The sequence below is a fragment of the Vipera berus genome (assembly GCF_964194415.1).
Source record: "Vipera berus genome assembly, chromosome: Z".
NCBI lineage: Eukaryota > Metazoa > Chordata > Lepidosauria > Squamata > Viperidae > Vipera > Vipera berus.
The window spans coordinates 44,806,894-44,936,991 of NC_138205.1; the positions used below are offsets into that span (position 1 = coordinate 44,806,894).

General features: G+C 41.4%; 2 protein-coding genes and 1 long non-coding RNA gene across 7 annotated transcripts; 2 read left to right on the top strand and 1 right to left on the bottom strand.

The window, feature by feature from the left end:
- The first annotated feature begins 45,830 nt into the window (after positions 1 to 45,830).
- MSL1 (MSL complex subunit 1) lies at positions 45,831 to 63,417 on the top strand. The gene is made up of 8 exons (XM_081345534.1): positions 45,831 to 47,757; positions 52,435 to 52,661; positions 54,150 to 54,526; positions 59,724 to 59,788; positions 61,130 to 61,197; positions 61,623 to 61,747; positions 61,892 to 61,964; positions 63,170 to 63,417. Exons 1-8 carry the CDS (start codon positions 46,990 to 46,992, stop codon positions 63,258 to 63,260), a joined length of 1,794 nt encoding a protein of 597 aa, XP_081201660.1. The 5' UTR covers positions 45,831 to 46,989; the 3' UTR covers positions 63,261 to 63,417.
- Positions 63,418 to 67,206: 3,789 nt separating this feature from the next.
- On the top strand, positions 67,207 to 94,676 carry CASC3 (CASC3 exon junction complex subunit). 5 transcript variants are annotated; one of them, XM_081346472.1, is made up of 14 exons: positions 67,218 to 67,507; positions 70,870 to 70,897; positions 73,839 to 73,876; positions 74,551 to 74,706; positions 76,199 to 76,350; positions 77,146 to 77,322; positions 77,468 to 78,156; positions 80,202 to 80,266; positions 80,805 to 80,916; positions 81,914 to 82,012; positions 83,458 to 83,693; positions 91,666 to 91,788; positions 93,216 to 93,255; positions 93,389 to 94,676. In XM_081346472.1, the coding sequence occupies exons 1-14, from the start codon at positions 67,298 to 67,300 to the stop codon at positions 93,400 to 93,402; spliced, it is 2,139 nt and encodes a 712-aa protein (XP_081202598.1). In that variant the 5' UTR covers positions 67,218 to 67,297; the 3' UTR covers positions 93,403 to 94,676. The 5 variants fall into 5 exon arrangements, with proteins under 5 accessions (XP_081202597.1, XP_081202598.1, XP_081202599.1 ...); XM_081346474.1 differs by having other exon boundaries at positions 67,219 to 67,507; positions 93,220 to 93,255; XM_081346471.1 differs by having other exon boundaries at positions 67,207 to 67,507; positions 93,216 to 94,676.
- Positions 94,677 to 96,750: 2,074 nt separating this feature from the next.
- Positions 96,751 to 121,316, bottom strand: LOC308679088. The gene is made up of 3 exons (XR_014028694.1): positions 121,232 to 121,316; positions 112,792 to 112,845; positions 96,751 to 96,876 (listed from the first exon to the last, which is right to left on the bottom strand). It is a non-coding gene; the product is annotated as an uncharacterized lncRNA (long non-coding RNA).
- Positions 121,317 to 130,098: the final 8,782 nt, after the last annotated feature.

Genomic DNA, 130,098 nt, shown 5'->3' on the forward strand with positions numbered 1-130,098 from the left:
CAATGGTGTGATAATTTGAACATTCTTTGGCAATGCCTTTCTTTGGAATTGGAATGTAAACTAATCTTTTCCAATACTGTGGCCACTGTTGAGTTTTCCAAATTTACTATCAAATTGTGTGTAGCACTTTTACTGCATTGTCTTTCAAGATTTTGAATAGCTCAGCTGGAATACTATCACCTCCACTAGCTTTATTGTTGTTCAGCTTTCCTAAGGCCCACTTCACTTCACGTTTTAGGATATCTAGCTCGAGGTCAGTGACCACCTCATCGTGGTTATCAAGGACGTTAAACTCGTTCTTGTATGGTTCTTCTGTGTAGTTTTGCCACCTCTTAATCTCTTCTGCCTCTGTTAGGTCCCTGCCATTTTGGTCCTTTATCATGCCCATTTTTGCATGAAACGTTCCCTTCATCTCTCCAATTTTCTTGAAGAGATCTCTGGTCCTCCCTATTCTATTGTTTTCTTCTATTTCTTTGCACTGTTCATTTAAGAAGGCATTCTTATCTCTTCTAGCTATTCTCTGGAATTCTGCATTCAATTGGGCATATCTTTCTTTTTCTCCCTTGCCTTTCGCTTCCCTCCTTTCCTCAGCTATTTGCAAAGCTTCCTCAGACAGCCATTTTGCTTTCTTGCATTTCTTTTCCTTTGGGATGGTTTTAGTTGCTACCTCTTATACAGTGTTGTGAACCTCCGTCCATAGTTCTTCAGGCACTCTATCAGATCTAATTCCTTAAATCTATTTGTCACTTCTACTGTATATTCATCAGGGATATGATTTAGTTCATTCCTGAGTGGCCTAGTGCTTTCCCCTACTTTCTTCAGTTTAAGCCTAAATTTTGCGACGAGAAACTCATGGTCTGAGCCACAATCAGGTCCTGGTCTTGTTTTTACTGACTGTATAGAGCTTCTCCATCTTTGGCTGCAGAGCACATAGTCAGTCTGATTTCTGTGTTGACCCTCTGGTTATGTCCATGTATGGGGCCATCTCTTGGGTTGTTGGAAAAGAGTATTTGCTATGACCATTGTATTGTATTCTCTTGACAAAATTCTATCAGCCTGTGCCCTGCTTCATTTTGTACTCCAAGGCCAAACTTGCCTGTTATTCCGGTTATCTTTTGGCTTCCTACTTTAGCATTCCAATCCCCCATGATGATAAGGACATCATTTTTTGGTGTTAGTTCTATAAGGTGCTGTAGGGCTTCATAGAACCGGTCAATTTCATCCTCTTCAGCACCGGTGGTTGGGGCATAGACTTGGACTATTGTGATATTGAATGGTTTGCCTTGGATTCGAACTGAGATCATTCTGTCATTTTGGGGATTGTATCCCAGTATTGCTTTTCCTACTCTATTATTGACTATGAAGGCTACTCCATTTCTTCTGAGGGATTCTTGCCCGCAGTAGTATACCTGATGGTCATCTGAATTAAATTCACCCATTCCTGTCCATTTTAGTTTGCTGATTCCTAAGATGTCGATGTCCAGTCTTGTCATCTCGTTTGACCACGTCCAGCTTTCCTTGATTCACGAATCTTACATTCCAGGTTCCTATGGAGAATAAATCTTTACAGCATCGGACTTTCCTTTCACCACCAGATACATTCACAGCTGAGCATCCTTTCAGCTTTGGCCCAGTTGCTTCATTCTTTCTGGTGCTACTAGTACTAGCCCTGTCCTCTTCCCCAGTAGCATATTGGACGCCTTCCGTCCTGAGGGGCTCATCTTCCAGCGTCATATTGTTTTGCCTTTTGGTACTGTCCATGGGGTTTTCATGGCAAAGATACTGGAGTGGGTTGCCATTTCCTTCTCCAGTGGATCACATTTTGTCAGAATTCTCTGCCATGACCTATCCGTCTTGGGTGGCCCTGCATGGCATAGCTCATAGCTTCATTGAATTACACAAGCCCCTTCACCACCAAAAGGCAGTGATCCATGAAGGGGGATTTATGGCTTAGCACATGGAAATTCAGCTAATAATGACTATATTAGCCATAGTGAAATAATACTTAGGCAAAGGCATACCAATTTGGCTATGTCTCACAATAGCTTCTCCTAACATGAGGCTCTCCCTGTTGTACTTTAATTCTTATAATTCCCCAGCCAGCATCTGCTACCTGGGGAATCATAGCAGCAGAAGCTTAGCAAAACTGCAGTAGGGGAGGTTTATGCTAATACCTGCCAGGTAGGTTCACCTGGCATCCTAAATTAGAAATATAGAAAATATAATTGCAGTGTTCCCTAAGGTATTAAGTTCAAACAAACCATATTGCATGTTCACAGAATGGTTGAGTTCTCATGACATGATAAACTACTATCAAATTCCACCCTGTTTGTGAAATTCTGGGAATTTCAGCTCACACCTCTTGAAATTACTAGGTTTGAAGCACACTGGTCTAGATAGTGTACTGCATAACTGCAGACCTCTAAAACAGAGTGATCTAGCCTTTACAACACAAAAGGTAGATATTTAAATCCCCAGGAGTTATTTTTGTTGGGAATAGGTAGATTTGGCAATTGCTTCTATCACATTTACTCTTTGAGACAAAACTCTATCTCAGCAGGCCAAATCAGTTGCTGTGGCTTTTCCAGGCAACTGCTTGCCAGCAATCTAGGGCTGTCTTTTACAGCTCCCCATGTGATTTGCCCTCTTCTGTTGGTTGTTTTCCAGAGCCTCCTCTCAGTAAGAAGGGCTGCTTGTTTAAAAAAAGCCTTGCCTCTTTCGGTCACGTGTTCCTGCCATGTGAAGCACAATCCATTTTTAGACACAACTTTTTCACTAGACTTCTCTGCTGCAGTGACATGTGCCAAGGGAAGAGGCGGGGATATTGCACGTGTACACGCAGGATCCTAGCTGCTCTCTCTCTCTCTCTCTCTCTCTCTCTCTCTCTCTCTCTCTCTCTCTCTCTCTGTGTGTGTGTGTGTGTGTGTGTGTTGTACAATTCTTTGGCTACGAAAACTTCCTGTTACAAAGCAAGGCATGTTTTATTTTGCTAGCTGGGAGCAGGAGGAGGGAGAGTTGTTTTTATTAATTCTGCTTTAATTTGTTCCTTTTTAAAGACTATATAAGGATTTGACTTGGTTATTGAGGATGGAGCCGGGAAATGGAGCTCTCCCCGTAAACAAGACATCTCCATTTTTGTCATTGTGGCTATGTCAGTGTTCCCCTAGCGGGTGAAGGAGGAGGCAGGAATTTGGCAAGGAGACTCCTTGATGCAGGGGAACTGCAGTACTGCCAAGTACGAGTTGTTTACATCTGCAGTGACCCGAGTATGTTTTTTGCCTTTGCTGAGAGAAACAAAGGAAATAATGGGAGTCTAAGTGGACAGATACTGACACTATGAAAGAATAGAGATTCTACATTTGTATCTGCACAAATGTTCCACACATTTTTGAGAGGCACAACATTATTTTCGAGTTTACACTCTTTTTAAAGAAAGGAAAGTAGAGATTTCCAAACATGACCCTCCTCCACATCACCTAAACTACAGTGGTTGGCTGCAGGGGACCTACTTTTTATTCCCAAATCACTGAGGTTGCACTTGACATATCACAAAGAATATTACTCAGATTAGCATTACTACATAATATGTTTTTATAATACATGATTGTTTCTCTTACACAAAGGTAAGTGGAAATACTGTATTTGCATACACATTAAATATACCTTTGCATTAATCATGGGGAAAACATTCACTTAGCAAACATACCCCAGAAGACACAGTAAAATTCAGATGGCCGCAAGAGTTTTTTATTCTTTCAAGACTAATGACATATTGCAGAGAAAATAAAGGAACTCAGGACACAGTCTGGCTATCTGAATATCAGCAGGATTACTCTAAGGAAAGGGAACAAAATGGGATCACGTTTGGTGTGGAAGAAGAAGGGAACAAAGGAAAATTAGGTGAGAAGCTTCAGCAGAAAAAAAAATCTCATTACATCCTTTAGGAGCTAAGAAGGTTGCTGACTTCATTCTAATCTGCAATCTCAGTTATGTGACCTAGAATGGAGCTATTAAGGGATTGGAGAAACAGTCAGAAGCCAAGCTTTGCACTTCTGCTTTGTGCTGGAGTTGGGTAGGGGTGAAAGTGCAAGATGAAAGTTTTATCGTTCTTCCATTTTCAGAACAAAGTCTCTTCTCTCCCTCCCCCCCCCGCCCCCAGTAAAAATAAGAAGCAAACAAGGATGCTAGTTCTCAAGTAGCTCTGTTTGGTGGCTGTTTCTGCACTCTGCTGATTTTCTAGGGGATTAATTTCAGGTTATGGCTAAGGTTCTCTTTAACCACAGTATAATCCATGGTTTGAAAGACATTATGAATCAAACATCAAATGTTTTAATCTACTATAACATGCAAACTATAGGGACGCGGTGGCTCAGTGGGTTAGGACGCTGAACTTGTCGATCGGAAGGTCGGCAGTTTGGCGGGTCGAATCCCGAGTGCCGCGTAGCAGAGTGAGCGCCTGTTACTCGTCCCAGCTTCTGCCAACCTAGCAGTTCGAAAGCACGTAAAAATGCAAGTAGAAAAATAGGGACCACTAAGGTGGGAAGGTAACAGCGTTCCGTTTGCCTTTGGCATCTAGTCATGCCGGCCACATGACCACGGAGACGTCCTCGGACAAGCGCTGGCTCTTCGGCTTTGAAACGGAGATGAGCACCACCCCCTAGAGTCAGAAACGACTAGCACGCATGTGCGGGGGAACCTTTACCTTTACCTTTAACATGCAAACACTTGCTAAAATAGTTCTCCAACTGAATGACTTGGATATTCCTTGGAATTCGCCAACCTGCTTCTTTGCCAGACAGTTGCAAAAAGTGTAACACCTGTCTACATTCATATTTTCAAATTGCTTCTTCCAGACTCTGATCCCAGAAGTGAGGTTCTCAATACCTAATAATAAGACGTTGTTGAGTGGTTTAAAACACTGGCAGGAATTATTATTACTGTATAGGAGACGAATTATATTTCTGCTATATAATTATTATGCTGTTCCTCTAAACTCTATGGTTTTGTAGCTAATGAGCTCATTCCACTATACTCAACTGATTGCAGTTCTTGGAGGAAAATGTTGTGTTTGTATAATTGTGACAATAATGGCGAAGATGCACAAAGGCATCACAACAATGTCCATTGTACATCTGAATCACCTTGAGATAAAAATAAAAGTTGCGCTGACATATTGAAAAAAGATAAAGGCACTCAAATGCAAGCTCACAGAGAATCTGAGCAAGGGCTGCACCAATTGGATAGCCAGAGCCACCTAGTGGCCACATATTTATAGTATAAGAGTAAGGCTGGCCAACAAATCAAAGTTATGTAAAGAAGCAATTAAAAGCAGGTTTTGTTGAATCCCATGGCAACAAATTTCAAAGGATATTATTTTGTTCACAGCAAAAACATCAGAGTCTTGAGATGCATTAAGACCACCCCGCTACACAGTGTTATAATTAGAACATGAAAACATATATTTGTGTCTTTAAAATGATTGAAACCCTCTTGTTATTATCACAGTGGAATCTGGGACAAAGTGTTTACAGCATGCTACAAACTCAGTATAAGAGTGATTCTGTTCACACAGTGTAAAGTGTAAACTTACTACAGTTTGCCCTCACATTGCGCAACTCACTCCTGAAGTTACTTGAATGTACCACAAACCCAGAAAATGAGGTTAGTGGACATATCATGGGTCAACTGAATATGGGTAAGCAAGTTATGTGACCTCCAGCTAAGTCTATAATGAGAAGCAGATGATCAAACCAGATTCTTGGCTGCATCTGGTTGTAAGTAGTTGTGACTTAAAATAGGCCGCCTATGGTATCTAAAGTTTGATCAAGGCAGAACTTTGATCCATCTGAGTCACTATTACTTTTTAGAAGAAGTGTTATTGTTAGTTTATCCATGACTAACAGGTTGTACAAACATGCTGTAAGTTATAATTCTTTGTTTTGATTTAGTTTCTTGTCTAGCCAATTAAGGTTTATTCAGTCACCAGGGTACGCAAATGATGCTTTGAGGCAATATGTTACTAATGGAAGAGAATATTTGTAGCAGAGGATTGAATTTATGTACTGCAACAATGCTGGAATCCTGAGCATCAGAAAAGCTGAACCATTGTTATCATGGACAGTTCACAACATATTATGGGTTGTTTTCCTATATCAGGGCTGTCAAACTGCCGGCCTGTGGGCCGGTTGCATCATGCAGAGGCCGTGCCCACCCCAGCTCCGGCAATGCAAAAAAAGTCACGATAGGTTGCGACACGTCACATGACATGGCAAGTCTGACACCCATGTCCTATATGATGAATTTTAGTGAAAACCAAACTAATACAATACAAAAACTAGACAACCAGATCAAGAGCACACTCAGCAATCTTACCAAGAAAGATCAAATCATCAAAGACAACAAGTGTCAGGTGAAAAGTAACGCACCCACCCTCCCATGCTTCTATGGATGCCCCTCCATATACCTCTCCATCCAATTGTATCATTACAAGGTACCCCAACCTACAACACTGCCAAAAATTGGCAAAAAAGCTTGGATATCTCACAGAGGGAAGCAAATATCCATCAACTCCCAACCACAGTGCCTCCAAAGAATCAAAGAGGTCGCAATAGATGAAGATGAAAATGATCTCATTTGATGTCACAGGACTCATTGACCCAGAATTAGCCAAAGAATCCAAAGCTGCACTACTTTGCAGTACACCTGATCTAACCAAATATACCAAGATAGAAATACCCAGAATTATTGGATTTTATTAACCTTTGCCTTACCATATATTTTCAGTTTGATGGACAAATATATCAACAAATCAAAGGAATACCTATGGGATCACCCCTTTCAGGACTCAGCAAAGATAATAGTAATGCAACGCCTGGAATCTATAGCACTCCCATACATACAAAGTATGGATCCAGTATACAGATGATACTCTTGACATAACAAAAGAAGATCAACTAGAAAAAAACTTACAAAACTATCAACAATATCTTCAAAGGAATAAAAAAGAGAAGAAAAAAACAAAACATTCCCTTTCCCGGGTAACTTCATCAGCAGAGGCAGTGATTGCAAATTACACATACAGGTTTATGGAGAACTACCTACTCCAACCAAGTACTCCACTAACAAAATAACAACCCAACTTCCCACAAGAAAAGCTGTGTAAGTGGCTACAGAAGCTGATGGAGTTGGCAGAGATGGCAAAATTGATTGTTTTGATTACAGAAAAGAATACAAGTACCTTCGTTTCTTCACGGAGACCGCTTCTGGGCTTTGCACTTGAGGTGGAAAAGAATGAAACTTTGATTTTGGGTTTCACTGATTAGATTGATTGTTGTTACAGAAATGGCTAGTTTATACTATTGTGGAAAAGTAAAAAGTCGAGGCTCGACGTTAATGTTTTATTCTACTGCAACAGGGGAAGTTGGAAGTCTTTTTTTCCCCCTCTCTTTCCTTCCCTTTCCCTTTTTGCTTTGTATTCTGTATTTTATATCTTAATAAAATGTTAAAAAAGCTGTGTAAGAACACTATTTAGACAAGCATGAACACACTGTAGCAACCCCAAAGATCTAAAAACGGAATCAGAACATCTGTACAATGTCTTCCAACAAAACGGATATCCAGTTATGTTCATCAAAAAGTGCCTGACCACTCAACCTGCCACAGCTGAACCAATGAAAGGTGTGAAAAGGATAACACTGTCATACATCAAAAATATTTCAGAAACCACCAACAGACTATTACAACCACATGGCATCTCCGTGGCACACAACCAAACTAAATCCCTCCAAAACATTCTATCTAAACCAAAAGACCCAGCAGCCTCAGAAGAAAACATACAGTTTAAGACAAACAAACCGTTCAAAAGTAGCAGATTTAGCAAAAGAGGAGGTGGAGTTGCATTACACATAAGAAATCACTACATAACTACAGAAATGCACAAAACCAAGAATGTAAGCCTCCTAGAATGCATATGGGTCCATATAAAAGGGAAAAAAAGAATGACATTACCATAGGTAATTACAGGCCTCCCAATCAAGCAGAAGAAATAAATGAACTTTTTACTAACCAGTTAACAAATATATGTAGGAAATACACTACAGTAACAATGGAGGACTTTGACTACCCTGACATCAACTGGGAAACAAACTCTGCATCAAGTTGGAGATCGAACAGGTTCCTGATCAACCTAGCTGACAACTTTGTCATCCAAAATGTAGAGGACAGAACTAGACCTGATTCTTACTAACAGGTAAAGTTGTCAGTACTTTGGGGAAGAGTGACATGTCATATTGGAATTCAATATAATGCAAACACAAACAATAGAATATAATAAAACCAATGTCTTAGACTTTAAAAGAGCTGATTTTAACAAACTTATTGTTTGGGAAACATTCCATAGATGAAAATCTTAAAGAGAAAAACTGCTATATAAAGCCTTAGCAAGAATACTGCATTCAGTTTTGGTCACCATATTATAAAAAAGATGTTAAGACTTTGGAAAGAGTGCAGAAAAGAGCAATAAAGACAATTAGGGGATTGGAGGTCAAAACATATAAAGAACGGCTGCAGGAATTGGGTATGTCTAGTCTAGTGAAAAGAAGGATTAGGGGTGACATGATAGCAGTGTTCCAGTGTCTAAGGGGCTGCCACAAAGAAGAGAGAGAACTGTACGAGAAGACCTCCAAAATCCCTTCCAATTCTTTTATTCTGTTATAACCCAAGGTGATTTGTGCATCTACTAACTAACTTACATCTCGGTAAGAGAACTGCCTTGTAACCATCCTCTCGCTGGTGGCTGTTGCGGTGTTGCGCATTGGGTTGCCTTTGGAGTTTGTTGATTTTGGGTTCTTCTGACGTTTCTCCAGCGCATTTGGCAACCTCAAGATGGACTGATTCTTCGACTTTTGAAGGTTTGGTGGTCTGAACTGTCTGCACTGCGCCCCCAGCGGCTTCGCCGGCCATCACCTCATCCTGTGCCTCGGAAAACATTAAATTGGGTCTAGCAAACAGTCTCTGCTGAAGGGTTCTGTCCAGAAGGCCACAGACGAGCCAGTCTCTTAGTCATTCTTCTAAGTTTGAGAACTTGCAAAGGTGAGCGGCCTGTCTAAGGCCCGCAGTGAACTCCAAAGCTGTCTCCCTGGGTAGCTGCACTCTTTGGTCAAATTTGAATCTCCACACCATCTCCGACATCTTGGGCTGGAAGTGCCCGTTTAGCTTCTTCTTAAGGTCTGCATATGAGACTGTTTCGATGGGTGTCGGCGCGAAAAGATTCTCTGCCAAATCGAAGGTTGCTGGGCCACACACGCAAAGCAACGTTGCGGCCTTCAGACCTTTCTCCGCGATCTGATTTGCTCTCAGATAGTTCTCTACTTGCGAAAGGTAAGATGGCCATTCTTCTGGATGCTTCACGTCAAATTCTCTTAGTTTGCTGACCTTCAGCATTCTTCCTTCAAATTCCTGCGATCTTCGGATCCTGCTTCTAGGCTCAGGGAATGCATCCTCTGAGCGCGAGGCTGCTAATGTGGCTTGCTAGCCAGCCTAGAGGGGGGGGGAAATGCCTTTTCCCTCCGGCGTGTGCTGCCGACCCCTCGTTGACTTCAGCTCTTAATCGGCGAAGCAGGATTCCATCCTTGTCGCCACTGTTAAGTCGTGGGCTCTTTTGTGCAGGAATGATGACACGAGGCTGAGTACAGGATAACTCATACTTTATTCTTGCTGGAACTGTACTGAAACTTGGGCTGCAACCAGCCACAATATATAGTCTAGCCCCTAGGCGGCAGCCAATGGGTTTGAACCCACTCTTGCCACCTGGGGCTAGCCAATTGCAGGACCGGAGACAGCCAGTTTGGGTTGCTGGAGAGCCATTGGCAAATTATTGGAGTAGTGGGCACACTTGCAGCTTTGAGTGTATGACACCTATGTAAAATGATACTTATGGGAAATGTTTATCTATTTACAAAATGGCTGCCATTTTGCATTTAGCTTGATCACAAAGTACATTTATCTGAACGCAGCTTGGTGAAGATGCTCTGTGCTACTAACCCATCCTCCCCATTTTCTTTATTGTCCCAATTTACCTTTACTTTTTCTAGGCAGGCAATTGTGCTTCAAGATAAAATACTAGGCTATTGTCATTCAACATTTTAATTACATAAAGTGACCTAGAGACATTCTTAGACTTTAGGTTACCATGAATATATGATAGGGATGAGTGTAGATGGGGCCATAGAGGGTTGGCTGGCATGTGACATGTAAATGTACTATGAACAATGATGTCATGGTATATATAAACTTGCTTCCCTTCCTATGGAAATTCAAGGATGGAATTAATTACTCTCTGCAAGAAGATTACTAAGACAAGTTTGATTCACACAATTTTTTAAGCCTTAAATTATCTTCATAAGCCATGGTGCCTGGATTTGCATATTATGTTAAGTCAAAACTACAGGCGTTTATATTTTAGGATTATATGTTAAGACCCAATGCTTGTGTGATAGAAGTTTAACTGATGAGAATCTTTCTTAAACTGTAATTTAAATTAATACATTTTAAATGTGAAAATTTTTCTTAGGAATAAAGTATCTGGGAGAGAGGAAAGAGCTATTTCTGGTAGGGTGAGAAGCTATGGCTCATTTGATATAGATCAGAGGTGTCAAACTGCCGGCCCGTGGGCCCGTTGCATCATATGGAGGCCGTGCCTATCCCAGCTCCGGCAATGCAAAAAAAAGTCATGATACGTTGCAACATGTCACGTGACGTGGCGAGTTTGACACCTGTGATAGAGGTGAACTATAAACTCCCATATTGTCTGAGCTTTAGCCAAGGCTCATAAGATGCAGATTCCTGCAAAATCTGGAAGGCTATTGGTTTTTGAGTAACTGTGCCATTTGATTTTTAATAAATTCACCTGCCTGAAAAAGGTACCCAAGGAAAATCTTGATGTGCGTGTGTATATCAATCTGGCTAGTTGCTTTTGTGGCAATGGACACATCAAAGCAGCAGGTGCAATGGAGGTGGCCTGCCTCAACTCCTGCTTCCTTAAAGGAACATACCATTGTTTTCCCTGAATGGGGAGACTGCCGCTGCTTCATACTGCCACATGAACAGGGAAAACAATGTAAACTGGAGAGAGGGAGGGACATGCCAGCAATCACCTAGAGGTGTTTGTATAGAGGTGTTAGGTATGTATAGAGGTGTTAGGTATGATGTACCAGAAATGCAATGCAGGTTGGGATTTTGGCAATGGTTGCTTGTAATAGAATGAAATCAAGAGGCTATCTTTTCAAACATTGTCTACAATTCCTGACCAATATTTTTTTACATTTTACAAAGTTTTTACCACTTTTCAAAACCCCACTGTGGCCTTGTCCCTAAACAGAAATCCAAGCAAAAATGTGAAACTACATGCACTTCCTTAGTCTGCAGACAATTAGGGAGCTGTCAAGAAAGCAACATATATGAAAAGTAAAAATTATAAAACCAGTTTTAATAGCCTTCCAAAGTTGATATGCTTTTGTGGTTTCACTCATCAAGCCCAATAACAGCAGAGCACTAAATGCAGTACTATTTTTTCAGAGTTGTTTCTTTTGTGGTTTCTTTTCCTTCCCCCCCCCCCCCTTACAGCATAGTTTTCTATTTGCAGTAAAAATCACTTTCAGTAAACTGATTACTTACTTCTCATTTATTATTTGGAAGTGTTTCTTAGTGTGGGTCCTACAGAAAGGCTGCTGCTATAGAGCAGGAATTTTCAACCTTTTCACCCATTGTATCACTTTTAGGATATGGCAACATCTGAGTACCACCAGTCGCCTAGCAAGATGTCAAAAACTTGATGACCAAAAAATAAAAAGGAAAAAAGTGATGAAGTACAGGGAGTCCTTGACTTACAACAGTTTGCTTAGTGACTGTTCGAAGTTACAATGGCACTGAAAAAAGTGCCCCCCAAGCCACAGCTGAGCAAGACACCTGCCTGCCCGCCCAGCGGCGCTCTTCCTCCTGTCTGAGGTTTTCATTGTTGTGAGCATTTCTGTTGGGGATTGGCAGCAGGGGTGGGGGGGGGTGTTTGGTTTTTATTCCCCCCGTCTGCTGGGTGGTTGCAGCAGGTTTTGGTCACTTCACATGACCATGGGACACTGTGACTGCTATAAATATGAATCAGTTGCCAAGCATCTGAATGTAAATCACAAGACCCTGGAGATGCTGCAACATTCCAGTTAATCGGCGCTTGTTCTGGGCTCAGCGGAAGCACCGGGATCAGCGCCGAGCTCCAGCTGGAGCCTGGTGCTGATCCTAGCGCTTCCGCTGAGCCCTGACAGCCCTGCAGCTCCAGCCATCTCTCGCTCAGGCTTGTGCGGTGCTGCCACCGGTTCAGCTCATTCCCCTCCCCCGCTACCACTTTTCTAGGATGGCCGCGTACCACCTGCCAGGTGCCAATGTACCACAGGTGGTACCTGTATCACTGGTTGAAAAGCCCTGCTATAGAGCTTGTTATTCAGAACAATGAATTGTGTCTTATTCTTTTGGATATTTCTTTTCATGGCTTTAAAGACAAAATTAATGTGGAGGAAAGAGCTAGCAAATGATAACTAATATTTTATAAAAGTCTCTTTCAGCCCAATCTGCTTTACAGTGTGATCTTGTTATAAGGGAAATAGAAGTGAACACTATCACTTTGAACTACTAAATGTGAGATAAATAGTTAATAAATATTGTGTATAATATTGCATGTACTATAAACTGTACTGACAATCATGTATCCCTATTTCTCATTCTGACATGTTGACAGTCATGTCATGTTTTTGATCTGTAGTATGTTCAACCAGCCAGCTATGTCTGGTTGTGGAAACTGATTGTGAGCTTGGTGGGGGTTTTGCAGACATTTCATTACTGAACTAGGTATCATCGTCAGTGCAAGTATACCCAGAAGTAGCAAAAGCATCCATGACAATACTACTACACAGCACACCAACCAACCAAATACACCAAGATTGAAATGCCCAAAATCATGGACTGTATCATCCTTTACCTAACCACATACTTTCAGTTTAATAGACAAATATACCAACAAGTCGAAGGAAGTCCCATGGGATATCATTTTCTGGACTTATAATTGAGAGCATAATGCAATCCCTGGAATCTACAGTGCTCCCACACATACAACTCAAAAGTATGGATAATATAGTGTAGTGGGTTCTTGGCCGCATGGTCGGACGACAGACAAAGGATTCAGCATGGCAGCACTTTATTGGTAGCAGTATCGAACGGAACAAAGGGGTTACCTGTACCCCCTTATATACCTGGCCAGGTGCACTGACAGCCAATCCCTTATTTAGGTTTTCCCACCGAACGCTACCAGCCAATCCAGATATGGTACAGCGCCACCTGATGGTCACACTGAGCTGCTGCTATATTTTATTATCCCCATACATAACACCCCTTCCCCCATAATAAAGAAAGAATAAACAATTTTTTTAATTCTATCACAAGCTTCTTGGTCTTGCTTAGACACCTGGCGTCCTTCCTTACGTCCTTACATAGTCCTCTAAATACGCTGGTGGCCGATGAGTCCTGGTTGATCTTCTCAGGGGTTGTTCTCCTCTTTGAGCAGGAGCATCCAGTGTTAAGTCCTGGCCCTGGGGCCTTGCAACCCCTTGCTGTTCAGGCCTGCCAAACCCCTCAGGCAACAGTACAGAGTCCGGAAAGTCTTCTTCCTCCCCTAAACCCCATGTTTGTGGTTGGGAGGATTTGTCGCCCTGTGACCCTTCAGGAACCCATTTCCTGATTTGGTCGATGTGTCTCCTGACCTGGCGACCCCCCTCCACCTCTACAATGTAAGACAGCGGCCCTATTCTGTCAATTATCTTTCCCGGAACCCACACATGTCCCTGCCCGTAGTTCCTGGCCCAAACCAGGTTCCCCATGTGCAGTTCCCTGGGGGGCAAGGGTTGATCAGTCTCTGGGGCCACTCTGTCAGAGTGGAGTCTGTCCAACTTTGTGATGAGACGTCTGCCCCAACGCTGTTCAGCTGGGCTCTTGCCTGTGATTGTGCACGGGGTAGTGTGTTGAGCCAGAAGGAATTGGGCCAACCTTTGATGCCAGTCCCCGGTGATGATGTGTCTCAGAGCATCCTTAGTCGTCCTTACCATACGTTCTGCCTGTCCATTAGATGGGTGAGAGGGCATGGAGGTGACGTGTCTAATCAAGTTGGCCCATGTGAATTCCTGGAAATCAGCAGATGTGAATTGCGGGCCATTATCCTAGACTATCACATCAGGCAAGCCGTGAGTAGCAAAGAGTGCTCTTAAAACCTGGACCGTTTTGGCCGTGGTCATGGTGGACACTGGTACCACCTCTAGCCACTTGGAGAAACTGTCCACTACCACTAAGAAAGTGTGGCCTTGAAACGGACCAGCATAATCTATGTGGATTCTAGACCAGGGGTTGTGAGTCACCTCCCACTTGTGGACCGGTGCGTGTGGCTGATTTGGCCTAGATCTTTGACATGTGTAACATCTCTCTACCTGCTCCTCAATAGCTTTATCCAGGCCCGGCCACCACAAATAACTCCTGGCCAAGGCTTTCATCCTGACTATGCCCAGGTGCCCCTCATGTAATGACCGTAAAACCCTGTCTCTAAATTTCTCGGGAATGATGACCCTGCTACCCCACAAGAGGCATCCCTTATGAGAAGACAGCTCAATGTCTCCTCGTGAAGAATGCCTGGAATTCTGGGCCAGGACTCTTTTCTTGCCAACCTGCGGCCACCCACACCAGTACTCTGCTGAGGATCCTATCTGCTGTGGTACCTGCAGCAATGTCCTTAGCATGGAGTGGGCATTCTGGCTCACTCATCCTTGGGGAAAGGATTTGCGGGGTTTGTCAGTCGTGAACAACCCCAACAAGGGCTTATGGTCCATGAAAATAGTGAACTCCCTACCGTATAGGTAATCATGGAATTTCTTGACCCCTGACACTATTGCCAGAGCCTCTTTGTCAATTTGGGCGTAATTCCTTTCTGCCCTTGACAATGTCCAGGAGTAATAAGCGATAGGTCTCTGCTCCCCATTGTCTTCTATGTGACTTAGAACAGCACCCACTCCATAGGGGGATGCATCGCAAGCAATGCAGATGGGTTTGGTTTCAATAAAGTGAGTGACCATTGAGTTGCATGACAATAGGTCTTTTAAATTCCTAAAACTCTGGTCGTGGACCTTGGTCCAATTCCAAGGAATTTTTTTATCTAAAAGCCTATGTAATGGTTCAGCAATTGCTGCTTTGTGGGGTAAGAAAGCATGATAGAAATTAAGCAACCCAAAGAAAGCTTGCAATTCAGCTTTGTTCTTTAGAGTGGGAGCCATTTTTATTGCCCTTACCTTTGAATCAGTGGGGTGAATTCCTTTGGCATCAATTCTGAGCCCCAGGAATTCAGTTGATGCCACTCCAATACTGTATTTGTCCTTCTTAAGTTTCAGCCCTGCAGAACGGAATCTGTTTAACACAGCCTGCAACCTGTCAGCCAGGACCTCCTCAGAATCTCCAGCAATGAGGACATCATCAAAATATGGGCATACTCCAGGTATGCCCTTCAGAGTCCTCTCCATCACCTCCTGAAAGATGCCAGGAGTCACCGAGACTCCAAATTGCAGTCTGTTGACTTTGTGAGTTACAATAGTCTGTGCATCAGCTGTCTCCCTGGTAACAGAGAGCTGCTGATACGCTTGCGCCAAATCAAGCTTTGCAAAGATGGCGCCTCCCTGGAGTGCAGAGAGGACATTTCTCACCGTCGGGACCAGGTAAGTGTGCAGATTTAGGGCCCGATTCAGCATGGCCTTATAATCCGCACAAATTCTTACTTCAATGTTGGCCTTGAGTGGGGTGACAATCAGGGTCTCCCACTCTACCCTGTCCACGGGTTCTAACACCCCTTGACTCACTAATTTATCCAATTTGCTCTCAATCTTGAGCTTGAGAGCGAAAGGGACTCTGCGGGGCTTTATTCTCACCGGGAGAATATTGGGGTTCAATTTAAACTTAATTGGGGGCCCTGTGTATTTACCCAACTTGCCATTGAATACATCTGCAAACGCTTTGCAGACGGCTTCAAGGCTTTTGGTCTGTGTGCTATGGATCCCTGAGATCCCTATTCCCAGAGCCTGGAACCAATTTAGCCCCACTAAACTGGTCCTCCGACCCTCGGCTACCAGGACGTCCAACGGACCCTGGAAATTCTTGAACTCCACTAACATTGTGGCCACCCCCTTAATTTTAATGGGTGCATGCTGGAAATCAGCTAACTGGATGTTGGTGGGCTTCAAAGACATCCACCATTTACTCCAGTCACAAACTGTTCTAAATGTATCACTATAAATGATGGAGACTGCGGATCTGGAGTCGAGTTCCATCTTGCAAGGTACCCCTTGCAGCTGGAACTCTAACGTTATTTTTGGAGTGAGAACCTGATGAATGTCTGTGTGTGAGGCGGTCACCTTGTTCCCGAGGAGTTTGTTGGGGGAGGGCATAGGAGGTTTGAGATGAGGGGACTCAGTACCTTGCCACGCGTCCACCGATTGAAGTTTGTGCAAGTTCTCCCACGTGCGATTTCTGCAGACAGCCGCGATGTGTCCTGTCTTACCGCAGGACTGGCACTTAACTGATCTGAACTTGCAGGTCACCCTCGGATGGTTTTCCCCGCAGCTAGCGCATTTTTGAATGGATTCTTTACAGTTGCAGCTTGTGCATTTGCTGGCCGTTGGTGTCTTCCACTGGCTTCCATTGTTGTCGTGTCGCGGTTGCTGTCGTCCCTGCCTTTGATGCACAGTATCAATCTCAGCCTCCTCCACCGCTTCTCTGATTCTGCCATCCACAGCCACTCCATGATGAATGGAACCGCCTTGGCTGCTGGGTTGGGTTTGCGGGGTTGCGTTTGCCGCTTGCCCAGCGCCTTCGCTGGCTAAGATCTCATCCTGAGCATCTTGCAATGTGATCGCTGGCCGGGCATATAAGCGCTGCTGCAGCCACTTGTCTCTGAGCCCACACACCAAGCGATCCCGCAACCTTTCTTCCAAATTAGAAAAGTTGCAGAGGTGTGCGGCTTCCCATAAGGCTGCAATGAATTCAGAAGGTGTCTCACCTGGACGCTGGCACTGTTGGTTGAACTGGCCTCGCCATGCCAGTTTGGACATTTGCGGCTTGAAATGATTGTTCAATTTCTCCACGACGTCCTTGTATGACACGGTCTCGATTGCTGTCGGCGCACAGAGGCTAATGGCGTAGGTCACTGGTCTTTAACCCACGGCTCCAGAGCCGCATGCGGCTCTTTATTATTATTATTATTATTATTATTATTATTATTATTATTATTATTATTATTTATTATATTTGTATACCGCCCTTCTCCCGAAGGACTCAGGGCGGTGAACAGGGCACATATAAAAATACAGAGTACAAAAATTAAAAAAGAATTAAATAGGAGCCCGAGCTAAAACAATAGATAGTAATATAAAAATCCAATAAAAACCCCAACACATCCCCCATCAGGCCAGGCCGGCTTGTTCAAATAGATAGGTCTTCAGACCGCGTCGGAAAAGCGAAGGTCAGGTGCCATCTGGAGCTCAACCGGCAGCTGATTCCATAAAGCTGGGGCGCCCACAGAGAAGGCCCTCCCCCTGGGGGCCACCAGCCGACATTCTCTGACCGGTGGCACCCTGAGGAGGCCCTCTCTGTGGGAACGCACAGGGTGGAGGGAAGTTGACGCCGGCAGCAGGTGATCCCCGAGGTACTCTGGACCCATGCCATGTAGGGCCTTGAAAACCATTACCAAAACCTTGAATCTCACCCGGAAGACAACTGGTAGCCAATGCAGCTCGCGGAACAAAGGTGTAACATGGGAGTACCGGGAAACTCCCAAGACAACTCTCGCGGCTGCATTCTGTACCAGCTAGAGCCTCCGAGTGGTCTTCAAGGGAAGCCCCATGTAGAGAGCGTTGCAGTAGTCCAGATGAGAGGTCACGAGCGCATGAGTGACCGTACACAGGGCATCCCGGTCTAGATAGGGCCGCAACTGGCGCACCAGGCGAACCTGGGCGAAAGCCCCCCTAGTCACAGCCACTATATGATCTTCCAGAGTAAGCCGCGAATCTAGGAGGACTCCCAAGTTGCGAGCCCTATCTACAGGGGGTAAAAGCTCACCCCCCATAGAAAGAGGTGGAATATTCTGAATATCCCGGGATGCCGGTATGCACAGCCACTCAGTCTTGTCGGGGTTGAGTTGAAGTCTGTTCCTCCCCATCCAGACCCGAACCGCCTCCAGGCAACGGGACATCACGTCGAGGGCATCACTGGGGTGGTTTGGGGTCGAAATGAAAAGCTGGGTATCATCAGCATACTGATGATACCCAACTCCAAAACCACGAATGATCTCATCCAGCAGTTTCATGTAGATGTTGAACAGGAGAGGCGAGAGGACCGACCCCTGAGCAACTCCACAAATGAGAGACCTCGGGGTCGACCTCTGCCCCCCTGCCAACACCGACTGCGAACGTCCCAGGAGATAGGAGGAGAACCACTGAAGAACTGTGCCTCCCACTCCCAATCCCCTGAGACGCCGCAGCAGGATACCATGGTCGATGGTATCGAAAGCCACTGAGAGGTCTAATAGGACTAGGACAGAGGAATATCCCCTGTTCCGGGCCCTCCAGAGATCATTCACCAGAGCGACCAATGCCGTCTCCGTGCTGTACCCGGGCCTGAAACCCGATTGGCACGGGTCTAGATAATCCGCTTCATCCAGGACCAGAGGGAGCTGATGCGCCACCACACTCTCAACAACCTTCGCAAGAAAGCGAAGGTTGGAGACCGGATGAAAGTTATTTAACACAGCTGGGTCCAAGGCAGGCTTCTTGAGGAGAGGTCTCACCACCGCCTCCTTCAAGACGGCGGGAAAACTACCCTCACTCAAAGAGGCAGATATAACCGCCTGGAACCAGCCTCGTGTCCCCTCCCGAGCTGCATAAACCAGCCAGGAAGGGCACGGGTCCAATAAACATGTGGTGGAGCTCAACCTCCCCATAATCCTGTCCACTTCCTCAGGGGTCACAGAATCAAACTCCTCCCAGATAACATCGACAAGACCGCCCGTGTCCTGATCGTCAGACTCTGCCCAGTTGGAGTCCTGACCGGTCCAAATCCGAGTGATTTTGTCCGACAGATGTTGACTAAACACCTCGGCCTGACCCTGCAAGGGCTCCTCCCTCACCTCCTGTCTCCTGCGGCTCCCAGTCGCCCGGTGCACGTGCACCTCTCCAAACAGGCAGTGGTGTGCGTGTATCTCTCCAAACGGAGAGTGGCACTGCCCGTTTGGAGAGGTTCGCGCACACCTCTCCAAACGGGCTGAGGTGCATGCGCACCTCTCGGAACGGGCAGTGGCGCCACCTGTTTGGAAAGCTACCGCGGCCCATTTGCAAAGCTACCGCCTTTGGAAGAAGGCGGCAGCCTGCAAACGGGCCGCGGCAGCTTTTCAAAAGGGCAGCACCACTGCCCGTTCCGAGAGGTGCATGCGCAGCTCTCCAAACGGGCAGTGGTGCCGCCTGTTTGGAAAGCTGCCGCGGCCCATTTACAGAGCTGCCGCCTTCCTCCGAAGGTGGTAGCTTTGCAAACGGGTGGCGCCACTGCCTGTTTGGAGAGGTGCATGCGCACCTCTTGGAACGGGCGGTGGCGCTGCCGGTTTGGAAAGCTGCCGCAGCCCGTTTGCAAGCTGCCGCCTTCCTCTGAAGGCGGTAGCTTTGCAAACGGGCCGCGGCAGCTTTCCAAACTGGCAGCAGCATGTCTGCAAATGGTTGGCGCCACCGCCCATTTGGGTGGAGGTGTGCGCGCACCTCTCCAAAGGTTTGGAGAGCTGCGCGCACACCTCGCTGAACGGGTGGTGGTTTGGAGGTCCCAGGGGTGGCTCTGGTGGCGCCTGGGCTGAAGGTAGCGCCGCAACCCAGCACCTGTCACCAGGGAGACCCATCGCCACGCAGGTGCCTCCCATTTTGCACATGCGCAAAACATTTTGTTTTTTGTGCATGTGCATGCGTGGACGCACACGCACACACTTTCTGCGGCTCCCACTTTTTTGTGTGTGTGATGGAACCGGTTCCGAGTGGCTCTTTTGCTTTTTCCAGTTGCCAACCCCTGGCCTAGGTCGTGGATTGTGGGGCCACTCAGGCAGGTCAGGAACGCAGCTTTGTGGATGTTATCGGTGATCCGGTTAGCCCGCAAGAACCCTTCTACCTGGCTCAGGTGTGAAGCCCATCTCTCAGGATGCCGCATGTCGAACGGCAACACTTGCCCGTACTGCGCCATGGCCATCCTGTTTCTCCGTTGCTGACCGCAAGCTCTTGGCTAGCTGGCTGAGGAAGTTTCGGGGAATTGCTTTCCACCGATCCTTAGTGACTTCAGCTCTTCAGGAGAAACAACAATCCCACCTTCGTCACCACTATTGTGTAGTGGGTTCTTGGCTGCATGGTTGGATGACAGACAACAGATTCAGCATGGCAGCACTTTATTGGTAGCAGTATCAAACGGAACAAAGGGGTTACCTGTACCCCCTTATATACTTGGCCAGGTGCACTGACAGCCAATCCCTTATTTAGGTTTTCCCACCGAGCGCTACCAGCCAATCCAGATACGGTACAGCGCCACCTGATGGTTACACTGAGCTGCTGCTATATTTTATTATCCCCATACATAACAGATAAGGTATGTAGGTTACTTCTTTGTCATAATAAAAAAGAACCAACTAGAAAAAAATTCACCAAAATATCAAAAGAATTAAATTTCCAAGGGAAGAAGAAAACCACATGGTCCCCTTCCTAGATATCCTCATCAGCAAAGGCAATGATGACAAATTAGACACATGAGTCTATTGAAAAACTTCCCACATCAAACAAATGCTCCACTACCAAAGTAACAACCCAACCTCCCACAAAAGAAGCTGTGTAAGAACATTATTTAGATAAGCACAAACACACCACAGCAATCCTGAACATCAGAAAAAGAAAGCATCTATACATTGTCTTCCAATAAAATGGATACCCAGACATCTTTATCAAAAATGTCTGATCACTCAATCTACCACAGTTCAACCAATGCAAGGTATGAAAAGGATAACACTGCTATACATCAAAAACATCTCAGAAACCATCAACAGACTATTATAACCACATTGATCTCCATGGACACAACCGAATTAAAGCCCTGTAAAACATCCTAAGTAAATCAAAAGACCAGCAGCCCCATAAGACAAAACAGAAGTCAACTACAGCATACTTGCTGTAGTTGCCGGCGTCAACTTCAGCATACTTGCTGTAGTTGCCGGCGTCAACTTCCCTCCACCCTGTGCGTTCCCACAGAGAGGGCCTCCTCAGGGTGCCACTGGTCAGAGAATGTCAGCTGGTGGCCCCCAGGGGGAGGGCCTTCTCTGTGGGCGCCCCGGCTTTATGGAATCAGCTGCCGGTTGAGCTCCGGATGGCACCTGACCTTCGCTCCTTCCGACACGGTCTGAAGACCCATCTATTTGAACAAGCCGGCCTGGCCTGATGGGGGATGTGTTGGGGTTTTTATTGTGGATTTTTATATTACTATCTATTGTTTTAGCTCGGGCTCCTATATAATTCTTTTTTAATTTTTGTACTCTGTATTTTTACATGTGCCCTGTTCACCGCCCTGAGTCCTTTGGGAGAAGGGCGGTATACAAATATAATTAATTAATTAAATAAATAAATAAATAAATAAATAAATAAATAAATAAATAAATAAATACTGTGTATGGTCTGCAAATGCCATGGAGAAGACTGGCAGAGTGTATCGGTGAACGCCAACTGGTAGTCAGAAGACATGATGAAAACTATTTCACAACAGTTGGATAGATTGAACCATAGTTTCAAATGGGAACTGTAAGCATCCTAGACCAAAACACCTCCTGCCCAGCAATCAACACCCATATGAGCAGAGATTAACACTAGACCAACAATCAAGAATATCCAACAATACCTCAATCAAGGAACTAGCATCAGAGACAAACAATCCAGTAGTAAACAACAGCCTAATTATGAAGGAAACCTAATCAAGGAACCATCAAAAACACTCCCACAACACTGTCAGGGTAAGTCACTAGTATATAAAAATAAAAGCAAACTCCACTCCCTTCTAGCTCTGACAATGTCACCTAGTTTTGTAATGAAACATCTACAAGAAAACCACCAAATTCAGCACGCACCAAGGACTGCACAGCTCAACTCCGATTTTGATTTTCAGCTCTTTCTGAGCATCACACTAAGTCCTAGCAGTGACTACATGCCTGCTTCATACAGCATGTTTCGCTTTCCTGTACCTCTTCTATTTCTTGCAGGAGGGGACATCATGTGTTGAGTGGCCAGCTTGCTGTGCAGCTTTGAGTAATTGGGCTTTCCTTACAATTAAGGGCAGGAGAAGGGGCAATAAGTACTGTGGCCTTCTGTGCTTGCTAATAGGAGAAACAGAAGCAAACAGGTTGTTGCCTAGTAACACCCCTGGGCATTTATATTCTTTTTATTGCGGTAATTTTTAAATTTTGCAAATTCTTCTTCTTCAGGCCTGCTCTCTCTCTGGCATAGTTTATTCTGGATAATATATGATCCCATTCTATATAATTCTATATAATAATATTGACAATGTTAAAAGCTATAGCAGTTTTAATTTATACTGTATGTGTCTATCCTTACTTAATTTATACCCCTCTTTTACTCTGAACAGCTCAAGGCAGCATACATAATGACCCCTCCTCTTGTTTTCCCCCTTTCCTGTGAAATGAGTTGAATGGACAGAGAGTGAGTAACATAAGATTGCTCAATTGGCTTCTCTGCTGAAGGGAGCTCAGAAACTCCCTGTTTCTAGTCCATCTCAATAATTACACCAATTTTCCTTTGTTATTAATATAATACTATTATTGAAAAGAGAACCACTTTGATAAAATGGTAAAGGCATCAGGTTAGAGACTGGGAAATTGAGTTTTAGTCCTGCCTTAGACATGGAGACAGCTGGGTGACCTTGGGCCAATCTCTCTGTAATCAGGCTGGGAGGGGGCTGGGAGGGGTTTTGTTTTGTTAAAAAAAGGCTATTACAAAGGCAGCTTTACTTGGAACAGTTTGCATCCTGCAACGATATCTTTAATACCTTCAAACAACAACATCTGCCTATCCCAGTCCTTGCGAAGGACTCAGTAGGCAGATAAAAATGCCAAATCCAGTCTAAACAACTGGGTGACTGTGCTATGAACCATAATAATAATGATGAATGCTTTCTTTACCTTGAGATAAAGAAACACATTTGAAAGTTGAAAGAATATTCTACTTAAAGATCCATTTAGTAAAAGAAAATGCCAGAATTGGCTTATTGTGCAACATAGTTTGATTCAAAGTTATCTGCATTCTCAAGGAAGGGAATTATGTATATGGAACAGTTCTTAAAACTCTGGTGTTTGAATTTCATCCTATGGGGATGCAATACACAAATATGTAATCCCTAATATCCCAGATCAAATAATAGTTAGAATTATTACTTAATGGTTGAATCACAAGCAACTTAGTAGGCTATACATTTTTTTAAAAAAAGCTGATTTACAAATGGAAATAGTATCAACCTTTATTCTGACAGAGGCTGACCAGATAAAATAAGAACAAAGCCTGATGGGAAACATTTTTTGATGGGTAGCAAGATTATATACTGCCCTGAGTCCTACGGGAATAGGGCGGTATATAAATTTAAATAATAAATAAATAAATAATAAAGACCAGGATGGGATGTGACCAGTACAACCGGGCAGAGAAAGATGACTGCCTTATATAGTAGTTTTGGGATGTCAAGACAAGCAGCAAATGAGTAGCTATTTACTCATGATGGTATTCTTTTACTAATATGGCTGGGAGAGATGCCTATGGGTACATTGTTCAGATTTTCCTCACTTTGTGCAATCTTGTTATTATGTAAATTTTCAATAATTTTTATCCCAAATTGTTATTAGACAATTTTGCATCATTTTTAATAATTTTCATCCCAAATTGTTATTTTACAATTTTGTACCAGCACAATCAGTTTCTGCCAAAGGTCTGGAAATATGCCAAAACTGCTGAAACATTTTCTGATCAGAATTCCTTTTACATACCTTACTCACCTACTTACCATTGATGAGAGGTTATTCTATTTAATGCGTGCTTACTTCTATAATCACAGTAGTTACAGTATTACTGTTATTGTGGGGTCAAATGGCCATGAACATCTTATGCAGTACCTTTATTCAGAATCAAAAGGAAGAGGACCTAACACTAGAATTAAAATTGGACATATTACATCGCACTAAAATTAATGAAAAATCTTCAACCCTAGCACAAGCTTTTAAGTTGGGCAAACAAACTTATTTGAAACACAATATAACAAATGCCAATGAAACTTGTAATGTCATGATATGTATTCTGCCTTTGTCTGCCATGATAACTCTGCCGTGGAGAAATCCAGCTGAAGATGGAGAAAACATCTTTGCTGTGTACAGAACACAAGACAAGGAAGAACACATTTCAGCAATGTAGCACTTAACAATCAGGTTCTAAAAATATATGAGCACATTTATCAACAATCTGGGTTACAAAATTTGTCACCTTATCCCACAACCGCACTTTTCCCACTGATTCAGTTTCTGGCTTTATGCACATTCATTTTATACAAAATTTCGGAGGAATGAAACTCTAGCAATGAAGTGAGGGAAGGCTGTATTTAATCTGAGTGACAAGGGGCCACATGTGTGGCTCTGTTTCAAGTAGAAAAATGACTTCTGTCATTTTTAGTGTTTACAATCTCTAGTTTCTCATTTCAAAATATATTTATTGGGCAGTTTTACTGTGCAAATTAAGTATGCATTACATCAACAATTCTCATTCTGTAGAGGAATTTCATGTAATAGTAATAAAGTTGGAAGGGACCTTGGAGGTCATCTAGTCCAACCTCCTGTTCTGGCAGGAAACCCTATACCATTTCAGACAAATGGCTGTCCAGTCTCTTCTTAAAAACTTCCAGTGTTGGAGCATTCACCGCTTCTGGAGGCAGGTTGTTCCACTGTGTAATGTGAGTCCGACGCAAGGAAGAGACGCCAGCCGGAGTATGTGTTCAGCTCTTTATTGGGGGGGGAACGGACTGAAAAACAAGGGCTACCTGGCCTCCTTAAATACCTAGCCAGGTGGGCAACCAGCCAATGGGGCTGGCCCTAGGTTTCCCGCCGAAACTAGGTTTCCCGCCAAAACCGTCCAGGCCAACGCCCTGGTGGCTGTTGCTATGCAGATGCCTGCATCAGGATACATAACACCCCTCCCCCCTTAGAGAAGAAACATCTTACAACTATGTACATGCATAACTATATACAATGTGTGCCACTACATATGCAGCTACTGTGTGGTTACTTGCAAACATAGTCCGCTAAGTATGCTGGTGTCTTGTGGGGCCTGGTGGACCGTCTGAGTGTGGCTTCACCCTGAACTGGAACATCTGGCTCATGATGCCCCTGTGCAGGGTTGAGTCCGGCCGTCGGATTCCCGCCTCCTATGGTGCCCTGCCGCTTCTGCAGAGTGTTGCAGGAGGCCGTCCTCCTCTAGTTCCGGTTCTGAGTCATTTCCAGTTGGTCTGGCCTCCCTTGGGGTGTGGCTCTCTTGTTGGCCATGGGACCCTTCCTCTGAGCTGGTCGATATGTCGCCTTATGTGGCGATCCCCCTCCACCCCCACGATGTAAGAGAGAGGCCCAGTTTTTTCAACCACGATCCCTGGAATCCATGGATGTCCTGCCCCGTAGTTCCTTGCCCAAACCAGGTCCCCCACATTGAGTACCCTGTGTGATGCAGGCCTGTCCGTCTCCGCTGCCACTCGGTCAGGGTGCAAACGGTCAAGCTTGGTGATGAGGCGCCGTCCCCATCATAGTTCTGCTGGGCTCTTCCTGATGGCAATGCACGGTGTGGTGTGTTGGGCAAGCAGAAATTTCGCCAGTATGTGATGCCAGTCCCCGCTGATGATGCGCCGGAGTGCGTCTTTGTTCCAGTTCAGCTTGCCCGTTAGTCGATGGGTGGAAGGGCGCGGAGGTGGCGTGTCTAATCCAATTCGCCTTCAAGAACGCCTGGAAATCATTAGCGGTAAACTGAGGCCCGTTATCAGACACAATTACGGCGGGGAGGCCATGTGTGGCAAAGAGGGCCCTGAGCACCTGGATTGTCCTTGCTGAGGTCATGTTGGGAACAGGGACTACCTCCAGCCACTTAGAGTGGCTGTCCACTACCACTAAGAACAGTTGGCCCTGGAAAGGCCCCGCATAGTCGATGTGAATGCGGGACCAGGGTGTGTATGTGGCCTCCCACCTGTGTACTGGGGGAGTGGGGCATTTCTGGCCTGGATCTCTGGCATGTGTAACAGGCCTTGACCCGTTCCTCAATGTCCTTGTCCAGCCCTGGCCACCAGAGGTAGCTTCTGGCCAGTGCCTTCATCCTAAACACACCCGGATGTCCCTCATGTAAGGATTCCAGTACCCTGGCCCGGACTGCTGTGGGAATGATGACCCTGCTTCCCCACAGGAGGCAACCCCGGTGCATGGAGAGCTCATGTCGCCTGGCAAAGTAGGCCTGGAATTCGGGCCCCGGGGACTTGTCCTGCCACCCCATGCAAACCCATGAGTGTACCCTGCTCATGATGTTGTCAGAGGCTGTACTGGTTGCAATGTCCTTGGCATGTACTGGGCATTCTGGTAGTTCCTGTAGAGCTAGGATCTGTGTTGCTGGTGCCGGGTCTGGTTCAGTGGTGTCTATGGGAAGCCTACTTAGGCCGTCTGCGTGGCCCATCTCCTTTCCTGGCTTGTGCACCAGCTTGCAATTGTAAGCTGCAAGGAAGATGGACCACCAGAGCATTCTGAGCGATAATATTTGGGGGGTCTGCTTGTCCATTGTGAACAGGCCTAGCAGTGGTTTGTGGTCTATGTAGACGGTGAATTCCCTGCCGTACAGATAATCGTGGAACTTCTTAATCCCTGCCACGATTGCCAGGGCTTCCATATCTATTTGGGCGTAGTTCCTCTCTGCTCCAGACAACGTCCTGGAATAGTAGGCTATTGGAATTTGAGCCCCATTAGGCTCGAGGTGACTTAGTACTGCGCCCACACCATAAGGGGATGCATCGCACGCGATGCATATGGGCTTTGTTTCAATGAAGTGTGTTACTGTGGACTTGTCAGACAGAAGTGCCTTTAAAGCTCTGAAACTTTGATCGTGGACGGAAGTCTAGACCCATGCTGCCTTCTTGTCCAATAACCTGTGAAGTGGTTCTGCAATGGCTGCCTTGTGGGGCAGGAAGGTGTGATAGAAGTTGAGCAGGCCCAGGAATGCCTGTAGCTCTGCCTTGTTCTTGGGTGTGGCTGCCAGTTTGATTGCCCTTACCTTGGACTCTGTGGGGTGGATCCCCTTGGCATCTACCCTGAATCCCAGAAACTAAGTGGAAGGAACACCAATGCTGCACTTTTCCCTCTTCAGTTTGAGGCCAGCAGTGCACAGCCTGGATAGTACCTCCCTCAGCCTACCTGCCAGCTCTTCTGCTGATGCTCCTGCGATCAGGACGTCATCAAAATAAGGGCAGACTCCTGGAATGCCCCTGAGAGTTTTCTCCATGATCTCCTGAAAGATGCCCGGAGCTACGCTGATCCCAAACTGCAGCCTATTTACCCTGAACGCTCCCCTGTGAGTCACTATCGTCTGAGTGTCAGGTGTTGCCCTGGTAACCGTGAGCTGTTGGTATGCCTGCGCAAGATCAAGCCTTGCAAAATGCGCTGCCTTGGAGGGAAGCGAGAACGTGGCTGACCGTGGGGACCGGGTAAGCGTGCGGGTTTAGGGCACGGTTCACCGAACACTTGTAGTCGGTGCAGATCCTCACCTCCCCGTTGGCCTTTAGTGGGGTGACTATCAGGGTCTCCCACTCTCCCCCATCTACAGGCTCTAAGATTCCCTCGCCCACCAGCTTGTCCAGTTCGCACTCTATCTTGTGCTTGAGCGCGAAGGGGACTCGCCGTGGCCTCACCCTAATGGGGGAAACGTTCGGGTTTAGCGTGAATGAGATGGGGGGCCCTGTGTACCTACCCAGCTTCCCATCGAAGACGTCTGCAAACTCCTTGCAGATGGCCTCGATGGATTCCCCCTGGATCCAGTGGATCCCGGAGACTGTGATTCCCAGGGCCTTAAACCAGTCTAGGCCGACTAGGCTGGCTCTCCGGCCCTCTACTACTACGACCTCCAGATGCTCTTCGCAACTGTTGAACCCCACAGAAACGGTGGCCTCCCCCTTTACCTTGACCGGCGAATTTTGGAAATCGGTCAGGGCTAAATTTGAGGGCCGCAATTGAATCCGCTGCTTGCTCCGGCTGTTAATATAGTTAAGGGTCTCGTCCGAAATGATGGAGACCGCTGATCCGGAGTCAAGCTCCATGCTGCAGGGGACGCCCTGCAAGCGGATTGTTAATTTAATTTTTGATTTGAGCAGCCGGCGGCTACCCATGTGGTGGATGGCCAGCCGGCTCTCAACGTAGCCAATTCGTATTTGAATCGGGGCCCCAGTACCTCTTAACGGCGATTCCTCCGAGCGTAGCTCGTGGATCTCTTCTCGGGGGCGGGGGCTATGACAGACCGCGGCTATCTGGCTTGTTTTCCTGCAGGCCCGACACGTGGCCGACCGGAACTTGCAGAGGCTGCGCACTTGGTTTCCACCACAGCCTGCGCACTTCTGCGGATTGTTGTTGTTTGCTGGCTTGGGCTTGTCCGGGCGTCCACCTCGATGGTTGGGGGTCGACTTCCGCTGGAGGAGGTCGATGCTCTGTTCGTCCTCCTCATCCTCAGCTGAGGCGACCTGCTGGTGGATGCTGACTGTCTGATTGCTGGTTTTGGACTCCTGGACCGCCTGGACGGCCCTGCAGGCCGCTTCGTGGGCCAGGAAGGCATCCTGGGCCTCCTGGAGTGAGACCTTCTCTTTTGCGAACAGGCGCTCCTGCAGCCTCGTGTCTCGTAGGCCGCAAACCAGCCTGTCTCGTAGCCGCTCCTCCAGGTTCGAAAACTTGCAGGCGACAGCGGCTTCTCGTAGGGCGGCGATGTATTCAGCCCCGGACTCGTCGGGATGCTGGTCCCTCTTCTCGAACTGTGATCTCGAAGCCAGTTTGGACATGTGGGGCCGGAAATTGGCATTCAGTTTTGCGACAAGGTCCCGGTAAGAGATGGTATCAATGGCCTCCGGGGCGAACAGGTTAGCAGCGACCTCGAGGAGTGCTGGTCTGCCTATGCAGAGCAGGGCTGCCGCTTTTGAGCCATCTTCCGAGATTTGGTTAAACCTCATGTACAGCTCGGCGTGCGACAGGTACCGGGCCCATTTCTCCGGGTGGCGGGTGTCGAACTCGCGGGGTTGCCCTGCTCGTGCCATTGTTCTTCCGTCGGTCGCTGTGGCGTGTGGTTCCGTTGCTTATTGCGGTGGCCGGAGCTGGTCTCTCGCGGTGGCCGGTTGCGGTGGATGGCGGTCGCGTTGGGGATAAAGGAAAGGATTCCTCCTTTCCTTCAGCACGTGGTGCGTTCCCCTAGTGACTTCAGGTTTTCTGTCGGCAGCATCCCACCTTCATCGCCACTGTAATGGTGTGGGTCCGACGCAAGGAAGAGACGCCAGCCGGAGTACATGTTCAGCTCTTTACTGGGGGGGGAACGTACTGAAAAACAAGGGCTACCTGGCCTCCTTAAATACCTAGCCAGGTGGGCAACCAGCCAATGGGGTTGGCCCTAGGTTTCCCGCCAAAACTAGGTTTCCCGCCAAAACCATCCAGGCCAATGCCCCCTGGTGGCTGTTGCTATGCGGCTGCCTGCATCAGGATACATAACACACTGGTTAATTGTTCTAACTGTCAAGAAGTTTCTCCTTAGTTCTAGATTGCATCTCTCCTTCATTAGTTTCCATCCATTGCTTCTTGTCCTGGCTTCAGGTGCTTTGGAGAATAGCTTGACTCCCTCTTCTTTGTGGCAGCCCCTGAGATATTGGAATACTGCTATCATGTCCCCCCTCATCCTTCTCTTCATTAAACTAGACATACCCAATTCCAGCAACCGTTCCTTGTATGTTTTAGCCTCCAGGCCCTTAATTATCTTTGTTGCTCTTCTCTGTACTCTTTCTAGAGTCTCATATTTAAGTGATTGTCCACTAGGACTCTGAGATCTCTCTCACAGTTACTACTATTGAGCAAGATACCACCTATACTATACCTGTACATTTGGTTTTTCTTGCCTAAATGTAGAACCTCACTTTTTTCACCATTGAATTTCATTTTGTTAGATAGCGCCCAGTGTTCAAAATCTGTCCAGATCCTCCTCTATCTTAAGCCTCTCTTCTGGAGTGTTGGCTATTCCTGCCAGCTTAGTATCGTTTGCAAATTTGATGAGTTCCTCATCTATCCCCTCGTCCAAATCATTGATGAATATGTTGGAGAGCACTGGGCCTAGAACAGAGCCCTGGGGCACTCCGCTACACACTTCCCTCCATGTAGATGCAGTTTCATTGAGGACCACATGCTGAATATGGCTGGTCAGCCAGCTACAAATCCATCTGGTGGTGATGCTGTCTAACCCACATTTTTCTATCTTATCAAGTAGTAAGTTGTGATCTACTTTTTCAAATGCCTTACTGAAGTCCAAGTATAAATTATATTCACAGCATTCCTCTGGTCCATTAATTTTGTCACTTGGTCAAAGAATGCAATAAGATTTGTCTGGCATGATCTGTTTTTGATAAACCCATGTTGGCTTTTAGTAATAACTTTGTTTGCCTCTAGGTGTTCGCTGATTCGTTCTTTGATTATCTTTTCCATAATCTTCCCAGGTATTGAGGTCAGGCTGATAGGTCTGTAATTTCCTGGATCCATTTCCCCCCCCCTTTTTTTGAAGATGGGAACTACATCATCTCTTTTCCAACCCTCTGGTAGTTCCCCAGTGCTTCAAGATCTTTGAAAAAATATACAGTAGTTCAGTGGTTCTGAGATCACATCTGCCAATTCCTTGAGAACCTTGGGGTGTAATCCATCTGCTCCTGGTGATTTGAACTCGTCTAGGCTAGACAGGTGCTCACTTACCATTTTCTTGCCTATCTTAACTTGTGTTTCTATTGTTTTTATGGCACTGTTTTGATAGGTTGGACTGTTTTTTCCCTTTGTGTAAAGACAGATGCAAAAAATGATTTCAATAGTTCTGCTTTCTCCCTGTTGCTTGTCACCTTCTTGCCACTTTCCCCCACTAATGGACTAATCATTTCCTTAACTTTTTTCTTGTTTTTTACATGTTGAAAGAAGCTTTTTTTGTTAGTTTTCACTTAGTTCATTTTGAACCTTACTTTCCTCACTTCATCTTTGCAGACTTGGGCTATTTGCTGATATTCTGCCCTAGTTATGTGCCCCTCTTTCCACTTTTTATATTTGTCCTTTTTATCTTTCAATTTATCAGAGAGTTCTTTATGCAGCCATGCTGGTTTCTTTTGAGAGCTGTTATTTTTCTTCTTTGTCAGTATTGTGCTAGACTGGTCTTTTATTATCTCACTTTTCAAAATTTCCTAAGCTTCTTGAGTTGTTTTCCCGTTGAGGATTCTCATCCATAGAATCCTTCCCAAGCCCTCTCTAAGATTATTCAAATTAGCTCTCTTAAAATCCAAGACTCTAGTTTGACTGTGTTCTATTGCTTGTGCTTCCAGAATGTTGAATTCCAATATTGCATGATCACTTCCCCCCAAGGTTCCTGTGGCTTCAACACCTTCTATCATTTCATCTCTGTTAGTGAGAATTAGATCCAATATGGCTAATCCCCTAGTTCCCTTCTCTACTTTTTAGGAGACAAAGTTGTCTGCTAGATTTGTCAGGAATCTGTTTGATCTTCCACTTGGTGCAGAGTTTGTCTCCCAATTTATGTCAGGATAATTAAAGTCCCCCATTACTATTGTGATGTGCTTCCTACATACCTTAGTTAGCTGACTAGCAAAAAGTTCATCTATTTCCTCTGTTTGGTTGGGTGGCCTATAGTATACACCTATGGCAATGTCATTTTTTACCCTTTTATATTGACCCAAATGCATTTAAGTTTACAGTTTACATCATTGTTGTGCTCTATTTCTGTAGAGATGTAGTTATTTTTATATAGAGAGCAACTCCACCTCCTCTTTTATTTGGTCTGTTTCTTTTAAATAATTTAAATCCTAGCTGTGTATTCAATTTGTGGGTTTCATCCCACCATGTTTCCGTAATGACAACAATATCATATCTGCCCTCATTAACCTGAATTTCTAGTTCACCCTGCTTACTGTTCATACTCTGTGCATTGGTGTATAGACATTTGGGTCCTTCATGACTGACCCTGTGTTTACTTTCTACATAACCTGTGTGGTGCCTGAGTTCCCTTATTTTCTTACCACCTGTTTGGTTAGTGCACTTTGTGTGGCACTTGCTATTAAAAGCTTGATTTTGCATGACAGCAAGGTTGATATTCTTGTCCACACACACATCTATGTTACATGCACTGATAGCCCTATAATTTTTAGATTGCCGGGGACAGGGATGTTCTGTATCAATTAACTCACTGTCCCCTTGTTTAGTTTAAATATTCCTCCATAAAATCTGTGAATTTATTGTCGAGTAATCTGGGATTGGTAGTGATGAGGGAGTTAATTTATAATAACTCATTATATATATATATATATATATATATATATATATATATATATATATATATATATATATATATATATATGTAAAGGTAAAGGTTCCCCCGCACATGCATGCTAGTCGTTTCCGACTCTAGGGGCCGGTGCTCACCTCCGTTTCAAAGCCGAAGAGCCAGCGCTTGTCTGAGGACGTCTCCGTGGTCATGTGGCCAGCATGACTAGACGCCAGAGGCACACAGAACGCTGTTACCTTCCCACCGCAGTGGTCCCCATTTTTCTACTTGCATTTTTACGTGCTTTCGAACTGCTAGGTTGGCAGAAGCTGGGACGAGTAACAGGCGCTCACCCTGCTACACGGCACTCGGGATTCGACCCGCCAAACTGCCGACCTTCCGATCGACAAGCTCAGCGTCCTAACCCACTGAGCCACCGCGTCCCATATATATAGAGTGAGCGCCTGTTACTCATCCCAGCTTCTGCCCACCTAGCAGTTCGAAAGCACGTAAAAATGCAAGTAGAAAAATAGGGACCACTACGGTGGGAAGGTAACAGCGTTCCGTGCGCCTTTGGCGTCTAGTCATGCCGGCCACATGACCACGGAGACGTCTTCGGACAAGCGCTGGCTCTTTGGCTTTGAAACAGAGATGAGCACCGGCCCCTAGAGTCGGAAACGACTAGCACGCATGTGCGGGGGAACCTTTACCTTTACATACAGTATATATATATATATATATATATATATATATATATATATATATATATATATATATATATATATATATATATATATATATATATATATATATATATATATATATATATATATATATATATATATATATATATATATATATTATGATGTGATCTGATTAAAATATAGATGTATGTAATAGAGAATCTAAAAATTGATATATGTTGATTATCTGAGTATACTCTGCACGTTCAGTAGCTAGAACTGCCAGAGGAAGTGATTTCAGTTGAGATTCTGATGAGCAGCACCTAAGCTGAACTAGAACAACTGAATCAGTTTGTTCTAACTTTACAAGGAGGATTTATAACAGGAAAAGATTGGAGGGACAAGTCTAGCTCTCAACCAGCAGCATCTTATTAAGCAGAAAGTCAGAAAGTAAAGGATCTGTAAAGACAAAGGCAGGAAGGAAAGACCTTGAGATTACCAGACCAAGAGTAAGCAGACAAACAGATGAAAAGGAAATTCCAATCTCTCTATTACACCCACTGTCCCTTGTGGTCTGTAAATTGTGAGGTCCTGAAAAGTCAATGCACCTGAAGCCACACTTCCAATGTAAAAATTCAAAAATAAATTTTTAAAAAAATCTCTCATGCTCAAGTGAATCCAAGTTTAGAATGACTTGTTTATGGATTAACCAGCAAAAAACTTTAGAGCAGGGGTCCCTAACCCCCAGTCCGTGGACCAGCACCAGGCCACCACAGCATGCCAGAAACCGGTCTGCACAAACAAGCAAAACCCCATCCGTGGGATCAGGCAGTACATGAAATCACACACCCTCCAGTCCGCAGGAAAACCACTCTCCATGGAACCGGTGTCAAAAAGGTTGAATTAAGGTGCTGTAGAAATAATTGAAACAACTTGTGACTCAAAGTCCTGTGACTTCAGTAGAAACTAAGAACAATTACCTTGGCTGGAAACAAATATATAACACATACTAAGCACTGGAAACAAAAATGTAACGGATACTAAACACATACTACCTGACCCACTAGAGAGGGGAGGCAAGGAATGTTGCGGGTCCCTTGCCTAAGGAGATATATCTGGTGGGACCCAGAAGAAGGGCCTTGTGCATGGTGGCTCCCTCCCCTGGAACATCATCCCTTCGGAAATTAGACTGGCCCCCACTCTAACACTCTTTTGGAAGGCCTAAGACATGATTCTGCCAACAGGCCTGGGGAACCCAGAGCGGGATGGAGCACATTAAATGGCTGGTATGGATATGTGTCGTCGCCTGGGTGGGTGGGCGGGGGGTTATTATTTTATAATTTTTATATTTTTTATTTCTATTTTTATTTCTCTTATATTGTGCTTTTATGTCCTGTAAGCTGCCTTGAATCACCATGTGTGAGTAGGTGGCAATATACATTTTCTAAATAAAATAAAAATAAATAAATTTTCATGTGTGGTGCCTGTTTTTTGTTCAGTCTGCCAGCCCACCACAATCTTATCCATATTCCTTGTTCATTCTGAATGTCTTAAATTTTCCCCTCCAGGAGTATAAATGTAAATGTATAAAATGTTCTGTTTAAAAACACTAATTTAATTTTTTTTTAAAGTGTACTTCTGCTATTCTCAAAGTTGTCATGTGTATGTAGCTGATCCTATTTTTGGCAATATATCCAATAGCAATGAAGCAAGAAAACCAGAAAAATAGAGAATACTCACTAGCTCTCATAACTTGGTTCCTTTTGATGTCTGATATGATAACATAATATTTTCCTTGCGTAAATTTTACGCAAGCTCAAAACTTAAGAGAGAACTTTTATAAAATGTTTTATAGGTGGCACTTAGATCCTAAAAAATTAGCAAGTATGTATCCGAACTGCCAGCGTAAATGTTGGAGGTGTGGTGGTGAAGATGCAACGTATTTTCATATATGGTGGACCTGTAAAAATGTTAAAGCTTTTTGGATTAAAATCTGGTGGAATATGCAAAAGATATTTAAGAAAAGGATAAAGTTTTGTCCGCAATTGTTTTTACTGGGCATTATTACTACTGTTGTGGACACTAAGTTGATGTTGAATTTAATTACGGCAGCAAGACTTTTAGTAGGGCAATATTGGAAGAAGGAAGAACTGCTGACTATAGAAGAATGGACTTTAAAAGTTTCCAACCTGGCAGAAATGGCAAAGATTTCAGCGTACTTGAAAGACCATTCGCAACAGAGATATATTGTGGAGTGGAAAAAATGGATTGATTATATTCAGAATAAATATGGGACTAAAAAGTTTCATCTAGCATTTGAATAAGTATTGATGTGATATTTATATTGCTTGTAGTTATTTTATAAGAGTTAAAGTGCGATAGATTTAATAGCTTATTGTTGTTTGCATAAGGTAGATTATGATTGTTTGTATTTTTATACCCTGTACTTAGCTCTGGGAAGTCGGGGAGGGGGGAGGGGGAAGGGAGGGAGGTGTTGGGGAGGGTTGGGGAGAGGGGAGGGGGTTGGGAGGGGTTTTGTTTTGTTAAAAAATGTATTGTAAAACTTTTCAATAAAAAAATATTTTCCTGAGTGTTCTTCTTCACTGTCTTATAGTTTCTTTGATTGTATGTTGCTTGTACCTTTCTTGCTACATAAACTACATTGAGACAAGCATGCAGTGGTTCTGTCTTAGGCCCAGTACTCTTCAACATAAGTCACTAGCAATTTAGATAAGAGGATAGAAGAAGATCTCATCAAATTTGCAGACACCAAGCTGCAGGGGAATAGCCAACACTTTAGAAGTTAGGCTCAAGATCTAAAAGGATCTTGACAGACTTGAACACTGAGCTCTATACAACAAAATACAATTCAGTATTGAGAAAAATAAGGTTTTACACTTAGGCAAGGAAACCAAATGCACAGGTGGTACTGGCTCAACAGCAGTTGCTGTGAGAGGAATCTAGAAATCCTAGTAGTAGACAACACTTAAATATGAGCCAAATATGAGCTGCAGCTGCCTAGGCTACATTAACAGGGGGATAGAATCGAGATAAAATTAAGTCCAAGTACTGCTTTAGAATGCTTGGGTAAGATCACACTTGGAATACTGCGTCCAATTCTGGTTACAATACAAAATACACATTCAGACTCTAGAAAGAATGCAGAGAAGAACAACGATGATTAGGGGACTGGAGGTTAAAACATATGAAGGGGACTGGAGGCTAAAACATATGAAGAACAATATGCAGATTGTTGTTGTTGTTGTTGTTAGCTGCGAAGTCGTGTCCGACCCATCGCGACCCTATGGACAACATTCCTCCAGGCCTTCCTGTCCTCTACCATCTTCTGGAGTCCATTTAAGCTCACGCCTACTGCTTCAGTGACTCCATCCAGCCACCTCATTCTCTGTCGTCCCCTTCTTCTATTGCCCTCGATCTTTCCCAGCATTAGGCTCTTCTCCAGTGAGTCCTTCCTTCTCATTAGGTGGCCAAAGTATTTGAGTTTTAGCTTCAGGATCTGGCCTTCTAAAGAGCAGTCAGGATTGATCTCCTCTAGGACTGACCGGTTTGATCGCCTTGCAGTCCAAGGGACTCGCAGGAGTCTTCTCCAGCACCATAGTTCAAAGGCCTCAATTCTTTGGCGCTCAGCCTTTCTTATGGTCCAGCTTTCACAGCCATACATTGCAACTGGGAAGACCATAGCCTTGACTATACGCACTTTTGTTGACAGGGTGATGTCTCTGCTTTTTAGTGTGCTGTCTAGATTTGCCATGGCTTTCCTCCCAAGGAGCAAGCGTCTTTTAATTTCTTGGCTACAGTCCCCATCTGCAGTGATCTTGGAGCCCAGGAAAATAAAATCTGTCACTACCTCCATTTCTTCCCCATCTATTTGCCAGGAATTGAGAGGGCCAGATGCCATGATCTTGGTTTTCTTAATGTTAAGTTTCAACCCAAGTTTTGCACTCTCCTTCTTCACCTGCAACAAGAGGCTCTTTAGTTCTTCTTCACTTTCTGCCATTAGAGTGGTATCATCTGCGTATCTTAGGTTGTTGATATTTCTTCCGGCAATCTTAATTCCAACTTTTGATTCATCTAGCCCTGCCTTTCTCATGATGTGCTCTGCATATAAGTTAAATAGGCAGGGCGACAGTATACAGCCTTGCCGGACTCCTTTCCCAATTTTGAACCAATCAGTGGTTCCGTGTCCAGTTCTCACTGTTGCTTCTTGACCCGCATATAGGTTTCTCAAGAGACAAATAAGATGGTCTGGTACTCCCATCTCTTTAAGAACTTGCCACAGTTTGTTATGATCCACACAATCAAAGGCTTTAGCATAGTCAATGAAGCAGAAGTAGATGTTTTTCTGGAACTCTCTAGCTTTCTCCATGATCCAGCGTATGTTGGCAATTTGATCTCTAGTTCCTCTGCCTCTTCGAAATCCTGCCTGTACTTCTGGTAGTTCTCGATCCACATACTGCTGAAGTCTAGCTTGTAGGATTTTAAGCATGACTTTGCTAGCATGAGAAATGAGTGCAATGGTGCGATAGTTTGAACATTCTTTGGCATTGCCTTTTTTTGGAATTGGAATGTAAACTGATCTTTTCCAATCCTGTGGCCACTGTTGAGTTTTCCAAATTTGCTGGCAAATTGAGTGTAGCACTTTTACTGCATTGTCTTTTAAGATTTTGAATAGCTCAGCTGGAATACTGTCACCTCCACTAGCTTTGTTGTTGCTCAGCTTTTCTAAGGCCCACTTCACTTCACATTCTAGGATGTCTGGCTCGAGGTCAGTGACCACCTCATTGTGATTATCAGGGACGTTAAGCTCATTCTTGTATAGTTCTTCTGTGTAATTTTGCCACCTCTTCTTAATCTCTTCTGCCTCTGTTAGGTCCCTGCCATTTTGGTCCTTTATCATGCCCATTTTTGCATTAAACGTTCCCTTCATCTCTCCAATTTTCTTGAAAAGATCTCTGGTCCTCCCTATTCTATTGTTTTCTTCTATTTCTTTGCACTGTTCATTTAAGAAGGCATTCTTATCTCTTCTAGCTATTCTCTGGAATTCTGCATTCAATTGGGCGTATCTTTCTTTTTCTCCCTTGCCTTTCGCTTCCCTCCTTTTCTCAGCTATTTGCAAAGCTTCCTCAGACAGCCATTTTGCTTTCTTGCATTTCTTTTTCTTTGGGATGGTTTTGGTTGCTACCTGTTGTACAATGTCGCGAACCTCTGTCCATAGTTCCTCAGGCACTCTGTCTATCAGATCTAATTCCTTAAATCTATTTGTCACCTCTACTGTATATTCGACAGGGATATGATTTAATTCATACCTGAGTGGCCTAGTGCTTTTCCCTACTTTCTTCAGTTTAAGCCTAAACTTTGCAAGGAGAAGCTCATGGTCTGAGCCACAGTCAGCTCCTGGTCTTGTTTTTACTGACTGTATAGAGCTTCTCCATCTTTGGCTGCAGAGCATATAGTCAATCTGATTTCTGTGTTGACCGTCTGGTGATGTCCATGTGTAGAGCCGTCTCTTGGGTTGTTGGAAAAGAGTGTTTGCTATGACCATCGTATTCTCTTGACAAAATTCTATCAGCCTGTGCCCTGCTTCATTTTGTACTCCAAGGCCAAACTTGCCTGTTATTCCAGTTATCTTTTGGCTTCCTACTTTAGCATTCCAATCCCCCATGATGATAAGGACATCGTTTTTTGGTGTTAGTTCTATAAGGTGCTGTAGGGCTTCATAGAACCGGTCAATTTCATCCTCTTCAGCACTGGTGGTTGGGGCATAGACTTGGACTACTGTGATATTGAATGGTTTGCCTTGGATTCGAACTGAGATCATTCTGTCATTTTGAGGATTGTATCCCAGTATTGCTTTTCCTACTCTTTTATTGACTATGAAGGCTACTCCATTTCTTCTGAGGGATTCTTGCCCGCAGTAGTATACCTGATGGTCATCTGAATTAAATTCACCCATTCCTGTCCATTTTAGTTCGCTGATACCTAAGATGTCGATGTTCAGTCTTGTCATCTCTTGTTTGACCACGTCCAGCTTTCCTTGATTCATGGATCTTACATTCCAGGTTCCTATGGAGAAAAAATCTTTACAGCATCGGACTTTCCTTTCACCACCAGACACATCCACAGCTGAGCGTCCTTTCGGCTTTGGCCCAGTCGCTTCATTCTTTCTGGCGCTACTAGTACTAGCCCTCTGCTCTTCCCCAGTAGCATATTGGATGCCTTCCGACCTGAGGGGCTCATCTTCCAGCGTCATATCGTTTTGCCTTTTGGTACTGTCCATAGGGTTTTCATGGCAAAGATACTGGAGTGGGTTGCCATTTCCTTCTCCAGTGGATCACGTTTTGTCAGAACTCTCTGCTATGACCTTTCCGTCTTGGGTGGCCCTGCACGGCATAGCTCATAGCTTCATTGAATTACGCAAGCCCCTTCGCCACGACAAGGCAGTAATCCATGAAGGGGAATATGCAGATATGTCTAGTCTAATAAAGAGATAAGATAAGATAACCTTTATTGTCATTTTTTTACTGTGGGCACAATGGCACACATCAAAAATGAAATTTAGTTGCCTGCTCTCAAAGTGAAACACATACATGACACACATCTAAACATGCTATATACAACATATGTATATATGCTGTATAAATATACATATACACTCTCAACAACCTCCTGGCGAAGGTTGTTGAGAGTGTGGTGGCGCATCAGCTCCCTCTGTTCCTGGAGGAAACTGATTATCTGGACCCGTACCAATCGGGCTTCAGGCCCGGACACAGCACGGAGACGGCATTGGTCGCGCTGGTGAATGATCTCTGGAGGGCTAGGGACAGGGGTTGCTCCTCTGTCCTGGTCCTATTAGATCTCTCAGCGGCTTTCGATACCATCGACCATGGTATCCTGCTGCGGCGTCTCAGGGGGTTGGGAGTGGGAGGCACCGTCTTACGGTGGTTCTCCTCCTACCTCCAGGGCCGCTCGCAGTCGGTGTTGACAGGAGGGCAGAGATCCGCCCCGAGGTCTCTCATTTGTGGAGTCCCTCAGGGGTCGGTTCTCTCGCCCCTCCTGTTCAACATCTACATGAAGCCGCTGGGCGAGATCATTCGTGGTTTTGGGGTGGGGTATCACCAGTATGCTGATGATACCCAACTTTTTCTTTCCACCCCGAACCAACCCAGTGATGCCCTCTCCGTGATGTCCCGGTGCCTGGAGGCGGTCCAGGTCTGGATGGGGAGAAACAGGCTTCGTCTCAATCCCGCCAAGACTGAGTGGCTGTGCATATCGGCGTCTCGGGTTAACCAAGTTATTCCACCTCTAATGATGGGGGGTGAGGTGTTACCCCCCGTTGATAGGGCTCGCAACTTGGGCGTCCTCCTGGATTCACGGCTCAATTTTGAAGATCACATAGGAGCCGTGACCAGGGGGGCTTTTGCACAGGTTCGCCTGGTGCGCCAGTTGCGTCCCTATCTGGACCGAGACGCCCTACGCACAGTCACTCATGCGCTTGTGACCTCCCGTTTGGACTACTGTAACGCTCTCTACATGGGGCTGCCCTTGAAGACCACTCGGAGGCTTCAACTGGTGCAGAATGCGGCCGCGCGAGTTGTAATGGGGGTTTCCCGATACTCCCATGTAACACCTCTACTCCGCGAGCTGCATTGGCTTCCGGTTGCCCTCCGGGTGAAATTCAAGGTGCTGGTTATCACCTATAAAGCCCTATATGGCCTGGGTCCGGGTTATTTGAGGGAACACCTGCTGCCGGCATCAAACGCCCTTCGCCCAGTGCGCTCCCACAGGGAGGGTCTGCTCAGGGTTCCGCCGGTGAGAGATTGCCGGCGGGTGACACCCAGGGATAGGGCCTTCTCAGTGGGAGCGCCTGCCCTCTGGAACCAGCTGCCAGTAGAGCTGAGGACTGCTCCCGACCTCCGATTATTCCGCCGGGGCCTGAAGACCTGGCTCTTTGAGCTCTCGGGCCCAGGCTGAGGGGAAAATTTTAACTGGGGTTTTAATGTACAGGGTGAATTTAATGCTTTTTAAATCGGTTTTAACTTTTGTATGTTTTGATTTTAATTCCCTGTAAACCGCCCTGAGTCCTCAGGGAAAGGGCGGTATACAAATGCAAATATTAAATATTAAATTAAATTAAATAACAAATAAATATTAAATACTGTTCATCTTGAATATATAACGGAAGGAGGAAGCTTGAGAGTTCACAAGGTTAATGCTGTATGGAATGAAACTATGGCTGAATCTGAGAAGGACTAAGGGTGACATTATAGCAATTTTTAATATTTAAAGGACTGCCACAAAGAAAGGGGGTCAACCTACTTTCCAAAGCACCTGTGTGCAGGACAAGAAGTGAAATGGGTGGAAAATCATTAAGGAGAGATCGAATCTAGAACTAAGGAGAAATTTTCTGACAGTGAGAACAATTAATAAGTAGAAGAGTTTGCCCAGTGTTGGGATTCAAATACATGAACAACTGGTTCTTTGTGTAGATAACACTTCCGGAAGTCCATTCTGGGCCTGGGCAACAACAATTTAGCTACCAGTTCTACTGAACTGGTGCAAACTGGCTGAATTCCACCACTGGTTTTGCCTCTAGAAGATATGGGTGTTCCTTTTACTAGAGTTTTTAAGAAGAGATTGGCAGTCATTTGTCTGAAATAGTACGGTGTCTCCTGCTTGAGCAGTGGATTGGACAAGAAGACCTCCAAGATCCCTTCCAACTCTATTATTCTGATATTCTGTGCTGAATCAAACTCTAGATAGGTAGGCAGGCAGGCAGGCAGGCAGGCAGACAGACAGACAGATAGATGCATGTCTAACATGCTATTTCCTTTTAGGATAAATAAGATAAGTACTGTAGGAAGAGAATAAAGGGAGAACAAAAATAATAAACCAAAAAATTATAAATAACAACTCAGCTAAAGCCTCCTTGTTTAGTCTTTACCCACTTCTCAAAATTGATTTCCATAAAAATTATTCTGCATTTTCTTTTCTTTCTTGTAACATATACCCTTTGCCTCCTCAACTACATTTTTACAGCAGCCTTTTCCTCCTGCAACAGGGGTGTCAAACTGCTGGCCCAGATGCATCATAGCAAAACCGCGCCCACCCCATTGCCAGCAATGGAAAAAAAGTCACGATATGTCACAACTCGTCACGTGATGTTATGGGTTTGACACAATATATACACTTTACACTACATAGTCATTTCATCTCAGCCCGTCAGTGACAGGCTCAGTAATTAGCTGACCAAAAAAATAAAACATCATTGCATCGTACTTTGAGAGCTTTCCTGTGGGAATTAAAGTTAATGAAGTAGGACAGGGCTTTTCAACCAGTGGTACAGGTAACACCTGTGGTACATTGGCACCTGGCAGGTAGTATGTGACCATCCTAGAAAAGTAGCAGGGGAGGGGGAATGAGCTGAACCCGTGGCAGCACCACACAAGCCTGAGTGAGAGATGGCCGGAGCTGCAGGGCTCAGCGGAAGCACCAGGATCAGCGCTTCTTCAGGGCTGTCAGGGCTCAGCGAAAGCGCCAGGATCAGTGCTCAAGGCTCAGGGGAAGGGCCAGGCTCCAGCTGGAGCTCGGCGCTGATCCTGGCGCTTCTCCTGAGCCCAGAAGAAGCGCCAATCAGCTGGAATGTTGTAGCATCTTCAGGATCTTGTGATTTACATTCAGATGCTTGGCAACTGATTCATATTTATGATGGTCACAGTGTCCCAGGGTCATGTGAAGTGACCAAAACCTGCTGCAACCACCCAGCAGAGGGGGGAAAATAAAAACCAAACACACCTCCACCCCACCCCTGCTGCCAATCCTCAACAGAAATGCTCACAACAATGAAAACCTCAGACAGGAGGAAGAGCGCCGCTGGGTGGGCAGGCGTCTTGCTCAGCTGTGGCTTCGGGGGGGGGAGCACTTTTTTCAGTGCCATTGTAACTTCGAACAGTCACTAAGGAAACTGTTGTAAGTTGAGGACTACCTGTACTTCATCACTGTTTTCCTTTTTTTTTTTGGTCAAGTTTTTGACACCTTGCTAGGCGACTGGTGGTACTAGGATGTTGCCATATCCTAAAAGTGGTACAATGGGTGAAAAGGTTGAAAAGCCCTGCAGTAGAAAACAAGTGGACTCCTCTAAGAAGTCCCATATACTAAGAACAGCATCCTCATTTCTTTCTTTTATTCTCATTTTTTTCAGCAAACATTCTCTTATAAAGATTTTTCTAATTCATAAACTCAGACATCCATTTCTGTATTTTCTATTAGTGGAATTCCACACAATTCTGTGGCAATCTATAACAATTCTTTTCACACTGTTCCAAACAGCTTCTACGTTCTCTTATTTCCACTCTACATTAATTCTGATAGATCAATCTATGGTTCTGTTTTTCCTCTAGAATCCCTTTTGGCACTAACAATATAACATGACGACTTGTTGCACACTCAGAATCTCTCATCAGCCCTCTATCATTTTCAACATGAAGAAATCAATCATGCTTTCAGATTTGCATTGATTCCTTTGTTATGTATATTGTTGCTTAAATCACATACTATATTTGAAGCAAACCATTTTGTAAGTAGAGTCACTTTTTTCACTCATTTTTGGTCTCCAAAATGGCTGAATCTTGTTTCCCACCTTCCTAACAGAACATTTTTTCGTCTAGATTGCAGCATTTTAGAATGTTGTAGTTTCTCAAAAAATTTATCCCTGGTTCTTCTAATCCCAACATTAATTGGAATATAGCACATAACTATCACTAGCCAAGGATTCTTATATTCATCCACTTCTACAACTACCAAGGCATAGTTTCAGACATATATTGGCTCTTTCATTTGTTGAAAGAAAAATCTTCAGGTCCAGTTCTAAGCTGGGAGTAAACAAAAATGGAGATTGCTGGAAATAAAGATGGAGGCTACTTAGAAGAAACGTTCCAGTTTATTGAGTTGCAGAACCAGATAGAAATGTGGTTCTGGGGCAGCTGACCACATGGAGCTGGGAGTGATGGGTTTTTATAACTTCTTGGGCTTTTGTGTTTGGAGTTGTTCTTGTTCCTGTGGCATGAACTTTGACCTGAGCTTTTGAGTGTGTCCTTTTGGTATTCTGATGGTATTATGTCCTGCTTCTCTAGGGCTGTGGCTGATGGCTGTGTCCTGTGTTGGATTTTTGGATGAGGGGTTGCTGGTTCTAATTCTATCACTCTGCTATTGTTAGCTATAAGTTTTGCTGCAAGAGAGTTCAAAATATTTTGTCTTGAATGGGCTTCTACCTGGAAGTATTAGCTCATGAATGGGGCCTGTCTTTCTGAATGGGATTATGCTGGCCTGCTCAGTTTGTTTGGCGCTATTAAGAAAAATTGGACCTGCTTTTCTGTCTTTAAGATCCTTTGGGAAATATAATATTCTGCCTTTTTAATATTCCCCAAAATATTTCCTTCGGAGGGTGGGCTGACTTCCCACAGATTCATAAAGTACACTTGCCCACATACCTTTCAGTCTATAAGAGCAAACTACCTCAATTCTGATTATCTCTTTTATTAGACCTACAATAGATATATATTTTTGCCTTTCAATCACTACATTTGTTAATTTATGCTGGTTAATTTATGCATTTCCTCCTTTTCCATTTTAAGATGCAGTCTCCTACATGCCTGCTTGTTACCAGATGGGACTATAATCTTAATCTCCTCTGCCCAGACTAGTTTTGGGCAACTGAGGTTCATAAAATATTAGAAATGACAGATTATCATAATGAAACCTTTCAAAGTAGTCCTTGATGGAGACCCCTGTGGAAGACTCTGTTCACTTATGAAGCTACTGTTGCATTCTTCCACCTTTTCCAATCCAGGACCTTTGCAAATATGTAAATTCACAGCTGGAGAGCAGATTGGGGAAGGCTGTGATATTTGCTTGGAACTTTGAACCATCGAATTATGGACATCGCTCAAAACAAAGTCGCAAGAATTGTAAACTTTCACTAGAAACATTGACTAGTGGAGCCCCAGTTAAGTTATGCCTGTTGAAATTCGAAGTGTATTAATATAAACGAATAATACTTTTTTCCGCATTCTCAAGGGGATCTCTGATTTTGGAGATGGTATTTAACGGATATCTCATATGTTGTAGGAGGCTCTGTATCTGTATTATGCATATAAACATTTTAATATATTAGCACGGGCTAGTAGAGGCAGGAAGCTCATCAACCTAGCTCCCGCCGCTCTTGCCTTACTCCTCCCAGTCTTTATCTTCCCTTCCCCTCCTCCCCACCTAGTCAAACTGTTGCCTCCCCCCCCCCCGCCTGCCTTCCAGGGTTTCTCTTCTATCCCTCAATGGCGGTTGGCGCATGCGTAGTGCTGGGAGGCGGCCCGGGACATGGCGACTGTTTAAAGGTAACTGATTCAACAGAAGGGGAGCTCTGGATTTTTGCACCGAATTTCCTCCCTTCCCAACTCCGCCGTGTTGTCAGAGTGTGACAAAATTTCGACTTAGGGCTTAGAAAAGAAGGAAAGGGAGAAACGCCTGAAAACTCTCGCGTCTCCTGTGGACTCTTCAAGCCACGCATCCCCTCAAAATAAGTATTTGAGGAGGGAATACGCCCCTGCGCCTTGCAAAAGAAGCCCACCTATATGTAGACCCCACCCCACCCTCGCTAAGACTGACAGGAATCCTTAACTTGCTTGTAAAAGTAGCCCTTTCTGTAACACTTTGTCCACCCTACTCATTTTATTAATAAAGAGTAGGTGGAAGGAACCCGTTAATTTCCACAGCGCGCTCTTTCTGAATAAGGGGCCACCTTATTTCCAGAAAGGCTCGGGGATAGGCGAGCGAGATATGCAGGAAATCAGTTAGCTTCCCATTTCCCATGTACAAGACACAACATCGTGTGTTGTATACGGCTCCTCCTGTAGATTGTGGCACACCGGTAACCTTCCCCACGTTCTTGAGGGAGGTTTCTTCCCAGTGAGGAGGGTTCGCTAGAAAGGGGATTTGGCAGCTTGGATGCCAGTTTTGCTGGCTGAGGAAAGACGTAATCCCCTTTCCCGATCTGTACCCTCCCCAATACCCATTGGGCACCACTGTGTCCGTTAGAAGAAACCAAAAGCCACCCCTTTCACGTTCCTCCTTCCAAGGGAACCTTTGGGGGGAGGAAAGGGTGAAGCAAACGCACCCCTCCCCCAACCATTCCTTGAAGAAAAAACTTAAGACTGATCTAAGCGGATCAGCCGCATTTATTAGGAAGCGGCCCCTCTATTCTGGGAGCCAGCACTCCCTTAGTCTGGAAAAAGAAGAGTAAGAAAATCAAAGAGATGGTTCTTGCACTAGCGGCAGGGAGCTGTGAAGGTTGGTGACTCGGGAGAAACGGCCGGGGGAAGGTGGTGTAGGAAGAAAGGGAGGCGATGGGTCTTGGTGGGGCGGGTGGCGACGACGGCGGCGCCCCAGGAGGGGTCCAGGTGGGGAATTTGGACCGGCAGCGGAGAGGAGAAGGGGGAGGCGGAGGCGACGTCGCGGCAGAATCTGTAGACTGAAGGTGCTGCATCGCCATGAGATCGACCGTCTACAAAGCAACCGCGACAACGACAACGACGGGGCCGGGCTTGCTGGAGCCTGGCCCGAAGGAAGAGGAGGAGCCGCCGCCGCATCTACGCCAGCCTCCGCCTCCCCCGCAGAACCAAATTCCCGTGCCGGCCCCCGTGGCGGCAGCGGGCCCCAAGGGCCGGGCAATCGTTCCGGCGGCTGCGGCTCCCGGACAACAACAGGAAGGCGGCGGCGGCGGCGGCTGCTGTTGGGGCGGCCTAGTGCCCTCGCCGTGCCCGGCAGCCAGTACTCGGCAAGCGGGCGTGGGCGATGCCGCCGGCAGCTCCCGCCCCTCCAAGTACCAGGCGGTGCTGCCCGGACACACCGCTGCTGCTGCCGCCACAGCCGCCAAAGACGGCAAGCGCGGGGGCTCCCACGCCGGGCCTGGAGGACCTCCAGCGTCTCTCTCGCCGCAGCCTCCACCGCTACTGTCTTCGGCTTCCGCTACGGCCGAACCCGGGCAGCCTCCTCCACCCCCAGCAGTGGCATCCGGGGGTTCTCCGGTTTCATCGGAACCAAGCGGCAAGTGGAAAAGTGCTAGTAGCAGCACTACCGGGAGCGGCGGCGGGAACAGCCTTCGGAAGAGCCCCATGGGGGCCGGCGGGGGCAACTCCAGCCAGGCGGCCTGCCTCAAGCAGATCCTGCTGCTCCAGTTGGACCTTATCGAGCAGCAGCAGCAACAGTTGCAGGCCAAGGAAAAGGAGATCGAAGAACTCAAAGCCGAGAGGGACACAGTGAGTTATGTGGTCGGTAATGTGGGGTGGAAGGGGCTAACGTTCAAGTTGGATTGAATAACGTTCAGGCAAAATGTGGTAACTCAAGGGTTAATAAATGTTGGGTGTGCACTGATTTTTGTAGGGTTAGTTTCGGGATCCTGGTGTTAACTGTGGGAGGGATTAATGTAAAGCATGGCGCCTAATGAAGGGGATGCACATGCTTAGTGAGAGTGAATGTGTACATGTGTAGAAAGATGGGGTAGGGCGAAACTGGCACTGATAATAGGTAAAGGGTTGAGAGCAAAATATATGATTTCGGCACCTCGTTCTGGGAATGGGTTGCTGTGGATAGAGAGTTAAGCAATAAGGGTTAAGAATTCAACAAAGATATCCCCCCCCCCAGTCGCAATAGGATGCGTTAGTAGCATAGAAAAGTTGATAAAGAGTTTGACTCCTGAAATGGAAATCAAATATAGGAATAGTATGAAAAAGATTACCTGTGGCTAGGAAATAAGAGTTTCTTAAAAATTCAAAAATGGAGTTTCACTTTCTGTATAATCATTACAAAAAACAGCAATATAATGTTTAACTATATTGGCAATTAATTGGATTTGTAATATTGATATTTCAGGTTAAGCAATCTATAGGGTTAATAACCTAGAGGTTAAGTCAAGAAGACTGGGTGATTTGGTTACCTGATATTGGGATTAAGGACACTAGTACAGTCCAGATATGTAATATTTGAAGATGGATTTTGGAAAGAGTTGCAGCTATGTAGGAGGAAGGGTATATGGTCCCAGGGCAGGAAGCCTTTGGCAACATAAGGGTTAACTTAAAGCAACAGGCATGTTTTTTTTTTGAGGAAGTATATGGCAGAAAATGAGTTAATTTAAAGGGGACAGCAAAAACAACTAACTGCAGCTTATGTCATGTGGACACCAAATGTGCAGACAGAGGGCCTTTTAACTGGTACATTTAAAAGATTGTTACAGATGTAGGTTTGGTGCTATCTTCTACCTCCCTTCTTTGTGGGATTTCCTTTCTCATTTTCCAAAAGCACAATGTACTTTTTAATTATGAATATTGCAGAAAAAACATATGCCACTCTGATAAGGTATTCCTTTTTATCTTTGACTAGACCCTACATACCCTATCTTGCTTTCCCCAATGTAAAATGATATAAATGATGTAAAATTCTGCTATTCACAAACTATGAAGTTGCAGTATGAGAGCTGATGTTAATGCAGAATTCTACTTCTCCATACAAAAGAGATGCCTACTGCAAGCATGGGGATGTATAAGAAAGTGTCCATTGCTTTCTTAATAGGGTAAATGGGGTATGGGTTGAAGACTGAGGAGAGATAATGTGGATCAGCTGCAAATGAAGGTTTATTTTGCTTTTTTAAGAGAGTACTATCTGAAGGAAGAAGTGCATAATGTACATTTCTTAGCTGTAGTTCCTAGAATAGTTGTTTGATGGTTTATTATTTTAACTGTTCCCCCTCCAGCTCCTGTCCCTAAATTGCCAGAAAGGATTTTAATCCTGCCCTGTATGCATGACAAGTCTGCAACCTAAAAATAGCCCCTTCTTCCCAGTTCTTGCAGCTGCTGTAACCATTATTACTAAGGAAAGAAATTCTTTATTCTGCTTTAATCCTAATCTTCAGGGTCTATGTTCAAAGTGCTTGTGGGGTAGGCTAGTAGTATTAGCATCTGGTTTTAGGAAGTAGCAGAATAATTATTTAATATTTTACTGTTTGTAGCAGAAAATTTGCGTTATCAACATTACAGTGTAAAAAAATCTTAGGCCTGTGCAAAGTTAACCAATATGAAGGAGTCAGCTGCCATTTTGCTGTTAAGGATATTATGATAGGAGGCTGAGTGGTTCACATGCTTCTGCACAAGCTTGCAAAAAAAGAGCAAATCATAAATATGCACACCAGGAGGAGCTAGTATATGCACAAAATAGTTAAATGAAAGTTTGTGAATTAGGTGAATACTAGAACTACTGGTTTGGTTGTTGCTGTGTTAATTGCAGATTTGTAAGATCTACAGTGATTCTCTTTTTTCCTATGAGGAGTCTCTTCAGTTTCAGTTATACAAATAGTGGAATATCCTCCTTCATATCATCAGCCTCTTACATGTTGTTTACAATACTAATTTTTAAAGCTTTTTGGAAATTGGTTTTAAATTGTACAGTTTTAAGAATTAACATCTGGGTAACTCAATAAATAAGTAAAGGTCTGAGGCCTTGACTGCAGTGCATGATTATCATCTGCACTTTTTTTTTTACCCTACCCTCCCATCACTTTTCCTTCACCTTCACTCCCCATTGAAAAGAACTGCTGGTGCTCCTCACACCCTCTGTTAGCAATATTTCTTGCATTGTCTAATCATGGGTGGGGGAAATGAGTTTTTGTAAAATGTGTGAAGCTGCCAGGCTGTCAAACTATTATTCCACCTGAAAGCCATCAGAAACTTTTTGCAATACTTTAAATCAATCTTATCTCTATAGCTGAGGCCGAAATGGAGGGGGATAAATAATTTGGAACAGAATGTATATTCTTTAAGTGACAACACCTATGGGGTCCTTATGTTCTAGCAATATCTCCCTTGGTATATGGTAGGCTGTTTGTTCATCTGATTTTATTTTTACATTTTTTAATTAAAAAAAGGCAAGTCAATAGGGTAAAAATACTTAAAACATTACTTTTCTTCATTTCTTTGTAAAATTGAGGGCCTATAAATATAGCATAATTTCACTTGTATTCCTTTTTAGTTATTGGTGTTCAGCCAATAATTTGTTCCAATATTCTAAATGCTTTGCGCCATCCTCCTGTTTTCCCCTCCACAGCTCTGTGAGGTGGGATGGGCTGAAGGAAAGTGGGACAATCACCTAGCCAGCTTCTGAGTCAGAAAGTATTCTCAAAATTTTATTTAGTCACTTCATTTTATTTAGTCACATTATTGAGGTAATGTGATTCTTGAAGAATCTATAATTTAATATTCTGGAAGTAAAAATATCCTGAATTGAAATGTTAAATGTACACTATGTACATATAATTCAAATAGAACATACAGATAGTCCTCAAGTTTAATATCATAATGTAGACTGCCCATCATGGTTGTAATTTGTGATGGTCATAAATTGGGGTCACCCATTTTTTTTAAGTGAGCAATGGTTTGCTGTTGGCTGGTTTTGCTGAAAATGAAAGTAAATATCAGTTGTGTCAAACCATCATAAACTGGTCATATGACCATGGGAGACTGCAAATAAACATAAATGTGAGCTAACTGCTGAGTGCTGAAATGCCATCACATGACCATGGGGTGGTGCATCAGAACTTCAAATCCAGGGTCATAAATATCCCCAAGGAAGTCCATGGTAACTTTCGCCTCTAAGCAACCAATTGTACATCAAGGACTAGCTATGCATAGGTCCAGCTCACATTAACAAAGGAAGTAACCTAAGATAGTTGCAAGTGTTACTTCTCTAAATTCTTAATTATAACAGAAATTTCACCTTTCTCTCATAGAAGCAATTGATCCATTGATTTGGAAATTGAACCCCTACATTATTAGAGCTGTTTCAGATACAGCTTTAGTTTAAATACTTTAAACTGAACAGGCTTATATGCACTGTTGCATTTTTTAAAAAAAGCTTTAAATTAAACATTTTCCCAGGTGGCACTTTTGCTCTTTGAAACTGCCATGCAATTCTAAGAAAAGTTGAGTATGGTTTAACAAGTTGCAAATAAGTGCTCTATGCATGCCTTGAAAAGATGCTCCAATGCATCTCTTGGCATTTGAATCCATAGCACTGACAGTTCTAAACATTCTGTTTGGTGGTTTACATGTAGTAGAAGTAACATCCATGGTATTTCCTCATAAAAGGGAAGTAGATATCTTTTTTGAAACAAAAACTGAATCCTGGCAAAGAGATGCAGCATTTGGGTAGCTAATGTAATAACTCTGGTATACAACATAGTATGTATATTTAATGCAGAGAGGATTACTGCTGCTGGTCATTTAGTGAAAATGGGTGATAATATATTTTGGAAAAGAATATTTTCCTTCCCTACATCCGAATGGTATCAGTCTTGTCAAGAAATATTTTAAGCAAATCATTACAGTAGTCCTCAATTTAACAACTGTTTATTTTGTGTCCATTCAAAATTAACAGCACTGAAAAAAGTGACTTATGGCTGTTTTTCACACTTACAACCTTTACAGCATCCCCTTAGTCACATGATTAAAATTTGGCTATGCAGCAAGTGGTATGTATTTATGATGATTGTAATGTCCCAGGGTCATATCATCTTTTGTGACCTTTTGACCAAAGTCAATGGAAAAGCTAAATTCAATTAATAACCATGTTACTTCATAACTTAACAACCTCATAACTTTGGTGATTCACTTAAATGTAGCAAAAGGTTTTGTAAAAATGGGTCAAAACTCACTTAACTATCTTGCTTAGCAAAGGATATTTTGAGCTAAACTATCAGAAATTGAAGACTACATGTATACAATATATTGGTAAGCATTGCAGACCTAGCAATATTAAAATAGTGTAACTTCTGTAGAAGTTGCATTTTGTTTCTGTATAATGTCAAAGTTTGAGTATTAGTAATTACGAATATTGTATTTAGTTAATGGAATATCCTTTAATACCAAATTGCAATGTTGTGTTCTTAGCTTCTTGCTCGAATTGAGCGTATGGAAAGAAGGATGCAGTTGGTGAAGAAGGACAATGAGCGTGACAAACACAAAATATTTCAAGAGTATGAAACAGAAGAAAAAGTTGACCCTGATACACCAGAGAAGCTGCCTATAGAATGCCCACCACAGGAACTCCTGGAGACTTCCCACCCGCTGCCTTTGAAACATTTCCCATGTGGAAGAAATGGGAAGGGTCACAAACGGTAAAACTAGAAAGCTAGAGTTGTTTGTAAAGCTATTCTTTTAGGGTTTTGATCAATGAACTGTGAAATTTTTTTTCTATAAAACAGCTCTCTATTACTTACAAGCAAATCCTAATATCCTGCAAAAAAATTTTTTTAATTTTTAAGGAAAACAACAGTGGTTAAACCTAATATCAAAAATATTGACCAGGGATATGCTGCAGATGAATCAAATTCGATTTATTGAGTATTGATGTGAAACCAGATCCCCAAACCACAGTTCAGTAATTCAAACTGAACTGAATTTGATTAGAATATAAAGAAACCTAGCATCAAAATATGTGCACTTTTTTTTAAAAAAAATAGATAATTTGTGCTAAAATGTTTACATTTTGATTGAGAGTTGTTAACCAAACAATAAAGGGGATTGATTTGTATTTTTTTATCATTCCAAATTTGAATGGGGAAACCCACCTTTTGTATGTTGGATTACTTTGCCTGTAATTGAATTGTATATTTTTTTTTAAAAAAAGTTCTAGTTATTTGTGCTTTCCCTAGATATTCATTAGAGGATATGAATTTCACTTCAGAGCCGTCTCTTAAATAGAATTACTTGCAGGAAATATTACTTTTAGTATTGATAAGCATCATGGTACTTAAGTTGATATGTTAATGTTTTGATATGTCTTTGGTTCCTCCCTTTTGCCAAGGCAAAAAAGAGGACACAGTGTGTCTTATACATCCATTCTACTATTCTCTTTTAGGGTAAGCAACTTTATGCAGAGTGCAGAAAGAAAATACTAAGTAGTGGGCCAGAGAAATTAAAAATGTAATAGGAAAAAGAAAAGGAAACATATTTATTGTATTTTACTTATCTTTCTAGCCTTACAGTTCATTCTTTTTACCATGTTCATAATCATTTCTTACATTGTCTTGTTTTTTAAAATATGACATATTTTGATGGTAAAAAAATCTTATATAGAAGAATTTTGGAGATAGATCTGGATTAAAAATGTTAATTACAACACTATCTTATTACAATGAAAATGTTTTATTCACACTTTTACAACTTTATGCACACCTCACAACTTTATTGTAAAGGAATATTAATGCTGTTGTATCTTTCCCACATTTACAGATGGAGTGATAATGAGGTTAGATTTCAGATAGAGAGCTTATTACTTACATTTGTTGATTCACAATAATCTACTGATTGCTGGCTTTGAGATAAGCGCTTTATTCAAACTTAGGCGTTTACTAAATATTGAGTGTGATAAAGTCTATTTCTAGTTGATCAGGAGCTATAAGATAGTATTTTTGTTGATTTGGCACAATTCTAAGTTCTGAGAGCCTAATAGTTGTGCTCAGCTAAATCTTGTGACTTTTTCAAGAAAGCTGTTCTTAAATCCATATGTAAATTTCCTTTATATCTTAGAACTAAAACATAATTTAATTTCTAATTTTAATTATGATAAAAACTACTATTAGCCTTTCCCTGTACTTTTGCAGAAAATCTGCGTTTGGAAGTGCCGAGAGGAAAACGCCAGTGAAGAAGCTGGTAGCTGAATTCTCAAGAGTCAAATGTAAAACGCCAAAGGCTTCTCCATTAAAGGAGGAACCCAGTAGTTCTTTAACTGAGTCAATAAGCAGACGTGAACTGCGAAGTCAGGAGACTCCAGAGAAAACAAGATTATTGGTGGATACGCAGTTGAAGTCTTCGACTCCATTGAAAGGACCTGGGTGCCATTCAAAGGACAAAGGCCCCTGCAGTGAAATAGAAGATTTGCCGTATCTTTCCACCACTGAAATGTATTTGTGCCGGTGGCATCAACCACCTCCTTCTCCGTTGCGAGAACCTTCTCCCAAGAAAGAGGAGACTGTAGCAAGTAAGAGACTTGCTTATCCCTTTGTAGTGATTGGCCTGATGTTGGGTTGGAGGGGGCATGGAACTCATTCATTGGGGATCTTTTTAAGAATCTTTTGAACACTTGAAGACAGCTAGAGAGCAACATTCCATTTCTGAGTGATGCTGATGCAGGTGATTGACTGGGTCTGGAATATCAAAGCCTTTGAAACCCTCCCTGTTTTAGGACTGCAGTGTGAGCAGTGTATGAAGATCAGCCACCCTATTTAATGACTTGTGGTGATATTTATGAATAACACTGACATTTATGTCTCAATATGCTGACAATATATGCAATAAACACCCCTTTCTGTCACCATCTGCTCCCTTTAATGATATTTCATGGGGGGGGGGGTGTTGTGGTTTGTGCACATGAAAGAAAGTGTATCAGATAACTAATTCTTGCAAATTAGCTTAAGTGATCCAAGAGAAGTGGACTTGTTTGTGTGAATGGGAAGTCTGGTATTGCTTTCAATTCCTTCCTAGGCAACACCTGGCTGATAGCCTATTTTGACTGTATGATACTGCAAAGTTGCTCTGATATTTCAGTTACTAAGGTTAAGCTTTTGTGGCAGTTTTTTTATCTTAAATATATGAGGTTCTGCTATAACAGTTGTCACCCTGTGTGACAAGATGGAGTTAAGTTTTGAAATTCACCTCTGAATCAATGATCGAAACTACTGGTGCATTCTGAACTGAGGTACACATTCTGTTAGCAGCTATTTTACTTTAAATGAAGAAAGAACAGAAGGGAAAGTAGAAAAATAAGTGTAATTAAAATGGGCTTCATGTTACAGATTGGGTATAAATGTTAGCCCATCTGAGATTTAGAAGAGAGAAGAGAGAGATTAGCAGACAGAACCCTGATTAAGTTAGTCTGATCAGACTATTTTAAAAATATATATAAAGATAATGAATTGCCAAAATTCTAGTGTAATAAAATAGCAATAGCTACGGCAGGGGTCCCCAACCCCCGGTCCGTGGACCAGTACCGGTCCACGGCATGCCAGCAACTGGTCTGCACAAATAAGGAAAGCCCCATCTGCTGGATGCAGGCAGCATGCAAAACCATGCCCCCTTCAGTCCACGGAAAAACTTCTCTCCATGTAACCGGTCCCTAGTGCCCAAAAGGTTGTGGACCTCCAAGTTACGGCACTTGGACTTATTTACCGCTTCACAGTGCTTTACAGCCCTCTAAGCGGTTTATAGAGTCAGCATATTGCTTCCAACAATCTGGGTCCTCATTTTACCAACCTCGGAAGGATGGAAGGCTGAGTCAACCTTGAGCCAATGAGAACTGAATTGTTGAACTGCTGGCAGCTGGCAGTACTGCATTCTAACCACTGCATCATCACGGTATGATGTAATGCTAAGATATGATGTAAAGTCAAGTGTTACTGAAGTCTTCATTATATCTGTAGTGTAGCATTGTTAAGAAAAGGCATAGCAAAGTTCCAGTTGTACTTCATATTGGAAGAAAGAATATAAGATCAGGAAGGGTCCACACATCACAATGAGCCAAATATTCTAGAATTTTGCCTTGTCAACAAGTTAATGTACTGCTACATGCTGTTCTATTGCTGCTAATTGACCTCTTCTATAAGTGTGAATGGATAAATGAAAAAAGTCTTTAATCAGATTGTTCTGTAAACCAGGATCCTTGTCTTCTTACAAACAACTCAAGGATCAGAAACATGAACAAACTGTGACTTCTAGTACTAGATTGATAAGACAGCAAGCTATAGATTCTAGGTGTGGTGCCATGGAAAGAGATTTGACATTTTTTTTCTATCCTTGAGAGCAGGTTGAGCAATGGTTATGGTTATGCAGTCTGACTGACAGTAAGTCAATATTTGCAAACAAGATCTCGCTTAGTAAATTAATATGTATGTGTCATTTTTAATTCTTATTTTATAAGTTAAAAATAAATATTTCATAAAACATGGTTTATTTAAGTGTGTATAAAAGCTGGTAGTAAGAAGACAAACTGATAAGCATTGAATGAGGGTATATTGTATAATTAGTTAGACAATGACAGTCCATGAATAATGGGTTTTGGCCTATCCAGAATTTATCTGTTATGTTGCCTAGATTCTTATAGGAATCAGCATTCCGAGCTGCTAGAGTTTTTCCTGTACTCTTCAGCATTAAAGCAGGTCTTCATCTAGCATTTCAAATTTGACATTCCAAATTTGTTACGTAAAATATGATAAAAAGTAATGTTTACATAATTTACTGAATTGAGCCAAGACTTTATAGCAAGGAAAGGATTGTAGCTGGCAAGATCATGAGCTGAAATTTTGGAAAGATAAAGGATCAAAAGAAGAGGGCATTGTTCATTGATTTGTATTTCCAGTCTTCTCAAACATCAAATCATTTGAAATCATTGCATTTTTTATTGAATTAATTTTCAGATTTTCTAAAGAGAAGTCATGATATTTTAATTGGTTTATAGTGTAAACATTTGAAAGCATCTTGCAGCATAACGTCTGAGACTTTAAACCATTGCAAGCATACTTTCAGCATACCTCCGTATCTTTATCCATGAGAACTATATTTGAAACATGGAATGAAATATTTACAGAAAAGCATACACATCCTTATTTCAGAGGACGGGTGTCATGCAGTTTCAGTCAGATAGAGGGTAACTATTATATGAATTTGTGCAGAATGACTTGTTTTAAATTCCTTTTTGTAGCCTTTTTAGGAAGTAGTTAATTCCTTCCATGAATAATAACTATATCTTGACATTAAGTGTCGGGGCAGTATTACTGAAATATGACCAATAGCAGGCTTTCTTCAATCAGTTTTTAAACATATAAGATAAACTATAGTATATTATATAATTTCTCTAGGTGCCTTGAAAGAACAAGGAAGAAGATATGTGACAAAATATTGCATACATAATTTGCTTAACTCTGCTAGCCTTTCTCCATAGGTATCACTGTTTAATGGGTAGTGGTCTTGAAATGATTACTTTGCATGAATCATATAACATATTAACTTGTAAAATAATATTACCATGGTTTTAAATATAATACACTCAAAACCATAAATTATGGGCTAATTCACACAACACATTAAACTAAAATGTTAAGGTTTAATATGTTGAATGCAGCTATTAAAATAAGAGAGAATTTGCTATTCACTCTGTTTTTCATAGTAGCACCATTTATTCAACTGTTAGCTTGATTTTTTTCACAGAAACTCCCAATGAAGATATAACTCAAAACATTTCATTCTTTTTCATCAAACTGTCAGATTTTTTACAAACTAACTTGTCAACCATGGTATTCTTTTTTTTCCTTTGGGTAATACTGTCAAAGCAATATTCTTCCAGTTAGTAGAACTGCTGCTGAATATCCCTATTTTGAACAAGTTCCTTTCTATGTCTCCAATTTCAGTTGTAAAATTCTCAATCTTCTCCAATAAAATTGATAACTTACAAGATGTTGATATTGTTTTATATTTTACCAGTTTGAACCTAAACAGAAATGAGCTATTTTGCTATTCTTTTTATAGTGTGTCACAAAATGAAAAATACATTTGTTGGGAGAAGCTGCAAAGTAATTTGAAGGTTGGGGAAGATACTTTTTTTCCTTTCACACCAGATTGTGGACACCTCTTTCTCTTTTAAGTTAGATTTTTCATAATCTCAGGTTGTAATTGTGTAGTAGAATGACAATAACAAATTGAGAGCCTAATCTTTCTTTGTGTCTTTGGCTTTGCTCTTGCCTATTTGGCTTTTTTTGCTAACATAATAAGTGCTTGTGTCTTAATAACTGCCTTGCTGTATTAAAGCTTCATTAAGTCCACCAGCTTATTCCCATCTGCAGCCAATTTGTTACTTTTGGGGGAGTTCAGATGTCAGGCACAATGAAAATAGCTACCTGGTCATATGTCTCAAACACTCAAAATTTTCATTTGTAATTCTCAAAGTATTCATGTATCCTTTTCTCTTTTTTAAAAGTATTGAGCCAATGTCTCTTGCAGGATCCTGTGTATTTAGCCAGTTCTTCAACGGGAGCTAGAGCTGGTTTAAATTCAGGTTTGGTGACAGTTTCTATTAGATCTAGTTTGTAAGGCCTCTGTAAATATCTTGGATAAAAGGTCACCAGAGATAAATTTTAGAGTATTAGTCTCTTCAAAAAGTTAGCTTGACAACTTTCAGAAAATGTTCCAGGTAACTTTACAAATACAGCCAGGAGATTATGGTAAAGTAGGAAATTGCTTTATGAAAAATAAGGACCAATTCATAGACTGAAATTTATTTTAATTTGTAATTTTAGGACTGATTTATTATATTATGATTGGTACAGGTACATGTAGGTAAATGGGCTTTTATTTCATTTATAAAGTTTGGCTAAAATTAAACTTAGCTACTTTTAACCAGAATATCTACAAACTATTTAAGATACATGTAATAAACATTGGTTGCAGTAACACATCATTGTAAGCCATATGGTGATTTGGTTAGTTATTGGCTCATCTGATTTATAAACCACAACGGCAAGATTATATAATTTGTTAAGCCAAAATCAGATAATCATATTATGACTTAATACGATTATAAAACCATCCCGTATTCTGTAAGAGAATTTTGATTTGTATCAAATTGTACAACCTAATAAAAGGGAAGATCCTTTCAGCTCAGTTCTGGATTATTGACTTTACAACTTAATAAATACATGATTGATTTTGCAGGTGAAATACTAAAAATCATGCACAAAATTTTATAAAAAGTGTTTTCTTACCACTGAACAATTATGATTCCACAGCACTCACTTTGAATTGTAATGTTTGAACATTGCTGAAATTAAAACCTTGCAAAACTCCAAAGCTGACTGGGAAACATAAAGTAAATCCTGTCTTTGTCAGAGGGTGCTTGAGAATAAAATCAAAAGGCATTATGTGAATTTGGGTGTGGGGAAGTTTTTAAAAGTAAGTTTAACAGCAAGTTAAATTCAAATCATAATATTGAAAATTTGTATGTTCTCTAAAAAAGAAAATTCAAATATGCTTGTACAATGGTGAAAAGGATAGGAAGGTGTTAAGTAATTAATTCTAGTGAAACGTCTAACCTAAATTAACTCTGAACTTTTAGATGGTTACATTATTTGCTTCCTTCACTAAAATACTTCTTTAAAATTAGTATCGTAACACTGTTTTCTCCTTCTTAGTTCCATCATGGAGGGACCACACAGTAGAGCCCCTGAGAGATCTGAATCCTTCTGAACTTCTGGAGGTATGTAAGCAAATAACTTTTAGCAAGAATTGAGCAACATGGCTAGGTATAATTGCGTAGAATTGGTAATCTTTTTTTTAAATCCCATTTATATCCCGCCCTTCTCTGAAGACTCAGGGTGGCTTACAATCTAAGCACAAATCAAATGTGCTTGGCAATCTATAGTTCTTCCATAACAACTTCCTATATTTTCTATATTCTATAACTATATGGATAGCCACCCTAATATATTTGAGTTTTTAAACCATACTGTCCAACCAGATATTTCTTGCAACTGTTATGAAAACATACATTGAAATACCAGATAAAATGGACAATCTCTGTCATATGCTCTGGTAAATTTTGTAATGCTTATATCTTGATCTGCAGCAGCGACATAATGGCTATGAGATACATATTTTGAGGGATCTCTGAAGCTGTCCAAACTCTTGATGGCAAATTATTTATCATGGCACAATTTTATCACCTAAAATTAAATACCAAATTAATTAATTAAGCCTCTGATAAATTCAGTATGTTACTTCAAGAGATGGATTCGGAATTTTCAGCACTTTCAGAGGAATATATTTGGGAGTTGATTTATTTAAAAAGTAGAGTGCTAAGGCTCAGCAGTTAAAGACGCTGAGCTTGTCAGCTGGAAATATAGTAATAATACCGTCAGTATTTTAAACTGGAAAACTAAATACCAAGGAAGAACCAATTTCGAAATCCTTGTAGCAATACAAGCATTTCAGTTTTGATAAAACTAATCCAATCCTATCCCTCAACTAGTATTCACAGTCAAGGGACAGGATATGAGATGTTTAACCGTTATCTTTTAAGTAAAATAGACTTTTAAATGAAAGACTGATTTGCAGAATTGTTCATTTGTATTTGTATTTAAAACTCTTAACTGTAATTAACTTACCCAATTTTACCACAACTAACCTAACTTTTGCTTATCTTTTTAAACTATGTTTTCAAATTTTGCTTCTTGAATGAACATCTTTAGACAGATCATATTTTTGTACTATTATGTTTATAAACAGTGACGGGAAAAGTAATAATATCTTAAATAATTTTTTCATTGGTGTTGCAATGATACAAAAAGCATACCTGGTCCCCCAGAAGGAAAGTTGGCAATCAGTTTTGAACATCTTCAGTCCTATTTTCTTTTACCCTTGGAGGGTTACATTATTATAAAGCAAAATTTAAAATCTTCTTGTGAACACATGATACATACAAGGCAGACCTAAGTGCTTTCCATCAGAACAGGGAAATAGAGGAACTCAGATACTCTGAAAAGTACAGCACATAATATTACTTGTATCTTTTTTTCCTCCTTAATTAAACTTTTCACAGAACTTAGAAGACAATGTCTTCTCCAAACGACATGCAAAGTTGGAATTGGATGAGAAAAGGAGAAAAAGGTTAGTGATGAAATAATGCCAGAAAATTCAGTATCTGCTTTCATTTAAACATTTAACAATAAAGTTTGCATGGGTTGCAAACAGTTAAACATGTAAAATGAAAGGTTTTATGCAGTTAGTAGGTCTTAAATCTTTTTTTCCCATTTTGCACGTGCCTTATACTGTGTGCTGGATTGGGATTTGTAATTAACTGAAGAAAGCAGAGTAGCATTTACATCTAGCAAGGGATTACAAAGGGTATTTTATGGATTGGCTGAAATACAAAGACTTGCGATAACCTATAGAAATTGAAAAGCATCCTGTTTAATACAGAGAGAGGCATTACTCTTGACATGCTGATTTTTATAAAACATACAATACTCAAATTTCCCTATAAATGAAAATTTGAAATGTTTCTCTTGTTCCTTTGCTCACTCCATTCACAGGTGGGATATTCAGCGTATCCGGGAGCAAAGAATTTTGCAGAGATTGCAACTTAGAATGTATAAAAAGAAAGGAATTCAGGAATCTGAGCCTGAAGTTACCTCATTTTTCCCAGAGTCAGACGATGGTGAGTGGTTGTCAGAATTCTCGTATCCCTATTTTATGCACAAAGAATTTTGGATTGGGATTATTCTATTGTAAAAACAGATATTTTCATATAAGTACAATAATATGAATGAACATTGCAGCTCTTTTCCATTTCCACTTATAGTTGAAAGTTTGCTGATCACCCCATATTTGCCTGTTGTAGCGTTCGGCCGACCATTACCAAAATTAACCCCACAGTAAGTATACCAATGTATTATATATCTGCATTAAGGAAGAATGTACTTTGTAAAAGTTGTGGGAGAGTATCTTGTTTCTGTTTATGCAGTGTTTTGTTTGCTTGATTATTTTGTGGATTGACTTGGGTTTCACTGTGATGAGAAAATGCCACATCAAAAATTTATCAAATAGCATCTAGCCAATATTGTTACCTTTAAATCCTAGATGCATTTTAGTATTATAAGCTACTGGAAAAATTAAGGACAATGCTGCATGGGCAGTCATAGGGAATTGATTTTCTTAGACTTTACAATGAAATTAACTGAGAAATCATAAGAGATTTAGTAAGAAATCCTTTGACTGGTCTGTGAATAATGATTACTTTAAAAAAAGGAAATATGAAAAAGTTGGGAGGGGCTCATTTGTAACTTCTGACAGAAATTGCATGTTCATGGATTAACGAAAGAAATACTTATCACTATCAATTCTATTACCAGACAAATACACTGTTGCTTATAAAATATCCTCTTTATTATTTTATAATGGACAACCTTGAAATGTTCCCTTTTTAAAACACTCCCACTTTCTGATTTTCTTAATGGATTTTTGCATCCTAATAGTGAATATCATATAAATCACATTTCTTTGGCCTTCTTATTACTTGTGTTCTCGCAGTCATGGTTTTCTTCCTTTCATATTGCAAAGGTAAAGAGATAAAAATATATTGATAAAATACATGGGCAAAATAATTGGTTTTTAGTTTTAGCTCCCTTGAATTAAAATTCACATTTTTTCCTGTTTCACTTTTTTCTACAATTAATAGTAGCTGGCTTTACACATTGCATTAAGCCACAATGTGGTTGTTTAGGTTTCATCTTGTTATGTTGAATGGATTTGTTGTAGCTTGTAATCTGTTGGTTAAAGGATAGCAGGTATTGTAAACTCAGCCAATTATGGTTTATTCAGCAAACAAATAGAGTACCCAATATTGTAAAAGAATGCTCTGTCTGATAAAAGAGTTTTCAGTAGCTAAAGTTCAATATCATCTGTATTCAAATGTTATGTAAATCTTCTAGAAATTGTGCTTATAGTTTTGTGTTTAATTTCTGTGCGGTCAGACATGTAGGTTTGTAGCCAAGTTATGCAAAGATAGAAAGAACTGCTAACCATTCTTTTCTTTTCAATATCACGAATAATCTTCTATGGGCCATTTTCTGTTTGGCAGGAATTTTGAACTGCCGTGGTTGGATGAACGAAGTCGTTGCCGGCTAGAGATGCAAAAGAAACAGACTCCTCATCGGACATGCAGGAAATAAACGTATCAGACTAGGGGAAATCTGTCTTGATGGTCGGCCTGTGTCATTTTCTGCAAATGGCAGAGAACAGTACATGTTTTGTTATGTCTTTTTCTTCTACCATCCTCCATGATGTATATTCTTGTTCATTATAAATATTTTTTTATGATTAAACTTTTCCCCCTGGGTTTTATTTTCACTTTTTTTTTCTTTGCTTGGTAGAAAGTATTGGAGGTTTGACTTGAGAGAATAAGGTTAACAATTTATGGTATGCCTCCTCTGTTGAGCTGTATTGAATAACTGCAACCAGTACAATCCACTGAGAAGCTATGAAAGATGGACAAGCATCTATTTGTGAGTTCCTCACAAACATGAAATCATATACATATATATCCTTAGGAATAATTAGCCTGCTAATTAAGGGCCTTGACAGTTTGGGGGGAAGGGGTTATCCATCATTGAGCAACACAGACACTTCATTTGACCTATTGCTTCTAACTGCTGTTCTATAAAGCATCCACATATTGATTCATATATTTTCATCTGCCCCAGTGACTTTTCAAGGCTTTTTAATGAGTTCCTTTCATGCCTTCTGATTTAAATTACAATTACTAATCAGGTCTTGAATTTATAACACTGAACGCAGGCAGTCCTTTTAGTGAAAGGCTGCATGTCTTCACATCTTTGTCACAGTTCTGATATATATATAATTTGGCAAAATCCCAAATTAACCATGCAATGCTAGATGTTTTTCTGTTTTGTTTAGCCAACTATCCTGTCAAAACTGTGAAACAGTTGTTACTGTTTTTAAAAAAGTTGGACAGTTTGGATTTCCCAATGGAAATACTGAGAAGTAGCTTCAACTTCAATTTGTGATTGTTTGGCACTTTTTTAAGCCAATCATAATCCTGTAATTTTTACAGTAAGTGGAAATCAATAGTTTCATCTTCCCTGAGTATAGGGAATTCCTTTGTAAAATTGCATGTCTTCTGCCTGATCTACATCATTTTTGGAAGCTGCCTTGTTTGTGCATTGCCTGCTTAGGGGAATACTGAAACTAACCTTTTTTTTGAAATGGCTAAAATTTCTAGATAAATGGGGAAGGGGAGTTTCGGTTTCTTGAATTGTAAAAAACCCTACATGTTATTTTCCTGCATCCCTTATGGGGGACACTAAAAAATTGTTTCATTTTCCATTTTGATTTCCAGTTGTTCAGGACAGTTGCAGTGACACTTCTGGGCAGTTTTTTTCTGGGAATTTAAAGTACTATTTTTTCCACCAAAGGTAGCACACTTAGTATGAACATTGTTAAAAGTTATATTATATGACTTGAAATTAAAATGACAAGAACAGTTCCTCTTTTCTGCCATGTAGTCTATTGTAGTTGAACTAGTGCAAAATGTTTGCCTGATTTTGTTTCAAGTAAGGCTGTATTTGGATCTTTTGCTTTTTAGCATGCCAGCATGCATTCATAAGTGGTTATTTTTTTGTCCCTTGCCAAGTACAAGCGTGGATGTTTCAAAGAAGATTTTGGTAGAAGCTTCTTGAAGACAGTGTTGATTTTGGAACTTGACCTTGCTTTTTCTAAAGTAAATTAGAAATGGATCACATGATCAGTTCTTGAATCAAGATTCCATTTTCAGAAGATAGTTTTTGTTTAGCCCACAACAAGACAGTTATCAGAAATAATTCAATTTGTATTCTGAATAAAACTATTACCTCTTCCCTTCCCTCAGTGAACAGAATGTTGACTCAGAAAGACTTACAATCAGTTATAAAACGTGTATCATAAAAAGATGAATAGGCATATGGAAGTAGGTAGGGTTTGTAGAAACAGTTTTCAGTGGATGTTAGCAGGGAATGGGCTGGAAAAAATAGTTTCCCATCCTGTAGGGAGTTCAACATTTGAAAACTGTTAATGAAAAAAGGCAATGCAAATTATATATCTGTTGTGTTTTTTTTTGGAAAACAAACATTTTCTTTAACCAACTTTATGGTAGTTCTAAAAACTATAGAACTATAGTTCCCTTTTTTCCTGCCCTTTCAAATGTGATTGTCTGCAAATGCATTCTTTTTTTATACCATTTTCAATATGTAAAATCAGTTGTCTTGTAAATAACTTATAAAGAAAAAAGTTTGTAAATACCAAATTTGTGGCTGTTAATGTTCATTTTGTTTTTAAATTTGTTTTGCTTTGTTCATTTAGTTTAAACAGTGTTAACAAGGAGTATTAAAAGAGAAATTCTGCTTGTATGTTTAAATAAAATTGAAATAATTTTTTTTACAATAAAATGAAAAGAATATTGCTTTTGTCATCTGAAACACGATACCTTTCCTGTATCAAAAAAGAGTCATCTGATCATTGCTAAGAATGAGCAAGGTTCTCTTTGCTGTCAGCTTAGTCATGTGTTTATCTGGGTCTCTTGGATTATAAAAATGGCCAAGGAGGTGACCCTCGTTTGGATCTATACTGTGGTGTCAGTTTCTTTTAAGGGAAGTGGTGGTACTTCTAGCTTTGAAAGAAGTGCTGGTGACTTTTCTCAGGCCATTTTTGAACCAACAGTTTTTGACTACAGTTGAGTCTCCAACTTTCCCTTTTGATGAAGGTTGTTGAGAAGGTGGTAGAAAAAAACCTGACAAAAACCCTGAAGGAAATGGATAACCTATATACAATTCAGTCATGTTTCAGGCCAGGAAGTACTGAGACATCTTTAGTTGTGTTTGTGGAGGCTCCTCCTATGTGGAGTGCTGCACTGTTCCGTCTCTCCAATATCTACATAAAACTGGAGACATCATTTGCTGGTTTGGGGTTTGGCATCATCGGTATGTGGCACTCTTCCTTAAAGATTAGACAATAAATATAATATATTCTCAAATAAACAGAATCCCTAACCCATTCTCTACACAAAAATCGCATGTTCTGAATATTTTTATAGCCAAAGTGACAATTATATACAGTTAAGTGAAACTGTAATAAAGTTATTTGCCAATTACAAAGAAGTCAATGAAAATCATCAAAACAAGGATGTCATTTCCTTTAAAAGGAAAGTCTGTATTTTGGTATTTTTAACTTAAGAAAAAAGGAGAAATGATAAGGATGTATGAAAATGCAGTGTGCAGAAAATGGATAGGGATACTTTTCTTCCATCTCATAAAATGGAGTCAACCCAATGAAGTTAATCAGTGATATATTCAGCACAAAAAAGGAAGTACTTCATGTTATGTTTCCTTGCCATTAAATAAGGTAGCCTTTGAATTAAAATAGCTTCAAGAGGATCAGAAAGACTTCTGAAAAGTGTAGAGTGGAACGGAAGCAAGAAACACCTCAGCAACCTGTTTAGTTAGGCTCCTCCCATCTTCCGGGAATTTGCCATCAAATGTAGAGTGGGAAAAATCTGTACATACTATGGAGATGAGCCCCTCCTCATGGTATGTGGTCCTGTAATAGGAATTGCCACAATAATGCACCAAGACAGCACTGTTGATAGCTGCATTGCCTAATCTGGTAGCGTTTTGCGTCGTCTCCCTAATGATCCTAGCCTTACATAAACCGTTGTTCTTTTAAACATTAATGGCTATCTTGTTTTCTCCAGAGGCTGCTGCCCCTCAACTATTTTAGCACTGCAGGAAAACTGGAGTGATGTAATCTCTGCAATGGGAAAACGTCATGCTATTTTTGACTCAGCAAGACAGCTTCCGTCCCCACCTCTCATGCAGCAATTTAGACAGATATAAAGCACGTGATACTGTTGTGGGAGTTCCCCCCACCCCCGCCTATTGAACCGCTTTCTCGTGATGTCATCGCCCTCGATTGGGCGCGAATTTTCTTCTCCGCAATCTTTTTCCTCCAAGAGCTCTCCATGCCTCCCCGGAGTCCAAGCATAAAGAATTCTGGGTGAAAGAATGAAATAGACCTGCGTTGGATGCTGGGAATCGTAGTCTTTTTCAGGATTGGACGTCATCTTCCGTACCCGTCATCCTCTTTGGGCCTTGCTTCCTTTTCCTCCACCTTCTTAACCGTTTCGCTTTTCTTGTTTCCTTTTTTGGTTCCTGTCAAAATGGCGGATCGTAGGAGGCAGCGCGCTTCGCAGGATAGCAGCGAAGAGGATGAGTCCGATTCGCCGCCTGGAAGTGCACCTTCTTCCCCGCGCAGCGGCACTCACCGCTTTGGCTTAGCCGGAGCGGCAAGCACCGGGGGTGCTACTCCTAGTACTGAAAATGTGGAGGCGCCGGTGACGGTTGGAGGTAGCCCGGCCGACTCGGAGTGTGTGAGTGGAAAGATCCGGAAGGGAAAGAGAGAACGGGAAAGCTCTTATGATCAGCCCCCGCCTTCCTTTGCATATAGCGGGGAGATTTTGACTATGGTCCACTCCTTGGGTACTCCCTGGGTACAAAGTGGGGAAGAGCGGGGGAGGGAAAAGTGGTTCTGAGGAAGTGCAGAGTACTCCTTTAATTCGTCACTGAGTAATGGCCCACCAGGTTCCGCTTGCATGGGGAAAAACAACCTAGTATTTGGTTTTCTTTTCGATGTTTTCTACAATAGCCGTTCTTTCGTCTCGGAAGTAGATAGCCAGCACTTCCGTTTGCGTGCTGCATTAAACAAAATTGTATCTGAGTATAATACAGTATGCAGAAGGTGCGTACCTGTTATTCTAAGACAGAGGATGGTGGTGGTAAAGCAAATTTCAATATCTTTTATTTTGCGGATATTGGTTTGTTAAGTCTCTTTGAGATTACACATACTGTTTGGTTTCTAGTAGGTAAATACTATTGTTTGAATGCATGTCATATTTTAGTTTCTTATAGCTTAGGGGTCTTCTGCCTTTTTAAATAAGCATTGTGGGTTGGTCCTGAAGATTTTGTTGAAATCCACCAGTTTTAAAACTGGTAATATAATAGCATAACAATCCAAATTGATACTGTAATTCTACTTTGAAAATAATGTTGGATGAATTATAACAGATGTGTTGAAAATTCAAAGTCAGAAAGGGGCCATTGTACAAATAAAGGATTTTGTTTGGTAGATGCAAGAATTAGAGATTATTTTACAATGTATCTGCTTACACTTACATTTAGCAAACTTATATTTACATTCAGCAAATAGCAGTGTTTTCTGTTAATGATGTTTTTTTCATTTTGATTCTGTTTTCCATAGTATGAAAAACTGTATAAGTACTTAGGAGTTAATATTCAGATCTTGCAGCTTTAATTTAGGCTTGGGTTATCTTTTTATATTGTATATTATATAATATGGTAATACTATATTACCATTATGAACACTTCTGTAAGAATGTAAAATCTGTAAAATAATATCTTGCCACATTCTTATTATCTTTTCTCTTGTTTTTTACAGAAACACATAGATGACATGTTTTTTAGGCGTTGAGCTTATTATGTCTCAGGAACATATAAATAGTTGCTAATGTGGACAACTGAATATAGACCAAGTTTTTATTTTTAAAAAGCACATGGGAAATAATGTATTAAATAATAATTTTAGGTCCTAGCATTTTCCAAGAATTACTAATCATCTCCATAGGATATTTTTCCCTAAAGAAAATTATTCATATTCTTGCTGTTGTGAAGAGTATAAGGTTATTCTAATGATGTTTTCATCAGATAGGATTTTGTGGAAGTGGAAGGAAAAGTTGCCTTCTTTCTTTTGGAATATCCTGATGCTTTACTTACAGTAGCAAAAATAATTACTCCTAACAACAGTCAGGCTCAGTCAAAAAAAGCACACATAAACAAGTTTAAGAATAAGAAAAAACAAGCTGAAATATCAAGAAAGGATGGAAAAATCTATGCCCTGGAATTTTGGGGGAGTTGGATTATTCTCTGAAAGGTTAAAGATGTAGTGATTTGAAGTAGTATTCCCCTATCAAGTATCCATGAAAGATGCTGTCTGGAAATGTATTTAATGCTTTTAAAATAACAGAAAAAAGAACAAAATATAAAGATAATTATGGTAGAAATATATACTTAAAGAGAAAAGGTCATAAGAATTTGAAAAGGTGGAAAAATACATAAAAATACAGTATTGTCATAATAAACTTACAGTTCGATATGTGCTTATCTGATACAAATATTCAAATATGTATCTCTTTATTTCTAATACATTTATGTAACTATTATGGTTTTTTTAACCTATTATACTTTGTATAAATAAGTCCATATTTCATTATACTAGAGATAAAACTATATCTCTAGGCCAGGGGTAGGCAACCTCGGCTCTTTTATGACTCGCGGACTTCAACTCCCAGAATTCCTGAGCCAGCATAGCTGGAAGTGCATAGCTGGCTCAGGAATTCTGGGAGTTGAAGTCCGCGAGTCATAAAAGAGCCAAGGTTGCCGACCCCTGCTCTAGGCCATCCTATCATACGTGACAAATGTAATCAGGTCTTCCATCCATTTAGTGAATGTAGCCATACATTTATCTTACCAATGCTGCAATATCAGTGTCTTGGCCATAGTAAGAACATTGTTAAATTCCTTGCCTAGATGCATGGTCAAGAGATTATTATCTTCTGAACATTTTAGCTTTTGTTGAACAGTCATATAATCTACTTTTTCCCAAAACCTAGTGAGTATAGAACATTATAAAAACGTGTTTTAAAGAAGCGTTATCATTACATCTTTAATAAATGTTGTCTTACTCCTCTTCTATACAAATATAATGGATTCCGTTAAATTTTAAATATCTTAGCATCTGCATATCAAATTTATGACTATCTACAAAAACTAATAGGTTTTTATTTAAAAAGTTGATCTTATATCTTATATGATCTTATATGGGTGAAAATGCTGTTGGTCCAAACTTGGTTAATAAATGTTAGAATATAATTCTTTATTGGCCAAGTGTGGTTGGACACACAAGGAATTTGTCTCCGGTGCATAAGCTCTCAGTGTACATACAAGTAATAATGGCTGTAAATATTGCCATTGGTTTATATTTGATAAATGATATTTATCTCTTAACACAGCATATGTTAAAATTCATCTTCATCAGTTGAGCCAGTTCAGTATCCCCACTTCCACCCAATTTTTGCATATCTTTTTCCTAATTTTTAAAGTTGGGTTTCCCTAAAGTTGGGAAAAAGAGTCATCCTTTTTTATTAGGCATTATATTCCGTACATTTATAACTGATATAATTGTTTTCACTAGAAATTATTGGAATTGCACTCCCAATAGGATAACTTCCTGTAGTTTTGATACAATTCCATCCCTTCCTCATATTTATATTAATAATCTGATAAGGCATTTCTGTTATAGTTGTATGATTATTTGTTGCATTGACATGCTGATCATTTCTTCAGAAGTTGAAAGCTGTATACATAATACCTTCCTCCAATATTTTCCTCATATAATTTGGCAGGTGGGCTACTGAGAAGTAATAACAGATACAAAATCACCCAATGAAACACATAGCCAAGAGCATTCTTAATTTGGATCTCCTCAGACTATGTCCAGTCTTAAAGCAACTGTACTACTCAATTGTTTAGAAACTAACCATGCTAAATTCATTCATCAATTTTTTCATAATAAAATACATTCCTAGAGCAGTCTAATGTAACATATTTGCATCTGCTGGTTTTCCTTCTTTCATAAATGTTTTCTCTCTCAAAACAGGAAAGTGAAGATGGCATAGAAGGAGATGGTAAGTGGTAGTATCTTTTAACTGTAGTGATTGGTGCTAGAAATACAAAATAATTACTTAGCAATGTTTTTAAAATCATAAAATATTTGTTGGAAAAGCGACATTTCTTATACTACGCTTTCATTTTTGGTAATGAGGCTTTCTGTATAGTCAAATATTTATGTTGTTAGCAGTGGAAGCAATATATGATCAATTAGGGCATAGGTTTGTTATTTTACAATATTCCACACTTTTATTTGGCTACCATAACATGCTGCAGTTCTTCAAGATGGTTATGCTGCAATAATATAATTGTAAAGGACATGGATCACTGAGGCTAGAGTTTCCCAGGCCAGATACCAGCTGCAGCTCATTACCGTATTTTCCGGCGTATAAGACGACTTTTTAACCCATGAAAATCACCTCAAAAGTTGGGGGGTCGTCTTATACGCCCAGTCGTCTTATACGCCGGAAAAAAATCAGCGATCGGGCGGGAGCCGGCAGGACTGCCCTGCGCACGCGCACGCTCCCCAGCTGTTAAGGAGCACTCCTTAGCAGCCGGGGAGTGCGCGCGTGTGCAGGACTGTCCTGCCAGGTCCCGCTCGACGCTCTTCCCTCTTGAGGCAGCATCCCCGAGGACTCCTTAGGAGCCGGGGAGCAAGCGAGCGGGAGAGCCAGCCAGCAAGCGAGCACGCAGGCAGGCGGGCGAGCAGCACCTGCTTTCGCGCCGCGCCGGAATTTCTCCCGCGCTCGCGCGCTGGCCTCCCAGATGCCCCTCGCGCAAGCTCCGGATGCTGCTGCGCGCCGCCCGCCTTTCTAGCGCGGCTTCGTCTCTTTCACGCTGTCTTGCGGGCAACGCCGCCGCCGCCCCTCAACGTGCGTCCCCCCCCCCGCCGCAAGAGGGTGTCATTTGTCGTGAAAAAAAAATGGAAGGGGAGAAAGCACCCGACGTACGTGTGGGCTATAGGTAACCCAACCCTAGACCGTGGCAGCAGGCGGCGTTGGGATAGGGGAGGTGAGGCGCGTGTTCTTCCCTCTGAAGAGGCAGCCCCGGCAGTTCTTCCACCGGGCTTACTCCGTTTGCTGAATCTTTGTAGTTACTTAAGTAAGTGCTAGGCATTTTTAATAGGTCGCATCCTTTCTTTTCTCCACGTATTGGCACCTCGCCTTTCTACGCTCTTACCTCTCTGGCTCTGTGTTTGAATACACCTACATGCTGCACGCACCGGTAACTTTAAGAAGCCAAGATGACGTCAAAATGATTGTACCACTGATACGACAAAATCATTGTACCATTGATATGAGGGTTTGGTCATTAGCATTCCTCCACATGCCTCCCTTTCCCCGACCTGTGAATCCTTTGCAAACACACATGATAACCATCAAAATCCCTTTTCAGGGCAAACCATATTATGAATTCTCTTTTTTCCCCCCCAGCATTTTCTTACATGAGAGATTATAAATTAGTTCTAAGGAGTGCTCGTTAACAGCTGGGGAGCGCGCGCATGCGCAGGACTGTCCTGCCGGCTCCCGCCAGACGCTCTTCCCTCTTGAGGCAGCATCGGTCCCCGGCTCCTAAGGAGTCCTCGGGGATGCTGCCTCAAGAGGGAAGAGCGTCGGGCAGGAGCCGGCAGGACAGTCCTGCACACGCGCGCACTCCCTGGCTGCTAAGGAGTGCTCCTTAACAGCTGGGGAGCGTGCGCGTGCGCAGGACTGCCCTGCCGGCTCCCGCCAGACGCCAGCCTGCCCTGCTTCCTCCATAGTGAGAGGGGAGGGCGTGCCTTCCCGGGCTCGCTGATTTTCCGGCGTATAAGACGAAAAATCTTGAAAACCATCTCAAAAGTTGGGGGGTCGTCTTATACGCCCAGTCGTCTTATACGCCGGAAAATGCGATATATTTATTCTTGTCTTTACGGCCAGTGTGTCTCTACTCTCATTTGGAATTAAGGAGAGCCCCTAAAATACACATTTGATATTTTGGTGGAACTAGTATCTCATGTAGAATAGGACATATTAATTTCTGATCCTGAGAACTATGTCAGTATTTACTTACATCCTAATTGGATTCAGTTTGTTGTTTTTCATTCACCCCAACACTACATCCATGTAGCTCTCAAGAATTTTCTATTTGCTATGCTTCTTGGGCTCCAAGATCACTGCAGATGGGGACTGTAGCCAAGAAATTGAAAGAAGCTTGCTCCTGGGGAGGAAAGCCATGGCAAATCTAGACAGCACACTAAAAAGCAGAGACATCACCCTGCCAACAAAAGTGCGTATAGTCAAGGCTATGGCTTTCCCAGTTGCAATGTATGGCAGTGAAAGTTGGACCATAAGAAAGGCTGAGCGCCAAAGAATTGAGGCCTTTGAACTATGGCGCTGGAGAAGACTCCTGCAAGTCCCTTGGACTGCAAGGCGATCAAACCGGTCAGTCCTAGAGGAGATCAACCCTGACTGCTCTTTAGAAGGCCAGATCCTGAAGTTGAAACTCAAATACTTTGGCCACCTAATGAGAAGGAAGGACTCACTGGAGAAGAGCCTAATGCTGGGAAAGATTGAGGGCAATAGAAGAAGGGGACGACAGAGAATGAGGTGGCTGGATGGAGTCACTGAAGCAGTAGGTGTGAGCTTAAATGGACTTCAGAAGATGGTAGAGGACAGGAAGGCCTGGAGGAACGTTGCCCATGGGGTCGCAGTGGGTCGGACACAACTTCGCAGCTAACAACAACAATGCTTCACAGAAAAAAATGCTTTGTGATAGATGGAATATTCCAAACAAGTAATATTAGCTGGATGAACCAAAGATAAAACAAGGTTTTATATGTGAGCAAAAGGGATGGGTGATGCAATTGCAAATGGATTTGGAGGGTATGAATGAAAGACTTGGGAGAAAATATGAGAATTAAGGTTTTAAAATATTGCATTTTGGAAGAAGTTTTAACCTCAAATAACTCTTTATTTTTAGCTGTACTGTCTGACTATGAAAGTGCTGAGGATTCTGAGGTGAGTTGAGGTCATACACATTGTTTTATAATGTACATGAATATATAATGTGACAGTTTATTGGATTTTTTTTAACCTAGGTAGATTGAGAGACTGGGTTCAGTAAATGCCTTTAGACAAATCAGGGCATGAAATATTTACTTATCATGAAAAGTCATGCAGCTATTTTTTTATACACTTTGTATGTCTATGGAGATTCTCAGTCAATCAAGTCATGCATATTTCAGCAATTCCAAGAAGGTTTCACAAGCATTTGCATTATTCAGGTGACCCTGAGAGCACAGACATCTCAAAGTGGCCTCAGTGACTCTCAGAAAGAGTGCTAATGACCAGGTGACTGCAAGGAATATAAGGAAGGATATGGAGTATCCTTCCATCTTTCACATGAGAAGCGAAGCATCTTCAAAGAAAAAGTCCAGTTCCCTTTTGAAAAAACACCTTTTGGATATATGCTCTATAGTATATTTTTGCTTACTTTGCAACATTTAGGTTTTTATGTTTCTTGCATATATATGAGCTTAAAATGTATGCTTTGGATGTATGTTTTGTTTCTGCATCTATTAAAAGTATTAAATGACACTCAGTATAACACAGTCTGCATGGTGTAAGAGTAGACAAAATATTTGTTATTCTCCAGCCCCTCTAAATTGAATCAAATGGCATGTTTGTTTTAGGCTGAGGATGGAGAATACAGTGAAGAAGAAACAACTAAAATGGACTTAAAGCGGGACAGAAATGACACTGAATTGAGAACAAAAGCAGACAAAGGGGACGAGAAAACTGAATCAAAAGGCACAGTTGCAGGTGAAAGGCAAAGTGGGGATGGGCAGGTATGTTTTGCTGAATATTGAGCTTAAGAATTAACCTAGAAATTAAAATACATATTTGTTATTTTTCAGGAAAACATTATGGTCATAGAATGAAAAAAAAGCTTTATTTATAAGTCATTACATTTCAGTAGATTTTTTTTCTCTTATGCCTATATTATTTTTGCAGTTGCATTCTAAACAAGTAGTTTTGTAAGAATTTTATAAGCAATATTTTGTGTTTCTGGTATTTGCAGCTAAAAAGATAAGTGCTATCTTGATTTAGTGTAATAGCAGTAAAATTCAGAAGCAATAATGAGCAATATTAGGCTTCAGCTGGTGCAGAATGCGGCTGTGCGAGTTGTGATGGGGGTCTCCCGATACTCCCATGTAACACCTCTACTCCGCGAGCTGCATTGGCTTCCGGTTGCCCTCCGGGTGAGATTCAAGGTGCTGGTGATGACCTATAAAGCCCTAAATGGCTTGGGTCCGGGATATCTGAGGGAACACCTGCTGCCGGCATCAAGTTCCCTTCGTCCAGTGCGCTCCCACAGGGAGGGTCTTCTCAGGGTGCCACCGGTAAGAGATTGCCGGCGGACGACACCCAGGGATAGGGCCTTCTCAGTGGGGGCGCCTGCCCTTTGGAACCAGCTGCCAGTGGAGCTGAGGACTGCCCCCGACCTCCGTTCATTCCGCCGGGACCTGAAGACCTGGCTCTTCGAGCTCTCTGGCCCAGGCTGAGGATTAATCTTATTTTAACTGGGGTTTTATTTATACAGGGACAAATATAATTTCTTTTTAAACTTGTTTTTAATTTTTGTACCTTGGTTTTTAATTACCCTGTAAACCGCCCTGAGTCCTTCGGGAAAGGGCGGTATATAAATGTAATTAAATAAATAAATAAATAAATAAATAAATAAATAAATAAATATATTATAATCAAATTTCTCCATTATTTTTCACCATTTTTCATTTTAGCTCAAGGTAACTTTTATCATTTTTACCAGTTTATATTATAATTCATATTTTATGCATAATTAAATGACCAATATAAAAGTAGTCTGATTAACAACCAGTCATTTAGCAACTATTGGAAGTTAGAACAACACTGAATGAAAGGTACCATTGCCTAGTTCCTAAAGTTATGGTCATTGCAGTGCTCTTCTGGTAATGTATTCAAAATTTGAGTGCTTGGCAACCCATCCACTATTATGACCGCAGGGGTGTTTCAATTCCCCCACTAGCCTATCTTCCCCCCCTTCTCTGCCACACATAGGAGGAGATTAATTGGGCGTGACAGGTCTAGTGGAGTGCAGGGTCAGTTTTATCAGTGCTGTTATAACTTTGAATGGTCACTAAATGAATCATTGTAAGTCAAGGGCTTACACTCACTTGTCTATGCAGAATACATAATCATAACATCTTATCAATCACATTTTTACTAAAGAAAACCATGGTTTCTGGGATATTGGTGGTGGGTTTTTAATAGGTCAGTGAGTGATTTCTTTCATTTTAGGAAAGCACTGAACAAGTTGAGAATAAAATTGGTAAAAAACTTCCTAAGCATCTAGATGATGATGAAGACCGGAAGAACCCAGCATACATACCTCGTAAAGGTCTTTTCTTTGAACATGACCTCCGTGGACAGACCCAGGAAGAGGAAGTCCGGTAGGTGATAGGAATAAAGGTAAAGGTAAAGGTTCCCCCGCACATGGTGCTCATCTCCGTTTCAAAGCCGAAGAGCCAGCGCTTGTCCGAGGACGTCTCCGTGGTCATGTGGCCGGCATGACTAGACACCAAAGGCGCACAGAACGCTGTTACCTTCCCACCGTAGTGGTCCCTATTTTTCTACTTGCATTTTTACGTGCTTTTGAACTGCTAGGTTGGCAGAAGCTGGGACAAGTAACAGGCGCTCACTGTTACGCGGCACTCTGCCGACCCGCCAAACTGCCGACCTTCTGATCGACAAGCTCAGCGTCCTAACCCACTGAGCCACCGCGTCCCTTGGTGATAGGAATAACAGGCAGCAATTGTAGAAAGAATTCATAAGCAGGAACATTTTACTTGCAGGCACAATTGGCTGCTAACAGAAAAAAGTTATACAGACCACTAAAGAGGATTACATTTTAGCTTTTAAATTTTGTCTCATTCTGTGGGTTAAATAATAAAATAATGAAACTGAAGGAAAGTATGGAACCCATTCTCGGCCTTTTAGTGATTATTGGATGATTGATTGACTGGGCAGTCATCAGTAGGAGAGTAGAGTTCTAAGAAGGCATTAATTTACAGAGACAACTATTTCCTTTGAATTTGGTTTTGTAGTAAATTTTCCCTTGTGGAATCATATTTTTAATGGCTGTGGCTTTATTTCACTGTTATATCTATGGTATAAGAGCAGCAATTCCCAACCCCCATATACCATTCTAATTGTTCTAATTGTTTTTCTTTATCTTGGTACATAAGACCAAAAGGTCGCCAGCGTAAATTGTGGAAAGATGAGGGACGATGGGAACATGACAAGTTTCGAGAAGATGAGCAAGCACCAAAATCCAGACAAGAGCTAATTGCTCTTTATGGCTATGATATCCGCTCTGCACGCAACCCTGATGACATCAAACCCAGGAGGGTGCGCAAACCAAGGTGAATTTGTAGAAGTTGCTCTGTGTACTTTTTATGGAATGTTGGGCTTGATTTTTTTTTCCTGACCTTGAGAGAGGACTAACTGTGATGATGAGTGAAACATAAAACATTCATTTCTGATCAATAGCATCTCCTCTTCATTTAGATTTGGGAGTCCACCACAGAGAGAATCCAATTGGTCCAGTGAACGACCAAGTAAGCCACCACGACATCAGAGTCTAGACAGTACTTCTGTGGCACCTCGGACATTCATTAATCGAAACTCAGCAGGGACAGGATGGATGGCCAGTCCAAGGGCATTCCCCAAACCTAGTGGCTATAAAGATACTCGCCCAAGTTATCGAGCTGTGGATGTAAATAGTCAACATGCACCTCGCTTCAGTGAACAGTCAAAGCCTGAAAGCAGTTACCGGGCCAGACGATCAGATCCAATCCCAGCAAGAGAGCCTTCTCCCAAATCTGAGATACCACCTATTCAAAACAGCCCTGTTAAAAAAGAAGAAGTTGTTCTGGAAAATCAAACTCCACCTGCAGATATTCTACAGACACAGCCAGATAGGCCTGTGGAAAAAAAATCATATTCTCGGGCAAGGAGGAGTCGGAACAAAGCAGGCGAGACAGGAAAATTGGCAGATGAAGTTCCACCTCCATCAGAATTGATACCGGCACCATTAAAAACTGCTGATATTATACCATCACCTCCTTCAGCAAAGACTGCTAATTGGGAGGTACCTGTTGAAGCAAATCTGGATGGCCTTGAACAAGACATGACTCAGTTGAATATGACAGAACAAAACTGGAACCAAGGGCAACCCCAGTTCATACCACCACAGGGTAAGTGATGTGCTAAAGCAAGGAAAAATTAATTTTGTTTAGTGAATATATAAACTAGACAACTGTCCTCTCTTGATCATCATTTCAGAGATCTTTCCTTACCCAAACAGTGAAACAGAATGACCATGGGTAGGCAAAACATGAGAGTGTAGGTCAAGAATGGTATGTGAGGGGTGGTGGTTGAGAAAGATACGTGAATTGGGAAGTGGGTGTGTATCAGAAATGCTGCAGAGAGCATGCATGCGTGGACGGTATAGATAAGGAAGGGTGCCCAGGCATGTGAGAGGTGCTATACAGATCAGGGAGGCTGCACAGGGAAAGAGGGAAGTTTAAGTCAAGAAGAATGGGAGTCTTAGGTAGTGTGAGGTGGCATGTCAATCAGGGATGGTGCACTAGGGTGGGATGGCATAGGTTGGGGGAGTGCATGGGAGTGGCATAGGCCAAGAAGGGTACACAGAAGTCCCTCCCTTTCCAGATGGCAGGTTATTGACTATTTCTGGGTGAAGGGAGTGAAGCATTGCAAGGCTGGCTGTGAAACTTATAAAACATTGAAAGTCCTGTGATTACAGCAGGATCATAGCAATAACCAGTAGCACTGAAGCACCTTTCCCAAATGTCGTTCTCTTGGAAGTTATGGTTCCCAAATTTTGGGCATATTTTGTAAATTAACCCATTTGAGGTACTTCGAACATTGCCCTTTGAAGGTCATGATGAAAGAGTATAGATTCTTACAAAGTATTTCAGGAAAATGAGTCAAAACAGATGAAACATTGCTGAAAATTACAGTCAAATATTCAATTGTTTATTTCATATTATTATGCTGATTTTAGCTTCTTTTGTGGGAGTGGGTGCTTTCTGTCTGTCACTAAGTGGCAACCAGTGTGTTAACATATACGTTGATCTTCCTGAACCATTTAAAGAGGGCATAAGCTAATCTCATTAGACCCTATCTTGCCAAATTGATCTGACTATTCAGTCCAAATGCTTTTATTATTTTTATAAGTAACTCAAGGCAGCAAGCACACACAATTCTTCCTCCTCCTATTTTCTCTACAACAGCAATCCTATGAGATAGGATGGGCTGAGAGGGAGTGACTGGCCCAGAGCCACCCAGCCGGCTTTCATGTCTTAAGATGGGACTAGAATTCAGTCTTCTGATTTCTAGGCCAGCACCTTAACCACTCAGTTCTTCCTCAATAGCACATTGAGCGGTCATTTGATCTGAGGTATCAACATTCTAGGGACGCGGTGGCTCAGTGGGTTAGGACGCTGAGCTTGTCGATCAGATGGTCGGCAGTTTGGCGGGTCGAATCCCGAGTGCCACGTAACAGACTGAGCGCCTGTTACTCGTCCCAGCTTCTGCCAACCTAGCAGTTCGAAAGCACGTAAAAAATGCAAGTAGAAAAATAGGGACCACTCCAGTGGGAAGGTAACAGCGTTCCGTGTGCCTCTGGCGTCTAGTCATGCCGGCCACATGACCATGGAGACGTCCTCGGACAAGCGCTGGCTCTTTGGCTTTGAAACGGAGATGAGCACCGGCCCCTAGAGTTGGAAACGACTAGCACGCATGTGCGGGGGAACCTTTACCTTTACCTTTTATCAACATTCTGGTATTCCCTATTATTCCCTTGTTCGTTTTTGTGGTTTTCTTGTTGAGACATGAGTGGTTTATCATTGCCTTCTGCACTGAATGAAATGATGCTATTATCACTTAAATGATTTCGCTCCTGTCACTTAATTAATCATCTGCCTCCAGCATCTTTCTATATTGCTGCTGCCCAATTTGGATGCCTGCTTGCATGCCACGAATGACCCTGCTGGAAGGATATACTCTTGGCATACACTCCCAGCCTTCTTTGCTCATTCCTCCCATGGTGGCATGGGAGAAGTTTGGCATACCTTTCTCAAAGTCAACAGCATTGGCCTTTTTCAAATTATCTAGGACTTCTTCAAACTTGCTTTCAGTTTTTAAAAATTTCTTTACATTAGTGTGTAAAGCTGAAGAATAAATGGTGTTTTTTTTCCTCCTTTGTCTTTCCTAATAGGTTTGCCTAATCAGATGCACATTGGAACAGCCCCACCCCCTCAATTCAACAGGATAGAAGACATTGTAACAGTCCATTTATTTTTCTTGCTTCTGAAGTGATGAGTTTGATTGGCAACAAGAATGCAGACAATAGTTGTAGAATTTCTTATGGAAGGAATGAGAGTCTTTATCAAGCAGCAGGATCAGTTCAGCAACTTGGGTTTAATGGGATACTGGTCCTTGTAATAGATTCTTCTAGCTTTGATTTAATGTTTTTGGGACGCAGAATGATGGCCAAGATGGGATACTTATAGGACCCAATCCTCCCTCTATACCGTAGGAGAGAAACGTGAATGTGTTATAAAGAAAAGAACAGCTAATTATGCCTGGGCAAATTTTGACACATGCTTGCATGTCTCTCTTGCAAAACATTTTGCCACTCAGAGCCTCTAAGAACAGGAAAACCAGGACTTGGGAAAAAGAAGTATATGGGGTTCATCTCTCAGAATTATCCAGTTTTAAGGATATAAAACATTCAAACAGATTAGAACATTTTTTTTATGGGTAACAAAGTTCATCATGCAGGAAAATATTTCACTCTGGCAATCATGCTTTTTTCCAGGGGGTTCAGGGTGGGCGTGCAAAACGCTACTCGTCACAGCGTCAGAGGCCTGTCCCAGAACCTGCTCCACCAGTCCATATAAGCATAATGGAAGGGCATTACTATGATGCACGTGAGTGTAAACTGTTCATTAAAGGGATTCTTGTACCTATTTTGGATTGGGTTTTGCAGTATTGTGGGCTACACATCATTTTCTTAACTTCTTGTAAAAAAAGCTTGAAGGACTTGTACAGGGAAATAAGATTCATATGTACTAGTATAATGGGAAAAGAAGAAGGAGGAGAAGAAGAAGAAGAGAAGGAGGAGGAGACATTTGATAGAATGTATGGTGCTGTCCTGTTTGATTTACAGGTAGTCCTTGGATTATGACCACTTGATCAGCAAGTATCCAAAGTTAGGACAGTGTCAAACAGATACAGTCAGCCTTTGAATTTACAGTCACATGAATACAATTTGGTTGCTTTGTAAACATGCAATTAAAATTTATAGTGTTCTACATTCATGTAATAACCATTTGTAACCTTATTAGCTTTCCATAAGCATAGTGAATAGGCAAGCCAGCAGGTCACAAGTCATTACCGCAAGTTACTCTCACTTTTGCTGCTTTTTTTTGCCCACCTGTGCTCCAATGTGCCACCTGCCTGCACCTCATAGCACCCGCCTGCAGCATCTATTTGCTTGCCTGTTCTCCATATTATCACCTACGACACCCTCCTGGCTGCACTCAAGAACACCCAGCTGTGATACTCTCTCACTTGCCTGTATCCATAGACCCGTCTGCTTACTCATACTACATAGTTTTTGCTTGCTAGTCTGCTTCCCTGGATTTCCATCTCTTCCCAGTGGTCCATCTTTAATTTACAATACCCTGAGAAATGGTAACTGATCCATTGTTGACTTGAACCCAGTGCTCTAGTTATGAATGTACTGAATTGTTTAAGAACTAATGAATGAATGAATTGTTATTGTCAAAGTACAACATGTATACATTGAGATTGTTATTGTTACTTTGCCTAATGGCAACTGAGGCTTCTTTTTATTTCAATTTCAAAATAATAATTACTTCTATCAGTGTTAGAAAGATAATGTCTAATGTTTTGTCCTTACAGTACAGTTCCAAGGTCCAATTTATACACATGGTGAAAATCCTACTCCACTTCCTCCTCAAGGGGTGATTGTTCAACCAGAAATGCATCTTTCACATCCAGGTAGGGACTGACTTTACATAGATATTCTCTCTTTCATTTTTCTCTAACATTTCCTTTGTACTTCAGTTTTACTAATTTGTTAGAAATATCCCCAAATTCCTCTAGTGTATCACTTATATCTGTTGAGATATATTTCAACACATACATTGTATGCTATTAACAACAAAGTGAGATAGTTTATCATTTTTAGTACATAGCTGCTTTCCTGCATTGAAGAAAATATTAACTTCTCTACCTATTAATAATATATGTGAATTCTGTAAGGAAATAGAGGAAAATGGGAAGTAGATGCACTTTTTTCCTTACTTCTCTGGAGTGACAAAACTCTTTGGCGCTACTATAAAGCTTTACTTACTGGTATTTATACATTGCAAGTGCCATAGGGAAGCTTTGTATTCCATTGTACCATTTTGCTATATTGCAAAAGCTTTTATAAGTATCTAAAAGATAAAGCTCCAAAACTGAGTTTTGGGAATTCAGAAATGTCAGGAAACAAAAGATGGGGGTGGATTTTATTAACATTCTCTCAAGCAGTAAAATCCAATATGAGTTTTGCAAGTTGGGGTGATTTTAACTTAAGGAAAATGAAACTTGTCACTTGAGATTGGATTTATTAGGACCATAAAGTCGAAGGTAAAGGGCTTCGTTTTTTGTAATATATTTGATCTTTTGGAAAAGGAGAACATTCAGCAACATTGGTTTCTTAGATATTTGATGCATAGTTTACATTTTTACCTTTCTGTTTTGGAGAGAGGAGAACCTATACCTACTTCAGATTCTACCACTGACAAGGAAAGACACTGGCTTTGACTATGTCTACCTGATATTTTTAAAACTATTTTTCCCCTTGGATGACTTCTTAAAATGTAATGAACTGGCATGTTGGCCTGCACCAGGTCCCTTTGATTAAATAAAAAATGGAATTAGGAAGCAGGTCTTGCCTCTGGGATGAAATCCCTCTGAAATCCATGTAGCTGTCATCCTGATGATATTCCAGAAAATGTTCACAATCTGGCTGTTTTGGGTTAGGGTGGATGGGGTCTTCTTTTGGATGGGGTGTTGTTGTTTTTTTGTACATATTCTGTATTTTATTTTGTTCCTTCTCCAGAGATGTCTTGTAGTCAAGCAGTGTCTAAATCTAATGAAATAAATAATTACGCAAGAAGAAAGAATTTTAAAATTTATACAGGATGAGGGGGAAAGATTTTCTGATCCTTCTGTTAAGTAGATTAACCTCTGAAAAACAATTTCTGCAAGCAGAGAACAGGAATACATGTGGCATATTGTAGACGTATGTTCCAGTGACTTATTCTCCTTAGCAGCCAGATGGATCAATTATTTTTTTAGTTGAGCAGATATATTAAAATGTTATTTATTTCGTCTTTGCTTCCTGATAGCATTTTGATTTCAGAATTGTTTGATTACTTTTTATCTGTCTTTGCCAGGATTGCATCCACATCAGGCATCTGCACCTCTGGCTAATGCTGGCTTATATCCTCCTCCTGTCTCCATGCCTCCTGGGCAGCAACCACCACCACCACCAGCAGCACCACCACCACAGTTGTTAGCACCAACCTACTTTCCCCCTCCTGGAGTAATGAATTTTGGCAGTCCCAGTTACCCCTACCCTCCAGGAGCACTTCCACCTCCCCCACCTCCCCACCTGTATCCTAATACTCAAGTAAGTCTGCTTATGTTTTGCTTTTAAATGCTGGCCATTTTTTTTGGACTTTTGCTGAAAGAAGAAAAACATTAATTGATGATTTATGGATTTGAAGATTAAGAATGATGGAGATTAAAGGAGGGAGCTGAGAAGATTTGTAAAATATTTAAGAGGATTTGTAAAATATATAATTATAATTGATCTTTTGAGAAGATGGTTGAAAGTTGTTTATGTAATTCTTAACTATAGCTTTCTTTTTCTTTTCTTTAATTTTTGCTTTCCATTTGTTATATGAAAATGTTCAATAAATATAAATTAAACTGCTGAAATTTAGTGATAAATGGCAGTATACATACTTTAACAAGTAATTACAAAATGGGTGATTATTCATTTATTTATCAATTAATGAAAGTTGTACAGTTACCCATCTACCCCCAAAAGGACTCTGTTGGTGCAGATTAATTTTGGCTTGCTTCTTAGAGATATAATTTAATGACGATCACTCAGTCATTAGACAAACAGAATAATATATATTGTGTCAGGATAATTATTTAAAGGTTAAACAGCTTATGTAATGATGTAAGGTAATGTAAGATGGATGATGCAATCATAGGAATGACTCAGCAGGTGTGTGTGTATCCCTTTAAGAGCCTGAGTATAAAAGGGAAGGCTTTGCTAGAGTCTTTCTCTTGTCCGTTTCCTGCTATAATTGCTGTGTATTGGAGTTTGCTGAATTATCACACATGTATGTATTTTGTTCCTGGTGATATTTGTAGATAGTGTAATATAAACCACCATTTAATATAGACCACTGTTTACTGTATTTACTCTTGGGTTACCTCAGTGCAATAAGACTGTGCATGCTCTGATATGTTGCATATGGGGAGCAAGCAAGCATGGGGAGCAAGCAGGATACAGTTGTTAAAGTCCAAACTACAAACTGGGAGATGTGAAGCCATCTGGGTGACCTTGGCATAATAACGCCTTCTCAACTCTAGGAAGAAGGTAGTGACAAACCATTCCCAAATTTCTTACCAAGAAAACTGTAGAGATTGGTCTAGGCCAGGGGTAGGCAACCTTGGCTCTTTTATGACTCGTGGACTTCAACTCCCAGAATTCCTAAACCAGCCATGCAGTCACCAGGAGTCAGCACTGACTCAAAGACAATCCTTTCCAGAAGTTATGGTTGTATTGAAGTAATGAAAACTTGATAGCTTTCTTAATTTTAAGCAATATTACTTGATGTGGAATTGATCGTTCTGAAGTGATTATTAAATGTACCAATTAGCTGAAAAGTAGACCACCTTATTATCTCAGTGAGATATCTAATTCATTTGCCTTTGGACTTAACCAGAGTAGTGATGAAGATATAAAATAAGCATTCATTGTATAGAGACGAACAACAGTTAAATCTGGTAGATTACATTAAGGCAGGAAGGAAATAATACAACAATCCAGATAGCTACCAAAGAATGAAATGCATTGTTTCTTAGAATAGATTATTCTTAAGGAAATCTTCCTATGCAAGCGTTAATAAAAGGCTTGTATTTCAGTAGGCAGTTCAAAAGGGTTATAATGTTAATATTTTATAATTTTGCAGTATATTACATATTGCTGTCTTTTTAACTCAGGGAATTTCTGAGCCAATATGTGTATTTTTATTTTTTTATTTTTTTTTTTAATTTTTTATTAAATTTATTATTTAAAAACATTGGACACAGTACCAGCGAGCTGACAAACCTTTTTGTCTACAATGTTTAAATATATATATATACATGTATATATGTACATCAAAAATACACTTAAATACACTTAGATTACAAATCGGTGAAATACCACAATATTTAAAACAGTGAGCTAGTCTGTAAAACCTAATAGAGACCTTTCTTTTTATCCATCCAAAGATACAATTTGTTCCAAATTCTATAATAGTCTGATTGATCTTTATTCTTTAATTCCAAAGTTAATTTGTCCATTTCAGCGCAATCCCAAATTTTCCTAATAACCTCTTTTTGTCCTGGGATCTCATTCTTTTTCCATTTTTGCGCAAATGATATTCTAGCTGCTGTGATAATATGGATCGTTAAGTATAGCACATCTTTAGGATATTTCTCTTTCGTGATTCCCAACAAGAAAAGTTCTGGACTAAACTCCAGATCTTGTTTCAATATTTCTTTCAGCCAAATCCAAATCATTCTCCAAAATTTTTGTGTTTTACTGCAAGACCACCACGTGTGGAAGTATGTGCCTATCTCTTCAGAACACTTCCAACATTTGGGAGATGCTGTTGTGTACATTTTTGCTAAGCGGGCTGGGGGAAGATGCCATCGGTAAAACATTTTAAATAAATTTTCTTTATACGATGAGGCCAGTGTTATCCTTTTATTCCTATCCCAAATTGTTTGCCAAGTATCTAGGTCGATGTTATGTCCTAAATTGTTAGCCCAGGTCAACATGGGGTCTTTCACTTGCTCTTCAAACAGCTTATATCCCAAAAGTAATTTATAAAAATTCCTTATTTGTTTAGAGTCCGGTCCCAATAATATTTTGTCCAATGCTGTTTCAGAGGTATATATTCCCCATTCATTTTTATCCTTCCTAAATCTCGATTGGATTTGTAAGTAGGCCCACCAATCGAGTTTTATACCTTGTAATTCTAGTTCATTCCTAAGTTTCAATTCCCCCTCCTCATTCAGAATATCCTTGTATGAGATTATGTTACCCAAATCAAACAGATTTGGGTAAACTATCGCTTCAAGGGTGGATAGCCAGACCGGTATTTTGGTGTAATTGTGAGATCTAATTTTTTTCCAAGTATTAAGTAGCGCTTGCCTGATCCGGTGTCTTTGAAAATGGGAGAAAAGACCTTGTTTCTCCGTCCATAGGAAAGCATGCCAGCCATATTGCAAATCGTGACCCTCTAAAGTTAATAGTCTTCTATTTCTCAAGATTACCCATTCTCTAATCCAGCTCAGGGCCGCGGCGTGGTAATATAATTCCCAGTCTGGCAATCCAAAACCCCCATTTTCCTTCGTGTCTTGTAAATATTTCAATTTAATTCTTGGTTTTTTCCCCTGCCAAATAAAATTTAGTGATAATTTATCCAAATTTCGAAAAAATTTAGAGTCGAGTTGAATTGGGATATTCTGAAACAGAAACAGGATTTTAGGCAGAATATTCATCTTAATGACAGCGATTCTTCCCAATAATGAGAGTTTTAGGTTTCCCCATCTTTCCAGATCACCTTTTATTTGGTTCACTACATTATCATAATTATCCTTTTTGAGTGAAGTGCATCTAGCCGTAATGTTAATCCCTAGATATTTTATTTTCTTGACTATTTCTATATCCGTGATTTCGGCCAGATTACCTTTTTGTTTATTGGTCATATTTTTAACAATCATCTTGGTCTTATTTCTATTTATTCGCAGTCCGGCAACCTCACCATATTTAGATAATTCTTCCAATAGCTTTGGTCCCGTCTGACATGGATCCTCCATAATAAAAACCAGATCGTCCGCGAAAGCTTGCAATTTAAAGGTTTCCTTTTTAATGGTTAATCCTTTTATCTTTGGGTCGTTTCTTATAGTTCTCGTTAATACTTCAAGAGTCAATATAAACAGCAACGGTGATAAGGGGCAGCCTTGCCGTGTTCCCTTTTGAATTTGAAACTTGCTAGATGCTTCCCCATTAATAATTATTTTTGCTTCCTGATTGTCATAAATTGCCCTAATTATATTTATAAATTTTTCTCCCATATTCATAAAGCTAAGCTGTTGGCACAAAAAAGACCATTTAACATTGTCAAATGCCTTTTGGGCATCTAAGAAAAGTAATGCCATCTGTTGTTCGCTATGTAATTCATAGTACTCCAATGTATCTAATATTATTCTAATGTTGTGCTTAGTGTGTCTCTTAGCGAGAAAACCATTTTGATCTGCGTGTATGAAATCATTCAGAAATCGTTTCAATCGTTCCGCTATAATTGATGTAAATATCTTGTAGTCCGAGTTAAGAAGTGATATGGGTCTGTAATTTTGGATTAATGTATGGTCTGTGTTATCTTTCGGAATAAGGGTTATGTTTGCCTCTAGCCAAGATTTAGGCGTCCTTGCGCCTTCTAATACTGCGTTAAATACCTCCACTAGGGGTTGAGCTAGGATATTTTGTAATTCTTTATAAATTTCTGATGGAAGACCGTCGGGTCCCGATGCTTTATTATTCTTTTGTGCATTAATAGCTTTTATCACCTCAGATAGTCGAATTTCCTCGTTTAACATATTTCTGGTATCTTCTGTGACCTTAGGTAGTTTGGCTCTTTGAAAATATTCCTCCATTTTCTCCACACTTGCCTGACTATCTTCTTTGTATAAACGTTCATAAAATTCCTGGGCTATAATTTTTTTTTTTCCTCCTGGTGGAATATTCTCCCTTCCTCATCTCGTAGTTCGTGAATCCAGTTTTTCCCCTTTTGTTTTCCCAATTTGTATGCGAGCCACCGGCCCGGTTTATTTGCATTTTCAAAAAAATTTTGTTTCGTGTTTCTCAATTGTTGTGCTAATTTCTCTTTGTCTAGAATGTTAAGTTTGTGTTTAATCAGATCCATAGATTGCTTGATATTCTCTTTTTGTGGATCTTGTTGGAGTGTAACTTCTAAGCTCTTATATTCCTCTTCTAATCTTTCCCGTTGTTGTCTTTTCCCCTTATTTTTATATACCATATATGCCCTCGCTACCCCTCTCATCATTGCCTTAGCTGTATCCCAATTGTTTTGTACTGAGGTGTCTATAGCTTTATTTTCCTTAAAGAAAAAACTTAGTTCTCTCTCCATCTTAGATTTGAATTCGTCTTCTTTTAAAATTGCTCTTTGAAGCGTCCATCTGGGTATTTTTTTGGAACCTTTCCAGATAAGTTTAATAGGATTGTGATCTGCCCAAGTACCTGTCGCTATATGTACCTCGTCTATTTCTGAACTAATTTCTTTCGTCATCCATACCATGTCTATTCTAGACCATGAGTTATGTCGGTTGGAGTAATATGTATATTGTCTAGCCTTACGATTTCTTTCCCTCCAGACATCTTGGATATTTAGTTCCTCAGCCAAGTTAAGAAAAGATCTCGGTAGAGTTCTTCTCTTCTTTTTCCTAAGCGTCTTTCCCATATAATCCAAATTTATATCTAGGATAGCATTAAAATCTCCTATTAAACAAATCTCCTCATAATCAATGCTACATATCTTATTGTGAAGTGTTTTGAAAAATTGTTCTTGGTTATGGTTTGGGGCATATATCTCTACCATCATGACCTTCCTGTGATTTATTATAACCTCGACTATCAGTATTCTACCCTCTTTATCGTTATAAATTTGTTTTGCAGTCAATTTTGGGTTTACATATAGTGCCACTCCTCTCTTTTTCTTGTGTCGGTCTAAGGAAACGAATAGGTTCCCTATTCTTGGTTGTACTAACAAATATTTTTGTTGTTCCTTTATATGGACTTCTTGTATTGCCACGATATCCAATTGTTGGTGAATAAGCCTATTAAAAAATTTCCGCCTTTTCACTGGCGAATTCAATCCATTAATATTCACAGACATAATACTACACTCACCTCCCTTCATCTTACTTATTTCTGGTTTTTGTGGATCTCGTGATTCGGGGCTCTCTCTCTTCCTTGTCTCTAGTTCCATGTTTCTCTGTTAACTCACCGGATTTGTTCCTTCTATCCTCTGTAGCTAAGATCTTCCCATCCATTGCCACACGTATTGTATCTCTTTCTCTTACCTCCCTTCCATCTTGATCTTCTAAATCTACTTCCTCTTGGCTATGGAAGTGGCGTTTGTAAAAATCTTCTGCCTTCTCTATCGTGTCCAGTCTATGCCTTCTATCCTGCCACGTAACTAGAATACCCTCTGGAGTTAGCCATCTAAAGTTTACATTTTCTCTTATTAGTTTGGATGTTAAGAATTGATAGCCGCGTCTCAGATCCCTCATCCTTTTAGGTATCTGTTTAAGGATGGTGATTGGTTGGCCCCGAAATTCTAATGGTTCCTCTCTAGATCTATGCAGAAGCTCATCCCGAATTGATTTTTTAACTAACCTTACATGTACTTCTTTTGGGAGGTTGTGCCTTCTCGCATAATTAGTTTGGACCCTGTATGTTTCATCAATTTCCGCCAGCATTTCCTCCTTCCCTACACCGAGTGCCTTTGCCATCAGTTCTGCCATCATGACCAACAGATCTTCCCCTCTTTTTTCTTGAACGTTCTGGAAGCGTAGATAATGAGCAGCCTTTTCTGCTTCCAGAAAAATGACTGTTGTTTCTAATTCCTTATTAGCCTGAAGGAGTGTTTCATTTAAATCATCTACTCTCTTTTCCTCTTTTTCCATTCTAGCTTCCATATCTTGAAGTCTTTGTTCATTTTTGACTAATTGCTGTTGAATCCCTTCAAATTTATCATCTATTGCTTGGATTTTCCCCTTTAATTCACCAGTGTCGTTTCTTATTTGGCCTATTTCTCTCTTCATCTCCTCGTGGTTTTTGGCCATTGCCTCGTGTAGGTTTTGCAAAAGGGCATGTAAATCTTTAAAGGAATTCGAGTTAGATCTTTCCCTTTGCAGCATATCCTCTATAGATTTCTGATTGGAGGGACTTGAGGCCATCCCCTGTCCCTGTGCTGCCGCCTTTTTGCCAGCGCTAGGCTTAGTTGCTCCCGAGATACTTGTCATGTTTCCCCAATTATAACAGCGTTTTATCAATGTATAATACCCTGAGTCTTATATAAACCTTTTAACTCTATGACAAAAGATATATAAAACAGTTACCACCAGATACTTATTACCAACTAAGCAATTTATATAATAGAATTCTATAGTATGAATATAATCAAAGTCACGTTCTTCTTCTTTTTTTCCCCCCCCCCCCCCCGTTTCCGGCGCAGAAATTGGCACCTTTTCCGTCCTCCTCTGCTGTCAAAGACCAGTAGGTGTCCCACTAAACAAACCTCCAGTTACTAAGTTGCTATATCAAATGGCCGCCCGTGACAAGTAGAGTAGAATTTCAAAAGTTTCAAAAGTTCACAAATTCAAAATTTACCAGGATAGACCAGACTAGACCAAGCTGATCGCTTTCCACGCCCGACAATCCAGAGTTCAGTCTCTAAGGCTCCAAAGCTCAGACTTTGACCTGTTGTAGCTTTTCTCCAGCTAGAATACAGTCATATAGTCTTCGGCTTTCTTTCCCTTGCTGTTTTTGCCAAACGCCTCCCTCAAGACTTCTATCGCCGCTTATTCCCTCTCCGTGAGGCTCCCACTTCGAACCAGTACCTCTTTCACAAGCGCTTCCTATTTAATATTCGGATACACTCTCCGTCAGCTCCGCTCTACCGTTGTCCCGCTGCTTACGTGCTAGCTCCGTCCCTCTGTCAGATCTTCATGTCGGCCATTACTGGCCTCCTTCTCCCCGGTTCGCTCGCATCAGACTTTCTCCGGATCTTCAACACGAACTGCCGCTCATGAAGGTTCTCCGGGCTGCCTGCAACTTCGGATGTCCCTACAGGACCTCCTGAAGCTCCGAAAAGCCCCCGCGAACACTGGGTGAGAGGTTGTGCGTGGAGAGAGCTCCGTTCACACAGCCGCCCGCTCTGACAGTTGGCTCCGCCCCCCCAATATGTGTATTTTTATTTATTTATTTATTTTAATTCCATTTATATCCCGCCCTTCTCCGAAGACTCAGGGCGGCTTACAAGCTTAGCAGTAGCCTTCATTCTATGTATATGCCTGCTTATTAGGGCTTTCACACACCCCCAAGCGGCATTATTACAAAGTCAGCTTATTGCCCCCAACAATCTGGGTCCTCATTTTACCTACCTCGGAAGGATGGAAGGCTGAGTCAACCTTGTATGTTTTGAATTTCAGTGAATTAAATATATATGTATAACAATACTTTGGAATAAACCAATATTTTTTCCCCTTTCCTTTTGGATTTGCAGGCCCAGTCTCAGGTGTATGGAGGGGTCACCTACTACAACACAGTTCAGCAGCAAGTGCAGCCCAAACCTTCTCCACCCCGAAGAGCCTCCCAGCCAGTCACTATCAAGCCACCCCCTCCTGAGGTCTGTTATTTCCCCCCTGTCTCGTCTTAGTTTACTCTTGTATCTCCTCCCACTGGAAGAATGTCCTTTAGTAATGAGAGTGCCAGTCTCTTCACCCAGTTGATATGTTGCAAGCTCTAATTTCTTATTACAGATTGTAAATAGGGTTCATGTTAACATCTGTGAAGACTTTCACAAATAAACTTAAAAGTTAAAATCAAGATTGATGTCTAGATCCTGTTTGACTAAACTAAAAATGTATTTAAAGTCCATCTTTTTAATTGCAGCTTCACTATTTGAGAGATAACCTCACAATAAATCTGAACAAACTTTTTATGTGCTATGTATAAATGAATGTACTGCTATTTAATTGATCTGGTAAAAACTTAACATTTTTTGTGTTTTATCCTTATTTAGTATGTTTAATAGCTTTATATTTATTTAGTATTCACATCTGAAAATATGTAAGGCCCTATTGCTATATCAGCACAACATTAATAGTTAAAACATATTGCTCCAAAATGTGTGAAGATAAAGCATTCCCCTTTTTAAAATGTGGGGAAGAATCTATACTTCTGCAGAAACCCCATTTTTTTTATTTTGGGAGCACAGTTTGAGATAAATTCCTAAGACCTTTTATAGAAAATGGGAATAACTATTATTTTTGGTTTCTTGGCTTAATTTTTTATGATTGGTTACCCAGTTAAAGATACTGTAAATTAAATTCAGATGTTTTATGTGCTGATTTCATGTTGAATTGAGAGGTAGCAAAAGTTAGTAACATTAAGGACTTATGATAATATATTTGTATTAACAATTGTTAACTTCTGACTATTCTCTAGATAAATACCGACTAAACTCACAATTTGTGACTGGGCCGCACCGTTTCAGACTGAGGCTGGGCGTTTCCCAACAGAATGTTTCTTAAAACTCCCTCCTTCCATGTAGGCAGGTAGAATGTCGCAAAGAATGCTGAGTTAAATTGTTCTGCAGGAATATTACTTGTAAGGAGCTCTGTAGTTGGACACAGTGATAAAACAAAAGATATATACTTGTGTGTAGTGGCCAATAAAAGTTTCATAAAGGGGAAATGCTTGGGATATGATCAATAATTTGACTGAATCTTGGCAACAGTAAGTTATGTCTTACACTGATGATTATTTAGACTAGAGTATAGGAGCCTCTATGTATCTTCTACTATAGGCTGGATGATATTGTGGTGCTGAGACTAATCTTCCTCCTTTCACAGAAATTAATTAATTCAAAAGCCATTTCAAAGTGTCACAAATGTTTTGAAGCAGCTCCTATTGGGAGCATCTTAACTGTCTGCTCTTACGGCCAGCTTCATACTATCCACACACTTGTTTCAAAGGGGGAACAGGCATGTGACTGAAGTGGCAGGGAGTCAATGCTTGCCTGTGCTCCTAACTCAGCACCTCTTTTGACAGACAGGTTTGCAGTTTCTTCTTGGGAAAAGTGTCGGAGTAGGTAAGATATCGCTTCAAGAAAGAGTTAATTTCTCTGCAGAGAAGTGCACTGGGCAAGGGGCTTCATACTATCAGCTCCAAAGCCATGTTAATGAAAGAGTTCTGCTCTTTTCCCCCCTCTCATTTCTATCTAGGATGGCAGAAATGAAAAATCCAAAGAAAGGAACAACATTTAGAGAATTCTGCATCTTGCTGATTTCAGTAGAGTACCAGAGCTGGCCCTGAGGAAGATAGAAGACAGCTCCTTTGTGGAATCTCTCCTCTCTTTTCCCTTGGTAATGAATGATGCCCAGGGGAGCAGATATATCTGCTAGGCCAGGCCATATCAGTATTAACTCTGAGGCAAGATTTCTATCAGAAGGGTATCGGCAAAATCAGATATCTTTGAAGTTCCCCTTTTTTCGGGTGTATTGTTCTTTGGAAGATATATGTGTTCAATGACAGAGGAGAAGTTCTACTTTATTCCTTTCTAAATGTGACAGTTTTTAAGTGTCAAGCTAAATCTATTCCAGCAAATTCCTTACGTTCATTTCTCATTCGATGTACCTGTCCCTGCTATATTTCTGTTCTGTTTAACTGGTTTGTTAGCTTGAGTTATATGAATTTGTTTTCCTTGTTTATATTTCTTTTCCAACAATACAATTTTAAAATAAAACACAATTTTATATGTGCAAGATTATGCATTTGGATAGTTAATGCCCTATAATAATAGCCTTCAAAGATAGACATTTCATGCTCAAAACAGTCTCTGATGCATTGTTATAAGGCAAAAAGGGTATCTGTTCTTTAAAACTCTGAATCACTATTTCTCAGCCTTGGCAACTAAGCTGTGTGGATTTTAGCTTCCAGAATTCCCAGCCAGCAAGCTAGCTGGAATAATTCTCCGCATTGAAGTCCACAAGCTTTAAATTTGCCAAGGTTGAGAAAACTGCTCTAAATGATGCCTCACTGACATTTTTTTTCTTGCCTGCACTTTGCAGCTTACATTTCCCTTGTCAGGCTGCATGGCTTCCACTCACCTCTTGTACTCCTCGTAAACTTTGAATGTGCTTCATTTGCTTACAGAACCATAGTAGAAAATAGTCACCTTGTAATCGTTTGGGCAGGAGGAAATTGATTGACATTGAACTAACCTTTGGTGAGGTTTTCAGAAAGCATCCTGGATTTTTCTGCCTTTTTTTTTTGGTGCATGTGTAAATTCCTACTTGGAATGTACCAGGGCCTTTTTAAAAAAAAATAATAATAATTTTAAAAAGCAATTTAGTTAACATTTTAAAAAAAACACCTTGTATGATGAAAATATATTTGGGTTTTTTTTCTGCCTTAATGTTTAAATGTATTCTTTCAACATCAGTCTTGAATCTTAGACCTAAGGACACTGTGATAGTTAATTCTTGTTAATAAATATTTTTTGTTCCTGTATCCAAAGTGCTTTTTTGTGCTAATACTACTGCAAGTGTTTGATGCAAAAGTGAATACATGGTACTTACTCAGTAGAAGCTTGGCGATTAATCATTCTCATCTATCCTCAGCCAGCCTGCTTCCTTACTCCTTATTTTGAACTAGTCCTCATCATGGTAATAATTGTCAGCCTACTCTTATCAATATCTCAGCCTTGAATTAGCATACTGGTGCTTCCCTAAAAAAGTTCATAGTTATATGGTATAAGATGTTTTTATTCCCCTTAAAGTAGAGGTAGTATTTTGCAAATTGAGAGCTGCAGTAAGGGGGGTGGGAAATTTGGAATTTTCTTTGTTGTTTTTTTTTAAAAACTGTGATAGCCTATTTCAAGATATACATTACAATGCCTATGTTTTCAAAGTATAATTCCAAAACAGCAAGGAATTATGCCATTACATTTAAGTTTGAAGGTAACTTGAAAGCTAAGGATATAAAAGACTGATAGAATCTCTCAAATTTATGACTTTGATTTAAAATTATCAGTGGGGGCCATACTATTTGGAAATTGTGGGAGTTAAAGCCAAGACGTTTGGAAGATACCTAAGTTAAGTCTGATTAATGGTTGTTATTGGTTTTGGCTCCTGTAACAGCATTTTTCCTGCTTGGAAGAGAATGGTGAGGGAGAAGCAACATCTTACTGTGGAATTCAGGGGCATAGACAAAACATGGGAACCGATTCCATATCATTGTGGGGGAAAAGAAAAATATTGAATATTTGGGAAAATATTTTTAAATTTATTTATATATTTATTTATTTTAGATAATGAGATAGTTGGTCTTAGCAAAAAAATAATAAGCTTGTAAGGGAGTTGTGAGACAGTGTTTACCTTTTAACAACTGAAAAGCAAGATATATTAGAGAAAGAAGAAAAAACTACGATCTTCCTTAAATCTTTTTTTTTAACAGTTGAATATGTGGAACAAGAATGAGGGTAAGAGACAATACAGGTGAATGGATGTACTCAGTAGATATCAATCAAAAGGGAATTTAGGAACCTGTCTGAAACCATTCTAGAAAGATACTAGGTTTTCTGGACAAGTGTTTTGTTATAAAGGAAGGCTTTGGGTCAACTGCACTATTACTGTATTTTCCAGCGTATAAGACGACTTTTTAGCCGATGAAAATCATCTCAAAAGTTGGGGGGTCATCTTATACGCCCAGTCGTCTTATACGCCGGAAAATCAGCGAGCCCGGGAAGGCACGCCCTCCCCTCTCACTGTGGAGGAAGCAGGGTAGGCTGGCATCTGGCGGGAGCCGGCAGGGCAGTCCTGCGCACGCGCACGCTCCCCAGCTGTTAAGGAACACTCCTTAGCAGCTGGGGAGTGCGCGCATGCGCAGGACTGCCCTGCCAGCTCCCGCCCGACGCTCTTCCCTCTTGAGGCAGCATTGCTCCCCGGCTCCTAAGGAGTCCTCGGGGATGCTGCCTCAAGAGGGAAGAGCGTTGGGTCCTGCCGGCTCCTGCCCGACGCTCTTCCCTCTTGAGGCAGCATCGCTCCCGGCTCCTAAGGAGTCCTCGGGGATGCAGCCTCGAGAGGGAAGAGCGTCGGGTCCTGCCGGCTCCCGCCCGATGCTCTTCCCTCTTGAGGCAGCATCCGAGGACTCCTTAGGAGCCGGGGAGCGATGCTGCCTCAAGAGGGAAGAGCATCGGGCGGGAGCCGGCAGGGCAGTCCTGCACACGCGCGCACTCCCCGGCTGCTAAGGAGTGCTCCTTAACAGCTGGGGAGCGCGCGCGTGTGCAGGACTGCCCTGCCGGCTCCCGCCAGACACCAGCCTGCCCTGCTTCCTCCACAGTGAGAGGGGAGGGCGTGCCTTCCTGGGCTTGCTGATTTTCCGGCGTATAAGACGAAAAATCTTGAAAATCATCTCAAAAGTTGGGGGGTCGTCTTATACGCCCAGTCGTCTTATACGCCGGAAAATACGGTAATAAAATGAGAAATATTTAATGCACTTCTGTTTGATTTAAATAACATCCAACAATATTTGGATGCCCTTCATATTTTAATTCCATTTAAGTTTACAGCAGTTGGATCCTGTATCGGTTGCTTTCAATTGGGCTGGGCAGAGGTCTTCACTCCTTGTCTTCTCTAGTTTTAAATCTTCCTTCTCAAGCACGGATGAGAGGATCCGAAATTCTTTTCATCTATCAGATTGGCCGTATGATCTGTTCAGGAGACAGTAAAAAATAATAATAATCAAATGAAATCTACAGCGTAAAAGTGCTTTTGCAATCATTTAGATTTCTTCCATACCACAAGGGTACAAATGGCAAGTTATAGGAATTTTATTATGGCCTGTAGTAGTGCAGAAAGAAGGAAGTTGCAAAATGCCCCAGTTAAAGGCACTTGGAATTTTGAATAGAATAAGTCACTGGGCAAAGATAACGTGCAAAGTCTTTGTGCATCCTCTGGAAACTAATAAGTTAAAAAAGGTAGTGAGGCTATAGTTCTTTTCCATCGGAGAACCAAGTATGATAGCATGTGAGTCTGAACCAAGCTCCAAGATTATTTAATTGGCTGAAGGAATTGTATTAAGTGCTCAACAATTCTTAGGGCTGTTGTTAATAAAAGAATGGGGGCAATTTGCAGTAGTCACAAACTGCCATTGTGGGTAGATTTCATATGCCTGAAAATTCTCTGGTCAGATTTCTTACACAGTAGGGGTGGGTGGTCATATGGAATCCTGGAAGCTTCTTGAAGTTGTATCCTCACTTTTTTGCTCTCTAATTATCAAGCCTCAGCATTATAATCTCCACCAATCTCTTTTAGGAAGTACATGGCATCATGGCAAACATTACACCCTCTACATGCTGCTCCCATTAGGATATGTCTTCTGGACTGGCTAATAACCAAGCCAGTAGAGGGCACCATAATACACAAGAAGCGGTTCCATGGACCACAGTCAGCAGTGAGGAAATATCTTAATACTGACATTTTAAGTTACTCTAATAATGTCCCCAGTTAAAATGGAGGGAAAATGTAGGCATTTATGGGAAACTATTAATACACACACACACACACACACACACAGCCTGTATGAGAAGCAACAGGAGAGGTTTTTTTCCCCGAAATCAGGCCACATAGCTAATCACCATGGGCATGGCTCTCTAGCATTTTTGCCATAAGAGTGAAATCTAAACCTTACCTTCAGATACTGTAGTTAGTGACCAATGTTTACAGGACCTGGAAAATAGGACTCCACTTTGTATTGATATTTTTTCCTTTTTTAAATTTTACACGATTGTCACAACTTTGAAGGTTCTGTCTTTGTAATTTTGAATATTAGGAACCACAGTGGTAGGAACAATAATGTGAAATGGTAAGGTTGGAATTTGGTTTCTCTTTGATTCCTTTTTGTTGCTGTTGTTGCCTTCAAATCAGTGTTAACTTCTGGTCTAGTGGGGGAAGTGGTTTACCATTGTCTTTGTAACCAGCCCAAGGTCACCCAACTGGTTTCATGCCTAAAATGGGACTAGCATTCACCATCTTCTGGTTTCTAGCATGATGCCTTAACTACCACACAAAACTGGCTGTCTAAACTACCTACACAGAGTTTAAATTATAACAATCATGTGTTTATCCAAAAATAAAAGTATGCCTGAAGCAAAATCACACTATGAGAAATTCTGAATGTTTTTAACTGAAGGAAAAATGAAGTACTGAATGTACTTAGTTCCTATCTGAATATATAAATGTATGTATAAATCTGATACTTACTCAGGAAAATTCTGGATACAGGAATCAATAGATTCATCCTTATATTTATATATTTATATTTATTAAATTTTTATACTGCCCTTCTCCCGAAGGACTCAGGGCGGTGTACAGGGCAATAAATATCAAAATATACATACAAAAGTTAAAGATTAAATAATTATGCCCAATATAATACAATAATTAAAACAATGTTAAAACCAAATCCAAACCCCAAACCCATCAGACCAGGCCGGATTGTTCAAATAGATAGGTTTTTAAATCATGCCGGAAGGAGCGAAGGTCGGGGGCCGTCCGGAGCTCAACTGGCAAGCGGTTCCATAGGTCTGGCACACCCACAGAGAACGCCCTCCCCCTGGGGGCCACCAATCGACATTCTCTGATCGGAGGCACCCTGAGGAGGCCCACTCTGTGGGAGCGCACTGGATGGAGGGAGGTTGACGCCGGCAGCAGGTGCTGCCGTAGGTAATCCAGACCCAAGCCATGTAGGGCTTTATAGGTCATTACCAGCACCTTGAATCTCACCCGGAGGGCAACTGGCAGCCAATGCAGCTCGCGGAGCAGAGGTGTAACATGGGAGTATCGGGAGACCCCCAACACTACTCGCACGGCTGCATTCTGCACCAGCTGAAGCCTCCGAGTGGTTCTCAACAGCAGCCCCATGTAGAGAGCGTTGCAGTAGTCCAAACGAGAGGTCACGAGCGCATGAGTGACTGTGCGCAAGGCATCCCGGTCTAGATAGGGCCGCAAATGGCGCACCAGGCGAACCTGGGCGAAGGCCCCCCTAGTCACAGCTCCTATATGGTCTAAGGAGAGCTGTGAATCTAGGAGGACCCCCAAGTAGCGAACCCGATCTACGGGAGGTAATAACTCACCCCCCATAGTAAGAGATGGAATAGTATGCATTTCCCGAGATTCCGGCACGCACAGCCACTCAGTCTTGTCAGGGTTGAGCTGAAGCCTGTTCCTCCCCATCCAGACCCGGACCGCCTCCAGGCAATGGGACATCACGTTGAGGGCATCACTGGGGTGGTTTTGGGTTGAAATAAAAAGTTGGGTATCATCAGCATACTGATGATAACCAACTCCAAAACCACGAATGATCTCGCCCAGAGGCTTCATATAGATGTTGAACAGGAGAGGCGAGAGGACCGATCCCTGAGGAACTCCACAAACGAGAGGCCTCAAGGTTGACCTCTGCCCCCCTGCCAACACCGACTGCGAACGCCCCAGAAGGTAGGAGGAGAACCACTGAAGAACTGTGCCTCCCACTCCCAATCCCCTGAGACGCCGCAGCAAGATACTGTGGTTGATGGTATCAAAAGCCGCTGAGAGGTCTAACAGGACTAGGACAGAGGAACAACCCGTCCCGAGCCCGCCAGAGATCATTCACCAGCGCGACCAATGCCGTCTTCGTGCTGTACCCGGGCCTGAAACCCGATTGGTACGGGTCCAGATAGTCAGCTTCCTCCAAGAACAAAGGGAGCTGATGCGCCACCACGCTCTCAACAACCTTCGCGAGAAAGCGAAGGTTGGACACCGGATGAAAGTTATTTAATACAGCTGGGTCCAGGGCAGGCTTCTTGAGGAGGGGTCTCACCACCACCTCCTTCAAGGCAGCGGGAAAACTACCCTCGCCCAAAGAAGCAGTTATCACTGCCTGGAGCCAGCCTCGTGTCCCATCCCGGGCTGCATAGACCAGCCAGGAGGGGCACGGATCCAATAAACACGTGGTGGAGCTCAGCTTCCCCATGATCCTGTCCACATCTTCAGGAGTCACACGATCAAACTCCTCCCAGATAATATTGACAAGACTGCCCTCGTCCTCATCGTCAGACTCTGACCAGTCGGAGTCTAAACCGGTCCGAATCCGAGCGATTTTGTCCGACAGATGTTGACTAAACTTCTCGGCACGACCCTGCAAGGGCTCCTCTCTCACCTCCTGATTAAGGAGGGAGCGGGTCACCCTAAACAGGGCAGCTGGGCGATTATCTGCGGACGCGATGAGGGCGGCAAAGTGATTAGACCTCGCCGTCCTCATCGCCGCGAGATAAGATCTCGTAAAAGACCTTAGTCGCAACCGGTCGGATTCAGATTGGCTTGATCTCCAACAGCTCTCTAGGCCCCGTCTCCGACGCTTCATCTCCCGGAGCTCCATGGAAAACCATGGAGCCCATTGGGATCTGCACCGGGTCAAGGGCCACATGGGTACAACTCGGTTGAGTGCCTCCGTGGCTGCCCTTTCCCAGGCTTCCACTAGGGCATCGGCTGAGCTGTGACCAAAGGAGGCAGGTGGGGACCCAAGCGCCGCCTGGAACTGCTCAGGGTCCATTAAGCGCCTAGGGCGGAACCATCTCGTTGGTTCAACAACCCCACGACGAGGAGTGGCAAAACGAAAGACCAACCGCAGGAGGTGATGATCGGTCCATGACAGGGGCATGACAATTGGGGAACCCCCACCCAGATCATCTAACCACCGTCCAGATAGAAAAACCAAATCGAGCGTGTGACCCCCCCCATGAGTTGGACCCTGAATAACTTGCGTCAGGTCCATGGCCGTCATGGAAGCCATGAACTCCCGAGCTAACTCAGATGATCCCCCCAGGGATGGTAGATTAAAGTCACCCAAAACCATAAGTTTGGGGAACTCAATCACCAACCCTTAGGTCATTCATAATCCTTAATTATGAATGACCTAAATCTCAGTCATATCACAATCCAATGGAAAGAGAGTGAGAAGGATATAGCGGAGGATATTAATAATAATAATAATAATAATAATAATAATAATAATAATAATAATAATAATAATAATAATAATAATAATAATAATAATAATAATAATAATATAATAATAATAATTTTTTATTCATCCACTTTCTCATTCTTGTTTAATTTTTCACATCCTTCCATTATCACACAGACATTTATTTTGATTAAAGACAATAATTTTAATTGTATTAATTTATCTTTCATGCATTTATAATTCCTTAATAAGCTTTCTTTTTAATTATGCAGAATAAATATATTAACATTTCTGTAATTTATATACCATTAATCTACATGAAAGTACATCAATAAAACAAAATTAAAGCAATAATAATAATATAATAACAGAACACACATTTATCATCCCTCACTTGCAGCTCTGTCTTCTTCACAAGGTTCCAGAAGGCCATTAAAGAAGTTCTGATCTGAGCTTGCATACAAAGGAGGGTGTGTCTTTCAGTCTTTTGTCCTTATAAGAACAAGCCTCATATTTCATTTTATTTTAATCATATTAAGTAGTGTCACCTGAGACTTATGTCTCACACACCAATTTTTATGGAGTTGGGCAAACTTTACCCTCCTAATAATATAGGACTCATAAATTTCATCTTATTTAAATATTAAAAAAACAACCTGTCAGGTCCTCCCTCCCTCTTTACAAACCAACGTGGTTTGATTTATGGATGTGATGATCTGGCCATTGTGTGGGTCAAGAGGTCTTTGGACTGCCCTATTAAAACCAGCAAATTACATTGCTGATGTTCAACAGGAAATCAGATTTCAACAAAACAGATGATGGAGGCTACTAAAAAAAGTTGTAAATACACATTTTCCCAATATCTTTCATTTATGGCTATGCTGGCTAAATCTAAGGCTCCTGTCAGTTATAGGCCATACATTTCCTATTTTCACTTTAAGTAGTAAAAAATAGAATGAGATTGGAAAAACACATGGAAGTATCAACTGGCTGGGATGTGGGGAATTTATTTATATAGATGATTTATATAGCTGCCCATTTTACCCAAGTGATTCTAGGGAGCTTACAAGGATTAAAGCAAAACATGCACAATATTATTATTATTGCCCCCATACCTGAGGATAAACAAACCCTAGTAACGGGGAAAAAGCTAGCAGAGCTCATTTATCTACCTAAACACTTAAGGAAATAAGACCTTGTGAAGGGCTAGCAGGGTTGGGACCATTCAAATGTCTCAGGAGATGCTATTCCACAGGCCAGATGCTGCCACTGAGAAGGTACAGCTTCAGAGTAAGACAAAATGATGACTGTTTCTTACATACCTGTACAAAGCGCCAGTTTGATCTAGTGATTAAAGCTCCAGTCTAGAAACCAGGAGACAAGAGTATCTGCCTTAAGCCTGAAAACCAGCTGGGTCACTCACTCCTGGCCCAACCCACTTCACAGAGTTGTGGAGAAAATAGGAGGACAAAAGAATATTAGATATATATAAAAATAATAATGGTGGAATAACCATTCTCAGGAGAGTGCCAATTTGGAAGGACAGAGAAGAGGCTTGTTTTGTTCATTTATTTATTCTGATTGGTTACGATTTCTTTTTATAGATATAGTTAGTTTATTTGTAAGCTGCCTAAAGTTTTTAAGGAGATGGGTGGCCTTGAAATGGCATAATGGCAAATAAATAACCTTGTCGCTAAGTTGTCTTTTAGTTAAGACCAATGTTTCTCAACCTGAATAATTTTAAGCTATGTGGATTTCAACTCCCAGAATTCCACATCCAGCCTGACCAGGCTCAAATTATCTTATTTAGGACACATTAAGTAAAAACGTCTCTAGAGAAGGCCCCAGTGCATGGAAAGAGAAGAAGACAGTGATCAGCAGCAAAGCAGACAGGCTCATTTGTAGTGACAGTGGGTGGACTATTAGAAGACCTGAAAACCCAGATTAGGGATAGGTGATCCTGGAGAATGAATGTCTGTCTGTCTGCCTGCCTGCTGCGACGTCTCAGAGGGTTAGGAGTGGGAGGCACAGTTCTCCAGTGGTTCTCCTCTTACCTTCTGGGACGTTCGCAGTCGGTGTTGGCAGGGGGGCAGAGATCGACCTTGAGACCTCTCATTTGTGGAGTCCCTCAGGGATTGGTTCTCTCGCCTCTCCTGTTCAACATCTACATGAAGCCGCTGGGTGAGATCATTCGTGGTTTTGGAGTTGGGTATCACCAATATGCTGATGATACCCAACTTTTTATTTCTACCCCAAACCACCCCAGCGATGCCCTCGACGTGATGTCCCGTTGCCTGGAGGCGGTCCGGGTCTGGATGGGGAGGAACAGGCTTCGACTCAACCCTGACAAGACTGAGTGGCTGTTCGTGCCGGCATCCCGGGAAATTCCGATTATTCTATCATTGGCCATGGGGGGTGAGCTATTACCCCCCGTAGATAGGGCCCGCAACTTGGGGGTCCTTCTAGACTCACAGCTCTCTTTGGAAGAGCATATTGGAGCTGTGACTAGGGGGGACTTTGCCCAGGTTCGCCTGGTGCGCCAGTTGCGGCCCTATCTAGACCGGGATGCCTTGCGCACAGTCACTCATGCGCTCGTGACCTCTCGTCTAGACTACTGTAATGCTCTCTACATGGGGCTGCCCTTGAGGTCCACCCGGAGACTCCAACTTGTGCAGAATGCAGCCGCGCGAGTTGTCTTGGGAGCTTCCCGATACTCCCATGTTACACCTTTGCTCCGCGAGCTGCATTGGCTACCGGTTGCTCTCCGGGTGAGGTTCAAGGTGTTAGTTATGACTTACAAAGCCCTTCATGGCATGGGTCCGGATTACCTACGGCAACACCTGCGGCCGGCGTCAACTTCCCTCCGTCCAGTGCACTCCCAGAGAGAGGGCCTCCTCAGGGTGCCGCCGATCAAAGAATGCCGATTGGTGACCCCCAGGGGGAGAGCGTTCTCTGTGGGCGCGCCAGACCTTTGGAACCGCTTACCGGTTGAGCTCCAGATGGCCCCCGACCTTCGCTCCTTCCGGCGCGATCTCAAAACATTCTTTTTTGAACAAGCTGGCCTGGTCTGACGGGATGGGGTTGGGTTTTTAAAACTAGTTTTAATTTTAATATGGATTGATTTATGGGCATGATGTTTAATGGCTTTTTAATTTTTGTATTCGACTTTTACTGTGTATTGCCCTGTTCACCGCCCTGAGTCCTTCGGGAGAAGGGCGGTATAGAAATCAAATTATTAAATTAAATTAAATTATTTGATTGCTAAGAGTTAACACCAATTTGATGGTACATAATCAATTTAAAAAATCTTGAATCATGCAGTAGGGTTGGACATACAAACACTTGATTTTAAGGCTTCTCTGACACACTCCTGTGAGCACTCTAGACCTTTTTCTCATATGTAAATACTGCAACCCTCATGAAGATGGCTGAGTGATTATTTGTTTCCTTCATATTACAAAAAATAAAAGCATTCCCTGCCCCAGGTGGTGGCTTTATTTATATCTGAATCAGCACAACAGAAGCTAAAATTATAAAGTGTTGGAATATAGATAGTCCTTGACTTAAAACAGTTCATTTAGTGACCGAAGATACAACAGCATTGAAAAATATGACCATTTTTCACAGTTATGACATTTGTAGCATCCCCATGATCATGTGATCAAAATCCAGTGCTTGGCAACTGACTCGTATTTATGATCATTGCTGTGTCCTAAGGTTGTGATCAGCTTTTGCAACTTTCTGAAAAACAAAGTCAATGGGGAAGCCGGATTCACTTAACAACCAGGTTACTAACTTATGACCTACTAACTTATTCACTTAACAACTATGGCAAGAAAGGTCATAAACTGGGGCGAAACTCACTTAACAACATTTGGGCTCAATTTTGATTGCAAATTGAGGACTACCTGTATGTGCAGCTCTAGGTCTAGGCTACTCAGCAGTCAAGATACATGGCTTCTACACAGCTTTGAACTCCAATATATATATTTACACAGTTTCTAGTATCATGGTATATAATAACATCTGTGGTTTGTTGGATTCAGATCTCCCTCCTTATTTTGTCATACTCGTCAGTCTTAAAATCAGTACCAACATTTATTCTCACACCCAAGGATCACTGCCTGAGAGAATGTACATGCACACGCATGTAGTATTATATAATCTATCACCACAATTAGATATTGCTGCAGGCTTTTCTCCATCTGTGTGTGCAATGTACTTTGCAGTCATCTGTACTATGTCTCTTGGAAAACATGAAAAATGTTCTTTTAATTGAAGGATGCTTAGAAACAATAAAAAAGATGCTCTTCTACATTTTCAACTAGAACCTTATCAGTTGCTGGGTGCAGAATGGCAAACCTTAACCTCAGAGTTTCTAATAATATCTTTCAAAGTTGTCTTGGTTATATTTTTGAGCTCTTTTATTGCAGAAGGGTGCTGCTACTGTTGCAGATTTGTACTCCTCCTCCTTCCTTGCTAGAGAGTGTCCCACAAGCAGATGAAGACATTCACTTTGGGAATGTAACAAAAATGTGTCCAAAACCCAAGGGCAGCTGCTAGAAATAGAATCATACAGAAAATGAAGGATTTCCACAGATGCCCCTTAATTAACTTTTTTATCTAAATTAAGTAAGTGAAAGAATAAGACTTCCACCCAAGACAATTTCATTGAAAATCTATTCTTCAAATATTAAAAGCAAATTCTCTTTTTTAGTGAGCTGGATGAAAATATGGCAGCATATTTGAGGGTCGGCTCTGCTTTGTCCACACCCCTGAAGCTTTGCACTGGCACGCCACAGGGCTGTGTGCTTAGCCCCTACCTGTACTCTTTATACACTTATGATTGTGCATCATCTGACCCATCCACTGCGATAATCAAGTTCGCAGATGATACAACTGTGGTGGGTCTTATTACAGGTGGGGATGAGACAGCATATAGGGCGGAGGTACAAAAACTATCCATATGGTGTAGTAACAACAACTTGCACCTAAACATCGGCAAGACGAAAGAGATGGTGTTAGACTTCCAGAGAAAAAAGGAGGAACCTGCCCCACTTTACATCGGGGAGGACTGTGTAGAGAGAGTTTCCTTCTTTAAATTTCTGGGAGTCTACCTCTGTGAAGATCTGACCTGGAAAGTTAACACAACTCAGGTGGCTAGAAAGGCCCAACAGAGGCTTCACTTTCTTAGGGTCTTGCGGAAGAACAGGGTAGAACAACAGCTAATGACCCTCTTTTACCGGTCTACTATAGAGAGCGTCCTCTCGTATGGTATTGTGGTTTGGTATGCTGGTCTGACAGCCGCGGATAGGAAAGTATTACAGAGGGTAGTGAGCACAGCACAAGACATTGTGGGCTGTTCCCTGACACCACTGGATGACATCGCCAGGGCTCGTTGCCTTGGAAGAGTGAGGAAGATTCTCAGGGATGACTCACACCCTGGACGGTATCTCTTTACTCTCCTACCATCCGGTAGGAGATACAGGAATATAGCCAGCCGTACCAACAGGCTGAAAAATAGCTTTTATCTGTGGGCTGTTAGGCTTTTAAATGGGACATAATCTTATGCAGAATTGACTTGGGAGGCCGGTGTGTGGTGTAGTTGGTTCACATAGTGTGGTGGGATGGAGGGTTTGTTGTCACTGTGTGTTGGGGGAGAGAGCACGGGGGGGGGGGAGGCTCAGCTAATCTCAATGTACACATGTTGTACTTTGACAATAAAGGTTTATTATTATATGGAACAAGTTAATATTCTCACAAGCTTATTTACAGATTCTCTCTCTCTCTCTCTCCCTCCCTCCCTCTCTCCCTCTCTCCCTTCCTCCCTCTCTTTTGTCACACCCACACATAGTCTGCTTGTCAATGATGTCAGTCAGGATTTACACGTGTGGCCAGGCTACTGGGGTTGCCAGAAAGAAAACTGAAAATTCCTTTCCAATGAAATGGAAATGAAATAAATTGAAGGGGAAGACAGAAGGAAAATGCCCAGATATCTGCACAAACCTAGATTTTAAAAGGCATTATTATGACCAGACAGATGTTTAAACTGGATTTGGCATTTCGTCCCATCTATCAAGTCCTTTTGGATAGGCAGATATTTAACAATATTAAAAGTATCATCGCAGGATGTAAACTCTTCCAATGCTTTTTGTAATTTATTAATGTTAATTGTATTTGTTTTATTGGCTGCCCTTCTTGTCAATGCCAGTAGTATCTGACTGGTACTCTAGATATTTTAGGATTGTATCTAAATTACTACATTACTATTGGTACTATTTTTACTTTCTTTTGCCATAGTTGTTCTATTTCTCTTTGTGGGACTTTGTGTTCTGTGATTTTCTCCAGTTCTTTCTCTTCTATTCTGCTGTACCCAGTTATTGCAATGTCTACCATCTAGAATTTTTTTGTTTACCTTTCTTACCCACAATTGTTACAGTCGGAGTGGTGTGTAGAAGATGGTTGTTTGAATTCTAAAGTCCCAGAACACTTTAGCTTCTTCATTTTCTATTAATTTGTCTATTTTCAGTCTAGCCAGTTTTTACTTGTTGGCAAGTGGTATTTTCTTGCAGATATTCCAGTGCACCCTTCTTCTTTCTTTGTCATGCGGTTGTTTGTAGTCAGTTGATGCAGTCTTCTTGCAGCAGCCAACTAGGTCCTCCATTGTTTCTTCAGCTTCTTTACAGACATGATATTTGCTATCTGTTGTCTTTTCAATATTCATTTTATATGCATTTGTTCTTAAAGCTTGGTCTTGCACAGCCAGAATTAACCCCTCTATCTTTGCCAGGTCTTGTTAATCTGCTTTGCTTGCTAATTTTTTTATGTACTCACTATATAATACTTAGCCTTGCCATGTCTCCTTTCTGTTCCTTTGGTTTTTCTTATAGGCCAGTTTGGTCTCTTTGATATTGAGTAAGCATTCATGGTGTACTCATTTCAGTGCAACTTCTTCACTGTCCTTCAGATATTCTTCCAACGTCCTTTTTTCCTCTTCAATTGTCTGGTATACTCATAACATTCCATATCCATCTATGCTTCTTAATAAATAGAGTCTCTCAATGTTGCTGCATGGATGAAGGGGGCATGTTTCATTGTCTTCCTATTCAGGGCTCTTAATTCAGCTTGCATCTTCCATTATTCCAGCTGTATATTTAATGATTGAAATTGCCAGATGTCAATTGCCTTGATGGTATTTCTGCCACTGAGTTTGTTATTCTTCTTAGATATCTTCTTCTTCTTCTTCTCATTTTTCATTCTCATGATGTATTCACTAAATGTCTATGGAGATTCTCAGTCATCCAGGTCATGGTTGTCCCAAAGGTGCTTTTTCACAAAACAACTGGACTTTCTTTTTTCTCTTTGAGGACGTTTCGCTTCTCATCCAAGAAGCTTCTTCAGGTCTTACTAGATGGTGGGGAATGGAAGGATTTATATTCCTTGCATTTTTTTAGAGAGTCGTTGATGCTACCTTGAGGCTTATCTGTGTTGTCAGGGTCACCTGAGTAGTGCAAATGGGTGAGGAGCCTTCTTGGAACTGCAGAATGGACTGTGTTGTAGACTGGAGATAGATGATGTCATATCCCTCCCCCTCTGTTGAGAGAAGGGTGTTCAGTTTTGACAATGATAGCCTCTTTGACCCCTCTTTCAAACTAGTGGTTCTTTCTGTCCAAAATGTGGACGTTGCTATCTTCAAAAGAGTGGCCTTTATCTTTTAAATGCAGGTGGATTGCTGAATCTTGTCCTGATGTGTTTGTTGTCCTATGTTGTGAAGAAACTTCTTGGATGAGAAACAAAATATCTTCAAACAGAAAAAAGAAAGTCCAGTTGCCTTATGAAAAAGCACCTATGATGTATTCATTACTAAGCTTCTTGATGTCAGTGTGCTTGATATAAGTAGCCTGAAGGATGCCCAGATATTTGTAATGGTCTTTTTCATCCAAATTCTTGATGACATTTCAGTAGGACATCTTGTCTCCTTCAGTGTTTTTTATTTTTCTCTTGCTGATGATAACATTGGCACATTTTTTTTCAGTCCAAATTCTACTACAGCAGCTTGATTGTACATTTGGACAGTGTTGAGCAGCAATTCTGTTTCAGATGATGTTTTTTGTACATTTTCAGTTCGTTCATGTAAAGGAGAAGGATAATCTGGCAGATTTTTTTTCTAAACCTTATTAAGTTTCAAAGACAGATAAAATACAAATTAACACAAAAGAGCTTTCTTTTTGGTCTTTTGGTAGGGTGCTCTTCAGAAATATGTTTCTGAAAAAGAATAACCATGTGGCCTTTTAACAAAAGCCACTTTGTGCCATCCCAGAAGTAGGCACCATTTTGAGAGCAGTTACAATTTTCAGATCGTGGTCACTTTCAAAATAGCATTCGCTTCTGGGATGGCATGTGATGGCTTCTGTACAAGAAGACTGCACAGCGCATCAACTGATTCTCTTTGGAAAGGCAATCTTTGAAATAAAGTGGAGCAAGGCATGATAGGGCAGGGAGGAGGCTTCAGGATGTGGGACCTAGCAGGATGGGAAGCAGGCTCAATGCCTTTGGGGACCCAGTCAGGTGGGAAGAAGGGTTAAGAAACCTAGTGGAGTAGGATGGGGGGAATGTTGGGTGGGTGGGTGGGAATTACAATGTCCCTCCAGTCACTTGTAAGGGCAGGAGGCATAGGAGATGACCCAGGCTGAGCCTGAGGAAGGGGTCAAATGTATAATCAGTTTCAAGTCCTCTCGCGTCCGCAAGAGATTTAAGTCCAGTCCACCTTGAATTCCATTGATTCTTATCTATAGCCAATTTGCTTTGACCATTAGTAGTTCAGATTCTTGTAGAAATTCTTAGCATGAAATTGAACTGCCTTGACAGGCAGATTTCCAATCACCTGAATTTTGATCATGTGACTGCAGATGTGCTGGTAGAACAGGTAGTTCTGTAAGATGTTTCTCATTAATATATAAATCCCTTTCAGAATCAGGGTTTTCCTCTACAAAAACATAATTCCTTTGATCCAGTTGTGCATAAGCAAACCATTGACACATATAATCTTTCTTTTCCAGCTCTTCCCTTGTTTTTAATTTAGGTCCTCTTTCAGTAAAAATCAGTAAATCAGCATAAGTCAGCCAAGTTTGTATAGCCATCATAGCTCTTCTTTAAAAAAAAAAGCTTCCTGGTGTGACAACCATAAGGGATTTTAGGAGACAGTCTTGCTTTGTATTTATTCCAAACTGAGTATGGCAGTTTCTAACAAAATGTTTTTTAAAATTAAGTTTAGGTTTGTTAAACCATAAATAGCAGTGTTAACCAAATTTCAAATTATGTTCCTCTAGGTCCAATCTTCTATTCTTTGAAGTCACCCATTCCTTCATTTGTACCAAACAATGTGCCACAAAATACAATTTTAAATTTGGTAAACCTAGCCTACCTATTTTGTTCACATCTTGCAACAGTTTGTATTTAATTCTTGGTTTCCTACTTTGCCATATAAATCTGGAAAGGTCTTCTGCTATTGTTTAAAAAGTAAATCAGTTGTCAATACTGGTATGGTTTGAACTAAAAACAGCATCCTAGGTGAAACATTCAACTTAATAACATAAATTCTGTCCAAGAATGACAAATATTATTTGCCCCATCTCACTAGATCTTTTTAAATATAATTCCGTAATTTAACATAATTATTCTGAAATAACCTGCAATTCATATTAGTAGAAATAATCCCTAAATATTTAACTTTCTTCTCTATTGCAAGGCTAGTCTTTTTTCATCAAAGGTTTTTTTTTTCTTGCAAGTTCATGCTTAACCAACATCTTCATCCTCTCTTTATTAACTTTAAGGCCTGCCACTTTACTAAATCCCATGCAGGGTAGAGTGCATCTCTTCAAGAATGGATGGTAGTGTCTTCCAAAAGAGCCTAATCTCTGATTCTTCAGTCTATGGGTGTAAACGTTAGTTTTCAGACAATTGCTTTTCCAATATTTTTATTTTATTTTATTTTATTTTTATTTTAATTCCATTTATATCCCGCCCTTCTCCGAAGACTCAGGGCGTCTTACAAGCTTAGCAGTAGCCTTCATTCTATGTATATGCCTGCTTATTAGGGCTTTCACACACACACCCAAGCGGCATTATTACAAAGTCAGCTTAATTGCCCCCAACAATCTGGGTCCTCATTTTACCTACCTCGGAAGGATGGAAGGCTGAGTCAACCTTGAGCCTGGTGGGACTCGAACCTGCACTAATTGCAGGCAGCTGGTGTTACTTAAGGAGGCATTAGCCCACTGCTCCACCAAGGCTTTTGAATTGGCAATTCAAGAAATATTTGCATTTCATTTCTGAGATTTTTGAAACCATTGGCATTATTATGAGTTTGCTTGCATAATAAGAACAAAGAGGAAGTTTTCAAAATTTTGCACAGCCATGAACTACCTAGTCCAGCTGGGCCAAAATTCAGAGAAAATGAGAAAGAAAAAAACCCCACAGAGGGACTTATATTTGGAGTGCTTAAGTTTAGGCATGCTACAGTTTGTTTATATCCTTTCTTAGGATAAATACATTTAATTTAATAACATTACCTCTGAAAAAATGTAAGACTGTATGGCCATTGTTTGATTTGTGTGAAATTTCTCTCCCCTCTAATTTGTTCATCTTAAAATAGAAACAGAAATCTTAAAGGCATTCACAGACTTGCTGTGAGAATAAAAAATATTTGTGTTCTTTAAAAATTGCACAAGCATGCATAAATTAAATGTCATGGTAACGGGTTGCATTAATAGTTAATGCCCTTTAATGATTTTCCCGATATAATTGATTGTTGATATTTGATGGAAATTGTTCTATGTAAAGCAAGTAAAAAACATTAAAGATGGGCAGTGTTTATCTATCTACTCATCTTTAATAAAGGATATAAGTGGCTCAGAAACAGTAACAAGTACAATGACAAAAATGGAATAAGAACAGCAAGAAAATATAATAAGAAGTTAGAGACAATATAAAATCACAGAACAAAACATATAGTCTTCATTGATAACATGGCTATGTCATGGCTATACTGTTTCTGAAAGCACTGTATTTTAACTTCATATATACAATCATTCATATGTAGGCATTGTATCTCTTGTGAATCAAATAGAGAAGGGTCTCTTAGAAATTTAATTCCTGCTAGACTTGAGCCATTCTGGGAACTCTTTCATTGTTCCACCTCCCCACCAAGCTGTTTCCTAGGACCCAAATGCTTGCAATCTGTAGGCATTAGTACAGAATTTTTGACGAGCCGTATTCTCTTCCCTAGTACCATGATCAAGGATAGATTACTGTCTTTTTTGTCAATGACTGTCTTTCTTCTAGGAATCAAGGAAAATCAAAAAATGTTTTAAATGCCTGCTGTTTCCTAAAACTTCTGAAGTCAGAAAGTATGCACAGATTTTGTTCCACATATTCCTCCAAAGAGGTGCTAAACATATTTGAGATAGAATCCTTATGTCCTAAATAATCAGAGTGAATGGCAGCAGCTTTAAGTTATGCAAAAAATGTGATGTGGAAAGATAAATTGCTGTCCCTTCTGCTTGCCATGTGCCTATTGGTTTTCATTAAAAAAAAACAATGATGTAACCTTAGTTTTCACCTTGATGGTTTTCCCCATCTCATCTCTTCTTGCAGACTTCTCTTAACACTCCATCTGGAATAATAAAGATATTAAGACATAGTTTGAAATTTGGAGAAACAAAATGGTTCAGAATAGAAAAAGAAGTGAATTTGAAACAGATTGTACCCATATCTGCCTAACTAGTGTACCGAATATATTATCAGAATGGCAGCAATGGAAATGGAATGAGAACTGAAAATTGAAACACAGTTTATGATGTATAAACACTATAACTATGTTAACTGAACACAAAGAAGACTTAGAGGAGCTCAATAGGAAAGTAAAAAATGCATAGTAAAAAGTCCAAGTTAATGTTAAATATTAGGAAAATAAAATTAATGTCATTCTTCCTTCCTATTTAACTTGCAGTTGCTGGTAGATAATTTTGTGTCTTGAGCTTAAGAATTAATCATGATAGCAGTACAGTGGAGATGGGAATATTAATTATTTTATATGAAAGAAAGCAATAGGAAACTTAAATAAGATAATGAAAGATAACATTATTTCAGTAACAATAAAGATCAGCATAGTTATTGTTTAGCTATGTAAATCTTAGAAACTAAACATTAAGAAAACCAAGATCATGGCATCCGGCCCTCTCAATTCCTGGCAAATAGATGGGGAAGAAATGGAGGTAGTGACAGATTTCATTTTCCTGGGCTCCAAGATCACCGCAGACAGGGACTGCAGCCAATAAATTAAAAGACACTTGCTCCTGGGGAGGAAAGCCATGGCAAATCTAGACAGCACAGTAAAAAGCAGAGACATCATCCTGCCAACAAAAGTGTGTATAGTCAAGGCTATGGTCTTCCCAGTTGCAATGTATGGCAGTGAAAGTTGGACCATAAGAAAGGCTGAGCGCCAAAGAATTGAAGCCTTTGAACTATGGTGCTGGAGAAGACTCCTGCTAGTCCCTTGGACTGCAAGGCGATCACATCAGTCAGTCCTAGAGGAGATCAACCCTGACTGCTCTTTAGAAGGTCAGATCCTGAAGTTGAAACTCAAATACTTTGGCCACCTAATGAAAGGAAGGACTCAATGGAGAAGAGCCTAATGCTGGGAAAGGTTGAGGGCAATAGAAGAAGGGGACGACAGAGAATGAGGTGGCTGGATGGAGTCACTGAAGCAGTAGGCATGAGCCTAAATGGACTCCAGAAGATGGTAGAGGACAGGAAGGCCTGGAGGAACGTTGTCCATGGGGTCGCGATGGGTCGGACACGACTTTGCAACTAACAACAACATGTAAATCTTTGTTGTTACTAAAATGGTATCTTTTTTCCCAATGGGAGTGTGTGGCTGTGAAAACTGAAAATTGAGAAATAGCAAGAGAAAGAAGATAAATATTTCAAATTACAGATTTAGAAATAATTATGGACTTCATAAAAAAACTATCAATTGGTCTGGTCTGAAACAGAGAATGATTGGTCCCTTGAACCAATTATCAGCAACTAAAAAAACTAATGTGTTGTCAGGGGATGAGGGCCTAGAAAAAAACAATTATGCTTCACAATGTTTGGGAATAAAAGGAGAAGGCCATCAATAAGTTGTATAGATGGATTCAAAGATATTATTAGAATATCCTTGGGAAAGCTGTGATTTACCAGTGAAGAGAAATCAAGATGAAGGACATTTCTTCATATAATCATGAGAAGTCAGGCCAAATTTGACATCCTATAATTAATTCACTTATATATGCTCCTTTCAGATGTTAATTTATCCATTTAGAATGGATTTTTGCAATATTGCATCAGGGCCAAAAGTACATATTTGAGTTCATTTTCTAAACTGGCCACAACTCCAACTGTTTCATTCCTACATAACATGTTATAGTGCAGAAATATTGGAATTTCTCAAAGAAGTTCTATTCTTCCTGAAATACCTCATCAAATTTTCTGGGCAATTTCCCTCTAAGAAATTGCAAAGATTACCCTATTATATTCTTCTGATATAAATGTATATAGAATCTGAAATACATTGTCTTTAACATGCACTGATTTTCATTTTGTATTAGAACTTTTGGTTTTTTAAATTCAGTTTCTTCTAATATAACCACAGAAAAGAACAAGATGGCCCACATTAACTGAAGCTGAATCCAATCCAACCTTACACACTGCAGTGTGTTAATAAACTCGGGTCTGTTCAACCAATCTTCCCAGCCCTGACCCATCTGGCTTTCCAAAGGCCAAGAGAATTTGGCTGTGAAGGCATACTCTGAGAACAAAAGATGGATTGTCTTGAACAAGATGCTGGATCCTCCAGGCGCCCCTCCAGGGCATTTTCAGCTTCTGTCTAACCATGTGATTTTAAATTGTCTTATGCCATACCATCTGGACAAGAGAAGATGGCTGATGTCTGTAAGATACCTTCCAATAATCCCTTATAGCTCAGAAAGTCTCAAAAATAGAACAGATCTAGTACACAAATTAGCATAACCTGAGTCAGCGTTTAGCCCAAAATTTGTTTAAAGTGCCCAAATTTTAAAGCATAAAAAGCATATAAAGAAATATGTAATTCTTCTCAGGATGAAATGTGCAATCAAAATGTTAGGACTCAATACCTACACAAGCATATTAAAAGTACAAATTAAAGACATAACCCTAAGGGGAAGAAAACACAAATTGTAGAAGAATATGATGAGCATAAATCATTTATGCAACTTGAATGTGTCTTCTTCTGATTAATGCCCTCTTTGCTGGCTAACTAAAAGAAATTGCAGAAGAATTGAAATTAGGATAGAAAAGGAAGGGCAAACTCGATTAGAAGGTAATAATATTATATATCGATATACTAGGTTGATGGTAGTCCTAATTTAATGGGATCTCTCAATATCTATATCCCCTTGTCTGACTTGAAAGAGAATTGATTTTAGCCATTTCAACAACTTTAATTTTCTAAGATAGTTCATTGATCATTTTTACTTTTTACTGTAGTTCTGCCTGTTATTATAAGCTTTGTCTATGCCTATGAAGGTTCTTTAGCAACAGTGCTAGAATTAGATTGTGATTGCATTTTTCTGGAAGCCCTTCCAGCCTGGCTTGTAGCCATGATAGTCTCTCATGAAATACCAATGAAGTCTCATATTGCTTAGCTTTTTCAAGATCAACCAAGATCAGCAAGCTATTGTCATCAGAATCTCCCACCTCTCACTCTGCACACACTAATTTTCAGGCCTGACCTACCATATAATGTGGAATCCTTGATGATCTTTTAGCTTAGTTATTTGCTTTGCAGACATTTACTTGCAAATAACCAAGCTTGCAGATGTTTCATTACCTGACTTGGTAACATCATCAGTGCTAATCAATGTGGAATTTGCTGGCTATTTATATTCATTCAGTAGTTTTCCTGCCAAGAGTGTAGTTCAGGGACGCACTCTTCTAGTCGTCTGTCTATCTGTCCTGTTCAATGGCTGTTACAGTCCTTACATTGTATGTTATAGAATCGATGACTGCTGGGTTTCCCCCCCCCTCCTTTAGCATCTTTTTGTTTACTTAAGATGTTTTGGAAAGCTTTGATTGGTTTGAAAGTGGGGAAAATATGTATATCTGGAAAATGGTGAGAAGACCCAACAAGTCAAGACTGGTCTGCTTTGTTCCCTTCATTTAATTGTCCTTTCTCACATAATACCCCATCCTACTACTGTTCGTGTTAATGTCAGTATTAACACTGTTCAAAGAAACAAACAACAGATTGAGAACCTGGTGTTTCCCTTTTTATATCTAGTTCTACCCTAAGGGAGTATCCAGATGGTAATCTTAGTAACAGCTAGCTTATTCCAGTTCATATTAACCCTTACATCTGAGAGTACATTTAGACCTGTCTATGCTGCAGAGTATCATCTGCACCAATTTACTGGGATTGAATGTTGGTGCTATTTTTCAACCAGTGTACTTTTGAGCATGTGCAGAGAGGAACTCACAGATTCTCTCCTAGAAGCCAACAGTAATGGCTAAGAGATGCATTGGTTAACAATTATCTGTACTTCTGTAGAGAGAACAGCTACCTAAAGTGAGAACATAGGAAATCAAGTGGGGTGATCTAGAAGTATCTGGAAAGGGAATGAAATAAAGACGATTCTCATTTAATGATGGACCAGAATTTCCATCACTAAGCAATGAGTCCATTAAATGTGACATCATGTGACTGCATGTTTTAGCGACAACAATTCCAAAATTTTCCGGTTGCCATCTTTAAGTGGATCCCACAATGTTGTTAAGCAAAGACTTCACACGGTCACTATTTGTAACCTCCCATTGGCTTTCCCATTGACTTTGCTTGTAAGAAGCTGACAAAGAAGCTTGCAAATAGCAATAGCACTTAGAATTATATAATACTCCATTGTGCTTTATAGCCCTCTCTAAATGGTTTACAGAGTCAGCATATTGCCCGCGACAATCTGGAGCCTCATTTTAGTGACCTCAGAAGGATGGAAGGCTGAGTCAACCTTGAGCCGATCAGAACTGAACTCCTGGCTGTGAGCAGAGTTTGTCTGCAATCCTGCATTCTAACCACTGCGCCATCAGGGAAATGATGACCATGTGACTGTGAGACTTTGCAATGTCATAATTGCAAACCTCAAGCTGAGTGTCTAGATTGCAGTCTTGTTACCATGATGTGACAGCTGGAACTTGAAGGGCTGGTTTTAAGTATCATTCATTCAGTACCATCTTAAATTTGAATGGTCCCTGAATAAGTGGTGATTAAGTAAGCACAGCTTTACTTTTGGAAAATCCAGGTTTCTGTTTCATCTGAGGGAGGGTGAGAAGTGGAGACTTTTTAGGAGACCTAAAAAGTATATAGGATTGTGCAGAGAACTGGACCTCTGAAAATTGATGTTCTTAGCATTAGCAGAGATGGAAGCGACACCTCATTTCAAAATTGCTCCCATGCTTTCTTCTCTCAGGTGCTTCCAACCATTAGGGATGGCACCATACGTGCATCTTATCTGGTTTCTTACCTGCAATTATTGCCATCCCAAATTTTAACTAGAGAACAGGTTGCCAGACAACTGACTCTTAACATGGTGGTAACACATAAAACAGGGTCTGGAGGCTTTGTAGGCCCTCATCCTCCATCTCTCCATGTTAATGCTCATTCATCTGGGTTCCCACTTGAGAGGATTTTGGCTACTGACACTTTCTTCATCCCTTTCACATTTTAAAAACAAACCTCCATTTGTTATTTTTTGGGGGGGAGAAAGTTGGTGGAAAGAAGCAAGTTCTTAATTCTGATAGTTTCCTAATAATTTGCTACAGTGGCTTGTACTGCTTCTAAATTATTCATTGCAGGTAGTTTTATTAAAAGAGAGTCAGTTTTGTCTAGTCTAGTGGTTAAGGCAGTAGATAAGAAAGCAGGAGAGTTCGAGTTCTAGTGTCATCTTAGCCAGGAAAGTCAGCTGGGTGACCTTGGGCCAGTCACTCCCTCTTAACTCAACTTACATAGGGTTGTTGTGGGGCAAGTAATAGGAAGAATGGATGTTTTGGATGTGTTCACCACCTTGAATTATTTGTAAAAATAATAAAAGCAAGATACAAATAAACATTGAAACTTTGCATAAAACATGGGATAATAGATGGTGTGATAAGCTTACCCAGCTAAGTATTATAATTTCACAATAGCAGAAATGGGTGCAAATACATGAGCCCTTGGAACATGTGACATGGTTTCATGCATTATGCAAAGCCATCATGTGATTTGTTTGCTCTGGGCTTAGAATGTTATCTGAATCCAAACTCTATAATTTATAAAGAATATTTTACAAATCATATTTATTATTGGGGTCCCAATACGTTACTGTCCTTGCAGAAACTTCCTTTAATACTGCTAATCCTGCTACCTCCACCTCCCTTTTAAAAATTGTTACTATTTCATTTTAAACTTAAATGGTGCAATTTTCCATGTTGCAACTAAAGCAACAGTCTTCTGAATCATATTTATAAGGAAACTCTTTAGCATATTGATCAGTGTAATAAGTGGATACAGTTCAGTACATATTTATTTTCCAGAAAAGAAGACAGTTAAACTGGGAGTGGACTGTGAATATCTTGTACGGCTAAAATGAAGGGTTGAGAGCATCTTCACCATCTTGCCTTTGTGAATGGCTGTGCCTATAGAGCAAGGGTGTCAAACTCAATTTCATTGAGGGCCACATCAGCATTGCGGTTGCCCTCAGGGGGCCGGGTGGGTATGGCCAGGGTGGGCGTGGCCTACTGGGTAGGCGTGGCTAGAGTGCGTATGGCCTACTGGGTGGGCGTGGCCAGCTCTCCATCGTTCGCATCAAGGGTGCCTATGGGGGCCTGGGCAGGAGTGGGACAGATCTGAGGGTCTCTGGCAGAAGGAGGGTCTCTGGGCCAAGGCAGTGGGGGTCGTTCCCTCACTGTTTCCAGGATGGCTTCGTGGGCCGCATGAAACCACTTCGCGGGCCGGATCCGGCCCCCGGGCCTTGTGTTTGACATGTCTGCTATAGAGGTAGCTATTTCAGGAGTGTTTTGGACAAATCTCAAATGTGCCTCTTGGCCCCAATTGCTTCAAGGGTCCTATGAACCAGAGGTTGCATTTTAACAAACTATGGCTTAGTGTACTGCGGGAAACCCAGCTACCTCCTTTCTTTCCATTAATGAAAAGGGTTAGAAATTATCAAATTATGCCTGTACAGAAGGCATCAATGCTCTTGACTTATGTTTGTAGTAAGCTATCTATGTTTCTGAACCATTTTCCTGCATTTTCTGAAATCACAAAACATTTTATCTTGGGGAGAATGCAGTTGTTGTTTTTTAAAGAAGTTACTATAATACCTGACAAGGGAATGTACTTTATTGAGGAATATAATCCTCTATAGATTTTTATCTTCACATCAATTATAATGGAAAATTCTGTCCTTTTTCTTTTGTTCTTTAATCACTGGGTAATCTTTCTGCAAGCAAATGCTCTAGGCCCTTGCAGTTAATGAGAAAACAGTGAATAAAGGAGAATAGTCTCATCATCAGTTGAGTATCCTTCATTAAATATAGATTTAATTTTTACCTAATTATTGCACGTCTCATGGAAATGATTTCCAGACTGTGTCACTGAAAAATCTTCTGATGTCACAAACCAGCCTTTTGCAGCTGGTGCTCTCTAGATGAACTAAATTTTAATTCCTACTCACCATTAAGGGGGTCTAATATAGCAAAATCAATAATAGCTAACAAATATATTACAGTAAGTATTACAATATTGCTGTCTCAGTGTTCAGTTCTAGGGACTGTCCAGCTCATTCTTAGCAATTTCCAGTTCAACATGAGATTTGATAAATGCTGAACTTGAAAGTGTAATTTATTAATTAAAATATTTGGGGATGTAATATTTTATATCTTTTGTATTGATTACTGTATATAAAAGATATGTTACAAATAATAACATATTATTTATATATCTCACTTTCTTTTTATTTGAATTTTTGAGTATCCAAAGAGGAAAGCTAGTTGGTTTTGGGTGGATCAGAGTGGATCAGAGGAGAAGCATGGTAAATTTGGTATCTAGTGTGACAGGGTATGGAGCAAAATGGAAAATGCATTCAATCCCTGGATCATACTAAAAATGTCATGATGAAAGAAAGTTATTTTTCTTTTCTGGATGGCAGGACTTTCGTTTTTCAGCAAGAATTCTTTAAGTTGCCATACAAATATGCAAAGGATTTGACTCTCTGGAATCTCCCACACCACAGAATTTGTGAAAATCAACTAAAATACCAATTTTCCAAAATATTAAAGGTCCACATTCTCCAGTCCATTTCATATCTTAGCTGAAAACAGGTTGTGAAAATAATAGTCATTATAATATACAGTATGATTTAAATAATAATATTGAGTTCTAGCAAGATAGCTTGGAAGGAAAATGTGTTGTTGTGCACATATAGGTCAACATCAATTTAGAACAATTAACCAGTGGAACAACCTGCCTCCAGAGGTGGTGAATGCTCCAACACTGGAGGTTTTTAAGAAGAGACTGGACAGCCATTTGCCTGAAATGGTATAGGGTTTCCTGCCTGAGCAGGGGGTTGGACTAGATGACCTCCAAGGTCCCTTCCAACTTTATATATATTATTATTATTATTATTATTATTATTATTATTATTATTATTATTATTATTATTATTATTATTATTATTATTATTATTATTATTATTATTATTGTCAGCAAGGGAGAACAAGGGCCAGTGATAAATCACAGTGAAAGTTTCATCATTTTGTTTTCAGTGTAGTTAAGAAGTGATGCCTTTCTCTCTATATATGTATGATCTATTTCCCTCCCTTTCAATCTATTGGATTGGATATGGTGTATAAATATAAAATATTAAATAAGTAAGCTTATAAGAATAAATATTTGTATAAAATGTCACGATGTTTATACTTTTTAAAAAGGAAAGTACTTAACTTACCCACTCTTCTTTGATAGGGAAAAAAAACTGTAGAATGTTGATCTGGAAAATGATCTGAATTCAGCTCCCTGTTAATACATATTCCATAACTAGTTTTTGCTTCTCTGAAAAGTAGAAAATTCAGGGTGGGTTTCAGAATATAGCAAACAATGAATTTCTAAATGAATGCTCTTTCCAGGGTAAGTGATAATAAGGAAAGAAGAATCAGTCTTTTTATAGAGAATATTTTTTTAAATCAGTGAACTGTGGAAGTATTTCCTGTATTATTTATTTATTTATTAATGTAGAGATAAAATTTAAAAGCTAAGCCATGGTTTGTTTCACTACGGCTTATTGCTCAACCCACAGTTGTCTTTGTTCCCACTTCATAAGATGCCAAAAACTGTACCCTAAAAACTTCAGACACTAGATTTGCACAACACACTAAGCTAAATCAAGCAGCGGATGCAGACCCTGGGGTCTATTATTTTTATTTTCTGTTTGAGTATTATACCCAGATCCCTTCTTGTATTTGGTTTGTATTGATTTTTCAAGTTATTATTTGTAAACTACTCAGACACAGCTGGAATTGAAATAAAATTAAATAAATAGGATGGCATAGCATAGTGGGTAAAATGAACCTCTGTAATTTAGGGGCATGTCCATTAGCTGTAGTTCTCATTCATTTCTCTTTTCAGTGGCTGAATTTTTTCTCCAATCCTACAGTATCTCTTGCAGAGAGGGAACACCAACCTCAAGCAGTATAGATTCAATAGTTTTAGTCAGTGGTGAGATTCAAATATATGAGCAACTGGTTCTCTGTGTTGATGCCATTTCTGGAAGTCCATTCTGGACCTGGGCAACAAAAAATTAGCTACCAGTTCTGCCGAAGTGGTGCGAACAGGCTGAATCCCACCACTGGTTTTAGTGCATTATTGTCACTGAGGAAATACTACATCCAGAATTTTTTCTGACTGGGAAATAAATCCTAAAATACATTCACAACAGGCATTCAAAGCCCAGAGAGTTTGTTCAGCATTTTCAGAGATGCAAGTGATTTTTTTACAGAGCTACTTCTTTCTCCCTAATCTGTTCGTTTGTTGGATTCCGCACTGCATATTGAAAGTCATCTGTTAAAGGAAGGTGACCTGTTGTTGGATTCTAATAAGACAGATGAGGAAAGGGGACAAGGTTTTTTACTTTGAGCTTTCTAGGACTGAGGAAGAAGCCAAACTTATCCTCATTCAAGATTTGATGCTAAAATATTCTAGATTCAATGCTAAATTATATTCTAATGCTAGAATATAAAATAAAAACATGTTTTAAAAACATTTGCTTGACTTGTTAATGGAAGCACATGCAGCCTGTACATAATAATACTCTAACAAAAAGCAGATTTTGTGTTCCTTAGTATATTATTCTACTGAAGCTTAAAGAAACTTTCCTTTCAAGACACCTTGTAATGCAAATGGAAACAACAACAGTGGAAAATAGACTTAAGTGACAAGAATGCCAGTTTAGAAATTAAAGTTGCCTTTATGAGAAAAAGCTGAAGTAAGATTGTAAGCACAGTCATGGTTTCGCTTAGCAACCCTTTGCTTAACTATCAAGTTGCTGGTTCCAATTGCGGACACTAAACAAGGATTACCTGTATTAAAACTAGATCCATTATATCCAAACTGATTTGGGGGGGGGGCTGAGCTGGGGAGGAAATCCTGTTTTCTCATCCAGTGGGACAACATAATCTTCACCACTTTTGTGACCAAATGTTGACCTTGAGTGATGGGTGCAGGTGGGAGAATTTCATTGTGTGTGTGAAAGACGTCTATATCTTGAGAGGTTTTCTTATGATTTTGATTGAGCTAGTGAGAGCCGTGGTTGCACAGTGGTTAGAATGCAGAATGCATTCCCACTGCCAGGAGTTTGATCCGGACTGGCTCAAGGTTGACTCAGCCTTCCATCTTTCCCAGGTTAGTAAAATGAGGACCCAGATTGTTGGGAGCCATATGCTGACTTTGTAAACTGCTTAGAGAGGGCTGTAAAGCACTATGTATAAAGCGGTATATAAGCCTAAGTGCTATTGCTACTGATACTTTCCAATTTCCTAGAGAGCAATTCACTTAGTTTCAGCACAAGTGTCAATATAGGCAGCAAGACTGAAGCAGGCTTTTGTTATATGAGTTCAAGGATGGTCAAGGTTGGTGAGTGGAATGTATGGCAAGGGTGGCATGAGGGTTTTACAAGGGTTTTTCCTTCTCAGAGGTGTTTTTTTTTCTTATGTTGCCAGTTTTATGGCCATAGAATTCTTGAGGATGAGAGGAATGACATGACAAAAACATTGTATCCTGTGGTTGTTGTTGTTTTTTTTTTAAAAAAAATACTGCAGTTCAGAGCAGGCTCCCTTAGAAATAGATGCCCTAGTAAACCTGGAGGTTTACCTCCCCCTTTACTTGCTTTGATGCTGGCCCAGCTGGAGAAATGACTGGCCCTCCCACTGAGCCCATTTCCAATAGCTGATTGAAAGATCCTTTTCCCACTGTGGCAGTTTCTAACATTTCGTTTACCTGCAGAATTCCCATCAGTTGTTCTTTTAGTCTCCAGAACACATTTTGCTCAGACTGAAAAATGGAGAATGGTCATGCAGAACCAGAAATCTGCTCAAAGCAAACTCTTGGAAATCCAGAGTTCATTGGTAAAAAGAGTAAACAAAGGAGCAGGAGGAAAAGGCATCTTGTAGGTCTTCCCTTCTGGCAATTCTAGCATTGTGTAATATTCCCTCCCCCACCCCTCCCCCAGCTTTTCCCCAGGAGACATTCTAGAAAGATCCTTTGCATGACAGGAGAGGACAGATGGAAAGGCTGCAAGATCTGCTCGCTCTTTTGTAGAAGCCTGTCATGCATGCTTAGAATAAAACAAATGAGGCTTCTGTGCACCGAGGTTTCTTTTGATTATCAAAACAGAACTGCAGAGTTGGTTACCTCAAGCCTTCAAATGTCTAATTTAGGGCAAGGAAGGGAAATAGGCTGCATTTTATTCTTGCTAAGACTGAGCAATTGGCATCAGGAAAACCTGCTATCTATTGTAGGAAAACGTACAAGGGGAGGTAGCTGGAGCCTTTGTTTGGCCTTGTCAAAAATCCTTCCTGCCCATCCCATCCTGTTTGATAGTGCTGCAACTCCTTTCCCTTTTTTGCTCTGTAGGGTTTGCTACTTCGCTAGTGATTTATAGATGTTACAATGTCACCCTGCCACACTTGTGGCAATGTAAAGCTTGTAAAAAAAAAAATAAGGGGAGGGGAGGGGACAGGAAAGGAGAGGGGAGGGAAGGAGCAGAGAGGACCAATCACTTCTTCCTCAATCTTCCAGAATTTAATATGCCACGGCAGCTCCAGTTGCCTTCCTTATTTATTTATTTATTTATTTATTTATTTATTTATTTATATATTTATATTTATATACCGCTGTTTCCCGAAGGACTCAGGGCGGTTTACAGGGTGATTAAAACAAAAAATACAAAAGTTAAAAACAGTTAAAAAAATTATATCCATCCCTGAACAAATAAAACCCCAGTTAAAATTAAAATTAAAATTAAAATTCTCAGCCTGGGCCAGAGAGCTCGAAGAGCCAGGTCTTCAGGTCCCGGCGGAATGAACGGAGGTCGGGGGCAGTCCTAAGCTCCACTGGCAGCTGGTTCCAAAGGGCAGGCGCACCCACTGAGAAGGCCCTATCCCTGGGTGTTGTCCGCCGGCAATCTCTTACCGGCGGTACCCTGAGAAGACCCTCCCTGTGGGAGCACACTGGATGAAGGGAGCTTGATGCCGGCAGCAGGTGTTCCCTCAGATAACCCGGACCCAAGCCATTTAGGGCTTTATAGGTCATCACCAGCACCTTGAATCTCACCCGGAGGGCAACCGGGAGCCAATGCAGCTCGCGGAGTAGAGGTGTTACATGGGAGTATCGGGAAACCCCCATCACAACTTGCGCGGCCGCATTCTGCTCCAGCTGAAGCCTCCGAGTGGTCCTCAAGGGCAGCCCCATGTAGAGAGCATTGCAGTAGTCTAAACGGGAGGTCACGAGCACATGAGTGACTGTGCGTAGGGCATCTCGGTCCAGATAGGGTCGCAACTGGCGCACCAGGAGAACCTGGGCAAAAGCCCCCCTGGTCACGGCTCCTATATGGTCTTCAAAATTGAGTCGTGGATCCAGGAGGATGCCCAAGTTGCGAGCCCTATCAACGGGGGGTAACACCTCACCCCCCATCGTTAGAGGTGGAATAGTCTGGTTAGCCCGAGATGCCGATATGCACAGCCACTCAGTCTTGGTGGGATTGAGACAAAGCCTGTTTCTCCCCATCCAGACCTGGACCGCCTCCAGGCAACGGGACATCACGGCGAGGGCATCGCTGGGTTGGTTCGGGGTGGAAAGAAAAAGTTGGGTATCATCAGCGTACTGATGATACCCCACCCCAAAACCACGAATGATCTCACCCAGCGGCTCCATATAGATGTTGAACAGGAGGGGCGAGAGAACCGACCCCTGAGGAACTCCACAAACGAGAGGCCTCGTTTGCAGGGGAAGAATTGCAGGGGAAGAACAGGATTGTGGAGCTAGCACAAAGTATGCCAACTTATGTTTTTGGTTTCCTCATTGGCTGGAGGAAAACATTAATGTGGCCATGAGAAAAAGGCCTTTGTCTAGAGATTAAATTCCATATGATAGCTTGTACAAAATCAAATTCAAATACACGTAACAGATAGTTGTCTAATTACAATGGCAGTCATAAATCTACCTTTTCAGTGCTGTTGCAATATTGAACAGTCACTAAACAGAGCAGCCATTAACCAAGGATTACCTGTATATTCATTGTTTTTAATCCATGCTATTTAAATCCCAGCACAGTTTCATACAGATTCAGCCCCCCTTTGCCGGCAGTTTATAGATGCTGTCACTTTTTTCAGATGTGGAAAAATACTCTATAGGATTTTAGATGGCTTTAAAATAATTAATGGAAATCAATATTATATTCCTGAATAATCTACATTACCTAACTGGTAATTCTTGATAGCACATTGTAGATTCCTTAAGCATCCATGCCAAGTTATAGTAAGTGGATCTACGAGCAATAGAAAATCAGTACACAATGTTTTATTCTCATGCTGTACAATGGGGAATTTCAGTATCTCTTTTCAGTATCAAGGTCCAATCCTGAAATAAGAAATAAACTACTGGAATGTATTTGGGACATCTATAACAAATAAAATAGCGGGCTATTTCTATACCAAACCAACTGCAAAGGACCCAGTTCTTTTATCACTCAAGTAAGTTAAGCTATGTACCGGTAATTGATCCAGATTAGAAGCACTGAAATGGCCTAACAATGAAATTTTAAAAATATTCTGCTGCCTAATTTAATAAGGATTAAAATCCACTTTATATTTAAGATAAGCTCTGGGTATGAGCCAGCATTGGGAAATATGTTAAATAAAAATCTGTCTCATTTTGTAATATGAATTTGATGAATCAATATGCCCTTTCCTCAAAGGACTATTCTATACCTGAATATCGTTTACACAATAGCTATTAGGTTGTTTTTTATCAGTGTGAGAATCCATTCTTACAACCAGTGGTGGGATTCAAATACCGTATATACTTGAGTATAAGCCGACTCGAGTATAAGCCGAGACCCCCCAATTTCACCCCCAAAAACTGGAAAAAGTTGTTGACTCGAGTATAAGCCGATCCGCTGTTCTGCAAGCCTCTGCCGCCAGCAGAGGCTCGATCCGCCATTTTGCAAGCCTGAATACACAGGAATACCCTGTGTGGTCGCGGCTCTCGGGGAAGCCCTGGCTGTCAGCTTCCTCGCTCCACGCTGCCATTCGGGGCCCGCGCGTTCCCCGGGCAAATCGCGGCGCCCAGCAGGCGAGGAAACACGCCCGCTCCAGTCGCCCCCCCTTCCCTCAGGAGACGCGAAGCAAGTGACCGCCCGGAGCTTACCGAGGACTTGCTTCGGTGCTTCCAGGATCGCGCGCACCTCTCCCAAGCCGCCGCCGTCCGGAGACCTGCCGAAGTTTGGGGAGGTTTGGGGAGGTGCGCGCGAAAACGGACACCTGCCGACGTTTGGGGAGGTTTGGGCGCCTCCCCAAACCTCCCCAAACGTCGCCGGGTCTCCGTTCCTCCGCGCCCTGCCTGCCTGCTTCTTTCCGCTGTGGAAAGAAGCAGGCAGGCAGGGCGCAGAGGAACAGAGACCCAGCGACGTTTGGGGAGGTTTGGGGAGGCGCCCAAACCTCCCCAAACGTCGGCAGGTCTGCGCGGAGGAACGGAGACCTGGGGAGGTTTGGGGAGGTGCCCAAACCTCCCCAAACGTCGGCAGGAGGAACGGAGACCTGCCGACGTTTGGGGAGGTTTGGGGAGGCGCCCAAACCTCCCCAAACGTCGGCAGGTCTGCGCGGAGGAACGGAGACCTGGGGAGGTTTGGGGAGGCGCCCAAACCTCCCCAAACGTCGGCAGGTCTGCGCGGAGGAACGGAGACCTGGGGAGGTTTGGGGAGGCGCCCAAACCTCCCCAAACGTCGGCAGGAGGAACGGAGACCTGCTGATGTTTGGGGAGGTTTGGGGAGGCGCCCAAACCTCCCCAAACGTCGGCAGGTCTGCGCGGAGGAACGGAGACCTGGGGAGGTTTGGGGAGGCGCCCAAACCTCCCCAAATGTCGGCAGGTCTGCGCGGAGGAACGGAGACCTGGGGAGGTTTGGGGAGGTGCCCAAACCTCCCCAAACGTCGGCAGGAGGAACGGAGACCTGCCGACGTTTGGGGAGGTTTGGGGAGGCGCCCAAACCTCCCCAAACATCGGCAGGTCTCCGTTCCTCCGCACCCTGCCTGCCTGCTTCTTTCCGCTGCGGAAAGAAGCAGGCAGGCAGGGCGCGGAGGAACGGAGACCTGCCGACGTTTGGGGAGGTTTGGGGAGGTGCGCACGCACCTCCCCAAACCTCCCCAAACTTCGGCAGGTCTCGGACGGCGGTGGCTTGGGAGAGGTGCGCGCGATCCCGGAAGCACCAAAGCCTCGGCCGCGCACAAGTCCTCGGTAAGTTTTTTTGTTGACTGGAGTATAAGCCGAAGTGGAATTTTTCAGCCCAAAAAGTGGGCTGAAAAATTCGGCTTATACTCAAGTATATACGGTATGTGAACAACTGGTTCTCTGTGTGGATGCCACTTCCAGAAGTCTATTCTAGGCTTGGGCAACAAAAAATTAGCTACCGGTTCTGCCGAAGTGGTGTGAACTGGCTGAACCCCACCACTGCTTACAACTAGTATGGTTCATTTCCTTAGTTGCTTCTTACATGCCATGTTCCAGTTGTTAAAAATAAAGGAACGCTCTTTAAATATTGACACTATATTTAATGATAAGACTTTGTTATAACTTTTGTCTGGTCATGTCACCATACCCGTATTTCTTGACATTCTTTCCCAGTCATAAAAAGTGGGCTCTCTGATCTGGAGAGTCTCATCAACTGGCTTCAATCTAAATTTTACAGCCATATTCATAGAGTTTTCTTGGTGAAAGAATAGATTATTATTCAGAAATTTCTAATAAGTCTAAAGATTGATAGAAAAAGCCACCTGAAAGTCATAAACTCTGACAAGTAGCTAACCTAAACCGCAAGCAGAGGAAATACAGAAATAACTATAGGAGCCGAGCTTTGTTAACAGAAAATTAGATGGTGATAGATAGGATGTGTATAAAGGGGCTTCATGGAACATGGGAGGGACAGTGGTTTTAGGCGGTCTGGATGATTAGGGAATCAGATGATTAGGGAAGGGGCATTGAGTACGATAGGGGAGGGGATATCTGCGTCGGGAGCAGGATATAAAAATGCGTCAAATAGCTGTTTAAGGTGTGACTGAACTCCTGTGTGTGTTTCAGTTCACCAAGCCTTTGCAAATGCTTCTTTTTAAATAAAACTTTGTTGCTGGAATTCCAAGTGACTTTGTTTGTTTTGGGATCTTGAGCCATGTTCCAAACAACTTGGGGGCTTGTCCAGGATATCCAAATGGTCCCCGGACCCCAGGGAGTGGCCACCCCTAAGGGGACAGGCGCCACGTCGATTTTGATGGTTTCCTGAAAGGTGACCACCCTCGGCCCGGTACCCGTGAAGAACCGGAAGCTAAATAGTGGATTCCAGGAACAAAGGAAGTCAGGTCAAATTTTTTTTAGATGCCATGAGGGTCCTGGAAGACTAGCAAGACATACATACACTAGTGTGAATTTCCCAAGGGTCTGAAGGACTGGCAAGGCAAAGGAGGTGGGTCAAGTATCAACTGCTGGGAAACACTGTGCAGAGACCCAGGTAAGAAAATCAGGGCATTTTTAGTTACCTGGTTAGCTGGGTAGGTAGGCTGGTGTGAATCAGAACTGTGAAAGTGTCACTGAGACACCCCCAAGAGCCATAAGGGCTGGCAAGGCGAAATGAGTGCGGACTCTTGAGTACCTGATTTCCATACCTCCGCGAGGAGATTGGTGGGGAAAAAGAGGAAGTGACTTGGTGAAGCATAATGTGGTCTCACTAGGTAAGTAAGGATAAAGAACCAGACGGGAACCACTGATGGGTAAGAGACTTTCCAAGAAGCCACAGAAGGATCAAAGAGGGGACTTCCTAGACCAGGGAAAAGGAGATTCATCCCTCCTCACAGTCTCCTGGGTAAGATCCTGGCTGGCTGGAATCATCCGCCTTATAGTAGAATGGTAAAAAATTTAAAGACCTGATGATTCAATATTGTTATTTTATTTAGGGACAGAAACAAATAGATGAGGGAACTCAGTGGCCAATATTGTGTAGTCGGTCCGACACAAGGAAGAAACGCCAGCCGGTGTGTGAGTTCAGCTCTTTATTGAAAG

Bases quoted from the DNA above. Each gene is read 5' to 3' on its own strand.
- MSL1 (XM_081345534.1), top strand. From the start codon at position 46,990: ATGAGATCGACCGTCTACAAAGCAACCGCGACAACGACAACGACGGGG. The intron at 61,198-61,622 runs GTTAGTGATGAA...CTCCATTCACAG, and splicing joins GATGAGAAAAGGAGAAAAAG to GTGGGATATTCAGCGTATCC. The intron at 61,748-61,891 runs GTGAGTGGTTGT...TTCCACTTATAG, and splicing joins TTTCCCAGAGTCAGACGATG to TTGAAAGTTTGCTGATCACC.
- CASC3 (XM_081346471.1), top strand. From the start codon at position 67,298: ATGGCGGATCGTAGGAGGCAGCGCGCTTCGCAGGATAGCAGCGAAGAG. The intron at 70,898-73,838 runs GTAAGTGGTAGT...CTTTATTTTTAG, and splicing joins AGATGGCATAGAAGGAGATG to CTGTACTGTCTGACTATGAA. The intron at 73,877-74,550 runs GTGAGTTGAGGT...TGTTTGTTTTAG, and splicing joins AAAGTGCTGAGGATTCTGAG to GCTGAGGATGGAGAATACAG.